The sequence below is a fragment of the Sorex fumeus genome, unplaced genomic scaffold, assembly GCF_029834395.1.
Source record: "Sorex fumeus unplaced genomic scaffold, SorFum_2.1 ptg000051l, whole genome shotgun sequence".
Classification (NCBI taxonomy): domain Eukaryota; kingdom Metazoa; phylum Chordata; class Mammalia; order Eulipotyphla; family Soricidae; genus Sorex; species Sorex fumeus.
Genome location: NW_026606108.1, coordinates 28,295,387 through 28,439,565, shown reverse-complemented (window position 1 = coordinate 28,439,565; position 144,179 = coordinate 28,295,387). Strand labels below are relative to the sequence as shown.

General features: G+C 39.6%; 1 protein-coding gene, 1 non-coding gene and 1 pseudogene across 3 annotated transcripts; 2 read left to right on the top strand and 1 right to left on the bottom strand.

The window, feature by feature from the left end:
* Positions 1 to 26,575: 26,575 nt before the first annotated feature.
* On the bottom strand, positions 26,576 to 116,262 carry SLC12A2 (solute carrier family 12 member 2). 2 transcript variants are annotated; one of them, XM_056124400.1, is made up of 27 exons: positions 115,473 to 116,262; positions 87,779 to 87,898; positions 85,984 to 86,059; positions 85,392 to 85,487; positions 79,380 to 79,519; positions 76,842 to 76,952; positions 74,156 to 74,264; positions 66,974 to 67,101; positions 66,795 to 66,879; positions 64,638 to 64,789; positions 61,305 to 61,412; positions 59,723 to 59,846; positions 58,627 to 58,728; positions 56,563 to 56,718; positions 54,856 to 54,955; positions 49,628 to 49,739; positions 47,516 to 47,656; positions 44,586 to 44,692; positions 41,061 to 41,140; positions 39,726 to 39,851; positions 36,725 to 36,772; positions 35,308 to 35,430; positions 33,648 to 33,759; positions 32,233 to 32,319; positions 30,949 to 31,084; positions 30,532 to 30,599; positions 26,576 to 29,283 (listed from the first exon to the last, which is right to left on the bottom strand). In XM_056124400.1, exons 1-27 carry the CDS (start codon positions 116,208 to 116,210, stop codon positions 29,148 to 29,150), a joined length of 3,621 nt encoding a protein of 1,206 aa, XP_055980375.1. In that variant the 5' UTR covers positions 116,211 to 116,262; the 3' UTR covers positions 26,576 to 29,147. The 2 variants fall into 2 exon arrangements, with proteins under 2 accessions (XP_055980375.1, XP_055980376.1); XM_056124401.1 differs by lacking the exon at positions 36,725 to 36,772 and having other exon boundaries at positions 115,473 to 116,261.
* LOC130033149 (uncharacterized) lies at positions 57,327 to 57,398 on the top strand (annotated as a pseudogene).
* Positions 65,963 to 66,069, top strand: LOC130033233 (U6 spliceosomal RNA). The gene has a single exon (XR_008793935.1). It is a non-coding gene; the product is annotated as a U6 spliceosomal RNA (small nuclear RNA).
* Positions 116,263 to 144,179: the final 27,917 nt, after the last annotated feature.

The following is a 144,179-nucleotide window of genomic DNA, read 5'->3' as shown; positions in this document are numbered from 1 at the left end:
ATATTTTAACACCCTGATTTACAGAGTTGTTCATCATACAGTTGTTTCAGGCATTCAGTCTTCCACCACCAGTGTGATCTTCCGTCCACCAGTGACCCCAAGTTTCTCCCTTGCCCCAACCCCTACCACCAAGCCTGCCCCCTTAGCAGGCATAAAATAATTTACTTTATATTTTTTGTTACAATATCCAATAAAACACACAATTACTCTTGAATTAATAATTCCCTTTGCAGTGGGAGTTGTTGCCGGGATGGACGCGGTGGCCCAAGTGCTCTGCCTCTCCGAGGCTACACACACATGCTGGCTCTGAGTGCGCACGTGCGTGCTGGCTCTCTGAGGCTGTGCACATTAGCTGTGGTTTCAGCACTCCTGGCTGCACTTCTCATTATTTTGGTTGCACACACTGGCATTCCCCCACCCCAAGCCAGCCCCTTAGTAGGCACAAGATAATTTGTTTTATATTGCTTGCTACAACAAGGCATTGACAGAAAATAAAAGTCAATTTGTAATAATTGTCCTTGTTAAATCTCACAATGGTGTTACTAGAGTCATTGAGGATTTCTAGTTGAGCCTTCTTGGTATTGTTTCGCTTGTTGAGCTTGGTGGTCTTCTACACAAATTTCCCATCAAACTTGTTGCGTTCCTCCTTTGAAATGTCAGTACTATGAAATTTGGAGGTGGTGTGCAACCGGATATGCTAGAACGATTTGGTGCCTTAGTGGCTTGATGAGTTTCAGTCATTGAGCTGGACTGTTTCTATGCTGGAAGATACTGGGTGTGGGTGTGGGTGGAGACTGCCGGGCCTTCTGTGGGGATGGAAGATGGAAAATATGGGGAGAATCTTCCCACCCCTATTCTGAGAAGGGCCCCAGACTTCTCATCCCGGACTCATCTATCTGGGAGATGGGGGGGGGGGGGGGAGGCGGTGGTGGCATTCTTTTCAAGATTAGCTGTAGACCTGGAGTGTTTCTATGCTGGAAAGTTTAAAGGTTTCTTTATGAATTACTTGGTCACAGGCACAGAAAACTTTGGCAAAGTGGCAGCTCATCATGTAATATTATTTTTGCCATTGATTTTTGTTCTTGGTTCATATTATAGAAGCATATCAACTTTGCAGCTTGCCTATTATTTCTTTCAAACAAATACCAAACCTTTCCCACCCTTCCACCCCCATCTACCCAAACTGGTCAGCCTTACTTCCTTCCCCATAAGGATTACTCTGGCCACCTCTTGTTGTTAACGTAACAGCACAGCCTTTAATCTGCAAAAGGGTTTTTTAAAAAAATTTTTTCTTTAAAAAAGTCTTAAAATATAAGGGAAACTCTTTCACTTCCAGTGGGATGTGATGTGTACCTTTCCACACAATCTAAACATTTTAATCCCACATTTGAAACGTACGGACTTGGATCCATGAGCTTCTTACTGCAATCGCCCCCAAAGGAAGGGCAACAGCGTCATCTACTGTTCACACTTCACAACACCTGCAGACAAATGACGGCCCTCAAAGCAGACATGGAAAAATGTTTCTGCCTCCATGAATTGATTTCAGCTTCTTTTTTCAGCTTCCAGAATAAGCTCTGTCTTACATCCTCGCTGTTTGGAAACAGTCTCTTGCGGGGACCAGAAAAGGGCTCAAGGATGGCTGTGGGCGTGGGTTGGCCAAATTTAGCCTAATAGCTTCTCTCTGCACTTAAAACTTGAGCCTCTGTCTTTCTCATTTTCGCCCTCCACCGAGTCCCACTTCAAACCTTCCCTAATGAACCATCAATTGTGTGTGGTTTGGCTCCTCCTCTTTGCCAAAGAGGCATGTTGAGAGAAGGCTGAGAAAAAGTGAGAATACACCCTTTGTGTGTCAACAAAGGGGGGTTTTCCCTTACCTGCCAGTGCCACGGACAAATAACAACGCAGAGAGCCCTGCCAGGCCTCATCTCCGATGCAGCAACCTGTCCCCACTCCAAACACAGCTGACAACAGTGTCATGTTTCTCTGGGCCCCAACTCTGATTTATGACCACACACCAGCAAACAGCAATACAGAGTTTTTTCTTAACTGTAAAGTGGCGTGGGATACAGTTGGCACAAAAGGGGCCCTGCAGAAAGGAAAGGGCTATGCAGGGCTGAGTGTCGCTGGAGAAGAGGTACTCACTTGACTTTTGTGTACATTTTTGTCTGGCACTTTAGTTTCCATCACCTCACTGGGAACCAGGAAAGGTCTTTCATTTCAAAATGGCTCCTTTCTACCCGCTGGCTTTGGTTGGTTCTCTGGGCAGCTGTTCTGGCCCCTGGGGGTGTTCCCTGGGCACTATGTAAGACTGTAAGGCTCCTGTGTAATGCCCTGGGAGGTGACTGTTCATGGTGCACAGACAATAAAATAATATAAAGTGCCTTTATTTCATCCCAGAACAACAACCCCTCTGGCCGAGAACAAGGACCCCTTTTCACATCCGAGGCAGGAAGCAGAATGACTTCAAATGAGTGGGATTGTTCGCGTCTGGGGGAGCGTGCCTGCTCCCACCACAGCACTGGCTGCCAGGCTTTAGATTCCAGCTCCTTTTGGGGTCATTTCCCTCCTGGAATCGTGATCAAAGTGGACAGATCCCTCGGCCAGGCCCAGAGCCCTCCTGGGGGAGTACAGTTGACTTTCAGACGCCCACTTGGGACTCGACAAACCAGCACCATTAGGCAAAGCAGGAAAGGAAACGTGGGGGATGGGGGAAGCTGTTGACACCTGAGCCACACATTTTCCCTCTGCACCCCAACACCCCCACAACATGCATTTCTGTTGATCATAATCAGTCACAAACGCCAAATGCTTGGGAACAGTCCCAACTTCCATAGTCCCCCAAGACGCAAAACGTCAGCTTCTGTTTCTTGTTCAACTATAATTGTACATTCAGATTCAACGGGGGATTTTACAGAGACAGAAACAGGCATAGCCCCTTCTGGAATTTTCATCTTGGTGCAGTTCTTTAGGACTGTCCCCTCATCCTGCCACTTGAAGAGGGGTGATCAAATCCAATGCTGTGATGCTGGTCTGCCTCTTCTGCCAAGGGGTCTGTCCACTTGCACTTTACATGTCACTAACTCCCTGTGATACCTCCCTTGTAACTTGAACATTTCGTTATTTTCAAGCAACCTGCTTTATTTTTTAGCTTTCTTTGTGCCTCTAAGTTGCTTCTGTCTGGTAATCGTACCAGCCTTTTGGTCTCATGGGTGAGCTCTTTACCGTCTCATGCTTTTATCCTCTGTTTATCCCAGGACTTAAATATCTCTTGCATATCATCCAGGGCTCAGACTTTCCCATAAATTCCCCAAACTCTTTCTTTCTTTTGATTGAGGATATTTTTTATTCCTATTGTAGTGTCTTTGTAGCTTTGCGGTGATGTCTCTTGCATCATCCAGGGTTTGGGTTTTTACATATAGCCTGGCAGACATACCTCTGTTTCCCTATTGGAGGATGCTACTAATTCCTGGTTTAGTGCCTTTGTGGCTTTGTGAGATCTCTTCATTCATTCTCCTCTGTGAAGAATCATTTTTCCCACCCTGTATTCTTGCCATTTTAATGAAAGGGTATATTACGCATTTTTTCCACTCTTAATTTGGAAGCTGTTCAACTTTTTTGGTTCAGTTTTCTTTGCCAGGGGAGGGATGTTAGGGCCACATCCTGCAATGCTCAGGGGCTTCTACTGATTCTGTGCTCAGGGATTACTTCTAATGGTGCTCAGGGGCACATAGGGGCAAGGATCAAACCCCGATTGGCCGCATGCAATGCAAGTACCTTAGCCTCTGTATTTTCTCTCCCTCCCTAGTTTAATTTTTTAAGTCCTTGTCTTTGTCTTTTGCTTTATAGAAGGAAGATTTCCAAAGATGTATTACTGGGGTAATTCATGGGCTCTTAAGTATTACATTAAAGGTTTGCATAAAAAATTCCAGGTACCGATGAAGTTAGTTTCCTGTAGTGTTATAAGTAGGGGGTTATAGTTCCCTTCCCAATGTCCACATCACTCTCTCATGAGGGATGCTATTCATCCTATCCATCCATGCCAGTCCAGGTCATGATGACCAAGCCTGTCTCTGTGCTGTCTGTGCCTCCAGGGCATGACAGCCTGATCTTGTCCCCAAGCCATCCTCTGCCCAGTACACAAGTTCCTGGTCTGAAATGTGCAGCTGGAATCCTGTCTCCTGTGCTCCCTTGCAAGCCTGCTGCTCTGTGATCTGTTCTGGTTCTTTCATCCTGGCAGCTCCCATGCCCTCACAAATGCCAAGATGCTTGGGAACAGTCCCAACTTCTATAGTCCCCCAAGACAAAAAACGCCAGCTTTTAGAGTCTATTGTCCTACCAGGATGGGGGGGGGGGGGGGGAGGGCAAGGAGAAGCAAGGAGAAGCTGTGCTTCATCTGGGAGTTCATGTGGGATCAAAAAAAAAAAGTTGCCTAGTTGAGGGTCTTACTTTATCACTTTTCCCACCTGCAGTCATTCCATTGTCTGTGTTGACTGAAGTACCTTTTCAACTGTGAGATTTTAAATGACCAGCTAAGGGCCGAAAAAATAGTATAGTGGGTGTAGGCACTTGCTTTGCATGCTACTGACCTTACATGCTACAGGGTTTATTCCCTGTACCACTATGGTCCCATGGGCACCACTGAAGATTAATCCCTGAGCACCACCAGGTTTGTCCCCTAACTGCTCTTTTAGGCTGATTTCTTTGAGTTAGGTCTTTCTCAATTTCCCTCTCAGTGGGATCAAAAGCAAGTCTTTATCTGACATCTCATTAAGCATGCCCTCAAGGTCCATCCATGTTGCTGCAAACTTTTGCTATTTTTGAATCTGTTTACCTTTTTTTCTACAATCACTATTAAATACCCAGCAGTGATTTTCTTTCTGTTTATCCCACTCTTTAATTTTGATTTTATGGAATATGTCTCCTAAGATAGCATTGCCTTTGTCTCATACCTTTCTTTATTTCAGAACTCCTGACAAAGGAATTTTGTCCTATTCCACATCTCAAATTCTTTGTTTGTATTTTCTTTATTTATTTTTACTTTAGGGCCACACTTACTGTGCTCAGTGCTTACTCCTGGCTCTGTGCCCAGGGATCACTCCTTGTGCTCAGGGGACTTATGTGATGCTGGGAATTGAGTCCAGATCAGCTGCATGCAAGGCATTTGCCTTACCTCTGTACTCTTTCTCCAGTCCCTTCTTTCATATTTTATATCACTTTATCTCTCTATTCTTCTACCTAACTAGTTTGTTACCTACTGTCCAGCCTCTTAGCCATCTTTTCAACTACATTGAATCCGCAGCTAGCTTTGTACATCCAGATTTTTTTAATCTTGCATTTTTTAGTCGTTTTTGTTGTTTTGTTGTTGTTGTTGTTGTTGTTGTTGCTGTTGTTGTTGTTGTTCATTGTACATCTCTATTTGGTTTTTTTTTTTGAGTTTCCTCTGGATCTTTTGTAAAAATTAGTAAAAGTTTCTAGAATCTGTGTCTGAAAATCCCTACACGAGGCTGAATCTGTTCTGTGTCTGTGTGAAGCTCCAGGATTCAGGCACTTTCTGTCAGATCCTGACCTTAACTGTACCTTGAACTCTGTCAACTGCCCCACATGTTCTAGGATGTTCTGTAAACTGAAGCTGATACTGAGCAGGTATGGAATATACCTACTGGGCTCTGTGACTTCAGGGAAATAAAAACTTCCTGCCTTTATTTATGTTACACTATGATCCTTACTTTTCAGTGCTTTGGGCTATTTAAACAATTCTTGTTTAGGGCTAGAGACATGGCTCAACAGGTTAGGGTACGTGCTTTGTGCACAGAGGCTAAGGTTAGATTCCTGGAACCACATGATTCCTCAAGCTCTATCAAGAACAATTCCCACACTCTGAGCCAGCAATGGCCCTTAAGCACCACAGAGTATGCTCTCCCCCCCCCCCAAACAAAACAACAATGAACATGTTGAGGGAGATAGCTCAAGTGGTAAGAGTACTTGATATACACTGAGCTCTAGGTTTGATCCCCAACACTACACAGTCAATGAATGCTGTAGAGTGAATCCCAGGTAGTCTCTGAAGACCTCACTGTGACCCTCGTCACAAGACCAATCATCACCTGGAGTGGCCCCTCATATGGCCTTTATGAAAAGGTGATTGTTTGGAATTTATCCTCATAATATCTCTCTCACCCATATAGCCCACCATATTACTTCATATGGACTTCATTATGGAATATGTGAATTTCAACTTGAATCAATAGGTGAATCCTAGTAAGCATGGCCTTTAGAGTGTAACTTTCTCTGGTTAACAATAGATCATAAGTGCATCACTTAGTTTTACTAGAAGAAAAATAAGCTACAATGTCATGTGTTTGTGGCCTCTTCACTGGCCTCACCAGTGAAAAAATTCTTCCTTTCCCATTTCAGTTCCAGCATATTCAATTTGTAGAATTGAGACAATGGATGAGGAAGAAGCATGAAAGGTCTTTGGAACAGGCTTGAGTGGTTTATATAGGAAAGGGCTCAGGGCTACTGACAGCAGAAAAGTAAAATATATTCAGAACTTCGAAAAGAAGGAATGACAAGTTACTCTAAGTGACTGGTTTTAGAGAGGAGTTAAAAAAGTGGAGAGAAGACAAATAGAAATTTGCCAGGGGGGCAGAGCCATCGTATAGTAGGTAGGGCGTTTTCCTTGCTTACAGCCAACCTGGGTTCAATCCCTGGCATCCTATCTGATCTGAGCACTGCCAGGAGTAATTTCTGAGTGCAGAGTCAGGAGTAACTACCTGAACATTGCCGGTGTGACCCCAAAATCAAAATAAATTAATAAATAAAATTGCTAGATAAGAACCCACCAAAGAAATGGTAGGAATAAGAGAAACAGAGAGATATCCTTAAGAGTTTTGACTGTGGGGGAGCTGGAGCGATAGCACAATGGGTAGGCATTTGCCTTGTATGTGGCCAACCTGGGTTCGATTTCCAGCATCCCATGTGATCCCCTGAGCACTGCCAGGAGTGATTCCTGAGTGTAGAGCCAGGAGTAACCCCTGTGCATTGCCGGGTGTGACCCAAAAAAGAAAAAAAATAGAATGAACTCCCATGAGACTTGGCACCATGCTAGGAACTGTGTTCATACAATGGGGACAAAGGCATTTACATTCTTTCAGGATGTGTCAGGAGAAAGGGGATGATTATCCAATAAAGCAGAGTAAAACTCTTTGCAGGTGGTTACAAAGGAAAAGGAAGTATCAGAGGACCAACTATTTTCTCTCAAGTTTGCTGCCTCCTCCAGAAAGAAGGGGTTCCCATGGTAGCATTGGGGGTTCATAGTGGTCTGGGACTTTGGACCCACACCAGGCAGCAAGGCTGGCATTGTTGGGATTGTTGGGATTGTTGAGGAAAGCAGGTTCTGTGAGCACTGCTATGGGAGGGGCTGCTTGCAGGCTAGCTGCTCACATAGTTGGATGTCACTATGGCCAGGGAGAGGAGTGAGAGAAGTGAGGACTGGCAATATGGCTCAGCAGTGGACCACTTGCCTTGCATGTGTGAGGTCCAGATTTGGTCCGCAGCATCTGGGGATCATTTTTTAAGTACTGCTAAGGAGTCAGTGTGATAGGAGACACTTGTGTGGCATGTGGCACACCCAGATTAGACGCCTGATTCCACATATAGTCCCCTGAGCCCTGCCAAGAGCGATCTCTGAGCACAGAACCAGAAGTAAACCTTGGAAACTAATGGTGTGACCCCATCCTCCCTCCAAAAAGAGAAATATGGAGTCCTAGACCCTTAGTACAAAAACTGAGAACACCAAGCAGTGGTGGGTGGTGAGGAATGAGGGGTAGACCAGAAGTAAGGACCATGGTAGAGGGTTGTGGGTACTTTGGTGGTGGTGAGGTGAGGCAACTGTATATCAAAACCAGAAGCATTAATACACACAAAAAGAGTGCAGGTATGACTATTCTTCCATTTAAGTCAACACTATTAATTTATGCAGTTCCATTTGTCATAAACCTCCTAAAATGTGAAATCATAGTTGAAACCATTTTTAAAGAAAATGGATGACCTACAACTGAGAGCAATTACAAAGAAAATGTTCAACACTCCAGCCAAGTAACAGACCTCCCTCACTGGCCTTCCTCCCAGGGTTTAGATCTCTGCCAAGTACAGCTCTCACTCTACTGAATTTCCTTTGCTCGACTTCCATTTTTATTATGTTTATTTTTAAAATACAATGCCAGCCTGGGCTTCTTAGCTATTGGCCTTGCAGTTTTATACAGTTTGTGTAAGTTACGAAGCTAGTGTAAATGATCTACTATAAATACTACAAAGCAATTGGTGGGAATGGGAAGTGAGATTCTAGTTTCCATATTCTAGAATTAAAACTTATAAAACTAAAATCATATTTCTAGAGAGTGGGCACTAGAATTTAAGCCTTTGTCATTTTTTTCCCTCCCCATCTAGTCTCGAGCTTCACTCAGTGTACGTATAGTTGTCACTACACCCACTGCCAAAGTTCTATGTCCACCCACCACTAAAAAGACCCTTAGCTCACTTCACCCATTTCCCTGTTGCAACCACCATAGATTTCACTGGAGTTAGTTTTGCTGTTCCTTGCCAATTCATCTACTTTAGTGATTCACACTCCACATATGAGTGAAAGCTTGGGATAATTATTTCACTTCCTTTCTTATTTCACTTAGCTGAGTCACCTCAACAGCCAGTTCCTATGATACCACTCAGATTAACTTTTATGTCTGCAGACAACTCCAAGCCAAGACAATTTGAAGGAATTATACTTAACCGTCTCCCAAAAGCTACCCTTGGCTTTTTCCCTTCTGGAAAAACCCATGTTCTCTGTTGGACATATATCTCCCTCTTTAACCTTTCTCTCTCTCTACCCTACCCCCACATTTCTCTAAGAAAATTCTTGAAATAAAACTTTTTTTTTCAATTTAATTCAATTTAATAAATCCAAAAGACATGACTTCATTCCAAAGAGCATGATCTCATCTTTTTGAATAGGAAATCAACATTCCATATGTACCATAGCTTCTTTATCCATTCACCAGTGATGGGAACTTAGGTTGATCCCATGGCTTTTGAGAACAATGCTGCTAGAAACATAGATATGCAATTAACCCATCAGATTAACATTTTCACATTCTTTGGATAGATGTCTGGTTATTGTTCCAGCTACTGCTGGATCATAGAGTATTTCCATTTTTATTTTTTTAAGGAATTCCCGTGCCCTTTGCTCTAAGACACCACACGAGTTTACATTCCTGCCAACAATGGACCAGGGTACCTTTTCCTCTACTCTGTTGCCAACACATGTTTGTTTCAATCTTTTTGACATGAGCTGTTTTCATTGTTGTAAGGTGATGTCGCTTTGTGGTTTAGATCTGCACTTCCCAAGTGATAAGTGAGGCTGAACACATTTTCATGTGTCTGTGGGTCATCTGTATGACTTTCCTAGTGAAGCATCTATTCAGGTCTTTTGCCATTTGCCAGGGAGGGGATTGTTTAGCCCACACCTGACTGTGCTCAGGGCTTACTCCTGGCTCTCTGCTTATCAGTCACTCCCAGAAGTGCTCTGGGGGACCCTACGTGGTTCCAGGGATCCAACCGGTATTGGCAGTGTGCAACACAAGCATTTTACACACACATCTCTGGCCCTTGATCATTTTTTATTGAATTGCTGGTAGGCTTGCTATCTGTTTTGCTTTTTAGCATTTAGTGAGTTGTGAGAGTTCTTTATATATTTTGGATATTAGCTCCCTGTAAATATGCAAAGATTTTTTCTTTTTTGTGGGCCGGACACAGTTGAAGGTGCTCCAGGCTTATTTCTGGCTCTGTCAGGAATCATTCTTAGTGATGCTTAGGGGACTATATGCAGGGCTAAGGATCAAACCAGGGTTAACCAGCCGATCAAGACAAATGCCTTAGCCCCTATGCTATGTTTCTGACCCTGGTGTGCTGTATTTTCTCCTACTTGCTATGTCATTTTTTTTGCTCTTATGGTAGTTTCTTTTGTTATGAAAAAGATCTTTTATTTCTTTCATTTGGCATCCCATTTGTTTGTTCTTGCTATTGTTTCCTTTTGCAATAGAGTTTAGTCTCAAAGAGTATCTTTGATGCTGAGGCCCTGGAGTATATAACCCATGTTTTCATCTATGTGCTTTATTGTTTCAGATCTGATATCTAAGTCTTTCGGGGGAGCACCAAGTGGTGCTCAGGACTTACTCATGGCTCTACACTCAGTGACCACTCTTGGAGGGGCTTAGGGTGCCCTATGTAGTGCCTGAAATAGAACCGGGTCAACTGCCTTCAAGGCAAATACTCTAATTATTGTGCTATTGCCCTGGCCCTGATACCTAAGTCTTTAAACCATTTTGAGGTTTTTTTTAATGGTGGTATTTAATAGTTATCAACTTTCTTTTACTTTTCTTCTTTTTCCTATTATTTTCTTCTTTTTTCTTTTTTTAAATTTTTTATAATTTTATTGTTTTTATGTTGATACGGAAGCGGTCATTGAAGCCCTAGCCAATCAGGGCATTCAAGCCCAATACATCAGGATCCTCCGTGAGCTGTATTGCGGATTCACTACCAGGATCTCACCATTCTACAAAGAAGTGATCGTTGATGTCAAGAGAGGGGTGCGGCAGGGTGATACCATTTCACTGAAACTCTTCAGTGCCACCCTCGAGAACATCATGCGACGACTGGAATGGGAAGGAATGGGAGTGAAGATAGATGGTCGGCAACTACACCACCTCCGCTTTGCTGATGACATTGTTTTAATAACACCAAACATCAGCCAAGCGGCACAAATGCTGGCCGACTTTGACTGTGAGTGTGGAAAGGTAGGACTACAGCTGAATCTTATGAAGACAATGTTTATGAGAAACAGCCTTGTTCCTGACGCCCCATTTGCTCTCAATGGAACGACCATCTCCGAATGCAACAGCTATGTGTACCTAGGTCGAGAGGTCAACATGACAAATGACCTGGCACCCGAGCTGCGCAGGAGGAAGAGAGCGGCTTGGAACACCTTCAAGAATGTCGAAGAAATAGCTAAGAGGACGAAGAACCTCCGGCTCTGGGCACATCTCTTTGATTCCACTGTTCTTCCTGCATTAACATATGCCTCAGAGACCTGGGCCCTACGCAAACAAGATGAGAACGCTATTCAGGTCTCCCAAAGAAGAATAGAAAGAGCTATGCTTGGAATATCACGTTTCACTCAAATGAGAGAACAAATCCGGAGTTCTGACATCCGTCGACGATCAAGGATCAGGGACGCTGTCTCATTTGCCAAGGTGTCGAAAATCAGATGGGCTGGTCACGTAATGAGATTTAAAGATGACCGTTGGACTAGAGCTGTTACTGATTGGATTCCACGGGATGTCAAAAGACCACGTGGCCGCCCACCTACCAGATGGTCAGACTTCTTCGTCAAGATCATGAACGATCAGTTTGAGGCCCTTCATGTTCCCGGAGCGAACAGATGTCATTGGGCTACACTAGCACGCGACAGGGACAAATGGAGACGTTACTGGCGCCCGCTCGAGCAAATCGACGACTAACGGGAAGTTAAGTGATTAAGTGATAATTTTATTTATTGAATCACCATGAGAGCAGTTACAAAGCTTTCGGGTTTAAGTCTTGGTCATACAATAAAACACCCGTACCTTCACCAGTGCCCATTTTCCACCACCAAAAACCCCAGTATACCCCCATCCAACAGCCTCCCCCTACCTATGGGGCAGATAATTTCCACATTACTCTCTCTCTACTTTGATTATATTCAATATTTTGATACCAGACCTACCATTATTATTTGGGATTTTACCCCAACATTCAGATCTGCTGAAACGGCAACAGTAGACAATTTGTTTTCTATTGCTGGTTATGAATAACATATGGTGTCGTGTGGCTGCAGTAGTGGCCATGCGATTTTGAAATTCCAAAATTTTAACAATGACATCTGGAGGGATTTCTGCCAAAAACCTGTTGGGTTCCAAGATTTGTTCCTGAGTCTCTGGGATCATGGCCATTAAGCAGCTTGATTAGGAGCCAGAGAGGCCGTTCGTGAGTGGTGACTCGGGGTCTTGTTGAGACTGGGAGGAAAGGGCCGGCTCCACCCCCATCCCGTGAGGCCCTGCGTGTCTCATTACTGCGGGCCCAAACCCGACTGTCCAGTGGCCTCTGGAGGATGGCGACCAGCAGACCACCTGGGGGAACAGGCCAAGACATGAAACATATTCCCATCTGGGGTGCCCAGTGCCAGTAACCTACTGCAGGGACCAGATGCATTTCTGCCAAAAGCCACTGGGTTCCGAGATTCGTTTCTGAGTCTCTGGGATCATGGCCATTAAACAGTTTGATCAGGAACCAGAGAGGCCATGCCTCCAATTATATAGCTGAGCCGGAGATGGTTTGTGGGTGTGTCTCCCACATACCTAACTTTTAGCCATTTATTTTCTTGGCAAACTTTGCCCTGAGTTTTTAGGGTCTGGCCAAATGCACAGCAGCAATTTTGGGGTATCTGGAAGTCTGATGGCACCATCAGGCTGCTGATGCACTCGCCTCACAGGTACAGATTGACCTGCTGGTAGAACCATACACCCTTCTTCTTTTTTCTTTATGTTGCATGTGGCAGATGTTTTCCCAACACTATTTGTTACAAATTCTTTCTTTTATTGAAGCATCCCATTTGTTGTTCACCCCTGTGTGTATGACTTTGGTTTCATTATCATGCATTTAATTAATTAATTTTTGCTTTTTGAATCACACCTGGTGATGCTCAGGATGCTCAGGAATTATACTTGGATATGCTCAGAGAATCATATGAGATGCTGAGGATTGAACCTGGGTCAGTCATGTGCAAGGCAAAACATCCTACCCCCTGTACGATCACTCCAGCCCAGATTAATTTATTTCTAAACTATTTTATTTCATTGATCTGTTTTTGGGGTTGCTTTTGGTTCTATACAGATACTAGAATTGAAAAATGGCTCTAGTATTTTGATAGGGATTGTGTCGCATCTGTAGACTGCTTCCAATAAGGTTGCTGTTTTAATGTTTATTTTTTTCTATGAGCAATCTGGGCAGTGGTTAGGGAACTTCTGGATTGCACCTTTTGCACCTGGTGATGTTGGTGTGTGTGTGTGTGTGTGTGTGTCTTTGTGTGTCTTTGTGTGTCTTTGTCTGTGGACAGGGGAAGTAGGGTAGTGTGGTGCCTGGAAACAAATTTGAGGCCTCACACATAGACAGCATATACTCCAGCCCTTTGAAAGCCCCTTTTGGTAGATTCTTTAGCATTTTCTTTGTATATTATCATATCATCTGCAAGTAGCAAATAGCACATTTGACTTCTTTTACAATTTTTTTCAACTTCTTTCATATCTTTTTTTCTTCCCTAATTGCTCTGACTAGGAATTCCTAAACCATGTTGTAAAGTAATGGTGTCTAGTTCCAGATCTTAATGGACAAACTTTTCATTTTTTGCCATTGAGCATGATGTTAGCTGCATTATATATACAACCTTTAAATACTTCCTGGGCCTTAGACCATACTCGGCAATGCTCAAGTCTTAGTCAGGGCTCTGCACTCAGGAATCACTCCTGGGGGGCTTAGGGGACCATATGGGGTGCCAGGGATTGAACCCAGATAGGCCATATGCAAGACAAGCACCCTGCTCACTGCACTATATCTCTAGCCACACATTACCTTTATTATATATCAAGGCATTTTCCTTCCTGTCTCAATTAATGCAACATATTATAAATGGATGTTTCATCTTGTAAGAAATGTCTCCAGTAACTATTGATATGATCGTGTAATTTTTATCTTTTTATTTGGTGATGTGGTGTATCACATTAATTGATTTGGAAATATTAGTTGAACAAGTATAGCATCCCTGGGTGAATGAAACACACTTGGTAATGATGAAGAATTCTCTTGAATTCCATCTACTGGAGTTTTTTACAGAATCTTGCATCTGTGTTCTTCAGAGATATCAGCCTATAGTTTTCTCATTATACTGGCCTCCTCAGCTTGGGAATTACAGTGATTTTGATCTTACAGAGAATTCACCCCTCTTCAACCTTTAGGAAGAGTTTGATCAGAGTGTTGTTTAGTGATAGGAGGACCATGAAGTACTGGGAATCTGACCAGAATTGACCACCTGCAAGTCAGGTGCCTTAATCCCTGTTTTATTTCTCTGGCACCAGTTTAGCATCATTCTTTCAGTTCTGAAAGAATGCTGGCTTGAGGGAATCTGCATGCAGAGCTTGTGTGTGTGTGTGTGTGTGTATGTGTGTGTGTGTGTGTGTGTGTGAGAGAGAGAGAGAGAGAGAGAGAGAGAGAGAGAGAGATAAAGAGAGTCAAGCAAAAGGGGTAGGAGAGAGGGCAGACAGTCACACCCGTGACCAAGGACATGTCATCCAACCCCCAAATCCCCAGCATACTCAGACCAAAGCACTAGGAAAGGGAATGGAGTGGGGGTGGAGATAGAGAAGGGGGGAGGGGAGCAAAAACAGTTAGGGACTGTAGAAGGCAAGGGGGAGGGAGAGTGTGAGGAAGAGGGAGAGAGAATGTTAGTTCTTTCTGAACGGCACTACAGGGAGATGGTTTGAAGTATGTGCTTTGCATGAAGGAGGCTCAAGTTCAACCCCCAGCACCATATGGTCCCCCCAAACACTGCTGGAGCAACGTCTGACTGCAGAGGTAGTTCCTGAACATTGCTGGAGCATGGTCTGCAAACCCAAACTATAAATAAAACAATCACAGAGCTGGGGGATTAGGATCAAATTTAGGGATCACCTGACTCTTTCATTTAATTTTTTTGGGGGGGTCACACCTGGTGATGCACAAGGGTTACTCCTGGCTCTGCACTCAGGAATTACTCTTGGTGGTGCTCAGGGGACCATATGGGATGCTGGGGATTAAACACAGGTTAGTCATGTGCAAGGCAAACGCCCTACCTGCTGTTCTATAGCTCCAGCCCTACAGAATAATTTTTAAAACAACTCTGTGAAGGTAGATATAAGACAATGAAAATACAAATGGATTCCATATCACTGGACTTGAGGGGAAAACTCATTTACTGTCACTGTAATGTCAAGCATGTCGTTTCCTATTGACTTCTGGGTGGGGGCGTGTCCTTCCACAGTGTCCAGCAAATTATCACAGCAAACACTTTCAATAGCTCACAATTTTATGGGACGTTTTCCCTCAAAGTTAGAAAATATTTGTCAGATTAAAAAAAGAAAATCCTATCCTTGCAGGGATATGTTCTTAAGATCCAGCGCGAAAACCGAGCATCCCTCAAAATTGCAGAGATGAACAGTGGCTGGAGTGATAGCACAGTGGGTAGGGCATTTGCCTTGCAAGCGGCTGACCCGGCCGACCGTAGTTTGATTCCTCTGCTCCTCTCAGATAGCCCGGCAAGCTACCGAGAGTATCTTGCCCACATGGCAAAGCCTGGCAAGCTTCCCGTGGCATATTTGATATGCCAACCACAGTAACAACAGGTCTCACAATGGAGAATTTACTGGGCCCACTTGAGCAAATCGATGAACAACAGGAGGACAGTGCTACAGTGCTGTAGTGAGTAGTGAGTATTGACAGACAGTAGCTCAGCAGAGCTGCCTGGAGGTGAGGTTCCTTGATTTGGAAGATGTAATGCTTTTCCTGGATGGTGATGCTTCTCAGGGGAGAGAACGAACTAAGGAGAAAACTCCAGACAGAGAGATAGTGGAGCGGGGAGGCACTTGTCTTGCAGACCACAGACTGGCACTGTATATGGGCCCCGCCAGTGCCCTCAGAAGATATCCTTGAGCACAGAACCAGGAGTTAAGCACTGAGTGTTGCCTGGTGTGACCTAAAGCCATGCACCCACCTAACCTCAGAACAAAACCTAACAGAGCGCTCACTCCAGTTGGGTGAAATGGCAAGGCTTGGGAGTCAGTGAAGTCACAGGCCACAGTTTCTGAGCCCCTGAGCCCTTAGCATGTCTGCTTCCTCTTCCAAGTGATGGAGCCTCAATATGAATGTGGGGGTGCTGAGATGTCCTCTGTCTCTCCTCCCTCCCTTGCACAGAGGGAGTGACTTTGGATATCCAGTCTCCTAGAGCCACACGGGGGAGCCCCAGTTTGGCAAACAGGAGTGCCTGGACTCAAGTCCTAGCTAGCCCCACTGTACTCCAGAGAGCAGCCAGGTGGCTGCCCTTGAACCCTCATTTCAGTGGGAGGCATTTAAGGAGGCAAATTCAGAATAAGAAAGGGAGACTTGTGGGTTTGTTTTTTTAAAAGCAGAAAATGACTGGTCCACTGCTGGAAGCTTCTCACAAGTGGGAGAAGGCAGTTAGGATAGAGAAGGGACCACTATGACAGTGATAGCTGGAAATGATCACTCTGGACAAGAACTGAGTGCTGAAAGGGGATAAAGGGATATGCATGGTATATTAGAGCACAGACCATAATGCCCCAAAGGAAAGAGAGAAGAAGAGTGAGAAGGAAGAAAGGGGAGAGAGGAGCAGAGTGGGAGAGGGAGAGAGGGGAAAGGGGAGAAGAAAAGGGGGAGGAGAGAGGGAGAGAGAAAACTTGGGAGGAGGAGAGGAGAGGAGAGAAGAAGAGGAGTGGTAGGGGAGAGATAGAAGTGGAAAGTGGAGAGGGAAAGGAGGGAGAAGGGAGGGGCGGGGAGGGAAAGAGGAAGAGAGGGAGACGGAGGGAGAGATGCTTGCTGCAGAGGCGGGCTGGGTGGGGGATGGCAAGAGGGAAATGGGGACATGGGTGGTGGGAAATATACACTAGTGGAGGGATGGGTGTTGGCATAGTATGGCTGGAACCAGTTATTCGAAACTTTGTAACTGTGTATCTAACAGTGATTCAATTAAAAAAAAAAGTGTAAGATACCTAAAAGGGGAGTGGGGGTGAGCAGAGAAGGGCCAGAGAGATAGTACAGTGGGTAAGGCTTGTGCCTTGTATATGACTGACCCGCGTTTAATCCCAAGCACTCCCAGGAGTAAGTACCCCCTGCCCACTCTCCTCCCCACCCCACACCCCTGCTTTCTGCAAGGATACAGGAACAGTCTGGCCCGTCTCCCACACACATGCCCACACCCCCGTTAGATCCTGGGACCTAGGCCAAACCTCAGAGTCACCTGTCTTGGAAAAAGACCTCTCAAAAGAGTAAAGGTTCAATCATAAACAAGGATTTGCTGCCATTTATTTGCTCTTTGGACACTGAGTTTTCTCACAACAGTGGACACCTGTGAGACTGACTTGTTCAATAATCTGCAAAGAACAAAAGCGACTGGAGAAGCATTTCCAGGGCCTTTGGGGTGACAGCCTGGCCAAGCCGGTGACTAATGCCTTAAGCAAATACCCAGCCGCCTAGGCAAACAAGGGCTCCCCTTCCCCCTGGCCTGGACAGTTTCAAGCCTGCCCAGTGCTTCTCCACCAGGCTGACCCAGGCGGACCCCCACCTCCTCTCGGCCCCAGCTGCCTCAACCTGGTTCTGTGACTTTTGATACTCTCTTAAAGAAGCTTCACTGCCCAGGACCAGGACTCCTGGCCTGTTCTTTTCAAGACCCCTCAGCTCCCTTTCCCCCTCAGCACCTTTTTTTTTTGGCTTTTTTTGGGGTCATACCTGGCGATGTACAGGGGTTACTCCTGGCTCATGCACTCAGGAATTACTCCTGGAGGTGCTTGAGGGACCATATGGGATGCTCGGTATTGAACCTGGGTCAGCTGCGTGCAAGGCAAACACCCTACCCGCTGTGCTATTGCTCCAGCCCCACAGCTCTTCTTCTTTAGGGTGTTCAGGGCTCTGCCTCTCATTCAGGCCTCACAAAGTGTCTCAGCTGGGCTTCCATGTTGGAACACTGATGGCTTTGGGCCCCTCTCAGGGCTTTCTCAGAAGCACCCAGCACCCCTCACTTTTCTCTGAGGTGAGGGTGAAGGTCTTGGCAAAGAAGTCATGTTTCCTCCCATGTCAAAGGTCAAGAGATAGAACGTGGAGATGGAATGTCTCCTGTTGGAGATGTGGCATGTGCTGTTCCGTGAGCTATCACAAGCATTCTCCCAGCTGGGGGACTAGGGACATGGAGGGGTGACGCTGAATGACTCTTAAGTTCCCTCATAGCCAGCGCTTCTGGCATTTTCTTCCAGCAAGTGTTTTCTTGCAAGGTTTTAAAAGTAAAACCTGCCTCACTGTTCTGAGAGGTTGGTATCACTTTGCAATCATTGATTAAGGAGTCTGGGAGACGTGGCCGGCTTATCTTGTTCTGGTTTTCATCCCTGTGCACTGGTATAATACTTGAGATGGTGTTTTAAGAAATGCCTCTCACAGAGGCCAGAGACAGCTCCATGGGCTAAGAGGCACATTTCCATGCAGAAGGCCTGGGTTTGATCTTGGACACCCCTAGATATGGCCCCTGAATTAAAAAGAAAAAAAAAACTACACTTGGTAGCTTGGGATGTAGTTGCAGTGTGCCTGGCATGTGCCAAGCCCTGAATTGAATCCTAGGCACCAACTGCCTCTCCCCCATATTAGCACTACTGGGCATGGCTCCTATTAAAACAAACAAACAAGAAAAAAAAAATACCCAGAATAAAACTTCACCCTGGATTTAGTATGGAGAGGTGAAAATGTGGAACGGTGGCCATGGGGATCTATGGGACAAATCAGAAACCATTTGTAATCATGAGAGAGAAAAATCAGGCTTTGGCAAAGCCACAAAATCTGGTGCTGAGTTAGAGGCCTAAAGGATGAAGCTTTGGCCTCAGCTTAAATGGCCTTTGCTTGAAGAGCAATAAAGAAACTGCAGGGGCTGATAGAAGACCCAGGCGTTAGCGAGCTTGCCTGGCATCCTGGCAAGCCTAGGTGAGACGCCTGGCATCAATTATGGTCCCCTGAGCACTGCCAGGAGTCACTCCTGACCACAGAGCCAGGAATAGCCCTAAGCAGCACTGGGTGTGCTCCCCTGCCCACACACACACATACACAACCACCAAGTAAACAGAGAAAAGGAGAGAAGGACACATGGGCCAGTGCCTTGGTGCCCAGAGCTGGGGTGATTCTCTGGGGATCAAGGATGCACCCACCAAATTTAAGAGAGGGGGAGAGTCAACAGCAACCATGGCAAGGTGCCTGCCCTGCACTGGCACCTGAGGAACCACCTCCTGCAAGGAGGTGCCACTACAGCTTAAGTGTTGGAGAAAGGGAGAGATTTGAGGGGTTTAGGGGAGAAAAATAAAGATATTAGTCAGATGGGGTGGTGGTTGGTGGATTAGTGAGTGGAAGATGGAGTGTCCCAGAGCACCCAGGCCGAGTGCCACCTTCCTTTTAATCCAGGAGTGATGTGAGAAGGGAGAATTTGCCCCATGAAACACCTATTGGCATAGTTTAATTCATCCCTGTCTCACAACACCCCTCTAGAGTGGGTAATATTGTCCCAATTATTGATCTGGGGAGCACACTCCAAGGGGTGAGACTACAGTGAGCAAGAGAGTCAGGATTTTGATTTGAGGGTGGAGGCACATCCCAAATGGTGCCTAGAAGATTCAGGGTACCCTCTCAGGAATTCTCCCTGGGGGTTCAGTGTGAGGGAGATCATTAGGATAGTGGTGCTGGTTCTGTAGTGTGGGGGTTCACCATGGCTGCACCCAGAGATCCCCAAGGGACCATGTGTTGCAGGGCTCAGACCGAAGTTGGTCATATGCAAGGCCAGTGCCTTAGGGCTCGCTCTCTCCACATTCAGTTTCTCTGCAACAGCACCGTCTCTTGGAGTCAGCAGAAAAGAATATCCCTTTCACTGAGCTATACTGGTGGCTTTCTTCTTCGTCACTTTTTTTTAAGTTTAAGAGATAGCACTTGTTTATCAGCAAATCCAGTACAAGAAGTTCATCCAACAGAACATGTCAGCGCTCTGTGTAACCTGAGCTCATTGCACAGCCTTCTGCCAAAGAGCTAATTTTGTGCCCTGGTTTTAGAAAGGGTAGAGCCACTTTGATGTTTTGCACTAGTTAAGCCTGTTGAAGATCCGACCATGTCTTTCCCTTCATTTTACAGACTCTATCTGAATCTACAGAGGTGAATCTCTTACGGTGCCTTTCCAGAGTGGGAATAGAAGCATGTTCCTTGTGACTTAGGTCATTCCTAAGAAGGGGTAAGATGAAGCCATAGATCCTTACTTCTCTCCTTTTCTTTCAAAAGATGAATGGGAATGATCAATAATCAACAAATCCAAAAGGGTGTCTCTTGTAGGAGGCAGAAAATAACCCAATCAAAAAACTAGGGACTGGAACAATAGTATAGCAGGTAGGGTGTTTGCCTTGCATGTGGCCAACTCAGGTTTGATTCCTGGCATCCCATATGGTTCCCAAGTACCACCAGGAGTAATTCCTGAGTGCAGAGCCAGGAGTAACCCCTGAGCATGGCCGGGTGTGACCTAAAAAGAAAAAAAAATTGGATAAAATGGGGGGGGGGGGAGGGAGGCTGGATAGCACAGTGGGTAGGCGGCTTGCCTTGCATGGGGCTGATACAGGTTTGAGCCCCTACATCCCATGTGATCCCTTGAGCACTACCAAAGAGTGATTCCTGAGTGCCAAGCCAGGAGTAAGTGCTGAGAATTGCTGGGCATATAAACTCAATCACTGATAAAATATGGAAAAAGGAATGCATTCAGTATAAAGTCTAAACTATAAAATATTGTTAACATCTTTTACTGTGTAAGCACTGGCTCTTCGAAAATGACTTTTTAAGAGAAACATTGGCACAAGCATTAGAAAACCTAAGTAAGCCACAATTATGGAAAGAACTAATATTAGTACTTTCTCAAAGACTCTGGTCCCTATGAGCTCACTGATGAATTATTTCAGATTCAATAACTAACTGTCCTGTTGGATTCCAGATCCTGATACCTGGCTTTTCAATCAGATTCGAGTCAAGGATTTTACCCTCCTCATAGTTTTCCCCAGACAGGTGGAACTTCTTGAGTACATTCCAGCATCCCCGATTACCTTTCAACACACATCACACACACACACACACACACACACACACACACACACACACACACACCTTTTTCTACTCCTCCATATATATCTGCAAATGGGAATATTGGAAGTAGAATTTAGAATGTAAAACCAGTCTCACTTCTGCTAAAAAAGCCACCATCTTAAACACCTTAAGATGCTAGCAAAAAACTGATAAATCCATGTGTCCAGAAGCTTTTGGAGATCTGACTGGAAATCCTCAGATCAGGTTTTTTGTCAAGGAAATTGGAGCTGGAACATTTGTACAGTGAGTAGGGAGTTTCTCTTGTATGGAACCAACCCAGGTTTGATCCCCAGCCCCCTAAGCCCTGTCATGAGTGATCCCTGGGCAGTCAGGAGTAAGTCCTGTGCACCACTAGGTTGAAAAAGTCATGTAAGGCTTCTTTTGTCTGAAGGAAAATAGGAGACGGGAGTTAAAACTGCTGTTTCTGTCAGTGTTAGATCCCTCATGGCATTAGATGTACTGGTATTTACTGTACAGACTATCTGAATAACATGCAATCTCAAGCCAGACATTTCAAGCTGTAACATAATTTCAGTGATGTAAGAAAAAAAAATCACTATTAGATTTATTGAGAATTGTATGGTTTGGGATTGGAGGGTGACATAATCTGCAAATACAATGCAAACTTCCTCAGTGGACTTTGGGCTTAACTTTATATTTTAAATGCAACTTCCTGGGAGTTCTAACTAGCATTGTGACGCACTAACCTAGGAGGCCACTTAACAGATCTCTGCAGCCAGCCAGCACACTGAGGGTTAGAGAATGGCTGTCTTTGCGAGCAGGAAGAAATTACAAGAGCAGAGTTCAGATCGGAATTGTTCATCAGAGCTGCTGAGTGGCCGTGAGACAGTCAGATCAAATAGCAGCTGGCCAAGGTTGAGAGTTACACCAGAGAAATCTTTCACTTAGAAAAAAAGACTTCTCCACTCCTATGTCACCCGGGAAGCCACAGGGCCTAAGGCAACAGTTAGCATGTAGCAAAACTAACCCTGCCCTCCAAAAGAGGGATCTGCCATCTGCATTTGCATCTGGCCATGCAAAATGTATTTAACATGACTGAGCCAGAGGGCCTCATGCGTCTTCTCCAAATGGCTGTTGAAACAGTGACGCTGGGGGCTAGGGAGATTGTTCAACAGGCTGGAACACAGACTTTGCATACCAGAAGACAGGGTTCAATACCCAGCATCACGTGGTCCTCTGAGAACTGAGTCAGAAATAGTGTCCCTCACCCCACCCACCCACCATCACCAGTTGTGACCAAAACCAACAGCAGAAACAAATGACTGTAAGAGTACAATGATAAGTTGGATGTAATCTAGCTGAGTACTTAATAGCATTGTTGTTGTTGTTTGTTGTCCTCCCGTTGTTCATTGATTTTCTTGAGCGGGCCCAATAACGTCTCCATTGTGAGACTTTTTGTTACTGTGTTTGGCATATCAAATATGTCACGGGTAGCTTGCCAGGCTTTGCCGTGTGGACGAGATACTCTCGCTTGCCAGGCTCTCCGAGAGGGGTGACTTAATAGCATAGGGTTCAATTATATTCCCTGGATCCTGGCTTCGCACCAGTGTCCTGAATTCACCCTGTATTCCCCTCAGTTAGAGTGGCCACAGAGTTGTGAGGATTAAATGAGATAAAATATATCAAGTGCCTGGCAACAGAAGGCACTCAATAAACACCAGTTAAAGTAGGGAATTGTAGGGGTGAAAAGTATTGAGCAGTAAGCCACTGTCTGCAGGATCACAGGAAGCCACCAGACCTAAACATCAGCTATATCTTGAACAGAGAGTCGAAGGAAGTAGATGATTCAGGCTGAATGTTTTCCTTAAGTTGGATTTTCAGCTGAACACGGTTATAAGGTCTACTATTATTTAGAACCACCTCAGGGTATCAGATCTTAGTAATTGGTTGTTTTGGCCTTTCCAGATTTACTCTCTTCAGTAACACAATCCTGTCACTCTAGGGCCACTCTGCTAGAGGTCAAGTGGGCATGTGTTCCCAGTCTGCTCCATGGCAGGTCTGAACTCACAGTTCCCAAGCCAAGTTCACATGGGTCCTCCCTGAGGAAACCTTGCCAGTATTTTGGGAGTTCCCACTTCCTGAGTGAACACCATTGGCATTGAGGGGAGTTTTGCAGGAGAGTCTGTACATTGTGTGAAGGGTTACCCAAAGAGCAAAGTCAGAGCAGAGCCAAAGAAAGGGAAAGCCACGGAGTAAGGGGCCATCTTCCTGAGTGCACTTCTTTCTGTTCGCTTGCTCTGGTTCCACTCCTACCACTAAAACCAAACTATAAAAGGAAAACTCTGAAAAATGTGGAGGAAGGTAATTTCTCAGCGGGGAAAGGAGACTCCAAGTGTATGCTCCCTGTGAAAGAAACTTCAGAGAGGCATGGAAAAGGGAAACCATGAAGAGAGTGGGGTGCTACCAGGCAGCACCTGAAGGGGAGATTCAGAACAGACTGTCAGGAAGGAATCAAGTACATCTGGACAAAATCTGGAGGTGATTCCAACGCTCCTGCAGTCAGATAACCACTGCCCTTGTTGTGGTTCAATACAAAACACACCTGTGCTTCTTCACCTATTTTTCTGGAAAAAGTCAAAACCTGTGTGAAACGTGTAACAAAGCAACTTGCAGGTGCACAAATAGTAAACAAAGGATTTTCTCTGCTGTTGAAATAACCACAGAGAAACAAACTCCATGAACAATATAGGTTATGTGAGATTAGCGCCATTCGCAATTTCTGGGAGCAGGAAAAATAGCCACAACATTTTTCCCCAAACATTTCAAACTCTTGAAAAAAATAAGGCTGATGTTCATTCTTCACAATTTATTTCCCTTAAGGAAATTTGATGGGAGACTTCTAAGCACAAACAAGTAAATCTTTAAAATTCGCGAGTCTACCTACCCCCAAAGGCCCACAGTGCTAATCCCCACACCAAGCCTTCCCTTGACACCAATCTTTCCTTCCCACTATCAGCCCCACAATTCCCAAACATCCCTTGTTTACCTTAAATTTGTTGACTAGCAACATTTTAAGTATTCCAAGATTTTAATGGCTTAGATAAAATTTTAGATCCATGTTGTGGATCTAAAACTTAACCATGACCTACTAGTCCTTTAGAAAAACTTCTTTAATTTGTTCATTTGAAAATGGTCACTACTAAGGGTCCAGAGCAATAGCACAGTGGGAAGCAAGCGGCCAGCCCTGGTTCGAACCTCACTACCACATATCCTGAGTCCTACCAAGAATGGCCAAATAAAATAAAAATTGTCAGTACTTCCCTTCAAGGAGAGCTTACTTGGGGTTTCTTTCTACTAAGAACGTACAAAAGGTAGTACAAATCATACTTTATAGAAAGTTATGTGCCTATTTAAAATGTCTAGTATTTTCATTTACAAAAATAAGAATTTATATAAATTTCTGAGAACACGTATAAATTAACATTTTTATTAAAACTTTATTGGTATAAAATGTTTCTGGCATTTCTATTACTGGACATATCAGAACTGACATAAAATTACCATGAGATTAGCCACTATGTCATGATTAAGTCTTATAGTCAAATGTCTTTGTCAGAAGCAGTTAATTATGAAGAATGGAAGCCTGTTTCCCCTGAATTTTTAATTCTCTTAGAAAGATGGAGTTACTTTGAATGCTACAAATGGATTGAGGCATTAAAATGTATGCGACTTCTGGGGCTGGAGCAATAGCACAGCAGGTAGGGCGTTTGCCTTGCACGCAGCCAACATGGCCAACACAGGTTCGATTCCCAGCATCCCATATGGTCCCCCGAGCACCACCAGGAGTGCATGAGCCAGGAGTGACCCCTGAGCATCGCTGGGTGTGACCCAAAAAGCAAAAAAACCAAAAACAAACAAAATGTATGCAACTTCTACTTTCCCAAAACCAAGTACTGATATTCTTGTAAACAGTGTGTACAGTGCCCCAAAACTGTATGAGATCTTTATAACCACTGTAACCCAGATGTCTCTTATTCAAATAAATAAAAGTAAAAATAGGGGAAAATATCTCTTGGAAAGAATAGAGCAACTCTGTTACTAGCTCTATGGTAAATTACCTTTTCCAGGACAAAGAACAAGAATTCCCCACCTAACAGACTTGTCAACACAAGTGAAGTTCTGACAAGTGTGACATCAGGGTCCTCCTTTGATTTTGCACTTTTTTTAGGTCCACTTAAAAAGTAAGTTTTGACTGGAGAAATAATACAAGGATTAAGGAGCATATGTTACATGTTACTGGCATCACATGAGGCCCCATGTACTCCCCTGCCCACCACACACACACAAGTTATCTTTCATTTGTAGCTGTGGAAAGAATATCTGGATAACCTGATATACTAGATGAGTGTTACAATGGGTGTGTGTTGACAATATTCTACAAATTTGCAGAATGAGTTCCTAACATGTGAGAGAAGTCACAACTAAGGTTGTACAGGCTGTATGTGGTTAGCTTCGGGGCTCTGCCTGGCAGTGCCGGGGGAAATATGTGGTGCCTGGGACCAAACCCAGATTTCTTGCATGTAAAGCATGTCCTCAGCCTTTTAAGCTATCGCTGGCCCCCAAAGATAAGCTATAAGACCTTTTCCTAACTAAAATGCCCGTCATAAAAGAAACAAGTCTATGACCGTTGCCTACAATTCCTAAAAAGGGTAATCAAATATCAACCCACCAACATTATTTTGCACAACTATTACCTGAAGGTGTGAGATTTGAGTATATAGGTTAGATAAGCATTAGTTCTCTTTTACACAGAGGCTTAAACTTTAAACACTCATCTATTTTTTCTCTCAGTGCTATGTCAATCCTATTGGTAAATACAGAAGTATGCAAATAACATCTATTCTCTATAGTTTCTTTTCAATGATTTTGTGTACACCTCTGTTTTAGCTCCATTACAGCAGCTCATAGCCAAACTGCATTTCTCACTGTAACTGGCATTGCCTGAATATAGATGGTAGTTTGGAAATGAGCAATTCCTTCCTGCCCAGTTATGGATTAGGAGGCAGTGAATACTTAATAGAAGTATCCCTGGAGAAAAGACATGGGTTTGAGGTCCATACCCTTTGTTGATTTACCATGACCTTGTGAAACTTTTCATGTCACTCCAAAATCCTTATCAAGAAAGAAATAAATACCTACTATTATGTTCAAATGAGAATGTATGAAAACACTTTCTAAAACTGTAAATCAACTTCCACAAAACTCTAAGAATCAAATTCTATTCAAAACTATCAACTCATTTTAGTGTTCTAGTCTTCTCATTCATGTACATGTGATTTGACATTTTAAAAGATAAAATGAAAAAACAAGGCCAGAAAAATTGTGATTTCTCCAAAGCATAGCGGTGATGAATATTATTCAATGTTTCTCAAGGTAAATATAGTGAATTCAGAATATCAAATTTCGATTAGATAGTAAAATCAGCATCAATGAAAAAAGTTGGGAGATTAAGTCACAAAATTGACACAGATTTATAAGACAGATAAAATATTAGTAGAGTTTTAAAGAATCTACTTCCTTTATTGCAGTAACCTCTGTACAAAGCAGCAACTGCAATACTCAACATTAAAACATTAGAAAAGCATTTTTGTGACAATTATAGTACAGTATTATCAAAATATTACATTTTCACACTTAGTAGATAAACATCCACCAGAGTTCAAATCTTTAAATTATTTCCATAGTCTTTAAAAATATGTAACGTCAGAAAGCATATAAAAAGATGTAAAAGGAAGCCTAAAATACAAATGAAAAAAATGTAACAAATAAATATTTGATTTAATTAACTGTTAATAATTGGTTTGATGCCATCATTCTTTCTAAACCCACACATTTTTTACCTATAGAAATAATGAAGTATCAAACACCATTGCATAATTATTTATTTCCAATTTATCACCAATGATTAGAACTAAAAACAATTTGGCATTGAAATAATCAGATTTAGCATAAATAAGAGTAGAACAGCTTCAATGCTAGCTAGTACTTCTAAGAATTTTTGAAATTTATTAGAGCACTACAATAAAACTGAAAATTTTGACCTGGTATCTAGTGGTAAGTAAAAGTAAATGCATTTTTTAAAAAGTGAAAAAGCTTCATACATTATTTCACAGACAGTTTTACCCTCCCCCCATTATGCATATTTAGGTATAGTTTATTTACTTTATACACATATGTATTATGCATGACATTTGGTTCCTGCAATACAGATCACAATGTTTTCCTGAATGGAAAAAAAACATAAAATAAAAAATTAGTGTACCTGTGCACATTTCAAGATAGCAGCACTCAGTTCATGCCTTATTATCCATTTAAAGAGCTCAAACGTTGTTTACTAAACAATATGAAACTTCTAATGTCTTTACCACCAAAACTACAAAACCTGTAATAAATGGAGCAATGGTGTGAGCTAAAATGTGTATGTATGTGTGGGGGCAGAGTTGGAAAAGAAATTATTAATTTTTTAAAATTCAAAATTATCAGATAGATCTCCATTTTTATATTAACTTCATACTCATGCAGGAAAAAATATGCACTATTGACAAAAGCAGTACTTTTTTAGCTTTTAATTAACAGGTTTCATGAAAACCTGCATAAGAATTCTTTACCACTCACACATACCAATGAATCCACTAGACAGTACTTTAGAGGAAAGTCTCCATTGAGACTATGTGAAGTTACATGCCTTCCCCTTATGAAATGTTTGTCAAATTTTAAATTTGTGAAATTTTAAATTTGTGTTTACAAAAGAGAATTTTAATCTAATAAATCTTGATCACTTTTAAATGGAAAAAAAAAACCAACTTAAAAGTCATTTACACGTCTGTATATGCATATACAGCTATGCAGACATATATCCCTTGAAATGTTTTTAGGAAATCCTTCCTTAAATAAAAAATGAAAAACTTCACATAATAATCCTTTATAAAGCTTTTAGTTAACAGTGCATGTGCACTATCAAAATTGTCCTAGTAGATGATGTCAAAACAGACATTTCCAAAGCACAAACTGGCAGTTTTTCTTAACACAAAAGTTTCAAAGTATGAAGAATGAATTAAACTTAAATGTTTAGAATAATGTGTTCAATCCTGAGTATACTTGACAAATTGAGTGAAGCCTAAAAATGTTTCATTAAGAAACCAGTGGTCCATTTAACCATTTGATGAAACATTAAATATTTAACTATTTATAAAGGATGTACATACAGTATAGTGAAATTCCATATAGTGTTTATTGAAACAGTATATTAAATAGCATTGCTGTCAAGTTTTCCTCCAGAAAAATCTTTTAGCATTTCTTGGAGTTTACCTCAATCTGAGGGACTTTTTAAAGACAGATCTCTCCTAACTGGAAAAAAAAAAGATCTTGGAATTTGTGTTTAAATGTCAATAGTAAAAGTAAAAACAGCCAATCTGAAGTTAAAAAAATAAAGGGGCTTATTGGCTCTTTTCCCCTTAAGTCTACATACTTACCACAAATCTACCCTTGGAGAAATTTTTTGTTTGATTTTTTTCTTTTTTCATTTTCATTGACTTGCCCTAATTCTTACCTTTAATATATAACATACGTTTATAAAAGTAATAAAAAAAATACAATATTCAACACTAATTGGTCAATGGAAGAAGAAATGTAGTGTCCATTTAAGATGGAAGAGACTAGAAATAAAAATGGCTAAAGTCAAAATCTGACATTCTGAAAATTTATAAAAGAGGATATATGAATGAAATTTGGTTAATTTCAGAAGGCACCTCAAGGCTAAAGGCTTTTTGTACTCCTTTCAATAACACACTTTTATTGCTTTTCAAGTAGCAAAGAAAATCTTTACTCTTGTGAGTTTTTGTTCAAAGCCAAGGAATCATCCAGTAAGACTGAGATATGGAATTGACTAAACTGAAGTTGCCACACACAAGTCAATGGAGCAACTCCCAGTGTGCTTTCAAATGAATAAAATAGTGAAGGAAAAAAGTCACAGTTCGCCATTATGATGTTAATGTGTCATTGAAGAGTCAGTTACTTCACCACTAGGCACTGAAGTACCATCCAGAGGGCTATCCACTGCATAACATTTATGAATAGAAGGTAAGGACACTCTGATGATTCCCACGGACTAGGAGAATTGGTGGGAGGTCTTTAGATAGAACTTCTAGCCATGCCATATAGAGTGCACTAGACACAGCACCTTTCCGTGCAACTGGGAGACTCCTGGTATGAGAACAAGAAAGAAATTGAAAAGAATAAAATGTAATATCCGTTATAAATTCAACCACAACAATCACTAAAAATTATTGTAATTACAGAATATCTGAGTGTGAGAAATTCTGTGATGTATTCTAACAACTTCCATGTCTTAAGTATAGAAAAGATTATTAATACATTATTTATCTTAACTCCAAATTTCCTCTTCAGTTAAGGATACAATTTAAGAGAAGAATGTTAGAAACTAAACATGGACAACTGAGATTCAATCAGTTGACTCCACATATGAATTTCTTTCCTTGATAGGACGGGGGGACACACTCATCTGTGCTTGAGGATCACTCCTGGTGGGGCTTCAACCCCAGTAACCATATGCAAAGCAGCACCTCACCTCCTGCACTGTGATAGTGAGCTCTATAGAATGCACTTCTGTTTTTCTCTTCAGATCATATAGGGAACTGCTCAAAACTTTCTCGTTCATTAAAGTTTTGTGGTTGTTCATCAAAACTGCTCACTGTTCTTTGATTATTAATTTCAACATCTGGCTCGTTTTCAATGCCTGAGCACACTTTATTTAACTACTTACAGGTCACTTCTGGGAAGGAGAAAATTGGAGTGCAAATAGTAATATTCAGCTAACATGATTTACTGGAGGAACAGTGTGAGAGTGAGCACTGGTATCTATTAAATGCAAAAGCAAGATGCTGACAGGAAATTTGTGTGTTGAAATTTGGGTACTCACACACAAAAGCACTTGTAAATTTAATCCTCGAAATAAAATTTAATTTGGTGGGGTCAGAGTTACAGTGCAGCAGGTAGGTTGCTTGCCTTGCAGGTGGCTGACCTGGATCCCTGACACCCCATATATTCCCCTCAGTGCAGCTGGGTAGAGTTGAAAAACAAAATTTTTTTTTATTAAAAAAATTTTTTAATAGTGAGACATCATGAGGTACAGTTGAGAAAAATAAATTTTAATCTGGGTCACTACATACTAAATATTTATGCTAAGCTGTCTTCAAAGCTATGGGCTTTAAGGCAGAAAGAATATTTCTAATAAAAATATTATGAGAAAGCAACTTAGTCTCAAGTTTATATTTGGGCCTAAATTTTGTGAATCTAAGAATTTTGTTTTTCTTTCCTCCTTTTCAAGAACCACTAAGTCATTAAGGGAATATCCTTACATATGATATATAGAGTTGAAAGTACATCATAACAAAGTACTTTATCATATAATGAATCTTTGTTAATACTTACATGACTATGATATTAGCTGTGTTAGAATGTTCCTTTAATAATTCATTTAGCCTGATCTGTCGGTATGTCTGAAATGAAAAAGAACATTATTGTTAAACTAACTGAAATTCAGCACAGTTCATAAAACTATAAATCAAAGGGGCCAGAGAAAGAATAGAGGGAAAAGATGCTTATCTTGATCCTTCTTTGGTCCTGAAGACACCACCTGGTTTCCAGTGTATAGCTGGAAACACTGTGCCACACTGCCCCCTCCCACAAACAAACAAACAAACAAACAAGACTAAAAGTATCTGTTCTGTTCAAAAAAGAAACTGACAGGACTAATTCCTTTCATCAAACAGCAATTTTTGACAGTCATGTCTTAAGTAATACCATAAGTGTGAAAAATTACTTCAAAGATCCAGATGGGGAAAATACCTTGGTCTTATAAAGTTCAAGCTCATTGTCTGTTATTCTCCATGGCTCATCCTCTTTCATTTTATCTGCAATGTCTTGTTCTTTATCATCTTCATGAAGTCTATATGGCTCAATCATTTCATCAAAAGCTATAATACTACATATAAAGAATACTGATAATTAATCTTATTTTAGACTACTTCACAGTAAGATTTAAAATTAAAACACTTCCAATTATAACTTGGAAAGTAATTGTAACAATCACTCAGCAATTTATTCAGAACCATATTCATGACTACAAATTTAATTCCTAAGTATATCCCTGCTCTTATACCCAACACCTTTTACCTACACATACTTATCACAACCAAAATGCATTACTCCATTCCTAAAGAGCTTCAAGGGTTTTCCCAATTAAGCATCACTAAACACTTCCTATAATATCAATTTTCAAAATAAAGATCTCTCCCTGATTATATATAACCTTAAAGTATAAACTGCTATTTTAAAATTATTTGTGTCGGCATCTTTATCTGAGAATATTTTTAATTGTTTGGTATAATGAATATAACAAAAAATCTAGATACCACTTGCACGTAGAATTTCCTAAAAATATATTTTTCTTTCACAGTTAAGATTTCTGAAAACAATTCTTAGATTCCCCTAGTTTAAATATTAAAAAAACAGCTGAACCCAATAAGAGAGGGAGAACAAAAGGGAATGCCCTGCCACAGAGGCAGCGTTGGATGTGGGAGGGGGATGGGGGGTGGGAGGGACACTGGGAACCGTGGTGGTGGGAAATGGGCACTGGTGGAGGGATGGGTATTTGATCACTGTATAATTGAAACCCAAGCACAAAAATGTGTAAGTCTGCAACTGTACCTCATGATGTCTCACTATTAAAAATTAAAAAAAGAAAAAAAAGCAGTTGAAATAGTAGATATGCTTGTTGAGTATGGACTAAATGTAACTGAGCATGAACAATGATTAACTGAATAAATCATGAAATTTATTTGGCATGGAATTTCAAAAATTACGTAAGTAATTGAAAGGTTTTCTGAAAACTGAGCTCTTTAGCAGACCAGACTATCGATAAAACAGCAGGAAAAATAACCCAAGTAATTTAGTTTAAATCAAATAATCTGTATCTAGTGTGTCTTAGTCAACCTTAAAAATATTCAAACTTTGGTTGGAGAGATACCCAGGTTGAATCCCTGGCACCTGAATACAGCCAAGTATAGCCAAAATCTACCTCCATTGAAAACAAATTTCAAAATGTATACAAAGTAATTTCCAATAACTTACTTTTCTTTCTTTGGCTTAGTATTAATATCTCCTAGGACCATAATATCAGAGAAGTCTATCCGGAACTTGCTAAGCAAAGTAGCCATCCTAAAAACAAAAATGAACATCATTAAGATATATGGTTTTGTTTTTATTCTACATAGGTCTGGATCCATGTATTTGAAAAGCAAATTTATCAGTAAAGGCAATACTATTGTATATTAATAAAGTGAAATTACCTGTGTATATTAATAATGAATGGCAATTTTCATTCAAATGAAATTTTTCTGTTAAGTCATTCTCAAATTATATTGTACTGCTATTAATGGATTTAAGTAAAAACTAGTGAACAGTTATTTTTTCATTATTTTTCTTGAAGAATGCATATATTTTAAAGCCTGAATAGGATTTGGGGGCCAAAGTGACAGTTTTAACTGATAGGAGATTAAGTTCATAGCACTTGGCAGGGAGATGAGGGAAGGTTTATTGAGGATAAATTACATAATTCCCTAGTTGAAATGAATAAACACTGAGTTGAGTTCTAGTATAAATCTACTAAGTGGCTAACTTGTATTTATAGGGCTCAAATATTGAGTACGTAAGAGTCTCTTGAAAGAAATATATCAACAACATTGCTGAGCTTTATTTAAAGAACAGAATATTTGGGGGCTACAGAGATAGTGCTTGTCTTACACCTGACTGACTGACCAGGTGTGATCCCTACTCCAGCATCCCATATAATACCCCAAGCACAAACAAAAAGAATGGAGCATTTAAATAAGAGGGTGACAGGCAAAGGAAAAGCTATTAATATTAGGCAAAATATCAAAGTCTGAAAATACTATGTTTAGGGACCCTGAATAAACTGAAGCAAGTGGCACAAGTTGGAGGGATACATGATAAGGGAATGGAGGGCAGACTGTCAAGGCCTGGTCTCAGTTAGCAATTGACTTTTTATGGTATACATCAGAGACGGAATTACAAATGTTTTGGAGCCAGGTATGTGAAAGAGGCCCTGAGTTGTATCTCCATCTGGCACACCTTTGGATGTGGTGCCTACTCAAAAACAACACAAGGGGCTGCAGTGCTCACAAGGTCACAGACAAAACGCATACAGGTACTTAGTGAGAAGCATTGAAACTAGGATCCTGACAACACACACAGACAGGAATGGAGGACTATGGCACTCTTAACTTAAATAGACACTGTCTAAGATGTTATTTTAAAAATACTATATGTAAGTGAAACTAACCATTTACAACTTAAACATAGTGACTAAATTAAAAAGGGTAAAGCTGCAAAACTAGAGCTTCCGGCTTCAATGCAGAATAAAGCAAAATAACTGGTATTTTCTGGATTATCTAATTTTGTTTCTTCAAATTTATATGGTGATTAAGACTACTAGAAAAATTTGCTTCAAGTGAAAATAAACTTACGCTCTCCGGTCATGGTCTATTCTGTTTATTTTTCCACCAATGAAAACTCTGATTTTACAGTCTTTCCATTTTTTCTTGGTAGTCAGAAGATAAGGTATCAGTAAGGTCAAACCTAAATCACAAAAATATAACATCATTTACTAAATGCTAACTTCTCACTAAGAATTTTTACTACAGGGCCAGAATGATATGATAGTAGCACAGGGTGCATGATAGTACGATAGGATGCAGCTGACCCAGGTTCGATCCTCAGCATCCCATATGGTCCGCCAAGCCCTGCCAGGAGTAAGTCCTGAGCACCACTGGGTGTGACCCAAAAACATTTGGCAGGTCTGAAACGTAAGGGAGGCCAATGGAGCCAAGCCATGTGAAGGAGGTAGCAAAAAGGAATAGTGGCCATGGCAGTGTTGAGAGATACATACAGGATAATTAGGGGAATGACAAAATTCTTCAAGCTTATGCGAGGCTCATTTCCCACTGGAATGGGAAACATTTAAAAGGGACAAGCTGGACTGAATCCTAGAAGTGAAATCAGAATTAGTTTCCAGTCTCTATCTACAGAAATATTTTTCCTAATCTGTCCACAAGAGGGCCTGAAAGCAGTAATACCCTAGCAGTGAAAGGTTTTAACTGATGCTCTGGTGGTGATTTCTCAAACCACTCTACTCAAAAAAGTCAGAGCTCTTTGGATAAAGGAGATTCAAAGACTACTGTAAAGATAGTCAATTCTGAGCCTAAATCAACTATGTCAGAAGATGACTGGAATGTGGCAAATGAACACAGAGGACCCCACTAGTCAAATCTAAAACAGCTTAACATTAAAAAACAACAACAACAACAAAAACCAAAAACAACAAATCATATCCCATTTTTAAAAAAGCAATCTGGGTCCACAAAGACAAAGAGAAAACTATGAATAAATAAAGATGAGATGATGGGACTGAAAAATCATCTAACAACTACTAACACAACAAATAAATTTAGGTAAGATACTAATGGATGCTGAAGTTGGTGGAAAAATTGCACAAAACGGCTGGAAATAGTACAGTGGTTAGGGCACATGTCTAGCACATGCCCAACTTGGGTTTGATTCCCAGCACCCTGTGGAGCCCCTCAGTAGTACAATTAGCAGAGAATCACTGGGTGGGTCACTGGACCTTCTGAGCACTTAGTAGCTCCTCCCCTCTGCAACCCTACCAAAAAAAAAACTTGCAAGAATAATGGTGTATCTATATAGTATCCAAGTAACCCTGAAAACGCCTATAGTTAGGAAAGGGAACTGTATAAGCTAACTTCACCCATGATGATGAGTATTTGCTACTTACTGAGGTATAGAGAGTGGAACCCAGATCCTTCTGTGGCATTTCTACATAAGCATGTTAACTGAAAACATTTAATACTGAATCATTAAAAAGCACTCCAAACTGAGTGAGATGCTACCAGATGGTCTATGACATTTTTATCATAAAGGAAAAAAAACAAGGAAACTTCCAAATTGAAGGATACTTTGGACAATTAGGTACACAACACCTAACTAAAATGAATCCCATTCTTTTAAAATTGCTGGCAAATTAGAATAGGGTCTCTGGGTGCAAAGTACATGTCACTTCCTAGTACCATTACCAATTATAATCTTTTAAGTAATAGTTTAAGACCTTACCTCCATCATCAAAAAGCCACCAGACATCAATAGTATTCTTTCCTTGTTTTTTCTGAAATTGTGTACTAGCTTCAAGAAGCTTTTGGTCAGCTACATTTAAAGGTACAGCAGGCCCTTTAGATTCTGAAGGATTAGGCAGAAAAATGATATATAAGGGAGGTAAATATTAATGTTAATCTTGCTTAATTCTTAGGTTTACTAAATCTTGATATTCAACTGTAATTCAAAAAAGTTGCTGATGGTGTTCATCATAATCTTTCAGATGTTCGTAACACAGTTTTAGAAGGTTACAGATAAATGTCTTTATAATACCTAAATTCATACTGCTCTTACTAATATTCTGAATCAAGAAACTGATTAAGATTTTTGAATAGCTATTTGTACTGAGAAAATTAAGCTTATGAATATGTTAAATTTATAATCTGTTTCTCTATAAAGGTTAAATTTTTAAAAATAAAAAATATTTGTAATATAAAAGATGTAAGGAAATGGAAGACACACAATATAATCTCACAATTATCACAGTGAAACCTGTCAGTCTAAGAAAAACTCCCTTGTATTTTCCTAATTTTTGGCCCCTCACTATTGTCAGCCAATTCAAAGGACTTATAATCACATCTTTCTCTGATTCACAGAAAGATGGAGGAACTCCAGTTATCTGCTGCAGGTACATAACGAACAATATGCCATAGGAGTTCGCATCTATAGTCCCAGAAATGAAAAAAAAAAGGAAAAAGCACTGGCTCCGTGAGCAAGCAAATGACTACTAGGAAACTTCTACATCAACTTTTAAGTGCAGAGATCCATAGAAGGAAATCTGACCACTTTTGCTGAACACTGATCATTCACTTTTCATGCTGCTGTGATGTATGCAAACATGATGAATGACTGTGCATGATGAAATAATATGGCTACCAAACCATACTGCTCCATAACTCTCACCTCTATCTCCTCCTCATAAAATTCATGTATGTTGACATGACTGTGTATCTCCCAAACGCAGCAGGACTGTGAGAAATATTGTAATTTTTGAAATGAAAAATACATTAGTATCAAAATAAAGGATGTGGCTAGGTACAACTGATGGTAAAGAATGCAAGTGACACTGTAAATAAACCTACTGTGGTGTGTCTACTCACCATCTAAACCATGCAGTTTAGGCTAAAAAAATAGGCTTTCAGGGTTTGAGTATTTATAAATGCTATGAATATTTAAAAATAATTTGTCACTAATGTTATCTTTTCCCTGGCAATTTAACTCTTTAGTTAGACTCATAATTTTTGGATCTGCATTTAAAAAGAACTGTAACATCACCTCACCATGAAAATAAAAACTAAGATAAAGAAAATAAGACTGGAATTAGAGTTAACAGTATGGAAAGAGGAGGAATGAAAATAAAATGATGAAAAATGCCTGCCTTTTTTCAACAGTGGTTGAGTTGGAGTCTTGCCATCCTCTTCCTCATCTAGATTATGTTTAAAAAACACAAAATATAAGTTAATTGCCTTTGGAGCACTGAAAATGTAAAGAGAGTACATTCATAAACAAATCATAGTAAGAAGCAACAGTCTGAAAAATAATCAAGACTGAAGACTGATATTTTTCTACACTGAGTGTTCATAATTTTAAAAAGCAAACATTTCATATCCCTTCAGACAGGGCTACTAATATACACCCCTAAATTTATTCCTGTAAAACTGACCAAAAACCCTTTAGTGGATTATTTGAAATCCACGGAAAAAATGTTCAGCTACTGCTCACAGAGTAGAAATATAATTTGAATTTGATGTTGCACGTGATGAATTTTAAACATCACTATATTAATAACTAAAAGTCATTTTAGACATTTGGTAGATTGTTGGTACTTATAAAAGTTAATCATCCTTGAAAACATTTAGGCATTTTTGTCAGTCTTTTGATTTACATAAAATGCCAGGATATACATGTGTGATATTCTCAAAGAACATAAACTGTTTTAGACTAACAAATTTTTATTATAGGTTCATTTAAATTTGATTGTATTTCTCTAGAATAACCAGCTTTCCTAACCTCATTTTCTTCTTAATACAAACATAATTATTTACTAAAGGCATACAAAACTTCCCACTTGGACAGGAAAGAGTATAGCATTGGGTTCTTGGGTCAGACCCTCAGCATTCCAGTATTACCTCTAATCCCCTTTCCCACCATGTGAGCTTGTGCTAATTACTTAACTCCTCACTTTTCTCATTGGTAAGGAGAGTGAACAATACCTACCTCTTAGGCTGCCAAAAGTGTGCACTTAGCTCAGTCTCGTACAACGGAAATATAACAAGGTGCTCTTTTTTTCCCTTAGGGCAATGTATGCCTCAATAATCAAGACTGACATACAACTATCTATGCCTATAAAGAACCTTATCAGACTGTTTCTAATTCTGAATTCTTTTTAAATTGAATGAATTTTTCTAAAGTCTCTACACTAATTTTGCAAACAATGTAAAATGTTACTTTTGCATTCTAATTTCATATACTTGTTGTAAAACAAGAAACATTTAAGTATTATATTGAATGCTATGGGCTGGAGTGATAGCAATGAGGTAGGGTGTTTGCCTTGCACGCAGCCAGCCCGGCCGAGCTGGGTTGATTCCTCCGCTCCTCCCAGAGAGCCCGGCAAGCTACCGAGAGCATCTCGCCCGCACGGCTAAGCCTGGAAAGCTACCTGTGACGTATTCAATATGCCAAACACAGTAACAAAAAGTCTCAAAAAATGGAGACGTTACTGGGCCTGCTTGAGTAAATCGATGAACAATGGGAGGACAGTGTTTGTTACTGAATGCTATAGTCGTAAATATTAGTGTTTTAATAAAATAGGTATGGATCCATCTGAAAAACAGTCACGGTCCTCCCATGTTCATCGATTTGCTTGAGTGGGCCCAGTAACATCTCCATCATGAGACTTGTTACTGTGTTTGGCTGCGTGCAAGGCAAACACCATACCGCTGTGCTATTGCTCCAGCCCTCCATCTGATAAAAATATTTAAAAATATATAGTTGTGGACATTCTGTATTTCCTTAAAGAACTCAGAAATGTAAAGCATAAATATTACTTAAACTAAGTAAAAGCATCTACTTTCTCGGAGTAGAAATGTGTTCACCAGTTTTCTACTAAAAAAAAAAAATTGTACTGTACACACATGTGGATACTCATCTACTAATAGTGTTAGGTACCGAGCAGATGCTCAATAAATATTACTTGTTCCTTTCCCCACTATTGTTTTCCAATTAATTACTAGAAGATTCTGTAAAGACACTCCCTATCTTAGGCAAAAAAAGAATTTTAAAAATGAGATAATGTATATACCATGAACCAAAAACAAATGCAGAAACAAAAGTTATCAGATCAACTTATACATATGTTCTGAGGTGAAACAAAATGTTTAATGCCAGCAAAGAAAAAATGGATCAACGAAACAATAAATTGCAACCCTCCAAGCAAACAAGATAAATACAGAAGCAAGAAATATGAAGTGAAGCAAATGCTTCTAAATAGTCTACAAGAGATCAATGTCATAGCAGTTAAGATTTGCCTAAGGTTATCAGTTTCAGAAAAAAAAAAAGAATGGCAAATCACAAGAATCAGAAGTATATGGTTTGATGATTTACAGTGCAGATTTTTTTTTCCTTTTTGCAAGTCAGCTGGGAATAGGACAGATTGAGATACTAGACTGAACAGAGATAGGAGAGTGAGGGTAGGAGAAGTAAGATTTGGAAGTCATCCCCTTCCTTTTCATAAAGGACACAGATTTATAGGTGAAATAATCCGAAAGTCTCATTAGGTCTGTTAGTCATTATAGCTTAAATCACAAGAGTCACAGGTATATGTGCAACTCTGACCTAACAGTTTAGGAGCCAAATAGAAAGAGCTTACTTCTTCAGAGAAATTAAACTGAGGAATGAAATTGTACAAGATTGTCAACAATGCCGATTTACCTAAAGAACTCCACATACAGTTAACTGAGATGATGAAGCATATATATGGTATTTAAATAACTTGATTTAAAAAATTAAATTGTTATAAAAACTTCCTTTCTTTGTTATGCTATCCATAAAAAACCTCATTCCTTTATGTTATGCTATACATAACTAAATTATCATGTTTCCAAGTTCAGATTTAATTTATGCTTTAAATTATATGTCTCATCTAGTGCAAGTATAATTATGTAAACATGTAAACACATTATACAGTTGACATGGCTTTTGTTCTACAAACTAGTATATTTAAGTACAGTATATTAAAAATAGCTAATTGTTCTGTAGTTAAATTTTTCTTGAAAGACATACATTTTACCTGAACAATGCAAAATAGAACATTTGAGAATAAGTTACCGTATAAGACATATTATAACACTAATAAAATTTCTTATTTGAATAAAAATTACCTTTATGTGGAACAGTTTTTTCACCAGATGGTTTGGAAGTATCTAAGTCTGATTTTTTACTATACTCCATGCTTACTACCACATCTTTGACACCAGGAGATTTTTCTTGTGATGACAGTAATTCTTCTGCAGACATAAAAATATTCAGGCATTACTTAATCTTATCTTTACCTGAATCCTATCTTAACCATTAAGGTATCATGGTTTAATATAAATTAAATGAGAGTTTTAAGTAAACTTTTTTATGAAAGTTTTTATTATAAATGATCTAAACAAATAATCAAATAATTTTTCTGAACAGATTATCATAACTATTTGAGCCATAACTAAAAAGTTAGACTTCTAAATTAGGTACTAGAAAATCAATAATGAAAAGAGACTTTTGGAACACAAGTCTGTTAGACAAATATATATATACATATATATATGCATATATACACACACACACATATATATATATATATATATATAACATGAAAACCAATTCTACTCTCAGCCATGGCAAATGTTTACTATGTAAGATATTAAACAATAATGGAAATGTGTGGTTTTGTCTACAGAGCTGAAACCAGGAGTAGCGGGAGCCGTAGTATAGCATATAGGGTGCTTGCCTTTGTACTCAACCAATCCGGGTCTGATCCCTAAGCACCTCCAGGTGTGACCCAAAAAGAAAAACAAGGAAAAAAAAAAAAAACCAGGAGACATCATTCCTTCTTAACATCAAGTCCAAGGGCCGGAGTGAGGTACAGCAGGTAGGACATCTGCCTTGCACGCGGCAGACCTGGGTTCAATCCGGCATCGACCTGGGTTCAATCCGGCATCCCATATGGTCCCTCAAGCACCTTCAGGAGTAATTCCTGAGTGCAGAGCCAGGATTAACCCCTGAGCATGGCTGGGTGTGACCCAAAAACAAAAACAAACAAAAAATCCCATCAAGTCCAAGTACCATTTCTTAAAAATAAAGCTCTTTCTTAATTTTCTATCTTTTGGGAATGAGTCTGTAAACATGTAGCATTCACCATAAAAACATTCATCCAGGGTCCAGAGCAATGATACAGTGGATAGAACACGTGCCTTGTATGCAGCTGACCTGGATTTGATTCCCTCAACCCACCAGGAGTTATCTCTGAGCAGAGCCAGTAGTAAACCGCGAGCACCATTGGGTGTGGCCTCAAAACAGAAAGAATCACTAACCCTAATCCAGATTGGTACAACTATGAAACACAAACTTTGGTAGAGCCAGTTCATCATGACACAGAATAAATGGCAAATGCTAAAATAATTGGAAAATCTGTAAAGGTTAGTTATCATTTTTGACAAAAATTAAAAACTTACCTTGTCCTTGAAGATGAGATATATCCAAACCCTCTTTTAGACGGATAACTACGACTCCATACTGCATGTCAAAAGCATCACTTAAAAAAAAAAATTTAAAAAAGGTCAGAAAAATCAAACTTCTATCTTTGCTCTCCTCTACAAAATGAAGGCAATATTAGATCTCTAAAATTACATTTGGCCTTAAAAATCCTAACTTTTCTTTAACATAGCGGGAGTAGCGGGAGCTATAGTATAACATATAGTATACACGTAGTATAACTTATAGGTGCTTGGGGGACCATATGGGATGCCAGGGATCGAACCCGGGTCGGCCGCGTGCAAGGCAAATGCCCTACCTGCTGTGCTATTGCTCAGGCCCCAGGAGTAGGATCTTTTACAGTGTTTTCTATCTAAAGTAGCTACCATAACTGTATTGCTATCCTATTAAAGCTAACAAGTTACAGAAAAAAAATCACAGCAATTCCACTATATTTCATTTAGGCTGATACCCTTAAACTTAAGAAGTACAAAAAAAGCTATCTATTGAGAATGAGAGTCAATGGTACTTTTTTTTTTTAAATGTGTGATAGTGTCAGAGATTGAACCAGGGGCCCTACACATGTAAAAACAGTTGTTCTACCACTGAGTTATATCATTAGCAGATGGTAGAGTAGCCAGTGATGATTTCTGGAAGAAGAAAGAAAACTGTAAAGACATTTTTTTAATTGTCACAAAACCAGTTTATAAAAAGTAGTCCAAAGATTTTTATAAGCGATTGCAAATGTGTCCATTCATCCTTTCAAATTTTTAAACACAAAAGGGAACACTGTATACATGTTATATATAAAAACCTCTAAGATGCTATTAAGAACAGACTAATTCTGAAAACTTTTTTAAGACCATAAATCATGTTGGCCCAAGTGTTTCTAGAATTTAAAATGATAAAACTGCTGCCTTTAATTGCGCCTCAAGACGGGAACAGGTTAAAATTTACCTTTGTTTTTGATTATAGTATAATCAAGGCACTCATCGAATGCTGTCATATCACTTTAAGAATGGAAAAGCATTTATAAATTTTACAAAATTATAAAAATTATTGCTCAAATTAATAAATTAAAGCACATGTTCACTTTATAGTTAAGTCATTATAAAAGGTCTTTTGCCGTGTTCTAAAATGTAGGGAGATCACTTTGGCCTATTCATAGAATTGAATTAGCTTAAGAAATTCATAAAGAAATTAATGGGCAAGGGGACTTGGAGTAGTTGCACAGCAGGTAGGGCATTTGCATGCGGCCGACCTGGGTTCGATTCCCAGCATCTCATACGGTCCCCTGAGCACCACCAGGAGTAATTCCTGAGTGCAGGGCCAGGGGTAACCTCTATGCATGGCAGGGTGTGACCCAAAAAGAAAAAAAAAAAAAACAAAGAAAAAAAATTAACGGGCACATTAACTTTGCTTGGTTGTATATTTAAAGACATGAATCAAAATCAGTCTCCTTGAACAAAGGGGAATGCCCTGCCACAGAGGCAGGGTGGGAGGGGGGGTGGGCACTGGTGGAGGGATGGGTATTTGATCATTGTATGACTGAAACTCAGGCACAAAGATTTGTAAATCTACAACTGTACCTCATGGTGCTTCACTAATAAAAAAAAAAATCAGTCTCCTTAAAAGCCAAGAAATTGGGTTCCATGAGATAATGCTGGATGAAATAGTAAAATACTCTTGCTATATGCTACAGAGATACATACTTGTTACAAGATAAAAGCATCACTGCTTTTAAACATAATTTTTTGGTTATAAAATTTATAACCATAAATGTTTCCATATTTATATTTCACAATATATTACATAACATGAAATATTATATAAGTTATTATGTATTATGTTATATATATGCATAAATGCATATATTATATTCCATATTATAACCATACATATGATGTGATAGCACAGTGGGTAGGACGTTTGCCTTGCACATGGCTGACACGGGTTTGACTCCTCCGTCCCTCTTGGAGAGCCCAGCAAGCTACCGAGAGTATCCTGCCCGCACGGTAGAGCCTGGCAAGCTCCCCATGGTGTATTTGATATGCCAAAAACAGTAAGTCTCACAATGAAGACGTTATTGGTGACAGCTTGAGCAAATCGATGAACAATGAAAAGATAGTGCTACATATCTTATATATAAAAGTTCCAAGAAAGAAAATAATTCTAGTGAGTTAAAGGTAATAGATAAAAATTTAGAAAAAAAATTTAAATTCATACTTTTATTTGGGGGGGAGGGGAATTTCCAGGAGATACAACGGGCCACTATCAGTGATTCTCACCATATGGCCCTCACAGTTCAATGATTGGGCCCATGGCAGAGATGCTGGCAGTTGAATCTAGTTTTAAGACTGTGTCAAATATACATTTTTCTTTTAAAAGGAAGAATTCTTTGTATATAGAGAAATACTTTATGAGAAGGGTAAATCGCTTTGTCAGCTATGATAAGAAAAAAATTCACTTTTCCAGTTTGGTGTACTGAGATAATCCTTACACTATTAAAACTATTCTGAGTGAGATAAAAAGATTTGTCAAGCAAATCCCAAAATAGCAGGAAAAGGAAGTATTTTTCAAGATTAAGAAGAAAATGCAAAAATAAAACCTTTGGGGGCTGGAGCAATAACACAGTGGGTAGGGTGTTTGTCTTACATGAGGCCAACCTGGGCTCAATTCCCAGCATCCCATGTGGTCCTTTGAGCACTGCCAGGACTAATTCCTGAGTGCAGAGCCAGTACTAACCCCTGTACATCGCTGGGTGTGATCCAAAAAAGCAAAAATAAATAAATAAATAAAAGCTTTATTTTTATTATAAAAATAATAAAAATGTAGTAGATTCGAAATAAACACAAAATCACTCATGATATAGAGTAAAAATCAGAAGACAAAATAACAAAACAAAGAACCCACTGAAAACTTTATGAGAAGAAAACGAAAAGTGACATGAATCAAAACTTAGCTAAGAATTATACTTCAAGAGAAAAGCAAAATATTCAACCAAAATTTTAAAAAAGAAACAACTGATAGCAAAGTTAGTTCGAGAAGAGAATAAACCTCTGTGTTGTCACCGTGAAAAAATGCACCATTTAACAATCAGAGTGATGGGACCAACATTTGAGAACACTGTTGTACTGGACCCGAGGAATGTGAAAATACTCACAAACCTAAACAGGAAGTCCAGCTACAGATACGTGTGTATATACAGATAAGTGTGTGTATGAAGGTATAAAAAGATGGATAAAAACATTTGTTCCCAGATTATCAATTTATAGTACAACAGGAGCTTAGAAATATGCTCAGTGGTAGAACACAGACCATGTGTGTGAAATCCTGGGTTTGACCCTGGAACTGTTTAAAAACCAGAAAAATAAAACACCCCTATAAAGTCTGAAAAACTAGGTAATCCTTGTGATTTTGTTCAGTCTTGTGATAAAGACAAAACCAGCGCAGATGTTCAAAATGAACTTTATGGAACCAAGAATGTTAGGGACTTAAATACTTACTGAAACATGTTTATATACATATCTACATCCCTCATATCTGCTTGCATCCAATTTTTCTTAAATCCAAGCACAAGTGTGTTTGGTTTCATACGCCCAAGACCAGCAGCCTAAAATAAAGAAAAACCACAATTTTTAATATGTACTATACAATATTCTCCTGAAACATTTTAAAATCATGTGCCTTTATCAGCAAATACATTGAGCATCCAATACAAGCACATTTATAAATTACATATACATTGTTAAAATTAAAAATCGGAGAGGGGCTGGACCCGGATTTGACCCCCAGCATTCAATATGGTTCTCTGAGCACCACCAGGAGTAATTCTTGAGTGCATGAGTCAGGAGTAACTCCTGTGCAACACTGGGTGTGACCCCCCCCCAAAAAAAATATAAATAAATGAAAATTAGAGAATAAAAATCAAGCACTTGAAAAGGCCTAAATGAACACTTTCATACTTCTAAATTATCAAAATGTTCATATTTTCAGTAAATGATAGAATATAATCATTTATAAAGATTGTTATAATATAGTAGAATTGTTATATATTTTGATGACAGTCATTAAAACTTAAATTGAGGGCAAGAGAGATGGTACAGAGTTAAGGTGCAGGCGGCAAATACTAGACGGACCCCTGGGACCACAAGGTTCCAAGAGTATCTCAGGAAGCAAGCAACCCTGAAGATCCCCAAGCACTACTGTGGTGGCTAGGGTAATTGTGGCATTATAGGGCATGAACAGCAAAGCGCCTCAGACCCTTGCACTCAAACTCTGGCCCAGTTGGCTGCGAGTAATAGGAGGCCTCAAGTGACAAATAAGTAAAACTTAAAAATCGAAAGTCCCAAGGAAAATCTGCTAGTTTTAGTTGTAAATTACAACACTAAGGTTTTCATTCTTTGTGTCAATCAACAGTATCTAGTGAAACTCGAATTAATTTTCTTTCTGAACTTCTCATCAGTATTTCCTGCAGTGAGAAATTCAGTATGCCTAAAAATATTTCTTCAAATCCAAGAATCTCTTATGATTGTGGCGAAATAAATAAATAAAAACTAGAGGTGAAAACTGAATTTAAAATTTTGCCATTTTAACCATTTTAAAATTTAAAATCAATCTATTTCCATCATTCCAAACAGAAATTCCCTAATCAGTAAGGAATAACTACCTACTACTCTGTCCTTTCCCCAGGTCCTGAGAACTATCCTACGTCAGTCTCTACAAATTACTTATCATCCTAAAATTTTTCTGTAAATGGAATCATATAGTATTGTTCTGTGTCTGGCTTATTTCATTTGATAGGTTTTACCAGGTTCATCCATATTATAACATATATCAAAACTCTACAGCTTTTTATGACTATTTTATTCTATGTATACGTACTTTATCTACTGACTGCAGATTGTCACATAAATGTGTCCATTGCACTTATGCTGCACTGGACTATGGCAATCAAAGCCTGTTTGATTCCTTGATTTTAATCTCTACAGGTAGATTAAAACTACGGGCAGCCTTGGAGTACTTACACGTCATATGGGAAGACTATATTTAGCTTTCTGATAACCCACCAAATTGTCTCCCACAGAGGCTATGTCATTTTACATTTCCATCAACAATGCACAAGTTCCCATTTCTTCACTTCCTTGGCAGCAACACGTATTTCCTGATCTTGTTTGTTTTAAGGGCATCCTAGTAATACAAAGCGGATTTCTATTGTGGCTTTCATTTGCCACCCAAGGATACTGAGTATGTTTTCATGTACTTATTAGCTACCTTTATATTTTTTTTCGGGGGGGGGGGCTGTTTACAGTTGAAAGTGCTCTGAAATCACTTCTAGTTGTGCTTTAGGGGAGTATATACAATACAGGAATCAAACTACGGCAAGCCACATGCAAGACAAGACAGGTGCCTTAATCCCTGTATTATCCCTCTGACTATGATCTTTTTATTTTCTTTGGAAAAGTTTAAGTTTTTTCCATCTTTTCATAGCATGCCTTTGGTTGCTATTCATTCTAGATATCTATATATTCTGAATATTAAACCTCATCAGGTTAAGTAGCTTTCAAAAATATTTTAATTGTGTAGATTATCTTTTAATTTTCTTAATGTTCTCTGATGCAGAAGTTTTAAATTTTAATTTAAGTCCAATTTACCAATAAAAATTAAGTTATCCCAGGACTGCATATGTTCCCTTACTACCACCAGCAGTGATCCCCGAGTACAAATCTGGAAATCCTAAGTACTTGCGTGTTCCTCATCCCAGAAAAAAAAAAAAAAACTTGTCTTTTAAATGTTAAAGATTTGAATTTTATAGAATTAACCTGGGATCAACCCCAAATACCATTTATAAGCCCATGAGTACCACCTGGAGTGGCCCCAAAACAAAAAAATATTTAACATTAAGAACCTGTGACAATGTTTACTCTTCTGTTTTTCAACTTCATTATTAGAGTGATTTTAAACCTTAACACAATGCTAACAAATGCTAACAAGAGGCAACCTGGTGCGATCACTCCACATAAATGCAAGCAGTGAATGATTATATTCACTTTAAACTAAAAACGTATCTCCACTACAACAAAAAACTCTTATAGTCCCCTCCAAATCCATGTAACATTCATCCTGAAATCCTTTGTAGAGTGTGATCAAAATACCTACTTAATCAAAATATCAGTTTCCATACAATTTGTGTTTTTTTCTAAAAAAATACAAGTAAATAAGTGAAATAATGGGAATATCTTAAAAAGAAACAATTTACAAATGGGTCCGTTCTCCTTCAAATGGTACATTAGTTTCATAATCACCTCTGTGAGTATACAAATCTTAGAAGTCCAATCTAATAAAGGCATTTGTGTTAAGACAAGAGTGAAACTTAAAAAAATATTAAAGCTAACACAAATTAAAATATTGTCACTGAAAGGCATTAAAAATATACCTGCATCAAATACTGTGCACCTTCTCGCAAGTCATCTGCATGTACAGGAGCATAAAAACCTTTCATTTTGTTCTTGATAAGCCATCGCTGATACCGGGCTTGATCAATAGACATCTCTTTCACAGCTTGTCTTCGAGGGCCCTTTAGAGTAAGAGAGTAACATCTTAAATCGAAAGGCCATCTATTCCACGCACAAAAATCATACTGGGCCAGAGAGACAGTATGGAGGGTAAGGCACTTGACCTGCACTAGAATAGCTCCGCCAGGGGTCACTTTTGAGCATAGAACCAGGGGTAGTCTCTGATCCTCCCAGGGTGTAACCCAGCCCCTACCCCAAATAAATAAAGTGCCTAACCACTGTGGGAAGACATGTAATACTTTATTTTTCAGGTCACAGAATTCTATCCAATACTTCGGCTTATAAAAAGGTTTGATGAAATAGTTGTGGCACAGGAGGTAACAGGAGAAGTGAAGAAAAGAAACACATACTAATAATCTTATTTTTAATCTCTAATATTGAGAGAAACCAGAAATTACTGAAAATGGAAACTAGATTACAGAGACTAAAAAATTTCCCAGGTTCATTTTGGTTTTAATACCACTGGAAATCAAAGCAGCTATATTATTTAAATGCTTTTCTTCCTCTATACTTCTCGTAAAACAATGAAATAAAAAATTATTTTAAATTTTCAATTCTATTTTTGGACTTTTCAATCAAACATAAAACCTATTATAAAACAAACTCCAAATAATCAAAAGCATGCAAATAAAATACTAATAGGAAAAAATACTATTTATCTTTTCTAGTGGGTAACTTTTATAATAATTTTTATAATTTTTTAATTTTTTGTGCTCAAGCCCTTGATTTAAATGGATGAACCCAGAGACAAACTAGAAAACTTGACAGGTTTGTAATGGATTGTTGTTTTGATGTACCCTTTTACCAACCTACACATGCCCACAAATGGCTTTCACTTTGCTACATAGTAAGTACAAGAGTAACTCTAGCAGGGGCTAGGACATGAGACATGAAACATATTTTTAATAACTATACTAACACACAAAGAAGAGATGTACAGCATTTATGTTTCCCAGTCAAAATGCCAAGAATAGAATCCCACATCTGTATGCTATCTGCCAGCTATGGAGGCTGCGCCTCACAGTGCCTGGGGAAGGTGGGAGACTGTACACTGAACCTGGGACCTCTTATACACAAAGCATTTGCCCTGCACCTCTTGGAACTACATACTCAGCCACGATTCAACAGTATTTTCTAAAAATTAATTTTGTAGCTGGAGCAACAGCACAGTGGGTAGGGCATTTGCCTTGCATGTGGCTGACCCGGGTTTGATTCCTCTGTCCCTCTCAGAGAGCCCGGCAAGCTATGAGAGTATCCCGTCCACAGAGCAGAGCCTAGCAAACTCCCCATGGCGTATTCAATATGCCAAAATCAGTAACAGCAAGTCTCACAATGGAAACGTTACTAGTGCCTGCTCAAGCGAACTGATGAACAAAGGGAGGACAGTACTACAGTGCTCTTAGTTATTAAGCTATTTTTAGATAAACCATCTGATATGCTAAGAATGGTTATATGCTCAATTAATTAAACTCATGACAGGGGCCAGAGGATAGTAACAGTGGTAAGGTTTAGTCCATAGAGCATCACCCCTGGGGGCAGCCCTAGAAGACCCAAGCCCCACCCAGGTGGCCCTTAATCTCTGGAAATGGAGGGCCCAGAAGCATGGCCTCCTTGAACCCTTGCATTGAAACTCTGGCCCTACTGGCATGTGGTGATCCTGAGCCTCCTGAGCACTGCCCCCAAATAAATTCAAAAATCTTTCCTAAAATGATTTAAAGACAACGTGTGTATTGGAAAACTAGTATAGGGGCTAAAGCACTTGCCTTGCATGTGGGCAACCACGGTTCGATCCCCAGCACTGGCCATGTTCCCCCTAGCACCAGGTGTGACCCCCGTACACTGACAGTGTAGAGTCAGGACTAAGCCCCAAGCAGACAGATGTACCAACAACCCCCCCCCCCACACACACACACCAGTTAAAAACCAAAACTACGCAAAATATTTTTAGTATACAAAAAAAGCTTAACACTTACCATATGTATATGACCACAGATCATCAAACCAACATTTTTTGTGAAATCATGAACAAGATGAAGTAAAGCTGGGCGTGAGTTTGGAGAACCAGTCATAACAATACATTGTGGCCTAAATTACAATGAAAAATTAAAAAAATACAGTTTATGTTTTTGGTAACAAGGCCATAATATTAAGTTATTGTTCTAAAAATATATTCTACCAGAGAACTTTTATTTGGTGGAGTTGGGGATCTAATCCACGGTCTCACACGGGGATGGTCGGTGCTCGGGCCCAGACACATGAGAGAAGATAGATCACAACCCCGCAGTTTGGGGGCTATCCCCAAATGTGCCAGGAATTGAATACAGGTTACCAGGAAGCAGAGCCTACACTACAGCCCTTTCAACAGCATCAAATGGCTTTTAAACAATGTTTCCTGGTATGTAGGAAATACAAAAACAAAACCTGGTAACAACAAACAAACTCTAATACAGTAAGTATGTATAGGCCCTGGATTTGGGTTCCAGTATGGCAAAAGATGAAAAATAAATCAGGTTTCCATTCTGGAAGTTCAAACAAGATAGCAAAAAACCTCTAAAATGATAGTTCATGAAATTTTAAAAAATTAAATTTTTGAACTTAAAAACTGTTACGGTAGTTCATTATTATATTCATAAATTATCATGAAACCCTAAAACTTTTTAAAAATACTTATTCAGGATTTTATAGCAGGCTAGTTGAAAAACCAACTCTGAAAGAATTGCTTAGTAACAACCTTACATCATGTACTGTACCATAAAGAGCTAACAGTCCCGCTATTTAATCTCTTCTAAATTTTAGTAGGTGACATGGTTCCTAGTCAGAAATTACATTTCTAAGCTCTCTTAACAGCTAAAAGAATCCTACATCTGAATTACAAGGCAGTTCTAGTTTCAGGTCATGTAAAAAAGCAGTGAGAGGAGCCAGAATGATAGGACAGCAGTTATGGTATTTGCCTTGAAATGTGACTGATCTGGGTTTGGTCCCTGTTATCCCATATGGCACCAGAGCCCAGAGAGGAGTGATCTCTGATACTGGTGAAGAGGGAAAATTGTACACATAGAATCTGATCATGGCTGATTGTAAAGTTGGGTGCAGTGAATAATTCTGTAAATTACAGTACCTCCATAAAAAAATAATTAAAAAGAAATCAAGAAAGTAGAAATATATTTTGGGGGTGCTGGGGTGGACGCAAAGGACAGAGCTTCCTTTTCTCAATGTCCACCCCCCTTCATCTGAGAAAGGCAATGTGGAAGGCTAGTGCCAGAAAAACATCAGATTCATAATGTAATTGGTTTTCATTTAACTTCTGGTGGAAGTGCATTCTGAAAACTTTTATAAAACTTTTCCAACTCTGCTGAGGAGATAGCACAGTGGGTAGGGCATTTGCCTTGCACGCGGACGACCCGGGTTCGATTCCCATCATCCTATATGGTCCCCTGAACACGGCCAGGAGTAATTCCTGAGTGCAGAGCCAGGAGTAACCCCTGTGCAGTGCTTGGGGTACCCTCCAATATATCTTTGCCAGGTGTGACCCCCCCCCCCCCAAAAAAAACCTCCAACTTTTTTTTATAACCCTCTCCTACCCACAACCCCACATGGATTTGCAACCCAATAAAACAGCTAGACCAGTGTTTCTCAAAGTGGCTAATACTGCCCCCCTCAGTGTCATTGGAAAGAATCAGGGGTACAGTAGACCAAATGTTTAAAAATGTCATCATCAGAACATGGATTCATGTGTCAATTCATGTGTCAGTCAATCTCTCTCTCTCTCTCTCATAGAAATTAAAATTTGGTTTCCCAAGTGCAACAAATCTATCTTCTTTCCATAAAACACTCAACGTCCTAATATGATGTCAATTCCTGTCTTGTTGAAGGTACTGTATTTTTTTTTAGCCCATAAATTAAGGTAGTGATCTAACTATACACAAATGAATCTCATCTATTGATAAGTCAATCTTAAAGTTTGCAGAAAAAGCAACCAAATAATTCCATTTCCTTTCCATATAACGGGCAACAGTTCGGTCGATTAATAAGAGGCTATCTCTGGTCCAGAGACACCAGCAATAGCTGAGTGCAGTCATACTTCAAATAGGGGCCGCAGAAGAATGTTTACGTCTGAATTCTGAAAGCCCCAAGATGCAGGGGCTATTTCTCCCACTTTTCATCCTAGCTCTTCCAGATCTCTCCTAGTCAAGACTTTACTAATAAGCAAAAGCTTATAAGGTTCTTTTCTGGGAAGTCTAATCAGATGAAAAAGAAAATCCTTAAAATGACTTAAATTCTTCAAAGAAACCAGAAAAGCCACATTAATCTACAATAGTGCTTCTACTGACAACCCCACCCACCAATGCAGAGCTTCCCTTGCCAAGGATCATGGATATTTAGAGGCTAAACCTACAAATCCAAATTAAAGAAACAGGAAACGATGAGAAAGACATTTTTTAAAAAAGAAACAACAAAGTGAAGAAAGCAAAATGTTTTGGCAAGTTCTGTAAAGACTAAGCAATTTTTAAAAACTGACCCCCCCCCCCAAAAAAAAAGCTGAACTGACTTCAGAGACAACTAAAAAGTCAGACCAAAAAAGGCCATCAATCACGATGTATTCCATAATTTATCTGAATTATGCTTTGAAAGTCATGGGGGGGAGGGGCACGAAGGGTGCTTGTCTTGTACACAGCTCAGTTGGGTTTGGTCCCTAATACCCTATATGGTCCCCTGACCCTGATAGGAATGATCCCTCAGCAAAGCTAGGTGTGCCCCCTCAAAAATCAAACAACAAAAGTCATGAGACTGAAATCAAAATTATATTTTGTATCCAATAAAACAGGATCTAGCAAATATAATGGCACAAAGATATATTGGAGGGGGCCAAAGTGATAGTACAGCGGGTAGGGCAATTTGCCTTGCATGTAGCCAATCTGGGTTCTTCTATCCCTGGCATCCATTGGTACCCCAAGCACTGCCAGGAGTAATACCTGAGTGCAAAGCCAGGAATAACCCCTAAGCACTGCCAGCTGTGATAGAGGTGTGGCCCAGTTGTGACCCAAAAAAGCCTATATGTATAAGTACATTCACATAGTGGGTGGTGGACCAAAAAACAAAAAACAAAAAAGATAATAAACGAAAAGCTGAAAATGGCTGCGAATGTGGCTCAGTGGTCCTGGGTTAAATCTGGGATACTGGGATACCTCTCACTCCCTGCAAAAGATAGTAAAGCATGACAAGCAACAAGAATATTGTTTGAGGGGAAAAAATGTAAATATAAACAAATTAGTGAGTTTAAAGTGTTGCCAAATAAGAGAAATAGGGTTTTGGGGTCAGGGTAATTATACAAAAATTGCATTAAATTTATACCCTACTGTGGCAATATTGCCATTTGACAATGCTAATACTCCCAATGCATGAACAGGGAATAGATTTCCATTTCCTCAGGTCCCTTTGTAGTGTTTTATAGTTTTCTTTGTATCGGTCTGTACTTCTTTGTGAATGAGCCTGGTTTTAAAATCTCTTTCTCTCTTACCCCTCTCCCTCTCTCTCATCTATTTCACTGTTTGCATATGAGGAAAAAAAAGCAATGAACCTTTGCGTCTTGATTTCGTAGTCTAACACTTTAGTGGACAAATGTATTGTTTCTAGGGGCTTTTCTGTAGAGTGTTTAAGATTTTCTTAGTGTATCAACCTCAAATAGTAGGGGTTGGCAAACTGTTACGGCAAGGAGTTCCAGTACTATATTCAATAATAGCGTGAGAGAGGGCCATCTTGTCTTGGGCCTGATCTTAAAGGGAAGGTTTTCTGTTTTTCACCAAGGAGTACAATGTTTTCTGTAGACTTGTGGTAAGTGGTTTAAACTATGCTGAGAAAAGTTCCTTCAACTCCCATTTATTGAGAGTTTTTACTGTGAATGCATGCTGGATTCTATCAAATCCTTTCTCTGCATCTACTGATAAAAGCATACAATTTTTAAAAGTTTTATAGTTTTTATTTATTGGTGTGATACGCTGATTAACTTGCATGTGTTAAAACATCCTTGCGTTCGCAGAATGAATCCTACTTGGTCATGGTGTATGATCTTTTCGATGTGTTAGTATTTTCTTGAGGATCTTAGCACCTGTATTCATTAGGGATAAAGGCTATTGTATTCCCTTTTTTTGTGGTGTCTCAATTTGCTTTCGGCTTCAGGGTAATGTTTGTCTCATAGAAACTTTTGGAGGATTCCTGTTTTTTAGACTTTCTGAAAGAGCCAAAACTTCCTCAAAGATGATGTACAAATGGCTGAAAGATACGTGAAAAAGTAGCTAACTGGCCCAGCCCTGTGGAAAAGGACATGGACACTTCCCCAAAAGCTAGGAATCATGCTTTCATATGACCCGGCAATTCTACTTCTTGGCATCTACCCCAAGGGCCCAAAAACTCCGCAGAAAAGACACTTGCATTCCTATATCCATTGCTTACCACAGGAGAGGGAAGGGAGAATAGGATGAGGGATAAGGGAATATTGAGTCAATGGGGAAGGGAAGTAGCCACTCTGGTGGAGGGTGTTATATGGGACTATGTCATACATGAAATCCCATCATAAAACACAGTATCATTAATGACTAAAATAATTTTTTACTTCAAAAATAAATTACAACATTTAAGGCATATGGTAATTTTCATTGTAAATTAATTGGCTAGGGGGTGTATTGATTTTGGGCCACTCCTGGCAATACTCTGTACTCAGGGATCACTCCTGGGAAGGCTACCACATGGAGTGCCAGGGATTGAACCTGGGTCAGCTATAAGCAAGGCAAGCACCTCACCCGCCTTACTATCTCATCAGCCTTCTTTGTACAATTTTCTAACTAGGAAACCTCAACCTTGTTTCTGAATAAAATACTTAAGGACAACCAGAACAAAATCAATAACTTATGCTACTCAACTTTATACGCAATACCGGCAAATAGTGCAGTGTGTTTGGCACTTGCCTTGTGATCTAGTCAGGTTCAATCCCCGGCATTCCATCTGTCCCAATTACCGCCAGGAGTGATCCTGAGTGCAGCAGAGGCAGGAGTAACCCCTGGGCATCACTGGGTGTGACCCTTTTCCCCCCACCCCCAACACACACACACAACACACACAAAATACATGCAATACCAGCATATAAAAATTACTAAATAATGAAGAATGACACGCAGGAATTTTTCTGTGCTGCTCTATTACCTACCTAAAATTTTTCACATGGTCCTCAACACCAGAAAGACGAATTGAATGTTGCAGTGCATTCAGGTAAGTCAGGGCTTGTGTTGAGGATCCCCAGTTCACATCTGTGAGAGGACAGGATTCATAGGGCATTATACCAAGATGAATAACCAATCAATAACCAATTAGGCACAGATCCATTAACAATGCCTTCATATTTAAAAATTCAACTGCTGGAAATAATTATTATACTCAGACCTTTCACTAGATTAGGTTCAAAGCATAATTTTAAGGCAATGCTGATGTAAACCATAACTGCATTCAAAGAAAAAATACAACTTAGAAAGGACTGAGAAAGAGGGCTGTGAATGTACCTCCAAAGAGTCACAAATAAAGAAAACATTTTAAAATCATTAAAGGTTGGAGAAGTTAAAAAAAAAAAAAGCTGAATCTGGCAACTGCCTTGCATGTGGTCAGCTCCCGTTCTAGCCCTGGCACTACATTTTGTCCCTCAAGGAAAGCTAGCAATAGCTCTTGAGCACAAATGCTGTGGCGAAAAAGCCTCTCAATAATGATTTTAAAAATTACAGTTTACATATGCTAAGGTCTAATGGAGAAAGAGGAAAGTCTGTGATAGTTACAAAGCACTATTTAAAACAGTTAATAGCTTATTTGTACTATCAATTTTATTCCTTCCTGAATAGCTTGGAGATCAATGATGATTTTATATTTTACTCATTTTTAAAGACAAAATAGTCACTTTAGAGAAATAACTGCTTCTCAAAACAATTCCTTTGCTCATTTCATTTCTAATGCTCATATTTGGATTACAAAATGCTTGGTGGTTACTTAGGATATATTCCAAATTCTCTTAAATCTCTTACTAATATATTCTCTTGGGCCAAAACATCTAACCATCTTTAGTGACTCTTCTGTATGATAGGTTGTCATATCTATACTGGCCCATATATACTACAACAATCATAATAAACCTTACATCATCTTTTTGAGACATATCTAGCAGTTACCAATCTGTCACATTCTAGGTAGCCTTTACTTCCCAATAAAAATGTATTTGTTCATTTTTTCCTGCTACACATATGACGTGTGAAGCATTTGGTTACTTCTGTGGCATGTACTTACTAGAGTAAACACTAAGGCCACAACAGGTAATAAATTAGGCAAAACACCGTATTTCTGCAAATCTTAATCTTTTCAGAGATAAATTTTGAAAGTCCAGAGAGAAGGGCTAGGGAAATAGCTCAGAGAGTTGGAGCTCATGCCTTGCGTATGCTAGTGAATGAGGTTTAGTTCCCTTATACTGCATGTTCCCTTGAGGACTGCCCGGTTTGGCCTGTGGGGCCCTCAGCACTGCTGCATCTCTGGGTCTGAGCAGTGCAGGGTCACAGTGCCAGGCTGAATTGTACCAGGAGGAGCCCTTCAAGCTTCCCAATCACTCTAAAAAAAGAAAAATATAATGAGTGCAACAAAATGTTAATTATATTAACATTTGGGTACAAATAGGTTTAGTTAAATTTAAATTATGGGTAATAGAATTCCACGGACTAAACAGTACCATAGCGATTATTTCATTAAAACGACATGTATTTCAAAATCAAGTATTTAACAGCAAAGTAATTTAAAATACAATTAAAAAATGATGCTTAGATATGAGAAGTAACAAAGAACTAAGAGTTTTTGAGCTTGATATGTTAAATAGAAGATTACTAACCTGGTTTTTTATAGGTGACATAAATATACAGTCCCAAGACTATGACGTAAGTTAGCAGTGCAGCCCACCAATTAATGACGAACATCACGACACAACAAAGTATGGCTCCAAGAAGTGATATCCACATGTTGTAGTACTTGAAAGCAGGACGCCAACCTAACAGTAACAAATGAGTGGTCAAGTGAAGTCACCCTGATCTCTCACCTGCTTCAGACAACGACACATAATGACTGCCCAAAATAACTGTGTGGCTGCTATGGGGAAAGTTCAGCAAAGAAGTGCCATCAAACACTAGAAATCAGATATTTTAAAAAGCAAAGTTTCCATTTTAAAAGTTTCCTAAATATTGTGGCTTTATTTTCTTGGTCTTAATGTAAGATATATCTCTATCTGAATACGTATTTTAATACAAACTAACAATCCAAATAAATGACTTAATGATTTAATGATTCTTATGAACCATTAAAATATAACTACTTACTAGAGAAATTAACAGTTCCCTAGAGAAACAATGTTTCCCATACAGTAAAGCATTTTTGAATTAACCTCACTCATATAATCCTGAAGACAGAATTTTCATTCATAAGTAGCTGAATAGTCAAAAACATTAATTTACGATATCTTTAAAAATAAAATATGTATGCTTTAAGAAATTAAATTCTAAGTTTGAGGTAACTATAAATTTACATAGCACTGTCCTCCCATTGTTCATCAATTTCCTCGAGCGGGCCCAGTAACGTCTCCAGTGTGAGACTGTTGTTACTGTGTTTAGCATATTTCGGCAGCACATATACTAAAATTGGAACTATACAGAGATTAGCAAGGCCCCTGCGCAAATTCATATAAGCTCTAAGGAATTCCTGGTAGCCTTAATCTTGTCCTCCACAAAGAGACTGTCATGCAAGAATCACAGTATTATAAATAATTACATAAAATATTAATACTTTTTTAGTCAAGAAAATAAGAATTTCAGCATAAGAATCCTTGTTGCCTTTTTATAGTCACACTTACATCCACATCTAAAAATTACATTTTTAAGTGAAAATTGAAGCTGACTTGTGTCTTAAGTTCTCATGTGATCTTTCCTATGCTGAATAATGTTTTGATCTTTATTTTATTTTTTTTTTGCTTTTTGGGTCACATCTGGCGATGCACAGGGGCTACTCCTGGCTCATACACTCAGTAATTACTACTGGCAGTGCTTGGGGGACCATATGGGATGCTGGGAATCGAACCCAGGTTGGCCTTGTGCAAGGCAAACGCCCTACCCATTGAGCTATGGCTCCAGCCCTGTTTTGATCTTAAAAAGGAAGTGATTATTATTTCCTTCATTTATTTCCGGAAGTCAACTACTGTCATAGTTTATAACAAAAATCCATAATAAAAGCATATATATAAACTTATGGTTCAAATTACTTTTGTCCAGGATAACATAAAATCAATGTTTTTTAAAAAATGTTATAAAAATCAGGTAAATAAAAACAGAAAAAAGAATGTATGTAACTAGAGTGCCAAAACTAAATACTGCAAGTATGAGATCCAAACTATAACAACCAAACTTAAAACTGTGACTGTCAAGGAAGTAGGCTGGGGGGTGGGAAGGAAACTGAGGACACTGGTAAAGGGAAGCTGACAGTGGTGGTAACTAACACTAGTGTTGGAACATTGTATACCTAAAACTCAACTATCGATGGTATGATTAACTATGTAAATCATGGTGCCTTCTTAAATAATTATTTTTAAACAAAAAAAAAAAGACCTGTCCAGGATAACTACACCCAATCAATGGCTTTTTTTTTAATTATATGGAAATAAGCTCAATAAAGAATAAAAACAGAAGAAGTAAAAGAATCTTTGCAGTTAAGTGAGGAGTATTAATATTATTTTAAGTATATTATTTAAATGCAAGAAACAAAATATTACCATAGGAATTCCTGACAAAGATATCTGAAGATCCCCTTAATTTAACTGTAATCATTGGCTGAACTTTAATAAGTTAACACCACAATTTAAATTTCTTTAAAATAAAACACATTTGCAAAACTTTAAAAAATGAAAAATCACCTGGGGATTTTGCAAGTGACGCATGGAACACTGAAAAGTTGATCAGTGCATATGATGCAAGGAAGAAGTTAGAAATAATTGGAGCAATAACATTTAGTTCAGCTGCAAAAAAAAAAAAAACATACTCCATTAGGGATATTATATTTCGTATTTTTAAGCTTTAAAAATTATAAAAATTATTTCAGAACTTTATAAGATAGCATAACGATATAGATCTCTTCAAAATCCACATACAGTGACTTACATTTGAAGTACATGTACTATTACTTTTTAGATATCAAATCTTAGGTAAATAGTTAATTCACTCTTCCAAATTCAGTTCATTCTTTCCATCAATAGTATAGTTTTACCACACACACAAGTCTATAAGCTTTACATACTATGTTTTGATTACATAAATAATACATTATTTCATTCTGCAGTTTTATGTTTCCCATTTATTTGAGATCCATTCATACTCGTAAATGAAGTTTGTTTTTTTTATCTTTGTGTATTAGCTGAATATGGCCCCCACCAAAGTGAATTGATAGGTCATGGGAAACTCTTAAATCATTGTCAATTTGTCTCCAAAAGTAACTACAGCATAGTAGTAAACTTAACAGCATTAGATGATAATTAGTTTCCATACAGCTTTTAATACAAAGTCAGTGTCTTCTCTACCACTTCTTTAGTCACTTGTAATTGTAATTGGAAGCAACTAAGTGTCCAAAAGTAAATGAGCAGAAAATCTTCTCTGAGGAAACACTGAAATCCTTTTCTTTATGCTACTATTGTGTATACCTGGAGTCCACCTCTACCATAATGAGCTCGAGATGATACTAACTCGAATAATTTTTATAAAGACATTTTAAGTGTTAGCAACTTACAATACTAAACACTTCATTTGGGGGCCACAGTGACAGTACAGCACCCCTGAGTATCTCTGGGTATGACCCAAAAAGCCCAAAAAATAAATTATAATAATACCAATACTACTACTAATAATAAACACTTCATTTGATGAGAAAGAAACTACATTTGTTCAGTAATTTACTAATTCAATATTAAGAGCAAAGAGTATAAATGCAATAAAATCTACACCATTTATATGACTAACCAATCAAGATGAATCCAAGTGCAATTAAGAATGTTAAAATGTAGCCACGAAGAGGTTCATTGTTTTTCCCATATCCTTTAGCAAACATTTGGAAAGCTGGGTAGATATTGTCCTTACACAGAGCCTAAGGAAAAAATGTTAACTTTGAATTGAAATATATCAAAACAAGAAACACTTAGATATCCTTACACTCATCTAGACTGGAACACAAGTTTCTAATTTTTGGTTCTCGTTCTTTCCCCTCTCTCACACTGTTCTACCTATAGACAATAATGGTGACTCAAACATTTCAACCACCAAAAAGACAGTTGAAAGTACCACTGAAAAAATTTTCCCCTTGACCTAATTCCCATGTTGCAATTTTCTGCAAAATCACAGAAGGCAGAAAACAGCAGAAGTCTGCAAGTTTGCTTAGGTATAAGATAGGTGTGATCTATTTTAAGAAAATCAAGTACAAAACTTGAAGCAGATAAAAATCCTAATTATAAAATTTTACCATTCTTTCTAAAGCATTATTGTAAATAATTTCAATATGTTACTGTGCCCTCTCAAGCAAATCGATGAACAACAGGAGGGCAGTGACAATGACAGTGACAGTATTATGACAGTGACAGTGACCAAATTCACTAGTCATAACTACAACATTAAGATCAAGACTGCAGGGCTGGAGTGATAGCACAGCGGGTAGGGCGTTTGCCTTGCACACAGCTGACCCGGGTTCAATTTCCAGCATCCCATATGGTCCCCTGAGTACTGCCAGGGGGTAATTCCTGAGTGCAGAGCCAGGAGTAACCCCTGAGTGAGCATGGCCAGGTGTGACCAAAAAATAAAAAAAAAAAAAATTTAAAAAAATCAAGACTGCAGAATTAACAAATAAAAAGTATTATACTTATAAAATGTTTAACAAAAAAGTATTTTATTCAGTATCAGCAATTTGCTTAATATAGTTGATGTTCATCATTATATACTAAGCAGTTAATACAGTGCATTACACATATTAAAGATCCAAGCATTTGTAAAAATAAAACATCTGGTTTGGCATCATGTTAATCCTTCTGATTAATTGTCTTGGACTTCCTTTTTTATCCTGGGGTAACATGTTCTGAAAATTTATACTAAGAAAAGACCAATATATCACTTTTGATATATGAATGTGTACACATCATATATTTATGAGCCAGAGCGATCGCATAGCAGGGAGGGCATTTGCCTTGCACGTGGCCGACCTGGGTTCGATTCCTCCGTCCCTCTCTAAGAGCCTGGCAAGCTACCAAGAGTATTCTTCCTGCACAGCAAAGCCTGGAAAGCTGCCCATGACATACTTGATATGCCAAAAAAAAAAAGGGGGAACAAGAAGTCTCACAATGGAGACGTTACTGGTGCCCACTCAAGAAAATGGATGAACAACGGGAGGACAGTGCACATATCTATACAGCATGTATTTATATATTGTATATAGCTATATAATTGCATAAAGCACTTATTTATATACTTTTATTTACTGTTATTTTCCATTTGTGTGTGTGCGCGCACATAAAAACATTTCCCCTTTTATAAAGTCCGTAATGTAAACACAACTTACCTGAAATATTTTGGGAGCACTCACAAGAGATGCTAAAGCAGAGGAAAGAGTGGCTGAAAAGATACCTGCAGAAATCAATGGTGCAAACCCAGACACCATGCTCATTACCTTAAGAAAAGTGATAAAAATAGAAGTTTTTACAAGTCACACACACACAAAACAATACTACACTCTTCTTTATTCTAATGAGGAAGGCTAATTCTGATGGAAATCTGACAATCATAATAATTTGTAAAAATAGCATGTGCATTATAACTTTTTGGAATGTTTCCTACTAATCCCCTTTAATTTCAAAATATCTTTATTTTTTAAAATTTCAAAAACACAGAGAGGATGTGAATGTATTGAATATCAAGTATCTACAATGCAGTTCCGATAATGATCAAAACAGGGTAAGAACGGTAGCCACCAGTGACCTTTACATGATACAGAACTAATTTCTTAGTAGCACCAAATAGTCAATGTTCAAATTCCCCAAGCTATACATCCTTTTTTTTACTTTTCCAAATACCTTATTCAAATGAAAATTCACAAAAAGGCATTTTGCAGGTATCTCTCGACTCTTTTTTCAATCTACATTACTTATCCTTTCTTTTTATATTTCAGTACTTTTTTTGGGGGGTGGGGGGGTCACGTGTCCTATAGAAATCCCTTATTTGGGATTTTGCAAGTGTTAACTCCACCCTATTTCTCTCACCTTTGTAAACTGCGAAGTAGATCTAGCTGGTTAATCTGAGTACAAACTTTCTGGCAACATTTCAAGGTGCTGTGGTTTGCTTCTATTGTTTCATTTTCAATATTAAGTTAATAGATTGGGATTGAGTTTCTTTGAAATCAGGCAGATTTGGACATATAAAAGGAAAGAGCAGGTGAATTACATCTAGAGTGAAGCACCAGATAAAGAAACTGAGTAGGGAATATGTGCTCATATGTCTATCCGAAGACACACTGATAGCAGGGCAGTCTAAAAGGAACACAATAGGACACAGCCTACTTGTGAAGGGCTCTGACTAATGCAACAAAGATAATCATATTTTGGTTTTTAAGCAAAAACAATAAAATGTGAAAATATACTAAGAAACTTAAGATAATACATAATTGTAAACAAGACAATAAGTAAATCAAATCACTTTTCCTCAAGTAGGAAAATTCAGTAATTTGTAAAACATTACAAAGTCTAGTGTGGTATGCTCTCAAGACCTTCTTTAAGTTATATAACCCTGCAACCTGAAATTCTAAATGGTAAGCAATTTGTTTTAACAGTTTTTTTTCCCCACTTCGTATTGCTTTACAAATCTCTATTTTTTTTAACTTTATTTTTGCAGTGTTGCAAAATAAATTTAGGGCTTTAAACATGGCAAGAAAAATAAAGGTAAAGGTAAAGGCCCTCCCGTTGATCGTCGATTTGCTCGAGCGGGCCCAGTAACGTCTCCATTGGAGACTCTGTTGTTACTGTGTCTGGCATATCGAATACTCTCGGTAGCTTGCCGGGCTCTCCGAGAGGGGCGGAGGAATCAAACTCGGGTCGGCCATGTTGGCCGCGTGTAAGGCAAACGCCCTACCGCTGTGCTATCGCTCCAAGAAAAATGTACAGTTTTATTTGTGAGTCAGGAAGATAGTGTAAGTGGCAGAGCACATGCCTACGATGTATATGGCCCTGAGTTTCTCCAGCAATGGAAGGCCACACAATATGCTGAGAGTGGTCCTAATGCAAAAAGCTTTTTTGTTTAAATCATAAAAGCAGCTAAACATAACAAACTCCTCATGCTAGAGTGAATCCATACAAGACTTCATAAGATAAGATACTTCTATTTTAAGGCAGAAAGAAAAAATCTGACTGGCATTTCAAGTCACTAGGCAGAGACCAACTTTTGTACCATTCATACACAATATCAATGTCACAACTGGCCTGAATCATTAGCTGGACGTGAATACTTTCTTTCATTCCTGTGGTTCTGCCTGTCTTGTGACTAGAAAAAACAAACTTCAATTACATAATTGGGTCCTATATTTCTAACTACTGAAAATTACTAGAAACTATACAATAGAAAAATAAGATTATGGGGCTGGAGCGATAGCACAGTGGGTAGGGCATTTGCCTTGCACGCTGCTGACCAGGGTTTGATTCCTAGCATCCCATATGGTCCCCTGAGCACCGCCAGGAGTAATTCCTGAGTGCAGAGCCAAGAGTGACCCAAAAAGCAAATAAATAAATATGATTATCCCATATAAATCATTAAAAATTCTGTGATAAAATAAATGTATTGTACCTAAGATTACTGTCATGAAAGTACATTCTGAACTATTAGTGTCTCTTGCATTTATATAATATAAAAATACTAAAAAGCAAAATTTTCTCTTTTTCAAAAAAAATTTTTAATAAAAACCCTTCTAAAAATTTACCAGAATTTTTTTGTTGATTTTTGTTGTTGTTGGGGTTTTTGGGTTTTTGAACCATACCAGCAATGTCAAGGGTTACTCCTGGCTCTGCATTCAGAAATTATTCCTGGCAGTACTTGGGGAACCATATAAAAAGCAGGGGATAGAACCCGGGATCCATCATGTGCAAGGCAAGGGCTCTACCAGCTGTACTATCTCTCCAGGAACAGAATCTTTTTTGTTTTATCTCTTAAATCTACACCTTTGAGTGCTTTACTTCCTAACATATTTATCTAGCAACTCTCAAAAAGAATCCTGCAAATCTTAGTATTCTTTCTGCCCTTAATCTTTTGCTTCCAAACTCAAAAATTTTAAGAAGTTTTTGTTTCACTTTTAGTAATTTACAGAGATGATAATTAAAAAGCACTTCATATTTCAAATTTTCACAAACTTTCAAGCATTGACCAAAGATTTATTATTATTAAGTGGTGGCTTAACCAACAATGTGGGACCATATCTAATTAGTTACACTATTGATACTAAGCAATGGTGCTATGTAAGGTTATTTATATTTAAAGCAATTCTGCAGACACCTCCAATCAGAAACTATCTCAATTGGTCATGTACTTAAATTGCTCCTTCAAAATGAAACAACACAGAAAGTAAACCAGAATGAACATATGGTATTAGGGGAGTGACAGACAAAGATCAAGGGAACGGATTGAGAAACCAGAAACAGACACAACAGATAATGTGAGCTGCTTTTTATTTCCTCCACATACCATATATATCATGTATGTGTGTGTGTGTGTATAAACGTGTGTATAAGCACACATATGTAACACTATTTGCAAATTTTAGTCGACTTTAATGAATTATTGCTGTATTTATATTTGATAGCAGTGTGACTTAAGAGATAAACACAGCATTGCCAATACAATGTAAGATGCTCACCTGGAAGTTGTTCATTAGGCCATAAGAACAACGATTGCTGTCACAGTATGAAAAGTCAAAGTTTAATTTACATGCTGCAGTAGTGCAGTTTGTGAACTCTGATACAATAGTGTCGTTAACATTCCCAGTAGCATCTCGAACAACACAAGCACCTAAAACACAAGTGACAATGAGAACAAATATAGCTCAGATTTACATTCTTCAAAATAGCATTCAGCCATAAATTATGGTACTAAATTTGCATATACTTGGCTTATAACACACACTGTATTTTCAGTTGAGATAGGTTTACCTGGTATAAAATTTAGGAAGTAAGGTGGTTCACAGAATTAAGCAGTGGAATGGAATCTTGTACAGTGAAATTTACATATATCAATTTAACAATCTTAGTTGGAGCGATAGCACAGCGGATAGGGCGTTTGCCTTGCAAGCGGCCAACATGGCCCACCCGAGTTCGATTCCTCCGCCCCTCTCGGAGAGCCCAGCAAGCTACTGAGAGTATCTCGCCCGCACGGCAAAGGCTGGCAAGCTACCCATGGCGTATTCGATATGCCAAACACAGTAAGTCACAATGGAGATGTTACTGGGCCCGCTCGAGCAAATTGATGAACAATGGGAGGACAGTGACAGTGACAGCAAAGCTATTTTATGACAAGTATGGTTAAAATGTTCTAAGCAAATAAAAAATAATAAAAAAATTTTCTCACACACCAAATATTTTTCACTTGCAACATGCCAAAGATCAGACTTCAATAATGTAAATGTTTTATGACAGAAAACAAATTTGAATAGTTATTAACTGTAATTTTATTTTTATGTCTTTGTTTCAAGACTACCAGTAATAAGAAAATACAGTGCCTGAGATCTGTTTAAAAGCAAACAAAACAAACCAAAAAGAAAAAACAAAACACAACAAAAAACATGCACAGGGAGATGGGCATTTAAAAAAAATTAACCTTAATTTATTTTGGACCTCCCAAGTAGTGTTCCAGGGACCACAGGGAAGCAGCTGATAATCAACCCATCAGGTGAATGGCCTGGTAATGTAGCACCCAGTGGTGCTGGGGGCAAATAGGACTAAAAATCTTAAGAAATTTATAAATATCAAAAAAATAAAATATATTTACTTCTATATATGAATTTTACTTTCTATAAATATTTTATTATTAAATTTTGAGTTGGTAGATACGACTTTACACAATTCTCTAATTCACTTTAAAGTAGCAGTGATGCCTATAAATGTCAATTACTAGTTTCCTTTTGTTGTTTGGGGGTAAGGTGGGGAAGAGAAAGTGAAACATGGGCAGCTCCAGAAATTTTGTCTCGTGCTCGCTTCGGCAGCACATATACTAAAATTGGAACGATACAGAGAAGATTAGCATGGCCCCTGCGCAAGGATGATACGCAAATTCGTGAAGCGTTCCATATTTTTGAAATTTACATACAAGTGGTACAATATGGAAAGTATCATGCTAAGCGAAATGAGTCAGAAAGAGAGGGATAGACATAGAAAGATTGCATTCATCTGGGGGATATAAAGTAACAAAGTATGAGATTAATACCCAAGAATAGCTGAGATCAGCACCAGGAGGATTACTCCATAACTTAGAGGCCAGCCGGGTATCCTAGAGGAAAGGGCAGTTCAGATAGAGAAGGGAGCACCAAATAAAGGATGTTTGGAGCATCCTCCCAGGAGGGGAGATGCATGTCGAAAGTAGACTATGGACTGAACATGTTTGCCACTCAATGCCTCTTTTGCAGACCACAACACCCAAGAGGAGAGAGAGAACACAGGGGATTTCCCTGCCACAGAGACAGGGGGGATGGAGGGATGGGGGTGGGAGGGATATTATCCATGGTGGTGGAAAATGGGCACTGGTGGAGGGATGGGTATCTGATCATTGTATAATTGAAACCAAAGCACAAAAAATTGTAAATCTACAACTTTAAAAAAAATAAAATAAAATAAAGGGGAAAAAAAAAAAAAAGAAATTTTGTCTCAACTAGTTATCTTTATAGAATGTTTAACTAAAAAACGCAATCTCTTGGTTTCTGCTGAAATAGCTTTGTTTTTAAAAGTTGAAAATGACACACAAAAAATTATAACATGCACATCATAAAGTTTCAGAGCACACAAAGAAACGTTAGGCTATTTACCAACAGACACTGCAATTCCTATGTAAACCACCGTGGTAATTAAAATGGCTAAAAGTGTTCCTTTGGGTATGGCTGACTGAGGATCCTAGAAGACAAGAAGATTCTTGTTAAGTCTACCTTTAAAATAAATAAATGTCATTTAAAAAAATACAACAGATACAATCCTTTACAATACTTACTGCAAGGTCACCTGAGATATTTGCTCCAGCCAGAATACCAGTTGCAGCAGGAAAAAAGATGGCAAATACAGAAAAGAAATTGTCTTCACCTCGAAAATCTGGTCCAAAGTTTTCATAAAAGATTTCAGCTGTAGAGGACAAAACACTTTTTGTAATTTGTGGATAGTGAATTAGACTATAAGTTAGGTATCAAGATTAAAATGATCCCTGATTCCTCTTCAGTTCAAGAAGCTGGTAAGTTCTTCAATATTTCCTAATTCAAGCATATGTGTCCCTCTTTTCAGGTATGAAGGAATGATGTACTACCATATTAAGATTTGATCTGAGTTAAGCCCTATTATTTTGTATACATTGTGAGTTATGTTTCAAGCAACTTTAAATTTTATTGCTCTCATTAGTTCAGAAATAAACCAAAGCACAGCTAACAGCCAGAGAAATAATAAAGCAGTTAAGAAACTTGGGCTTTCCTCTAATTTATTCATGTACTCAAAGATAAGATCAATAACTGGAAAAGCCAACACCATGAGAGTTTCCTTAAGGGATGCATTGTGGGACACCCCGTCACTCATGTAGTAATCCTACCCAGAATTAACAATCCGAGGATGAGGATAGTGGTATGCACACATGCCAAACATGTGCAAGTTTGACACCCCTCTCAGCACCACATGGCACTCTGAGCATCACCAAGTACAGCCCAGAAGTACAGTTGGACCAGACACTGGGAAAAATCCTGAAAGTAGAACACCACAGGCCTGCGCGGCAGCTAGGCAGAGTTCTGCTGAGTGTCCCCAGACTCCTAGCACTGCTGTGTATGGCCCTATTCTTAAGGAAAAAAGAAAGACTTGCCAACCACTATGTAAATCAAGCAAGCAAACCTAAATTGGATGTATTTTCTAAAAACAAAGGGTACGGGTTTTTGACATTTCAGTGGTTTAGAAGTGAGGTTATTATGTGCATTAAAACCATTAAGTGTAGACACTATCATAGCATGTGACCCAAACTTTAATAAGAAAATCTGAGGAAAAAAAATAAAAGCTTGTACTCTTGAAAAAATTGCCCTTAAAGGATTAAAAAAAAAAAAAAAGGTTAAGGAGTTTCAGATTATATGGTTTCAGATTAAATAGTTCAAGATTATGTAAAATGTCATTTAAAAGAAAAGAGGTAGGCCAGAGAAACAGTACAGGAGTTACAGTCCATGTCTTGCATGGAGCTTAGTCTGACTTGATTTCCAGGCCACATGGTCCCTAAACATCACTGGATGTTGCCACAAAGACCCTAATATCTCCAAGTAAGGGGTCTTGGGGTCCTTTAAATATCACTGGGTAGACTGGGTACTCCACAGCACCTCAGGGTCAAAGCAACACTGCATGTTGGGTCTTTTCTGAACCCTAGGAGAGGACCCAACCTCCTGAGCACTATGCTTTGGATGTTTTTTTACCACATCCAACAAAAAGAGGCACAGGCATTAGGAAATAAACGGAAGTAAACAGAACTCAAATTGGTAAAGAAGTCAACTATATGCACATGACATGACACTTAAGTCCAAAAGACTCCACTAAAAAGCTTCAGGGAGTGAGGGAGGGGGAGAGGGGAAGGGGGGAAGGGTGGAGAGTGAGAAGAAGAGGAAGGGGGGGAGAGAGAGAGAGAGAGAGAGACCCCTGCCACAGAGGCAGGTCGGGGGTGGGCAGGGGGAAACTGGAGACACTGGTGGTGGGAAAGTACACTGGTGAAGTGACTGGTGTTGAAACATTATATGACTGAAATCCAATCAAACAATTTTGTAACTGTGTATCTCACTGTGATTAAATTTCAAAAACTCCCAGAAACAAACTTTTAAAGTTACCAGGCTAAAAAAATGGACGCACAAAAATCCATCATATTCTTACATGTTAACAACTGTAGAAGAAATTTAAGAAATATCCTAAAGAAATATCCTATTAACAACTGCATCCAAAAAACTCACATATCAAGGAGTCAATTTAACAAAGACGATGGAAGACCTATTTAGTAAAAGGTATAAATCACTTCTGAAAGAAACAAAAGATGATACCAGGAAATAGAAACGTATTTATTGCTCCTGGATAAGAATCAACATTGTGAAAATAGTCATTTTACCCAAAATAATTTAAGGAAGTAATGTAGTTCTCAGTAAATTTTTCAAGAACAAAGAACAAATACTTCTAAAATGTGTATGGAACCACACAACTCCCAGAACAGCCAAAACCAATCCTAAGGAAAAGGAAGCTGGGAGGTAATGCATTCACAGACTTAATTTTACTTCAGGGACCAGAGATAGCACAGTGGATAGGGTGCTTAATTGCATACAACTGACAATGGTTCAATACCTGGCACCATACATTGGCACTGCCAGTTATGATCCCAAACAACCCAAAACTATACTTCTTTACTGCAAAGTTTTTGTAATCAAAACTGCATGGTACTGGAACAAAACTTCTCAGGTGATGGAATTGAGAGCCCAAAGATAAACACTCAGATGTATGGACAGTTAATTAACAGAGCATCGGAGTACACAAAGTAGATCAAAAACCTCTTCAGCCAATGGTTTGGGGAAAACTGGATGGCCACATGAAAAAATATGAATTCAGGCCCCTCTCTTATTCCATACAAAGATGAACTCAAAATGGATTAAAAACCTTGATGTCAAACCTGTTTCATAAAACAGGTATTGAGGAAAATATCATAGAACACAGCAAGATCTTGACCTCAGAGGAATCTTCAATATGACCTCATTCACGAAGAACACAAAAGTGGAGGGACCAGAGCAATAGTACAAGCAGGAAGGGTGTTTCCCTTGCACGAGGCTGACTCCTGTTTTAAGTCCATACATCCCACATGGTCCCCGGAACACAGTCAGGAGTAATTCCTGAGTGCAACTGCCATGAGCAACCCCTAAGCATTGCTGGATGTGCCCCCAAAAACAAAAAAAGGAAAAAAAAAACAATAGAAATAAACAAATGTACTATATCAAACTGAAGCTTCTGTACTGTCAAAGAAATGGGGCCTATAGAAACAAAGAAGGTAAGGACTGGTTTTCAGTAGGAAGCATGGCTGGGGTGGGGGTGCAGGGCACTAAGACAATGGCAGAGGAAAGTAGTCCCTCTGGAAAAGGAGAGGGGTGTGCTAGAGTGTTATGCATGGGGCCACATCAGGAACACTACTATAAACTGTGGCTGAAAGGGGGTGGAGGGGAGACAAAAACTGGTGCTTACCAGAGGAAGGCCGGAGCGTGGGAAGGAAGCTAGGGACACTGGTGGAAGGAAGTGGATACTGGTGAAAAAACTGGAGTTGGAACACTGTATGCCTGAAACTCAACCGTAACTTTGTAAATCGGTGTCCCAATTTAAAAAATAAATGAAAAACTTAAAAAATAGGATTCGAAATAAAGACGATCCACTGATTGAGGGAAAATATTCACACACCATACATAACGGGCTAATATTCAAGATATATAAAGCACTCCTAAAGCTCACAATAAAATAACAACCCATCAAAAATAGGGACAGATGAACAAACAATTCCGAAACATCATGGTCAATGATTATCAAGGAAATGCAAACCAAAATGACAATGGAGTATCACCTCATGTGTACACGTATATCTGTAAATCTAAAACTTGGTGATATTGGGGAAATGTACCCCAAATCTCTCATTCACTGTTGTGGGACTGCTTCTTGGTTCAGCCTCTTTGGAAAATGGTTTGAAGACTTAGCAAAAAATTTAGAGCTTCCGTCTGACCCACAACTCCGTCCTTGTCTATCTACCCCAAGAATATAAAAACTCTAATCCAAAGGAAAAAAAAAGAAAACCACCCATATATATGCACAACTTTGCTCATTGCCACACTATTGTGGCACCTTACTCTTGGTACTATCTGCCTCTGCTACATTATTTACAGTAGCCAAAACAAGGAAACAACCCAAGTGCCCAACAACAGACAAGTGAAGAATCTGGTTTATTTATAAAATGGAATATAGCTTGCTATGAGAAATTATCTTGCAGTTTGCTGCAACCTAGGTGGAACTGGACCAAGTTATGCGAAGTGACGTGAGTTAGAAAAAGACAAAGACCAGATGATCTCACTCATATACAGAGTGGAAAAGGAACAGTGAGGGAACAAACAATCACCAATTGGAAACAATTTTGAGATACAATCCAAAGAAATGTGGTCTGAAGGTGCTGGGAAGGAAGGGGGAGAAGGAACCCTGGGATAACTGGGGACGAATCCTGGCATTCTGGTGGTAGGCATGGTGAAACAGTGCCATCAGTACAAAACGGCAATACTGGTACTACTATAAAAATAAACCAAGAACAATGTCTTAAAGAAAAGAAAGGAAGGAGGGCTAGAGAGACAGCTTAAGATGCTGGAACATACGCTTTGCATGCAGAAGGCCTGGGTTCAATTCCCAGCATCATATGTACCACAGAGCAAACCACTGTGACCCCAAAACAAACACACACACCAAGTAAAGAAAAAAAGAGACATGACAGCTATATGCAGATTATAGTTATGAATTCTATAAAAGAAAAAAATTCAAAAGACTTTCATAGGCACAAGTGAAAAAAAGCTATTCAAAGACCATAGACTAGATATATTAGTATAATGCCAGAGTTACAATTTTCCCAATTGTCCCTTTCCTTAGTATATAATGCTAAAGTCTTAAAGGATTAGAAAGAATAATTTCTGTAACTTCTTTCCTAAAATTTAGCAATCATAGTAGCAGTAATTATTTCAAAAATATGGCAAAAATTTGAATCTTTAAGTTTTAAAATATTTTTTAAAAATTTGAAACTTTAATATGCAAGGTGCAAAGAATTTACTATATTAATTTCTCAAGCTCTAAATTTAAAACTATTCTGAAACAAGTAGGAGGTAAAGATCTGAGCTACTTGTGGGATGGGAGCAATAGTATAGCAAGTACGGTGCTTTCCTTGCATGCAGCCGGCCCAGGTCTGATCCCCAACATCCCATAGGATCTTCAAAATCTGCCAGGAGCAATCCTGGAGCAGCACCAGGAATATGCCCTGAGAACTACTGGTGTGGTACAAAAACAAACAAAAATTTTAAAGATATTTTTTAAAGTAGTCTATTTTAAATCAAAGTCATGGTCACGGTCACGGTCCTCCTGCTGTTCATCGATTTGCTGGAGCGGGACCAGTAACATTGTGAGATTTGTTATTGTGTTTGGCATATCGGATTCGTCACAGGTAGCTTGCCACGCTTTGCCGTGCGGGCGAGACACTCTCGGTAGCTTGCAAATCAAAGTCACAAACATAATTATTAAAAAAAAAATTAAAGTAACCATTTGTTGTAATTCCTACACTTCTAGAAGCAAGAATGGAAGAAAAAAATGCTAAATAGAATGCTTAAAATTAAAATATAATTAGGATAAAATATATTATAAAATTATCTATATTTCTGAATGTTACAATATTCACTTCTGGCATGCCTTGGAGACACACCTTTGTTTAAATCCAGGAGACCAGAACTTTAAAACCTGGCATACAAATAAACATAAGCACAAGTAACCACAATGGGGAAAATTAGAGACGTATATTGTGGCTGGGATAATGAATGCCTATAACAAATCTTCATGAATTTCTTTTGCAAACCAGTGCTTATATATTATGTGTGTGTGTGGGGGGGGCTTTACATAAAGTAGACCTTACCTATTTTATGTACATTCCAAAATACATTAGCACATAATTTAAGTTTTATTAATGCACGTAAAATATAATTATTATCATGAGATCCAAATATAAAATAAAATTTAATGTCACATACTTTAGATTTCAGTTTAAAACTTACTTACATGAGAATAAAGGGCTTCATTTTCCTTATTTATGCAGGCAAAAATCAACAGCAATCACAAACTGGCTCTTACTGATTTATTTTCTGATCATTCTATTTGCCATTTCTTAAAATTTTGTTGAACAAGTAATATAAAGTAAATTTGTTATGTGCCTAAGGGGGCAGGTTGGGGATGGAAGGGAAAATGGGGATATTGGTAAAGGGAAGGTCTCACTGGTGGTGTTGAAACACTAAATGCCTGAAACAACGGTATAAGAACAACTTTGTAAATCATAGTGTTTTTTTAATAGAAAAAAAATTATTTTTTTAAAAAAACCAAAAACCCAAGTAACCACAACGGACATCACAGAATCAACCCAGGAGCGGTAGTAGAAACAACAGCACATGGACTTGTTTAAGAAAAAAACCCTGAGACAATCTATCAGAAAACTGCACAGCCAATTAAGTTAGTGTCAGATACAGGCTAACCCGGAACCACTCAAACTGGGTGCAAAGAATGTCCAATGTTAACAGTCTACAAGAAGATTAAAAGAGCTTACATCAAATGTAAATTAACTGGGTCTCTAACCTCAGTTTAATCAGCTGATTTTCTTTCCCAGTTAGACTTTTTGAAGGAAGAAGTGCACTGATTTATTGTCTGCATATTTTTAAATTCTATATTAGTAGCTCTAGGTGAACCAACTCACAAGAAGCTAGACCTTTGTCCCTAGAGCTTCAAAACAAGGAGTTTTTGTAGGCGTAGGTGATAGGCCTCCCTGATAGTACTGAAACTGTTGTTTTCTGCTTCCACTTTGTTGAGATATGTTCAAAGCGACTCAATTAACAGGGAAAGGATTAGAAGACGAAGAGATGGAAGAAACTGCAAACACCTTAGGAAATCATAAATGACAAGTGAATTTCATCAGTAGCAACAATTATAAAATGGAAAGCATTATGGAAAAATTAAAATTAGAAAATTCTCACTCAATAATGTGAGAAAACTAGAAAAATCTCATGATTTCACTAAAACAGTATTTCAACTTATTTTCAGTCTTTAACACATTTAAGTTCTCTTATTTAAACATAACAAAATGTATAAAGTTAAAATGCAAGTAGTGATTTTAGTTACAAATTCCCCAAATTTGTGGAGAATGGAAACATCTTTCCTTAGTAGCAATCATTTTTCTACCTCTATCATCTTTGGTTACCAATAATAGAAGAGATGTAGCTAAAAGTCATTTTTACTTTATTACACAGGTAAAAAGAAAAACTACATACACCAAACTCAACTGCATTATAAGACAAAATGTGTTAAATTTATTTAATAATAGAATACTATAATGTGCACTTTAAAAATACCTTATTTTACTTACCTTTATAACTAAAGAAACCTTTGGGCTTCTTGTTCTCCAAAGGAATAAATGTTCCTATAATGAAATCAGCAATAGCCAGTAGTAGAATCACCAAAAGAACAATTTGAGCCTGGAATTTAGAAATACAAATCAAAATTAATCATCTCATGTATAAATGCTGATTCATCTCCACTAGAATATAATTTCCATGAAAGAAAAATTTCTGATTTGTTTTCTCAAACATTGCCTGGTACAAGTTGTTTTTAATGAACAATCTTTAAAGAGCTAACCTAGAAGGCGTAATTCACAGGGGGGAAATGGGCAACAAAAGTAGGATCATGCCATTAATTTTTTTTCAAGGGGGAGAGGAGCTGGACACAGCTGGTGGTGTTCAGGGCTTACTCCTGACTCTGTCAGCAATCACTCCTGACAAGGCTTGGGGATCATATGAGGCTCCGAGAACTGAACTCAAAGTTGATTCACATTCAAGGCAAGTGTCCTACCCACCGTACTATCTCTCTGGCCCCAGTGGCATGTACTTTTCAATAAATGAAATATAAACACGTCCTCACACAAATGAAAAGTACTACAAATTCCCACTCTAGGCTTTTCATCCTGTATCATTCTTTCCTGGTCCCCTGCACTGTTAACCATATAGTCTGACATGAAGAACATAATTTTTGCATCTAGTTCAAACACAGTGTTAAATGTGTTTTCGGAAAAGACTAAAGTTTAGAAAGGTCAACAATACTAAGGAAGAAAATTCAAGGAGCAGCGAGGATGGGGAGTCAAAAGCACTATCGAAGAACTACAAAGAATGCTATCCCTTCTCTTCTGCTCTCTAAGCACCCAACAAATTGAGAAAATACCAAGCCAAAAAAAAAATGTGCCATCTCTGGAAGTAAGAATTACTTATGAGTCATCTCACAAGTTTATGAAAGTCTCATCTTTTTCTTACATTCAGTTGATAATTGTATTTTAATTTTATACTAATGCTCTAAATAACAACCTTGAAAAAAATTGTTCCATCAAACTTCCCTATGTTCTGACCTAGTAAATATTATCTAGCTCATTTATAACACAAATATGATTTTACAATCTCTGAAAGTAAACAAAAAGAAACCTTGAAAGAACTTTTAAAAAATAAAAAGACTGAGTTCCTCAAAAATGTATGTGTGCACATCTATTATTCATAAAGCTAGAGGTGCACTGTGACAATGCCTCAAATATAGAAATGTTTTGGGGTACTCTGGCTGCACTGTAGTATGTGACTTCAACAATTCTCCCCCAGAAACATGCTACTTAGATCTTTTAAATGTCAATTAACAAGAAAGAGGATTAACTTCTCTTGTCTCATGTGAGCACTAATTTCAAGTTTATTTTAAAAATTTACTTTCATGACATCTGCACTTGTTTGTTCATTGCAGCACTCTTTAAAATAGCCAGAATCTGGAAAATACCTGAGTGCCCAAAAACAGATGACTGGTTAAACAAACTTTGGTACATTTACACAATGGAGTACTATGTAGCTGTTAGAAAAGACGAAGTCATGAAATTTACATACAAGTGGTACTACATGGAAAGTATCATGTTAAGCGAAATGAGTCAGAAAGAGCAGGATAGACACACAAAGATTACATTCATCTGGGGAACATAAAGCAACAAAATAGGAGACTAACACCCAAGAATGGCCAAGATTAGTACCAGGAATTTTGCTCCATGTCTTGGAGGCCAGCCACTCATGCTAGGGGAAAAGGCAGCTCAGATAGAGAAGGGAGCAACATATAAAGTGTGTTGGGAGGATCCTCCCAGGATGGGAGAAGCATTCTGAAAGTAGACTATAGATCAAACATGATTGCCACTCAATGCCTCTTTTGCAAACCACAACACCCAAAAGGAGAGAGAGAACAAAAGGGAATGCCCTGTCACAGAAGCAGGATGGGATGGGGGGGATGGGGGGTGGGAGGGATACTGGGATCCGTGGTGGTGGGAAATGGGCACTGGTGGAGGGATGGGTATTTGATCATTGTATAATTGAAACCCAAGCACAAAAAATTTATAAGTCTACAACTGTACCTCATGGTATCTCACTAATAAAAATTAAAAAATAAATTAAAAATATTCACTTTCAAATACAAAATTAAATACATTTTAATTTGGGGAATGAAGGTGTGAAGTTTAAAATCACTGTGTTGAAGTGAATTCTATATCTAATGTTAATTCACAGTAGTTCCTTCCTGCTTTGCCAAATAAAAAATGATTGTTCACGCAAAATTCTCAAAAACTGGTGACCTGGGAATCTTCAAAATCTAAATTATTACTACACTTTAAACTAGCAATTGTCAAACATATCATGTGTGGACTTGCACGTGTGTGAACCAGAGGTTTTAAACCTTAAGTTCTGAAAGTTTATATTAAAGATATTTCAACAGTGGGCTGAAACGATAGCACAGCGGTAGGGCACTTGCCTTGCACGTGGCAGGCCCAGTTGAGCCGGGTTTGATTCCTCCGCCCCTCTGGAGAGCCCCGCAAGCTACCAAGAGTATCACGACAGCACGGCAAAGCCTGGCAAGCTCCCCGTGACGTATTCGATATGCCAAACACAGTAACAACAAGTCTCACAATGGAGATGCTACTGAGCCCGCTCGAGCAAATTGATGAGCAATGGGAGGACAGTGACAGTGATTTCAACAACATCATTACTTACTTTTGCTTCCCACTCCATGCCTGCTACTGAGATACCTAAGAGTACCACCACTGTAATAGCTCCAATTATTCGGATATCATTAATTTCATCTATCATAAGAAGGGAATGTTCCTTAAAAAAAAAGAGAGTTAAAAAAAATTTAAAAAAAGAGTTAAAATGACCAATATTATTTTAGATAAACATTCTTTTTAAACATTTTAGACATATCACAGTTCCTTATATACAATGGTTGAATATCTACTTAATGAATAAATAAAAAAACCTAAGGAAAAGGGAAATGAGCTGGAGTGATAGTACAGTGGGGTAAGGTGCTTGCCTTGCATGTGGCCGACCTGGGTTAGATCCCACGCACTCCACCAGAAGTGATCCCTGAGCACAGAGCCAGGAGTAAGCCCTGGCCACCACTGGGTGTGGCCCAAAAACAAAAAAAAAACAAAAAAAGAATTAAGAAAAGGAATAAATTATTTACCACTTGTTATTCAAATGTCTGGTGTCTTAAAAATTATCAAATTATTAACACTACTATTCTAATATTTAACAACAGCAAACAAAACTCATGATGAAGTCAATTATAATCATTAGGATGGGGGCGGGGAGATTTGGGGGCTGCACCCTGCTGTGCTTAGGGCTTACTACCCTGGGGGGGACTCAGGGGGACCAGAGATTGTACTGGGAATGGAAACCAGGTCAGTGCAAGCACCCTCCCCGATTTACTATCATTCATCCCTCACTAGAATTCAAGTTACGTATCAAATGGACAATTAGTAAAGGCATGTTTTTAAATATTTCACACCACATAAAATCAAGAGATAGGGCCAGAGAGCTCAATGGGCTGAAGTGCAAACTTTGCAAATGGAAGCACTGAGTTCCATTGCTGAGAGTAGCAGCTCCATGACAAAAACAAGCTTAGAAAAATAAATGAAAACCTTTCAAGCTGCTGCTGAAACCCTCACTGTTTCACTATATGAGAAAAGTCATTTATGGATTAGTATCAGTGACAATAAAAACATACACTAAAAATAACAAAATTTACTAAACAGAACAATAAAAGAATAAGAACTCTTAAAGATTATATTGCTTGCTTACTTACTCCTTTTCTCCACTACTTCGGCTTTCACAGGTAAGGTCAATGCCACTGAACTGTATCAGACCTTTCTGAATTTTGTACCTCCTAATAAACTACATACTATTATGGAAGAAGAATTATAACTTATCCTAACATGAACAGTATAGGTATCACTGAATATTCCCTTCAGGCCTTATTTACTTCTACTACTTTAATTGATATATATCCTCAAAACTCTTTTCAAACAAGTTCTACAAAATCCAGAATAGCATTAACAACTATTTTTTAGTCACCTCTACTTAGGTATGACTGTAGCTCCTAAATTAGACATACAATAAAGTGTCCTATAATCTCAATCTCACACTGAACCTATTACCTCCCAACTAACCACCCAAATCTAACAAGAGCATAAATTTGAAGTAATTTATCTTTTCCTTCTACACAATCATCCTGTTGTTTGTCGATTGCCTCGAGCAGGCCCCAGTAACGTCTCCTTCGTCCCAGCCCTGAGATTTTAAAAAGTGCCATATTCAAGGCTCTTTCTGGGTTAGGAGAATGAAACCCATCATTATTACTGGTCCCTTCTACAACTCATTAATAATCGACCCACTTATTCAACAAGACAAAAAAAATCTCATACCCATTTATCTCCAGATCCCTTGATTTTGTTTCAAAAGTAAGACAGTATTTTATCTCCAAGAAAGATGACAAACAACCTCTTATCCACTCATTAATTTTGGTTTTGGTACCAACTACACATGGCAGTGCCTGGGGGAACTACGCAATGCTAGAGGTGGAACTGTGTATCTCCTGCATGCAAAGCATGTGTCCCAGTCCCTTAAGAGATCTCCCTGGCTTCCAACTTTTTAAAATGTCTCATCTCCAGTTTTGGTGCCTCAAATCCATTCTCTAGTGTTTGAAGGTATTTCATTTGATCCCAAAACTAATCATGCCATGGTCTCCAACTCTAATCAAGATGAAACTCGAATTTCACAGCAAACAAGACCCTTTCTGACTTGGTAATTTTTTTCTTTATATATTTTGTTAATTGTTGGGAGGGGCACACTTGGTGCTCCGGGTTACTCTGAACATGACATTCAAAAATTTTCTCCTGGTGGTATCTGAGAGACTATGCAGTGCCAGATCTCTCTAATGCATGCGTTCTAGTCCTTTAAGCTATCATCTCTTTTTTGAGCTCTTCGCAGCCATAGTTTAGCATCTGCTCTTACAAAATCCTTGCTTGACATCGCCACTTCTGGTCCTGAATAATGTTAAATCATCTCCCTTCTTGTTCTTAAGGCTCCTACAGTTATCCACTTTGGATATTCTATAAAAATATTTTTCTTTGTCTATTCTTCCATACTAAATTTTTTGAAGGATTAGTTTCATATTCATCACTGCTTTCCTAGTACCTAGTGAGTGTCATCGATAAGCACTCAATAAAGACAACAAATGATAAAAAGGTGAATTACCTTAAGCAACTCCACCACAGTTTCTGCAAATCCAACCACATACATAGCAACTGCAACAGCATTGGCAAAAGCAAAAATCAGACCAATTGCACCACCAAATTCTGGCCCTAGACTTCTAGATATTAAATAATATGCTCCGCCTAAAGGAAAAAAAAAAGTACTAAAGTTAGTATTAAATGTCAAATAGTCCTTTTAATTATACAAAAGAGTTCACAAAGCATATAACTCCAGTAAGCAGTTAAATTAATGGGCAAGTGGGTGAGCATATTTTTACAACCACCCAGAATTCTTTACAACCCACTTCATTAAGTCTCCAGAGAATTCTTCCTTTATCAAATATAAAACAATGTTATTTAAATCTCTACTTTCTAAAGTTTAAAATTAGAATGGATAATACTTTCTTCCTCATACATTAAAAGATATCAAGATTATTTCCCAAGTGATACTCTAAGAATTTTTAATCTTAATATAGCCTTTAAAAATCACAGCTGAGCTACTTGGTCCAATTATTTGTTCCCTGGCTCTGTATTCAGATCAGTCTTGATGGGCTCCAGGAGACCATGTGTGGCCAACCATCAAACTCAGGTGAGCCAAATACAAGGCAAGCACATTACCCACTATATAATCTCTGCAGCTCCTAGTCTAGTTTTTAAATAATGTGCATTACAAGGCAAAACAAACAAAAATCCACAGAAAACTGTAATGAGCAGTATTAAGTAGTAACTTAAATATTCTTAAAAAAAATTGCCTAATGACAGAGAAAACATATTAAATGAGCCATCATAAAGCAGGGAACTCCAACGTAAAAAATAGACCAGCTCTATGATTGGGGGGTTAGTTAGGGGTTGGGTCACACCTGCTCAGTGCTATGGAGTTAGACTCCTAACTCTTATGCTTACGAATTTCTCCTTGTGCTAGAGGATAGGAGGGTATCATATGGGGTGCCAAGATCAAACCTTGGTTGGCTGCATTTGCAAGTAAAGCACCCTACCTGCTGTACTACTTCTCTTTAGTCCCAGTTTAACTTAAATCTCTAAGAGTTAACTGAAATCTCTAAGAGTTCATTAAAAATGCTAATTTATATCTAGCTCTTAAACAATAATCCAAAGATCTAAAATATTGATGAAGTTATATGAATTTTTCTAGATAAAATAACATTTAATGAATACCATATAATGTATTATCATATAATGAATACCACTGAACAACTGAATACTTATTTCTACCATTTTCCCAATATAATTATGACAGAGGCTGATGCTGGGGCGGGGAGGTCACTGGGACACTCCTGAAGCTGCCATCTATGATGCTGCCTATGATTCCTGCCTTCAAACCTTCCCTGCATTTGTTGTTTCTGGGGGGAGGATGATAGCACAGCGGGTAGGACGTTTGCCTTTGCATGAGGCCGACCCGGGTTCAATTCCTCTGCCCCTCTCAGAGAGCCTGGCAAACTACAGAGAATATCCCGCCCGCATGGCAGAGCCTGGCAAGCTCCCGTGTATTCAATATTTCAATCTCATCAACCCCAAACTTCTTTACTCATTTCACTATTTTTATTGTTTTTTAATGAGGTAATACAACTTAAATCTTTCTGAGATTATTGAACACAAAGAGTCCTAATGGAGTTAAACTTCTGCATACAATTATCCAGTTTTCCTGAAACCATTTATTCAAGAGAATATTCTTTTTCCACTGAGTATTCCTAACTGCAACATCAAATATCAGGTGACTATATGCCCATGAATTTTCTCAGTTCACAAATGTGTATTTTTATTCCAATACCATACTGTCTTGATTTATCTTTATAACATAGTTCAAAATCTGAAAGTGTGATGCTGCCAGCTTTTTCTTAGGACTACTCTAACTCCAAGATCTTTTGCAACTTCATATGAATTACACAGAATTTATAAAAGTCTTTCAATAGAGTCAATTTATTCCAGATAAAGTATTAAAGAGATCTTTTTCAACAAATATTGGAATAACTGCAACAAATAACAAATACTGGAACCCTAACAAAAGTTAACTAAAAATGGATGACATATATAAATGGATGACTGAAAACTTAGGCTACATTTTTTTAATGGAATAAATACAGAAAAATCCTTAAGACTCCAAACTAAGCAACAGTTTCTTAGATGCCACACCAAAAATATAATCGCAAAAATAAAGATAATAAATTGAACATAAAACTAAGCACTGCTCTTCAATTGACACCATTATGGAAATGTAAATTCATTTCATATACTAGGAGAAAATACATGCAGATTACATATTGAAAAAGAACTTGCATCAGATATGCATTCCTATCAAAGGTGAGAAAATCTAAGAGATTCAAATGTCTAGACATTAAGAAAGAGCAAGTGAAAACCATCACAATACTACACATATACTATTAAAATAAAAATAGGGCCAAGCTCAACGGGGTATAGAACACACATAGAATGTCGGGTTCAATTATTGGCATCACCCAGTGCACTCTATCCGCCTCACACACCCCATTCCACTCCTCAAGCACTGCAGGTTGGGGGGGGGGACATTAACAATATCAAATGCCAGTGAAATTATCCATGTGTAGAGTGGGCCAACTGAATTCTCATCCAGTTCTCATCTCATCTGTTCGCTGAAATGAAAAAGATAGCTTCTGACATAATGTTTGTTGAAATGAAAATGATAGCCTTTAGAAAACAATTTGACTCCTCATATAAAGTCAAGCTCGCATTTTATCAGGCAATTTCTCTCATTGGCCAGTTAAAAATCTACACTTACATAAAAACTCAATGCTAACAATTACTACAGCTTTACTTTTTTTTTAAATTGTTTGTTTTTTGTTTTTGAGCCACATCTGGTAATGCTCAGGACAATACTTTACTCCTGGAAGTGCTCAGGGAACAATATGAGATGCTGGGGATCAAACCCAGGTTGGCTGTGTGCAAAGCAAGTACCCTATCCATTGTATTAACTCTCAAGCCCCTACTGCAGCTTTATTTATAACAACCAAGAAAAAAAATCTAAATAATTCTCAATCAGGAAATGGAGAAACAAATCATGCTATGTGTACACAATATCCACTATTGATGTATATAAGGAAATACACAGATCTTAAAAGCATTCGGTGAAATGAAAGACAAAATTCAGATGACTACAAACTCCCTTATGATTTTACGTAAAGAATTTTTTGTATTACAGGGGCAGAGAGAAGATAGATTAAGTGGTGGACAGGAGCTAAAGGCAGAAAAAGAAACAAGTGACATAGGGCAAAGGGAGTTTCTGACATAATGGAATGTCCTTACTCTGTAACATATTTAAAGAACTACATCAATTTTCAATATATTAAGTATAGGTAAAAAAACAAATCCTTCATGCCCAACTCAATCAGCTAATCAGTGGCTGAATAAATAGCAGTACTCCTACATAAAAAAGGGGAAAAAATATCTTGACATCTAACATGTAACAAATCATTTGATACTTTTAACTTATTAACTTTTATATAAAGTTAATTTCCCATCATTCTTCAAATGTGAGTACTGAGATTTTGGAGGATGAATTTTTAAATTTTGTCACATGTCTATATTCAAATCAGCTATCAGCAGTAGGAATATAATTACTGTCACACTGAAGAAGTAGGCATAGGTCGAAAGAGATAACTAAATAGGCCAAGGACATGCTTCATATATAGGAGTTCCATTCTGAGGCCAGGTTACCATTACCATCTGATCTCCTGAGTGTGAGTCTAATCACTGCCAGGAGGAATCACTGAGCACTATTAGATATAGCCCCCAACACAAGAAGTCACTGTAGTTTCTTCAATTTGGTTCCTGTTGACAGGAAAATTAGCAACCACTGTTACCTTCTTCAAGTTTCTAACATAAAACAATATCTAGGTTCTTTTCATAACTTCCTGCCCAAATCAATTTTTCCAAAATTCCCAGTTTAAGTGGAAATTTACAATGTGGACACCTGCAGTGCTCATTGCCATTTGTTATAGGTCATTTTTTATGCACAGAGCTAAGAAGTATACACTTTCGGGATAAAATACGTGCAATACTGATTCTTTCTATATGGAATCATGACTACGGTGCAATGTAATCTCTTCAGTTTTATGCCTGAATCTTACTTTTTTGTAAGTGGAAAACAGTTCTTACATGAAACTCAAGTGAATCTTAATCGAGGTGCCCATCTATAAAAGGATCACCCCTTTGAGTGACATTCATTGAGAGATTCTACATGAAACTCATTGCAGAAGATGCAGCTTATTAATAGTCTATAAAGGATCAGCCAGACAATGAAAGTCACCAACTCTCACACACAAAAAAAAATGATTTTTCTCCAAAAGCACTTGGTCACTTCTTTAATGGCTTTTTCCCTATAATTTTTATTATTTCAGCAAAGCATGAATACTTTATTTGTATGAGTGTCTCAAGATAACAGGATTTAGAATTTTATGTTCTAATTGATGATTTTCTCCCTACAATTTCTTCCCTTGTGAACTATAATTTTAAGGGTACTAGGCAAAACTGCAGCATTCCACATTCCCATACTTCCTTAGTCACTCAGGGTAGATGACTGGACATAGTTTTTGAGGTACACATACTTGTAAATTTATTTAGTGCTAGCTTTGAGTGATGAAAAGAATTTAAGTGATATTTTTCACTAAAATCTATACTTCCAATAAGTTTTAACTCGCGTGGAGAACAATCCTGAAGCAATGCTGCCATTGGCTTCATGAACCATTCCCATTAAGGCTCACTACCTAAATTCAAAGAACTGAAGATTAGAAAAAATTCTTTGAGGAGCTGCTGATTCATTGAAAAAAATTTAATATCCTGTCCGATTTCTCCTTCCACTTCCATTGCTCAATAATAACAGACAGAAAGTCTGAGGCTTCTAGAACACAAGAAGCTAAAGAAAATCTGTTGATCATATCCATATCCTATAGCCAATGGACCTGGAACAAGGCTCAAATACACATAAGACACCAGCAAACAACGCCGCGTGTTCCATACAGGGTCATAATGCTCTGGATCCATGGTATGTAAGAAATATGAAATCAGGAGAAAAAATGAAAATCTGGTTTTCTCCCTGTCTCCAGATACCTGAGATAAGGTAAAAAAAAAATGTGTGCATATAGGCAGGAGAGATAGTACAGAGGGTAAAGTGCTTGTCTGGTATGTAGACAACCTGAGTTTGACCCTGACCAGAGTCAGGAGAAAGCCCTGATTACTGACAGGTGTGGCCCAAAGACAAAAACCAAAAACAGTAACAAAAAGAAAATGTGTGTGTGTATATAATACCAAATTCAGATCTGAAAAGTAAGCTCAGTTAAATGGAATTAGTTTATTCTTTTCCCAGCAAATCTATGACAGGAGCTTAGACACACTTTTTCTTTTTCAAGAAATCTCACTTTAGTGAACTGAGGTTTTTGTTTGGTCATAGATTTTTCTTATTATTTTCATAAAACCCATGGCCAGTTTTCTATACTCCTAGTTGCTCCTGCTAGCAGAAAGAGGAGGGGGGAAATCCCAATCTAATGGCCTCCAATGACATATCTGAGAGCAACCACAGAAGAAAGCTGATGGGATTGGATTCAGAGGCCCAGGTATTACTCATTCAAGCTTTTAAGTTATCAGGAAAGAACGCTGCCCAAGTTCCCATGAATGGGAAGACATTAGGCTACCTTTGTCCAACAATGTCCAAATGAGCGTTGCATATTAGTGATCCAAAGGGTCAATGCCTGAAAGGAGGACAGAAGGCAGCCTAGCAGAAGAACAAACCCAATTAGAAGTTCCTTCCGTTTTCCAACAAATACAGTAAACACTGTAAATACATGTTAACAGCACACATGTTGTGTATGGGTCAATATAACATTTCATATTTGAATATACTTGCCCGAAGGTGCTTGATAACTTTTTTGTCTACAAATCTAATACTGCTTTGGAAAGCTAACTAAAAGGCTTAAATCCTAATTTATTCAGTAAAAGTGACTCAACAATGATGTCAAAAGACTGAACTTACCTCCTCGTACAAATCCATTAGTAGCTATTGCTGATGTGGATAATCCTGTAATAGTTGTCACGACAGTGGCCATGGCTATTACAACGACCGATAAACCTTTAGGGAAAAAAGAAAAAGTCAAGAATAACTACTACTCTTTATTTAAACCTGCCATATCCAGGTTGCTCTCAGAATATAAATTTATACTGTAACTTAGGACTTTACTTGATCCCATTTTAGAAAATTTAATGAGAATAGGGCTGGAGCGATAGCACAGCAGGTAGGGCGTTTGCCTTGCACGCAGCCAACATGGCCGACCCGAGTTCGATTCCTCCGCCCCTCTCGGAGAGCCCAGCAAGCTACCGAGAGTATTCGATATGCCAGACACAGTAACAACAAAGTCTCCAATGGAGACGTTACTGGGCCCACTCGAGCAAATCGATGATCAACGAGAGGGCCTTTACCTTTACCTTTTACCTTACAAAACTAGTAAATCAAAACAAATATCAAGGAGAACATAATTCCTTGAATTTTATAAGGCTGAAAGTTTAAGCATGCAGTTATTCTGCTTTCTCATTCTTAAATGAATCATGTAGTTTGCAATTTCACATACCTATTCCAGCTTGACCCACAATCCAAGATAACCTAATGAAGAGCATCACACCCCAAATGTTTAACATACACCGGACCTAGGAAGGAAAAGGAAATCAAGTAATATTTGAACATGATCAAAAGCAACACATAAGTTCATTCCTAATTAGACAAAAACAGGATAAACATACAGTTAAACTACAGTAAATTTTAGTTATCTCACCTTTCCCCTGAGCAGTTTGATTGTTGTTCTGGATTTGATACCATCCAGTAGTGCTCAGGGACCTCTCCCCGGCTCAGTGACAAGGGGCTGCTCCCAGCAGTGACTGAGGAATTGTGAACTGATGTAATGCCAGCAGTTCAAGAAATCAAATCCAATGCTCCCTCATGCAAATGCATGTGTTCTAGTCTATTGTGCTACCTCCCTGGTTCTTACAAGCAGATTAAACCTTAGAGAACTTAAGTATAATACCCTGTTAAGTATACTGAAACATATGCATTGAAACATATGTATCTGTGAATGTGTGTATATACAGATACGCATCACAGCAATAATCTGAAGCAACTGAGCAACAAAACTCTAAGAAATATTTTAAGATTTCAACCTTAAAAGGTAAACCATGTTCCCCTTTTCCAATGCAATCTAAGAATTAGCAAATAATAACTACCAGGAACTTCACACTCACCCTATTCTTCCTTTTTTTTGGGGGGGGGGGGGGGTCACACCTGGAGATGCACAGGGGTTACTCCTGGCTCATGCACTCAGGAATTACTACTGGCAGTGCTCGGGAGACCATGTGGGATGCTGGTAATTGAATCCGGGTCAGCCACGTGCAAGGCAAAGGCCCTAACTGCTGTCACCCTATTCTTTAGGCAATAAAATTAATGCTAGAATCCTCCTTCTGGTTTTCCCATAAATGCCAATATAATTTCAAGTAAGTACTTCTAAAGTTCTAAAGCAGGTCATGTTTACCTCTCTAATTAGATCCTTACTGTGTAGTCACACACAGAAAATTACATGTAAATCTTAACCTCAGACATCTGAATTCATCTACTGAAGTGAACTCACAAATCAACAAAATTTCTCTTCATTCTTTGTTCGTTAGTCACTATACATTACTCTTCAAAAGATAATCGGGCTAGGACCAGATAGTACAGCGGGTACAGCCTTACTGGTGGCCAACCAGGGTTTGATCCCCAGCAAACCATATGGTCCACCAAGACCTCCAGGAGTACAGAGTGCAAATTCCTGAGTGCAGAGCCAGAATTAAAAGCCCTGAGCATCGCCATGTGTGACCTCAAAATCAAAAAAAAACAAAAGATAATGGAGCAGCAGGGAAAGAAAGCAGATTTATTTCAACTCTATTTACAATTTTGTTTTCTTGATCTTGATGCTGTCAATTTAACAGGTCCATACTTAATTCCTAAAAAGCGACATTATATGAGGTCATTAAAAGGAAACAAATTATATGTATAGGGTAATCAAATTTGCTTTGATTAAAATAATATACTGTATTCCCATTACTGGATTTAATATTAATAACCAAAGTGGATACAAGTTATCAATTTGACCTTCAAAAACACGCAAGATAAAAGCTGAAAAAAGAACAATGTCTCCTGAGAACTGATGAAAATAGTAGATTTTATAATAAACTGAAAAAATTCTGTATATCTATAATGAAGTCTGATCAGGGACACAGTTCATTAGTAGAACAAGAGGACCTGAATTCAATTTCTTGCACTAAAAACATTTATAGATTAAAAAGTAAAATAACTTGTGTTTTTATAAAAGTGAAAGAAAGTCTGTATGCACATACTAAAACACCCTTTATCCAGCCGAACTTCACGACTCCTTTACTTTCTGCAGCATATGTGACCACAGCATCTCTGGTCGGAGTACTTTCTTCCCCATTTGCAAAGCCATCCTCAAAGGGCTCCTGGTAAAAAAAGAAAGGCAAATTATGATTAAGAAAATTTACATTTTAAATCATTTAATTTTAAAAAAGAAAACCAAAATATATTTAATCATGCTTAGAAGGTACAGTATACATTTGAAAAAAAAATTATGGATTTCTAAGTACCCTCCCTAAGGAAAACGTAGAAGAAAATTACTAAGAAAACTATTAATTGACATAATTGTAACTATGAATATTAAAATTATTGAGTTCAAAACATTTTTTGTTTGTTTTTGGCTGCATCCAACAAAGCTCAAAGGTTACTCCTGGATCTGCTCTCCTTGGGGGGACAATATGGAATGTAGGGGATCAAACCCAGGTTTCAATCCTACCCACTGTAATATCTCTCCAGCCCTAGAGTTTAAATTTGACAGTAAACTAATTTTAATAATTTCCAGTCTTAATAGCATTTCATTCTGTCTGACAGCAGTACGGCGTTTGCCTTGCAGCCAGCCCGGCCGAGCCAGGTTTGATTCCTCCGCCCCTCTCGGAGAGCCCGGCAAGCTACCGAGAGTATCTTGCCCGCTAGGCAGAGCCTGGCAAGCTCCCCGTGACGTATTCGATATGCCAAACACAGTAACAAGTCTCACGATGGAGACATTACTGGGCCCACTCAAGCAAATCGATGAACAATGAATGGGAGGACAGTGTGACAGTGGACACTCTGTCTGAAAAACACAAGGGATGGACACTGTTTGTCAAATAAGTATGTCAGTTCATTCAGACCTTGCTGCAGCCCAAGTTTGTTGTCTAGTTGGCACCCTCCCCCACATCTGAAATTTCACTATTAATTAAAATTCCTCATCAAAGAACTGTTTACATGAATTCCTAGATTCAGCTTTTTTTTTTGAATAACAGTGAGTTAGTTACACAGTTACAAAATTGTTCATAATTGGGTTTCAGCCATACTATGCTCCAACACCTGTCCCTTCACTAATGTACATTTCCTGCCACCAATGCCCCGTTTCGCTTCTGCCAACCCCCTCCCCAGTCTGCCTCTCTAGCAGACACTTTTCTTCTCTCACTCTTGTTCTCTCTCTCTTTCCTTTTGGGCACTATGTTGTGATATAGGTCTAAAAGGCTACAATATATCCCTTTACCTCCTTTCAGCACTCAGATCTGTGCAAACAATCATTGCCACAGTACCAGATTCATTCTTGAATCCTTCCTTTACTTCGTCCTTATATAAATATCTACTCAGTGCTCTTCGTTCCTTTTTTTCTAATTATTCTCTGATCAGACATGAACTAACAGTTTAACAACACAATACATTTTCACAATCAGTGGTATTTTCTCCCAGGTGGTTTGACATTTGATGTTTCTAATACACACAGGAAGACAGATGCCTCTCTTCCTGGGAAAAAAAAAATGAAATGAGTTTAACTAAAAAAGGCTACTTTTTCTAAGGCTAAGTACTGATGTGGGTTCCTTTTTGACAATGCAAAAGTATGCAGGCATCTTAAAATTTCGGCTGTGGGTGGTTTCCAGAATTCAACCTCAAAGTTGAAGATCTAGCAATATTTATGCCAGTTTCCTTTATACTATAAACAACCAAATTCAAAAAGCAAAGAGATTTCCAGCATATATAGTTATCTGAAAATAAAGACAGATCCAAATAAAATTAAAATGTATTTTTCCATCATGTTCCCAAAGCTATATACCAATTTTCTTTAAATACACTAGTTGCAGATAAATTATATTGTCAAAGAAAATTAACATGATTAGCAAAGAAAAATTACAGCAGCTGCCCACACACACAAACTAGGGTATACTTATAATCAGGAAATAAGTATTAAATTACTATAAATTGTAAACATACCAAGACGAAAATTTCCATATATAATTATAATTGCTAATCCTAAGGCATATAAGTAGAATCTTTAAATTTGCCCACCATACTCATAGAAATGTTTTTCATATAATGGACAAAAGTTAAAAAAAATCACAAACAATAACTTTATGGATGTTAAATTAATTTAGATGTTCATGAATTAGGCATATTAAATAAAGGGATCAATTAATTTGGATTTGAGGAACTAATTCTTCCCTATGTAGCACTTGTAACAATTTTTCACCTGCCAACCAGGGACTCAAGGTGGAGAGAAGACTGGAAGGGGGAAGAGAACAGAAAGAAAACAACAATCCCAGTGAGTTAGATGCTCAGTAACAGAAAAAAGTTCTAAAGAGAGAGATAAAAAAATTGTGACTGGAACATAGGAGAGGGGCCAGTGATAAAGAGCTAATGGTAAGAGAAAACCTGTGGAATTGGACATTTTCCTGAGCAGAGAAAACTTCAAGAATGAAAGGGTACTCTGGTCTCCATTTATTAGTTTGTAGGGAACAAAGCAGACTTTTTCACTATCAATAATCTCTTCTCATGAATATTCAAATTTCTGCCTCAGCTCAATCATTCTTCTTCCTTTAACCATACTATACTCCCTCCCTCCACTATGACCAGCTGACTTTGCCAGTGACACTGGGATGGTTTACTAAGGAATCCAAGATTTCTCTGCTGCCAAAAGTAATGTATATTAAAGTCCCTGTCTCACATAACTTGGGTATGTTTTTATTTGGAAGGAGTTATACAACAATGCCTAATTACCTGGGCTCCAAGTACCCTAGGTGAGGATACCCACCAGGGCCACACAATGCAGTGCCAGGGATCAAAACTGGTGCTTCATCTGTGCAAGGCACATGCTCTGTCTCCTGAACTACATCTCTGGCTCTCAAAAGAATTTTGAATATCGTGTAATACCACTGACGACTGTTTCTTCTAACACCAAATTTCAATCTCCTACCCAGGAACTTATATCACTTCAATACTTGGTCCTACAAACAGGTCTTTTTCCTCTCTACATTTTCTCTCTATGATCATTTCACCTCGAGCGGGCCCAGTAACGTCTCCATTGGAGACTTTGTTGTTACTGTGTCTGGCATATCGAATACTCTCGGTAGCTTGCCGGGCTCTCCGAGAGGGGCGGAGGAATCGAACTCGGGTCGGCCATGTTGGCCGCTTGTAAGGCGAACGCCCTACCCGCTGTGCTATCGCTCCATTTCACCAAACCCATAGCTTTAAACATCATGATCATATCCAAATCATACTTCCCCTCTGTCTGCTCATCGTATAAGTAATGACGTTGCTACTTGGGTGTTTTATTGTTTTCACTAGTGTAATTCACACATAATGAGAAAATTTATCAGAAGCAGTAATTTGACTCTAAATTAAAGAGCAAACCGCAGCATGGCATGAGCACCACCAGGGGTCACTAGTGAGCAGAATCAAGAATAGTGCTGCACCAAATTCTCCCACAACCCTCCCTAGTTTGAAAGACTTACAAATACTTTCTAATGTACAACTGAACATTCCTAAATGAACACTTAAAAATTATAAACTGGAGCCTAATCACTAGTACAGCAGGTAGGGCACTTGCCTTGCATGCTGCTGACCCAGAGTTTGACGCTCAGCATCTCATATGGTCCTTCAAGCAATACCAGGAATAATTTTTGAGAGCACAGCAAGAGAATCCCCCGAGCATCCTCGGGTTTGGCTCCAAAACAATACCAAAAAAATCCAATTTATCTTTTTTAAATAGCTACAACATTGGAATCTTTGCTCATCTCTTTGAGTGAGCAAAGAAAATAATTTATACTTTTTCCTTTCAAGTCATGGAGGAGGGGGCACTGTCAGAGTTCGATTTTGTTTAAATAACTGAGTAGACTGTGCCAAAGTATCTTTTTAGTTCTAATGTTACTACAATATTATCTCCAGATAAACACAAAACATTAAAATATGAAGACAGGCTCCAATCTATAACTGCTAATGCTCTTCTACCATAAGGAGTGTTCATTTGCATAAAGTAGCATTTGGGCCTAATGACATACTCCCATCCATTCACTAGATATTAATTTTATCAATTTCCATAACAGGTACAGGCTTCTTTAGAGTATTTTTACAATAGAGGCTAGAGACAAAGTGTATATTGTCTATAAATTTGGGATACAGTCCTCTAGAACAAAATAATCTCTATTATATAAAATGTTTATTGTCACTGTCACTTCCCTCCTATTGTTCATCAATTTGCTCAAGCAGGCCCAGTAACGTCTCCATTATGACAATTGTTACCGTGTTTCGCATATTGAATATGACACAGGTAGCTTGCCAGGCTTTGCCGTGCGGGCGAGATACTCTTGGTAGCTTGCCGGGCTCTCCAAGAGGGGAGGAAGAATCGAACTCGGGTCGGCCATTGTTGGCTGCGTGCAAGGCAAATGCCCTACCCACTATGCTATCCTGTAGACCAAAAATGCTTATTAATTCCATTAAAAAAGATAACTGCCTTGGGGTCAGAGAAATAGTACAATAGGTAGGGTGTTTGCCTTGCAGACCTACTTGGGTTTAATCCATGGTATCTTACAGGGTTCCCCAAGCACCACCAGAAATCATTCTTGAGCACAGAGCCAGAAATAAACCCTGATCACAGTGTGACCCAAAAACAAATAAAGACTGTTTTTTGGATTCATACTCCATTTCCAATTCAGTCTTTTCTGACATTTTCCCAGTCTGTAAAACAGAGATGAGCTGAAAAGATAGTACAGGAGAAAAGGCCTTACACAAATGGCTTCTGGACAACCCTGATCCAATCCCTTGCATGGCATATGGTCCCCTGAGCACTGCCAAGGGTCACTTCTGAATTCAGAGCCAGGAAAAAAAACACTGAGCACCACCACTAGGTGTGGCCAAACTCCTCTGCCCCTTAAAAACAAACAACACCACAGAATAATCCCATCCCCTTAAGAGTTTTTAGGTTTTCTATGTAAAAATGCCTTGATTTTAGGACACGTACCTGAAGTAGCTGAGGCATCTAGCTTTTGGATATATGCCAGTAAACAATTTAAAATCTATCAATTTTAGTGCCACATGGTAGAAATGTGGCAATTTGATTCCCTGATAGCATACAAGTTAGTAGAAACGTTTTTAACAAGAACACGTTCACATACACAACTGACCCTATTAGAGCAAAGGCAGAAGTTCCTTGGGTTTCCAAATGTGCTGCTTAGTGCCCAGTGAATGAAGTGCATGGGCCTATAGTAAAGAACAAGGCCCACAGCAGTGAGAACTAATCTTGCAAGAAGGGATTCCTGACTACACCTCTGAAATATATACAGCATGAAATCTTGACCACGCATTAATGAACCATTATGAGACTATGCTCTGGGTAAAGATACATTTACTTAAAATAGCAAATGGCTTTTAGCATCACCTCTGACTAGAAAGTGGTTTCTAAACTAGTACCTTAACTTAACATAATATGAGGATATTAGATATCCACTGATGAAATTCAAGGATAGTTACTAATTAAAGATAAGGAAAGCTACTAGGAAGAAAAACTGGATATGACAGTTTTAGTTTTTCTGTAAGATAAAAGTTTTTTGTACAGGTTAATAATTTTCTTTTCAGTCACAAAGTACAGGTCAGATAGTCATTTATGTACCAAATGAAGACCATACACTTTTCTAGCACTTTGATCCAAACAATAAAACTAGGATCCCAATCATAACTGATATGCTGTTTATACAATCTAAAGGATAGGAACTAGAGAGGGATCATTAAAGTTTCTAATACGTTTACAAATGCTTATTTGGAAGAAGGTACTTCTGTAGGGTAGAGATAGAGGTAACAACAATGATTACTATTTTTCCAGTGTCAATATCAAATTACTCCTGCAGACTGTATCACCTAAATGTTAAAAAAAAAAAAGACATTCTGGGGGTTAGGGGGTTAGACTACAAGCAGGTAAGGCCCTTGCTTTGCATGTGTCCAACCCAGGTTAAATCCCTGACACCGCAAATGATACCCTAACTGCCAGGAATGATCCCTGAGTGCAGAGCCAGGAGTAAACCCTGAGCACCCCCAGGTGTGGGGCTCCCCCTTCGGAAAGAAGAAGAAAAAGTCTCTGGCCACTCTAAGTCACCAAAAGTAAAAAAATCACTAGTCTAACATTAGGGGTCACCAGTCTAACATTAGGGGAAATAAACTGAAATAGTAATCCCCTCCACAAGAAAGGTTTTTAATTCTATCCCAAATTAACACATACTAAGTAAAAAAAAAAAAAAAAAACAAGATGGATAAGCCTGTGGTTATAAGATGCATAAAGTTAAATATACTATTTTCATCTGTTTCTGAATAATCCCCTTTCTATTTCTTACAAGTAAACACTTGGAAAATATATCAAGAAATGAGATAGGGCTGGAGGATAGCACAGTGGGTAGGGCATTTGCCTTGCACGTGCCCAGCCCGGCTTTGATTCCCAGCATCCCATAGGGTCCCCCGAGTACCACCAGGAGTAATTCCTGAGTGCAACACCAGAAGCAACCCCTGTGCATCGCTGGGTGTGACCCAAAGAGCCAAAATTTAAAAAAAAAAAAAAAAAAAAAAAATGAGATGATTTCCCCATCATCTTGTGAAGAGTTTTATTCCAGGGAAGAATTGCTCTATAGGTTAGGACGTAATTTAAATTTGTGTGTTTGGGGGTGAGGTAAATTTTGGTATAGAATACTACCCAGTTCAAATTTATTGTTATAAACTATATTTTCCTTGTGCTAAAGGTAAAGGTAAAGGTAAAGGCCCTCCCGTTGATCGTCGATTTGCTCGAGCGGGCCCAGTAACGTCTCCATTGGAGACTTTGTTGTTACTGTGTCTGGCATATTGAATACTCTCGGTAGCTTGCCGGGCTCTCCGAGAGGGGGGGAGGAATCGAACTCGGGTCGGCCATGTTGGCCGCTTGTAAGGCGAACGCCCTACCCGCTGTGCTATCGCTCCAGCCCGCTGTGCTATTCCTTGTGCTAATAATATAAAATACAAAGAAAATTCATTTTTCTGCCTTTAAAAACAGGGGTTTCTTATATAGTTGCACATTATCTAGGTTTAGTTACCCATTATTTAGTTACCCATTACCTGTGGGATAAACTAAGAATTCTTAGTATGTGAAGTCATGATATCTATTTTGCTTGCTTTAATAACAGTTACTATTCACTAAAAAGCCTACTGCATGTCAGAGGCTTCTCTAAATAAATACTCATGTCTGTTTCCCTGAATAGATACATGAGGGAAAGCTACTTTCAAGTAATAGAAAGCTACTATATTATTCACAATAAATGAAGAAACAGTCTGTTGAACTTAATCTTGAAGCTCCTATGGCAGTGCAGTAAATCATCTGACAGGATTCCCCATATTACCCAGGGAAATTATTTTAGAGACCTAGTCTGGAGAACAGAAGACATACAAATCCCTCAAAACAGGAAACTTCCTGCCTGAACTTCCCTATTTCTCAGCTACTATCACTTTTTACGGGCTGGAGCGATAGCACAGCAGTAGGGCGTTCGCCTTACAAGCGGCCAACCTGGCCGACCCGAGTTCGATTCCTCCGCCCCTCTCGGAGAGCCCGGCAAGCTACCCAGAGTATTCGATATGCCAAACACAGGAACGACAAAGTCTCCAATGGAGACGTTACTGGGCCCGCTCGAGCAAAAAAAAAATCGAGCAAATCACTTTTTACACCTTGTTCTATCTTTCTCTCCTTCCTCTTCTTCAAAATCTACAGAAGCTATGAGCTTCTACCAAAGTCCTCAAAAATACAATAATTTTTTTTCCCCTGAAAGTCAAGGAGATAGGAGATAACATAGTGATTAAGGTGCTTATCTTGTGGCAGCCCACCTGAGTTTTATCCCTGGAACCATATATGTTCCCAAGGAAAGAAGATGCCTCTGAGCACCACAGGTGTGGCCTACGACCAGCCTCCCCTCTGGCTCCACCCCTGCCTCATAATTTACAACTCATGATCTAGTGTATTAGCTGAGGGAAATCACCTATAGATGTAAAAACATTACTAGGCTCAAACAACTTCCTGGAAAGGTGTATCAAATGTTGAAAAGTGAAACTGTACTAAATGATGCTATATGTGTTACTAAACACAGGAAGTTTGAGAGAGGGTAGATAAGATAGCCCAATCATTTCCTGTTACCTATGATTTTCCTTTTTCAATTCAAAACCCACGTTAGCTTTCAAGCTAGCAACTTTTTTAAAGTTTTTTGTTTTGTTTTGTTTTTAGGTCACACCTGGTGATGCTCAGAGGTTACTCCTGGCTCTGCATTCAGGAATTACTCCTGTCAGTGTTTGGGGGACCATAAGGAATGCCCAAGATCAAACTCGGGTGGGCCATGAGAAAGGAAAGCACGATACTGCTGTATTATCACTCTGGCCCCACAACTTTTTAAATTATTTTTTATCAAAGTATTTACATGCTATTAGGGTTATTATTCTATGCACTGTTTCTATCCTACAATTCTTTTTAATTGAAGTTCAAAAGTTCATACTAGAGTTTTTCTTTTCATCAGTGTCCCTTATTTTCTTTATAATCGATTTCAGACTGTTATCTTCTTTATTATTTTAGTCATCTATTAACCTACTCCACTCCTTCAATATGTATTAAAATGTCAACACAAGTCAGAAATTTCCTTTTATCAAAGATATAGTGAATGAACACTGAGCCTTCACAGAAAATCTCTATTTAAAAAAAAGAAGTCCTAAAACAGTAGAAGTAAAATTTCAAGTATCTGCTCCTGAGTCAGATCTAGATTCAAATTCCAGCTCTGCCTCTCAACTATGTGAGCTTTGGCAAAGGGTTTAACCTCTATGGCCCTCAGTTTACACAACATAAAATGAAAAGACCTTACCACATATAGTTTAAGGAAGTTAAGAGTGAGGAAATGATGATCCTACAAAATAGAAAAACCTCCACACATTCTTTGCTGGTGAGAATAGTTAAACTGGTTAACAACTTCAGGGAAAAAAGATTTAGCGTTATCATCTAAAGCTGAAAATATGCTTATCATTTGACACAAATATTTACTATATGTATAGCCTTGGAGATATACAATTCTTTTTGGGGGGAGAAAGGGCTCCTAATTGGTTTTCAAGAGGCCCTGGGGCCTCTCCCAGTGATTCCCAGTCAAACGGGTTGGCAATCATGTTGTCTGGGCCCTGCAATGCAGGGGTGTTGGGACTGTTGAAGGACTATGTGGTGCTGAGGATGAAACAAGAATTGGTTGCACACTAGATAGGCCACTTCATCCCTATACATCAGGTTCCAGAGATACATGATTCTTTTTTTTCCCTTCTCTTAAATCAATTTAATATTTTTAATATCATTAATATACCAACATCAAACCTTTTTACCAATAATGAGATACTGGAAGGTAAAATTATATCTTTTACATAAAATGTCTTCATTCATTTTCCCTGAACACATTGCCACAATTCTTATATACACGGTACATGAGGACATTTGTGTAGACATATGTGAACCATTGTTTGAAATTGCCAAAAACTAGAAATTATACTTAACTGGAAAATAAACCACAGCATATTCATACAATAGAAGAAGCAATAAAAATGAATATAAATAAACATAAGAGTAGACTAAAATAATGTCCATTTAAATAGTTTTAAAGCAGGCAATAAGAGTCATTTAAAAACAAAATAAGACCAAAGCTTGGGGAAGTGGTAACCAGTAAAAAGAACCAATACCTTGAGTGGGAGAAGGTGGTTTAAAAGGGGGGCACATACTGCTGCCTCAACACCAAGCCACGAGTAGCACGCACCTTTGCCCCCAGAAATGAAGGCAAAGGCCCAGAAACAAAAACAAGAAGGTATGCAGATTTCTGGAATGCCAATAATATTCCTGATCTGATTGGTGACTGCATAGGTTTTTTACTTGAATAAGTTGCTCAATTAAACTAGTTTATTCTCTGCTGTATTTCACACTAACCATTTAAAAAGACTAAACAAGGGGCTGGAGCGATAGCACAGCGGGTAGGGCGTTTGCCTTGCACGCAGCCAACATGGGCGACACAGGTTCGATTCCCAGCACCCCATATGGTCCCCTGAGCACCGCCAGGAGCAATTCCTGAGTGCATGAGCCAGGAGTAACCCCTGAGCATCGCTGGGTGTGACCCAAAAAGCAAAAAAAAAAAAAAACCAAGTAGTGATGTCAGAGCTATACAGTACAGCAGGCAGGGTGCTTGCCTTGCACACAGCCTACCCAAGTTCAAATCCTGGCACCCCATATGGTTCACCGTACCCTGCTAGGAATGATCCTTGAGCGCAGAGCCAGTAATAAGTCCTGTAAGATCAAACAAGGGAATGCGAGTAATCACAAACCTCCCAACAAACTTAAGTCCAAGACCAGATGGTTTCTGATGCATTATACCAAACACTCAAATTAATACCAATTCTTCCCAAACTTCACCCCCAAAATGAGGAGGGGAATGCTTCCAAATTCATTACCTTGATACCAAAACTAGCACACACACACACACACCCGCCCACACGGAAGAATACTGAAGGCAATGTCCCTGATAAAAATAAACAGACGTAACAAAATATTTAGCAAATAAATTCAACAATACACTTAAAGAATCAACACCATCACAAAGTAGGATTAAATACAGGAATCAAAGGATGGCCCAACAAACAAATTATCTGATTTATCACCTGGACAAAATAGGGGCTGAAAATTCTATGATCATGTCTCCATATATGTACAAAACATTGTGTAACAAGATCTAACATCCACGGGCCGGAGAGATAATACAGCAGGTAGGCTGCTTGCCTAGCACATAGTCTACCTGGTTTTGATCACTGACATCCCATATGGTATCCTGAGCACCATCAGGAGTGATCCTTGAGCACAGGCAGGTGCAACCCCAAACCAAAACCCAAGTTCTAACATCCATTTATGGTTTTTTTAAAAAAAACCTATGAATAAAACAGACATAGAAAGAACATACCTAATCAAAATGAAGGCCATGACAAGTCCACAGCTAACATCACACAGAACAATGAAAAGCTGAAGCTTTTTCCTTTATCATAGGAGCAAGAATATTCACTCGTCACTTTTATTTAACCACAGAATAGGAAATTCTTGCCAGAGAGGCTAAGCAAAAAAAAAAAAAAAAAAGATGGGGAGAGGGGAGAAGGGGAGAGTGCATCCAAATTGAAAAGAAGTTCAAACTACCACTATTTGCAGACTGCATGACTATATACCAAAACCCTTAAGAGATGAAAAGAAAACATCTAATTCATTAAAATTTCAAGATGTAAAAATCAATGCCAAATCTTGCATTTTTATATACAACAGTTATTAAAAAATTATGAAAGCAATTCCTTAAAGATAAAATTACATTTATGAAGGCATAAAGACTCCATAGTATAAGCCAATAACAGAAACTGAACCTAGACAGGCATTCTGTTTGAGGGCAATAACCAGCAGTGCTCAAGGTTTACTCCTGGATATGTGATCAGGGAACATTCCATGAGGAGTTTGGGTGCGAGGGATCAAACTGAGGTTAAGCACCTGCTGTACTGTCTCCAGCACCAAAAAGGCACACTACACAGAAATAACACAATCCTAAAATGTGTGTGGAACCAGAAGAAAAAAAAAATTCCTCAGTCAGATCATCTGGAGGCCAGGGCAAGAGCAGAGGGTAAGATAGCAATCAGGGTCAATCCCTAGCCCCACAAACACTGCCCAGAGCACTGCCAGGAGTAAGCCCTCAATATCACCATATGTGGCCCAACAACCAAAACAAACAAAAAATAGCAAGGAATCTTAAAAAATAGAGCAAAGCTGAAAACATCATGATCCCTGAAGCCAAACTACCGGTATCCCTAGAGCAACAGACAATTTAAGGGTGCTGACCGACATGTTTTCAACTGACCAACAAGTAGAAATGCTTTGTTTACCACTTCTGTCACTAAAAATGTGCTGAATAAAAGCTACCTCCCTTTGTCATAAATTTTTAATGGCAAATGATACATATTTCACAGCAGGGCTGAGATTAATGTTAGACTGCATGGTCTGAGAACAAAAGCAACACTTCTGTGCCCAGTTTTAAGCAAACTAAACCACTATTACTGACAGAGTAGTGGGGAGCTTTACTTCAGGATGCTGTTAATATGCAAGAATTTTGTTTCGCTGGTGTGCAGCTTACTATTGATGTAAATAAACCAAAATGTACTTCAAAATATTCACCAAAGATTCCTATTTAAGTCCTCAGACAAAGTTCTGAACTAAAATATTAATAGAAATACTACAAAAATTTAAAAATTGTAATCATGTGGTAGTACTTTGCCTTGAGATTGATCCCAGGTACCCATGACCTTCAAGAGTGCCAGTGGGTGTGGCACCAACAACAAAATAAAACCTCACATTTTTATAGTATTTGCTTAATACTATAGTAAGCCAAATATTGACTTCATAGAACAGCCAAATTAGCAACTAAAACAGATGTACTCATAAGAAATTTAGATGAGAAAATAGCAGAGTTTATTTTCTTAATTTTTTTTTATGAAGTACTCGCCAATTGTATCATCCCAAAATTACCAACATTTCCTATCCGTGCTGTCGGTGATTGGTGTATTCAGCATAATGCTTCCCATACAGACTTACTCTTTCAAAATGAAGTATTGTTTCACAGAAACCCAATCTGCTCTGGTTAACAATGCTCTATTAACATCCAGTGACATTAATGCAAAGCTCAAAACTCAAGTACCAAAGATGAAAGTGGATGGTTTGACCATGTGACTTTACAACAAACCAAGTCATAACAGCTGACTGTAGTAAAGAATTCAATGCTCTACCTTGTAACATTCATATTAACTATGCAACAACTATACAACAGCGTGCATTAAGAATAGCATAACTTAAGCATCATTTCATTTCAAATTTTACATAACTGTAGTCAGTCAACATCCTGGTAACATTTTAATTCAAATTGCCAGAAAACTAAATTGTTATGTTGATTTATAACTATGCATAACTATGATCTACATTTCAAATAATTTTATTTCAAAATAAAAACTTTTTCAAGGCTATAAATCCATGACTGTAAAACTAATGTGTATCATAAAACCAATGTACATAGAGAACCAAGTATGATAAAAATTACATTTAATTTTATCACACTATTAATTACCATCTTTCTATTTTCCTATGGAGGAAACTTGGATTAAGGGTTTAGAGTCCCTCTTTGAAGGTTACATTGTATTACGTGGAAGATCAATATTAAAATCCTTGACTGACAGCTAAATTAAAAATGAATGGAAAGAATTCTCAAGAAATGGAAAGAAAACAAAACCAAAAAAGGGAAAGGAAGTACCCTTGATAAATAGTTGTACTAAATGAGATACCCGCTTGCTTTTGTTTTAAAAAAAGAAAAAAAAAAAGACAGAGCACTCCCCCAATGATGTGCCTTGCTGAAAGTTAAATGGAGTCTGAAGTCCTGGTGCCTGTTCACCCACTGCTTTCCCTTCTCTACTTCCCTCTTGATTTCTTTCCTTCTTTGCCCTCCTCTCTAAACACCAGGGTCAAGAATGATCTAGGCAGCCTTTACAACATTTCCTCATACAGTATTCTGTATACTACAAATAAGAGCTCATCCTGTTTGTCTTTCTTCTTTTGGCTTATTTCACTAAACATGATTACCTTCCAGTCCCAACCAGTTTGCAGCAAACTACATGATTTTATTGTTCCTTGCAGCTGCTCAGTATTCCATTGTGTATATATACCACATTTCATAATCCATTCATCTACCATTGACACCTAGGTTGATTTCATATCTTAGCTACTATACCGAGTGCAACAATGAATAATGGTGAGCATGTCCTTTTGAGAGAATATTTATGTCCTGGAGGTAGATGTCCAAGAGTGGGATTGCTGGGTCAGACTGCAGTTCAATTTTAAGTTTACTGAGAATTTCCCATACTGTTTTCCACAGGGGCTGTACCAATGATTCCAGCATCTCTGCGTAATTCCTCTTTTACCACTTCCCTACCAAGCCAGATTATTCCTATTTTTGGTATGTCCCATTCTTACTGGTGTGAGATGGTAACTCACTGTGATCTTGATTTGGATTTCTCTGACAAGTACCATTGAGAATTTTTTCAAGTGCCTACTAGTCATCCACCCATCTTCCTCTGAGAAGCAGCTCGCTCTTTCTTCTCCCCATTTTTTGATCTGGTTTTTGAATTCTTACTGTTGATCTTTGTGAGCACTTTATATATCCTAGATATCGAACCTTTATCTGATGTGTTGAATAAAAATATTTTTCCCCTTCAGTTAGCTTTTAGTTTTAGTCCGTGTTTCATTTGCCATGCAGAAGTTCTTTAATTTTATGTAGTCCCATTTGTTAAAGTTGATTTTGTAGCATTTGGCAGTGGTATCAGATCATTGAATACATCTCATTTTTTTTAATTGAATCACCGTGAGATATAGTTACAAAACTTTCATGTTTGAGTTTCAGGCATACAATGATCGAATACCCAACCCTCCACCAGTGCACATTTTCCACTACCCATGTCCCCAGTATACCCCCTCCTTTCCAATCCTCCCCCTGCCCCATGACAATTTCCCTCACACTCTTTCTCTCTACTTATGGGCATTATGGTTTGCAATATACTGGAGAGGCTCTCACTTTTGGGTCTTTATCTACTTTCAGCACACATCTCCCATCTTGAACATCCCTTCCTTTCCCATCACCAATGACTCCAATTCTCTCTTGCTACCCCTTTCTCCCCCAGCCTGCCTGCCTCTATGACTCAAAGGTTCTCTCCCTCTTTCCTCCCTCCCTCCCTCTCTGTTTTTATCATGAATGGATGGTGGATCTTGTAAAAGGCTGCATCCATTGATATGATCATATGATTTTTATCTTTCCTTTTACTAATGTGATGTATTATGTTAACTGATTTGTATCTGTTGAACTTGAATTCCTGGGATGAACTCCACTGACCAGAGTGTATGATTTTTTGATATGTTGTTGGATTTGGTTAACTAAGATTTTGTTAAGGATTTTCGTATCAATATTGATCAGGGAGCTTGATCTGAAATTTTGTTCTGGAAGTGTCTCTGTCTGCTTTGGGCATTAATTAAAAATAATAATTAGCACAAAGTAATTTTTTAAAGAATATTTACTGTTGGGACTACTCCAGGTTTTGTGTTCCAGAATAATCCCTGAATGAATGGTACTTGGGGGACCTATGTGGTGCTGGAAATTAGAATCTGGGTCTGCTGCTTATAGAACCAGCACCTAACTTTGGTACTCTCTCTCCAGCCCACATAAGAATATTATAAAAATAAAAAACAGGTAAGAAATTACAAATACCCCAGTTATAATCAAATCACAGTAAAGGTAATAAATTGACTATAAAGGAGATACTCATGTAAGTAGATTACTATAATAATATAGGAAACTTTGCATGTTTATTGATGATTACTTATTTAATGAACATTTTATTAATTCACTTTTGGTTTGAGGGCCACAGTCAACAGTGGTGGGGGCTACCCTGCCTCTGTCTTAGGGTTGCCATGTAGTATGTTAGAACATAAGCCTCCTGTGTGCAAAGTATGCACTCAGCACACTGAGCGAGCTCTCTGGCCCTAAATAAGTATTTTCAATAAAGTACAATGAAACCACTGGAGAAAAATTTTATAGTTGATTCTTAAAAATTTTAACACGGAGTCCTCTTTTTTAATGTAATACTCTAGACTGATATGAAACTAAAGTTTTCTAAAAATGATAGTTTGTTGACCTCTGTATTAAAACACTAGTTTTCTATGTTGGCATTATGCTAGTGGAGACACTGCAATAATCAAATCACAGGTTTTACTTAAAGGAATATTTAAACTGCTATTTTCTGAGAATTATGTTTCTGCTTTTCATAATTTTCGAATCTACTGTCTCTACAACAAATATGCTAGCTATCTCTGGGTCTACCTCAAGAAGCTGGCTGTATTTTGTATAGCTATGTTCTAAGTATAAACATATCATCCCAAAGCACAGATGTGGCAAGTTGTGAAAACTATTATTGTTGCTTTGCTTAGTTACTGGAACGACTCTGCTTCTGGTCAGCTCAGCAAAGCTATGATATCATCAGGATTAAAATGATAAGCTATAATAATTTTTCTAAGCCTATAACCAAATCCATTATTTCTAGAAATTTAGAAATAAGGCAGCAATTTATCAAAAAGATTAATTTCTAAAATGATTAAGCCTGATTTTGTGAAACTACTGAATTCTATTAAAAAAAAAGCATCAATATTCTCGAATCCATGTGCTGTCAGGATCTAAACTAATCAACATTTTACACATGACTTCCGTACAAGATTTCAATAGGCTACTTCATCCATAACATTTAAAACTTGTCTTAATACCTCACAAATGAGCTCTCATGAAGGTGTCTAGGTTTAAAACCAGTATTTACAACATACTATTTGAGAGACTTGGGTAAACTGTTATTACTACTCTTAGTTTGCTTATCTATTAACTACATTTTCTGAAAGTTATTTATTCCCATGCTACAGAGAACTCCTTAAAAACATGGCAGATGTTGGGGGAACTTGCCTTTTATGAAGCCAACCTGGGCTTGAGCACACCAGGAGTGATACCAGGAGTAAGCACCAAGTAAGCACAGCCAGGTGTGACCCAAAGTCCAAAACCACAAAATAAACTCAAAAATGGCAGAGGTTAATAAATGTAATGTAATCAAGTACACAGTCTTTGGTTTGGGGTATTTTTCCTTTGGCTTGGGGGCCACACCAGCAGTGCTTAGGCGGGATTCAGAGAACCATATGGAATGCTGAGACTCGAACCAGGTTGGTCACATGAAAGGCAAGCACTCTACCTGTTGTACTATTGCTCCAGCCCCCTCAAGTACATAGTTATCAAACAGTAAAAAAGCCAAATATTCAATAATTTTAGTACTTATCTATATAAGGATATTTAAAAGTTGCCAATCAGCGCAACCAGAAAATAACTATGCACTACTGTCATGCAGCTAAAACCTAGATCATGAACATGGTCTAGGAGACCGGTTCTCAAAGTAATCACTAGAAATGTTTTTAAAAAAGAAAAAAGGCATATTCTTTGCGAGGAAGAAATCCAATTCCGCCCCCCCCCCCAGGTTATTCTTTAAAAATTTGGTAACCATGGTACAGAAGAAAAAGAGAGATTAGAAAACCTAGTATTAAAAAGATAGTCTCAGCAAGTATTAGTTATGTGGCTTTAGGCAAATCATAAGACCAAATAAGAATATTCTAAGATCTTCTGAAAACCTACCTTCCGGCAAAGACTGATTTGAAGACAAAATACAGATATGCAAGTGAAGAATGCTTTGAAAACTGACACTTAACACAATAGCAAAGAATCTTTCCAAGGTCTTTCCAGTGAAAGATCACATCTAAAGACTCCTAAATAGAAAGATAGATTCTACTCATTCAATACCACATTGAAGATAGAATATGTTCAAGACACTTTCACTGAAGGAAGAATTTCATGCCAAATCAGAAGTTCACTATTTCATGATTTAAAGGAAGGGTGACTTAATATGAAAGAAAAAAAGGGGAAAAGGTGAACTGAGTGAGATATTATAATCCATCCCTTCTCCCACCCCCCCCCAACCCTATCAGTTTCTTCCTCACTGGTGCCCTTCCTGGTGATCCTGCCATGCTGGCCTACAGCTTCAATGCCCAAAGACATGGTGCATGGGATTATTCGGTCGCTACAGTGGTGCTCAGGTCTCCAAAACCAAAAGTAGTGTTAGGGGGATGGGCTGCATCCACTGATGCTCAGGGGACCAAGCAGTGCTGGGAACCAAATTAATCTCAAGCAAAACAAGTTCTTTGGTATCTTTCTGTCCCCTAAAAGAGTCCCTTTGACAGAACTTTCTCAAACATCTTACTTAAGGAAATGTCTGTATATGGTAGCCACCAGTCACAAGTAGATACTGAACACTTAAAATACTGTCCAGTAAAGGACTGACTAATAACTATAGTACTGTCAAGTGCAATTCTTAAACATTTAAAGTATAGGTCATACTTTTGAGAGATACTGATAAGGAAAGGCAGAAAAAGTAGGAAGGAAAAAAGTAATATCTAATTTATAAGAAACTTTCTAATACTTTTTTTAATTGCCTACTAGGGAAAGATAAATCCATATGGTGAAACTGAGGGGGAGTCTTAATCTTTCCTACTTTATTTTTAATGGAAAAATAAAAGTCTGTCATGGGTATTCTTAAAAGGGAAAAAAAAATCACCAAACAGCATGAATTCATACAAAATTAAACTTTAGGCTATTGGGAACACCTGCTCCAAATTCCAATCATACTTTTGCCAGTAAAAGGTCCAATGATTCTGAAGAGGTTACTTAATTCTTGAACCTCTTAAATTCCGAATGGAGTAATTTGACTGTCAAATGGCCATCAGAGATCCTGGATAAATAGTTTAAAATTATTTTGTACCTACGTTAATTTATGAAGAATCTGTTCTACTATTCAATATGATTGACAGGAGGTATGCTTAATCAAAACTAGACACTAGCTAGGTACTTCTGAAATAATGTTTAAATAACCGGATGTACTGTGCTTTTCACTGAAATCAACTCAGTTGGGTCAATTAGCAAGTTAAAAAATATACTAATTTGGGGCTGGAGCAATAGCACAGCGGGTAGGGCGTTTGCCTTGCACGCAGCCAACATGGCCAACACAGGTTCGATTCCCAGCACCCCATATGGTCCCCTGAGCACCGCCAGGAGCAATTCCTGAGTACATGAGCCAGGAGTAACCCCTGAGCATTGCCAGGTGTGACCCAAAATGAAAAAATATATATATATACATACTAATTTAAACTGCAATAAGGACTCTAAGGGAGAAAAAGAGTTTGGCTTAGTGAAGAGTAAAGGTTTCCTCTCTGAAGAAAGAACAGAAATCTTAAAACTGGGGTTGGAGAGATAGTACAGCTGTTAGGATGCTTGCCTTACATGAAGGCAAACCGGCTTTGATCCCTGGTCTCCCAAGCTTGCCAAGAGTTAATTCCTGAGCACAGAAGCCAGGAGTAACCCCAGAGCATCGCTGAGTATGGCCAAAAAAACCTATTTAAAAAAAAAGGAAAAAATGGAATCTTAAAACATAAAAGTTAATAGTGTGTAACTGGAGTAAAGAGTTAACAGTGTCATGTACAAAAGCTCAGCGGTCAATGTTAACTATTTTACCATAAAACTGAAACACCAAAGTTGAGCAGAACATGCCTAGTTTTGTTTTTGCTTTTTGGGCTACACCCAGGGGCTATTCCTGGCTCTGAACTCAGGAATTACTCCTGGCAGTGCTCAGGGGACCATAAGGAACACCAGGGATCAAACTCGGGTCAGCCACATGCAAGGCAAAAGCTCTACCAGCTTAGGGGACCATAAGGATCACCCGGGGATCAAACTCGGGTCAGCCGCATGCAAGGAAAAAGCTCTACACCCTGTCCTACTGACCTGGCTCTGAAGAGGCCTAGTTTTATGCCTGAAGATATTTTGAACACATGGGGAGCCCAGTTAGGCTGCTAAAGAGGGGCATGCCACTTTGTTCTAAGATGGAAGCAGTAAAGACATAAGGATTATTTTAAAGAGGAGATAGAACTCTGTGGTGAATTGCATGTGGGGAGATTTAAGCTTCAAGCATTCTTGTAGATTTCTCCCTTGTTGACTACAAATAGTGAGAATATTTACGGAAACAACATTCTAAATACAAAACCCAGTTGATTTGTCTTGGGACAGTAAGAAGAAAAAGGATGCTTATAAGTCTGACATGAAGCAAAATGCCTATCACGTTCTGAATGCACAAAATTTATAAAAGGGTTGCAATTATAATTATAAGACAAAATGTTTATATAGAGGCATTAGCCTACAGGTAATATAATATAGCACAGAAAGAGAAGAAAGAAAACAAAGAAAAACCAAAATCAAGTGCGAAGATGGACAGGTTAGAGATGGAGGAAATTGCAAAAGACAATGAGGAGAAAGAGCCAGAAAAAGTCAGAGTTGTTATGGACATCAAAAATAGACCTCAACAAAAATGTATAGTCAAAGTGACATCTGCACTTGTTTGTTCATTGCAGCACTCTTTACAATAGCCAGAAACTGGAAGAAACCTGAATGCCCAAGAACAGATGACTGGTTAAAGAAACTTTGGTACATCTACACAATGGAGTACTATGTAGCTCTTAGAAAAGATGAAGTCATGAAATTTACATACAAGTGGTACAATATGGAAAGTATCATGCTAAGCGAAATGAGTCAGAAAGAGAGGGATAGACATAGAAAGATTGCATTCATCTGGGGGATATAAAGTAACAAAGTATGAGATTAATACCCAAGAATAGCTGAGATCAGCACCAGGAGGATTACTCCATAACTTAGAGGCCAGCCGGGTATCCTAGAGGAAAGGGCAGTTCAGATAGAGAAGGGAGCACCAAATAAAGGATGTTTGGAGGATCCTCCCAGGAGGGGAGATGCATGTCGAAAGTAGACTATGGACTGAACATGTTTGCCACTCAATGCCTCTTTTGCAGACCACAACACCCAAAAGGAGAGAGAGAACACAGGGGATTGCCCTGCCACAGAGACAGGGGGGATGGAGGGATGGGGGTGGGAGGGATATTATCCATGGTGGTGGAAAATGGGCACTGGTGGAGGGATGGGTATCTGATCATTGTATAATTGAAACCAAAGCACAAAAAATTGTAAATCTACAACTTTAAAAAAAATAAAATAAAATAAGGGGAAAAATAAATAAATAAATAAAATAATGGAAAGACTTAAACATGAAAAAAAAAATAGACCTCAAAAGGGTCTAAAGTGATAGGACAATGGGTATGGCATTTGCCTTGCATGTGGCTGATCCGGGTTTCAATCCCCAGGATCCCATATGGTCCCCCGAGTACCACCAGGAGTGATTTCTTTGTACAGAGCCAGAAGTAACCCTTGAGCATCACCAAGTGTGACCTAAAAAGCCAAATAAATAAATAAATAAATTTACCCCAAGACAAATGCTCCTTGGGACTGGGGGTTGGGGAAGGTGTGTACCGTGATACAGTGATAACAACACAGGTGCTTTTAACAAGGGCTATTTAGATAAAATGATGGAGCAGAAGTCATATAGAGTAGTCCTGTGAATAAAAAATAAGTAGGTCAGATCAAGTTACAAACAATGCTCTCAACTGGACTGCAAGAAAGGTAAGAGTCTACATCTGCTATAAGGAACATGAGTTCAAGGCAAGATTATTTTATTCCCTTAAGTGGAAGATCTAAAAATTGCTTAAATAAATTGACAGGGAACAGTTAAATATACATGAGGAAAAAAATGTGAGGACATCAGGTACCGGTGGTAGTTGAATACTGATTTTTCTGACGGTAAAGTAAAACTAATAACCTTTGGTTAGTAAGCACATGAAATACTACTTAATCAGGATGCAAAACACATACCAGCTTTCAAAGGCTTAGGAAAAAAAAAGAATGTAGGGACTGGAGGCACATTTCTATGGGACAGAGACTTTAGTTGGCAAAAAGCCATAATCCTTGGCAAAAGAAGAGCTGTAAACTCTGAACTAAATGCCTCAGCTGCCATGCCCTATGAAATTTATCTGCCTCTTCTCAAGATAGTCAGCACTAATCAAATTTTCAATTAGCAAAACTAAATCTGCTCTAATCATTCCTCTTCCCTTCCTCTTCCCCACTTCTGGAATGGCCTGGGTCTCACTTATCTAAGTGTTCCTCCACTGATGATTCAAGGCTGCCCCACCAAACCACCAGTTTTTATTTTTTTAAAATAAGCTCCAAAATGAATGGAAAACCAAATTCTATTAGAAGCTACTCTGTCGAAGAAACTAGTTCAGCTCAATCCAACAAGAACAATCCCAGAAGTGTCTAAAATTCTTAGCCTAAATGATGGGTTCAGATAAAAAAAATTAAAGTAGAAAACCAAAAAAAGTATTGCAGATACACCAGCCCTAATTAGTATTTTCAAAGACAACATTCCACACTGAGCTATTTTTGGTTTTCAGATTCCCGCATTGATGCCAATTAGAAATCCAAAATTCTCTACAACTCCAAGTTTTTCATAATAGCTTTTAGACAGCATTAATACAGGTGACAAGTGGAAAATTAAAGCCACTGGCAGATGAGAGGTTTTGTTTTATATAGGAAACTGATTAAATGTTTCTAACTTCAGTATTTGTACTTTTCCTTGCTATCTATCCCTCAATCATTTCCAGTTTGAAGTAACAACCTATTCTCACCGATTACCCCTGTCCCCCCACACTCACCCCAATTAAATACAAATACTTCTTGGCTTTCCCACTCTGAAGAAGCACTCTGAGTGCTCTGGGCTCAGGGATCTTTCCTGGTGGGCTTGGGGAAACATATGGTGTGTCTCAGGGACCACATTATGCACCAGGGATCAAAAACGGGTCAGTCATGTGCAAGGCAAGTGTCTTTTCTTTTCTACTATCTCTCCAGCCAAGGGGGTTCTCTCTTGAGCATGCTTCATCTCTCTTTCCTCCTCTCTCCTCACATCTCTCTAAATAAATTTCTTTCAATGAAACTACCTTGCCTCAAAAAATGTAAAAAGCTCTTCATTTTCCTGATTTTAACTGGAAGTTGTAATATAAAAAGCACAAGTTTATGTTACAAATTCGGACCTGCTCTCTTAATTACTATTATTTCTCAAACCAGTGTTACAATTTTACAGGTGTTTGCCCCACTATAAAACTAAATGTGTGAATTAAAAAATCAACTTCTCAGTTCCACCTCCCAAAATTTATCTTCCCAGTCTTCTCCAACTCCATAAATATAATCCACATTTTAAAAAGGACAAAACCCCTGACATTAATCTTTCCACACATCCCTACTTCAATTTATCAGCATATCCCAACAATTCCACCTGCAAACCATATCCAGTATCACAATACCTTTCATTGTTATCAGCATCAGAACACCTTCACTGTTATCAAGATAAAACATTATCACTTAAAAAAAAAATCAAAAACCTTAACCAGAATGGGCCTTCTAATGTTTGGCTTTCAACCTTAAACACACCACACTACCACCACCACCACTCTTTGAAAGCACATTTTTGGGTCTGGATAGTATAGTGGCTAGGACACTTGCCTTGCATGTGGTCAACCCAGATTCTATCCCTGGCACCCCAGAGGGTCCCCCTGAGTCTCACTATAAGTGATCCCTGAGCACAGAGCCAAAAGTAAGCCCTGAGCACCACTGATGTCGCAAAAAAATTAAAAAATAAATTATATTCCCCTCATAGCTATCACTGTGGATTTAGAATCTATATTCTATGTCTGTTATTAAAATTGCCCATCATTTTGTACCACATGCAAATTCCAATCCTAAATATTCTGGGGTTCCAGGGATAGAACTAATGACCCATATGTAGGAATGTGATTAATACTACTAAGTCACACCCCTAGCCCCCACCCAAATTCTAGACTTCATTAAGACTACAAGGTGGGGGGCCGGGGGAGGGGGAAGGGGGGGGGAGCGATAACACAGCCAGTACGCGTTTGCCTTGCACATGGTCGACCTGGCTTCGATTCCCAGCATCCCATATGGTCCCCTGAGTACCGCCAGGAGTAATTTCTGAGTGCATGAGCCAGGAGTAACCCATGTGCATCACTGGAACCAAAAAGCAAAAAATTAAAAAAAGACTACAAGGTCCTACACATTCTGCTCTCCCTTCTTGTCACTCTGGTCTTGCTGATCTCCTGTTTCTCAATCATGACAATCATACTGCCATCTCAAGGTCTTTGTGTTTGCAGTTCTTCTACCTGTAAGTTGCACCGCACTCCCCCACCTCCCTACCCCGCCATTGTTTGCAAGTTATCCCTCATCCAAGCTAGAGTCTGCTCACTAGCAAGGACTTCTCGCTCACACTAGTCTTCACCATGGTCTATTCACTTTTTATCTTCAGAGAAATTATGTCTGACCAATTTAATGTCTCTCAACATAGGATGAAAGTTCTGTGACTTTGTGAATTCATTTTTTAATCTCCAGTACTACTAGTGGTTAGTAAGTAACTGCTGAATAACTTAAGTTTATATTCACATAGCTTTAGCATGCAACCAACATGAGTAGTACTGTTTATCGTTCAAACATCAGTGAAACATGGCTTAAGGCTGAAACACAAACTTAACATGTGGGACCCCTGGAGATCTTGAGGTTCCCCATCCCAACACTGTGCAAAGAATAGACTCCAGGACTGCTGGTATGTCCTCCTCCTAATTAAAAAGTAAACATTTGACACTATATTAATAACTGGTTTTCTTGCTTCCATTTTTGCCTCTGCTAATTCATTTTCCACCTACCATCTAGAAATGTTAAAACATTATGTTGCTTCTTCACAGAAAATCCTTCAACAGCTTCACCATATTTATAATGAAACCTGTACTAGTTTCTGTTTAGCTTTTTTAGTTATCTGGATATATTCTATCGCTTTACTACCTTTACACATGCTTTCCCTACATTTGCAAAGTTGCTCTGCCTTTGAATCAACTTACTCTTTAGGTCTAAGATTCAATGTGAAACTTCTGGAAAAAGATCTTCCTAATTCCCCATTTAAGATTAGGTCCTATAGAGTCCAAAGAGACAGTATATAAGACAAGGTGCTTTCCTTGTACACAGTGGACCTGGATTCAATCCTTGGCAGGCTTCAATCCTTGGCACCCTATATGGTGCTTCGAGCACTGTTCAGAAATGATCCCTGAGGACAGCATCAGAAATAAGTCCAGAGCACAGCCAGGGACGGGGGAGGGAAAGAGGGAGAGGAGGAGGAAAGAATACTAGATCTTTCATATCCTCACTAGCATCCTATTACTTTTCTCTCATAACACTGAAAAAAACATCTGTAACTACATTAATTATTTGGTTGATATGTCTAGACAGTATCTGTTTTGGTAATCCTACATCATCCGATATCCTGTTTGGTTCATACCTCTGAAACATTTCTCCCAATAAATATTTGATAAATGGGAATACATAAGTCCTGGTCCATATAAATGCTGCAAATAAAGCAAAATGTGTTATGAATATTTATCCTTTCTTCTTCAGTTGACTTAAGTAGATACTTTAAAAAGTGTAAGTGCGGATCTGAGAGTAAAGCTTGCACACTGCAGACCTGGATTCAACCCTCAGGATCCCGTATAGTCCCCCCAAGCTCCACCAGGAGTGCTCCCTGAGCACAGAGAGAGAAGTAAGCCCTGACCACTGCTGGGTGTGGTTCAAAAACATAAAAAAAAGTCAAAGTGCCTGACAATGAGAGGAATTCAAGCAGAAGACAATATACAGTCCTTTTCCCTTCTGAGTGCTTGTAAATTCCGTTCTTTTATTTTTCCATAGTTTCTAGCACAGCACTACATGCATAATACTTCAGCACTGGTTGACCAAAGTAAATTACACAATAGTTAATCAAACTCTAATATTAAATGTCACAGAAATTCTAAACATGATGATTCACTGAGAGCTAATAGCTTATCAAGGCTACTCAGATTAGTACCTCTCTCCTGCTTGCCCTATTCAACAGCGATATCTATCTGTAGCCAGATTTATACTCCTTATCATAAAGCAATTTAACCCATTTGTTAAATTCCTAGAAACAATTTCTTCAGGTTTGGGAGTCACAATCTAACCACATTTTTCATTAATCCTTATGGCAAAAAAAAAAACTACCAGAAATTTATTTTTTTGCATAATTAAAAACTCTGAAAATGTTTTAATAATATATTAAGTAAACGTAAACTTGACGATAATGTAAACTTAATAATGTAAATTTGAAAATCCTAAAACTGTGTACTTTCTAAAAGTCCAATTTAAGATTGAAATAAGGACTACACAAACCACTATTTTCAAGCACTGAACACAGGCCCTGAAATGAATTTTTCCTTCTTCAAAATAACCCTGAACGTTAAAGAGGCGGAGACTAAGAAATCGAGTTTCTTCAATTCCTATACAATTAAACAGGTGTCCTATTTTGACCTGGTGATCAGACCCCAAAAAATGAAAAAAAAAAAAAACCCCTAAAAATCCATGAAGTAAATTACTGTTAACATTAAATATAAATACTTTCCAAGGAATCATACAAATCATTTGATTAAAAAAGCCTTTCTAAAACCTAAGGGAAATAAACTGCTTTATGGCTAAATTATTCAACTTTGGTAAAATCTTAAAGATTTTGGGTTTTCAGGGGGAAATAAAATAGATCTGAAAGAACTACAAGCGTACGAATAAAACAGGAATTGTAAGAATCATTTGTCTTCTGTTATGACAAAATACAATTATCCTAACAGGAGTAGAATTATCTAAAGCTAAATGACATCAGGCTTTTAAACAATCAATAAACTGTAAGGGCCGGGACCGCTCTAATTATTTCAAACTGTATGAGTGTTACATTATCAAACACTGGAAGGAGAACAAATAGTCTTGTATGAAGTGTCTGTTCATATCCAAAAGAGATCACTATTTCTGTAAATTTTTCAACACCATGATCATTTCAACCGTACATAGGGTACCAACCCTGCATGCACAAAATTCCATCAATGTGGTCACAAAAGTTCTGTAAAGCCACGCTTCAAATAATTTCAACTCATAAAAACTTAAAAATTAGGGCTGGAGTGATAGTAGAGTGGGTAAAGCACTTGCCTTGCACACAGTGAATCCAGGTTTGATCCCCAGCATATGGTACCCCGAGAAACCCCAGGAGTGATCCCTGGGTGCAGAGGCAAAAGTAACCCCTGAATCACCATGTGTGGCCCCAAAACAAACAAAAATTAATGGAATCTGAAAAGCATCAAACGTTTGACATTTTTGAATCCTAAAGGGGAAAAAAATGACTGTATAGACAAAAAAAAGGAATTAAAGAAATGTACAGCATTTGTTTGGATTTTCTATTCACTGGGTGTAAATACTTAGAACCTAGGTCTTTCAGGAAAATAAACAATTGTCGTGTTTCTGTCTTTTTAAGAAAAAGACAACACACACCAAGCCAATTTTATGCACCTCTTTCAAGAAGTTTACATTGCGACATTATCAGGAAAGGATGTCTCAAGACTTAAAGATTTCCGTCACACTTTGCATATTCAAGAAGGCAAGATTACTAAACTTTAACCATCCGTGGTCCACAAACACAGAGTTTAGGTTTCCCTGCAAACACTAACCTTCCCACTTAGCCACTCTGCAGAATCCTGCTGGGTGGCCCTGAACCGAACAATGTAGTTTTGTAAAAATAAAAAGGGCACAGATGGTAGGTGAGCTCCACTCTCTCCCAGGAGATGTCCTCACCTAAGCCTCCTGCTGGCACCTTCTTGGGAACCACTCTCCTAACTCCGCACAAGCCCTTCGGAGGGATGCCAAGCCAAACCTTTGTGGCTGTGACGGGCAAGCCAAGGGAGAGCGAGCAGCCCCGGACGCAGCAGGCTGTTTAAATGCAGCCTCCCTCCGGCACGGATCACGTAACTAGCCTAACCCCCCTCTGCCAACTTGCACGAGATTAAGTTGCATTCCTCCGCAATGCCACCACTGACAGCTCCGCCCGGAGATGCCAGCGAGGCGTGCTCGTCCCTTCCCGCCACCTCACCGAGGCTGGGCAAGGAGTCAGGGCTAGCGGGCGGGGCGCGCTCACCTTTTCCAGCTCGTCGTGGAGCTCGGCGAGGCTGGGCCGGAGCAGCTTCTCGCCCAGCTGCGCGACCGTGTGCCGGTAGTGGTCGATCCTGGGCACGGCGTCCATGGTGTTGTGGCCGAAGGTGCGCAGGTAGTAGGTGTTGGTGTGCGTGTCATAGTAGTGGTGCGGGTGGTGCCCGCTGCCGCCGCCCGAGTGCAAGCTGCTCCCCTCACTCAGCACCGTGTCCCCGCCGTTCTGGAAGCTCACGTTGGGGCCGTCGCCTCCGACCACCGCCGCATCCAACAGGCTCTCGTCGGCCGGCGGGGGGGCAGCCGGGTCCACGAAGTTCACACGGAAGCGACCCTTGGCTTCCTCGCTGCTGCCCTTGGCCGGGCCGCTTTCGCTGCCGACTTTCCCGTCCGCGGGGGTCTCCTTGGCCCCCGCGACCGCTGCCGCCGCCGCCGCCGCCGCCGCGGCCCGCCCGGCGTTTTCAGCAACCACGTCCACTTGGAAGCGGCTCTGGCTCGGCGTGGGCCCCAGGGGTCTCCCCAGCCCGTCGCCGGCCGCCGCGGCGCCCTCGCCTCGCACCCCGCCGCCGCCGCCCCGGCTCGCGGCCGCAGCATCATCCGGCACGGAAGGCACGGCCGTGCCGGGCAGGTCCACCCGGGCAGCTGCAAGGGCGCCGGCAGCTGGCGGCGGCTCCCCGACCCCGGACAGCCGCGGGGAGCCGGAGGAGGGCGCCTTGGGGCCCGGCTCCATCCCCGCCCGACCCCCGACGGATCCCGAGCGCCTGGCGGCTGGCGCGGGCTGGCGCGCCCCTTGGCCGGCGGCCGCCGCGGTCGCAGCGCTTAGGGGTGGTGAGGGAGTCGCTCTCCCCGCCGCCCGCTCGTCCCCGCTAGCCCGGCCCCGGCACGGACGGACGCCACCCGCAGCCGAGTCAGCGCGCGAGTGCAGGCGGCGCGGGGCGGGACCCGCTGTTTAAAGCCTCGGCGGGGCCGGCGGCCGCGGCGGCTCCGGCAGCAGCACGCGGGAGGCGGGGCCCGCCGCTCCTCCGCCCCCCTCGGCCCGCCCACCCGCGGCCCCGCAGCGGCGCGCGCGCGGCAGACGCGGCCCCGCCGCCGGGCCCGGCCGGGCTTCCGTGCGACCCCACGCGAGAGCGGCCCTCGCGGCTGTCACCTCTGACCGGCCGGCCCTCGCCCGGCCGCGCCCGCACCGCGATGGAGCTCCCGGCTCGGCTGCCTCCTCTTCCGTCGCCCTCCTCCCACCCTGCCGCCTCCTTCCCCGCCTCTCTCTGCAGCGTGGGGGCCCCCACGCCGCCTCCCTCTCCTCCCCGCCCCTCGCTCGGGCCGCGCGTCAATGGGCCGCCAGCCCAGGCCCCTGCAGCCCGGACGAATAATGGCCCTGGCCGGGCCAGTCGAGGGGCGCGCGGGCTTTGGCTCTGCGCGCTGTGAGGGCAGATGCTGTCGTGCCCGCCGCCGAGACGGCGACAGCCCCCGGGAACCGTCCGCTTGGGCTTTTTTTTTCTCTCTCTCTCTCTCTTTCTTTCAAGTTCTAAACTCGCCGTACTTGGGCTGAGCTGGCGAGATCTCGCGAGATGCTGCAGGGCGGCCGGGCCGCTTCCCCCTCAGGCGCGTGGTACCCGAGGCCGGGCTGCAGTTGTCTGGGCCCCGCCTCCCGCCCTAACGGAGGGGATGCGGAGGGGTTTCGCGTCCGGCCCGCAGGTGCTTCCGGGCGTGCGGGCGAGAGGCGCTCCCCACGCACGGCCTGCTCGAGGTTCTGGCCGCCGGCGGCCCCCGCCCTCGGGCCGAGCCTGAGCCCAGAGGGAGCTCGGAGTGCCTCGGTGGAGGCGTAGGGCGTTGGAGGCAATCTTCTGGCCTGCCCGGCCGCGTTAGATTTGCATAGCCTGAGAGTCCCTCCCGCCGTGATGCAGTGGGTGTGTCCACATCGCTGACGACACCTTTATTTTAAAGGCTGGGATGCTTGAAGGTGAGGTTAGTTGTGATACCTTCTGGTCGTCCCCAGGCCGGTTTTACGTTTCATGTGTTTCCCGAAATGAATGCTAGAAATCTCCGCTCTCCTCAAACAGCCGGAGAGCAATTAATAGCCAGGAAGTTTCAGAACGGTTTAAGTTGTGAAGAATTCCTGTTTTAACTAAAAGTAGCTCTGTTTCTCTCCTAGTCAGTCCTGGATTAAGGGGATATCATAATTTTGTAACTTTTTTTGCACTGGGATCAATTTTTAACCCAAAGTCTACCCTCAGATCTAGGGAAGAACAGAACCATGAGTGGCTTCTCCCCTGACATTATTTATATGTGTGCATTTTTTTAAAAAAATGTGCAAAAAAACCAAAAAACACTCCTGTTTGCATAACCCTTGAAGCCTGCCTCATCAGTAGAGCCGCAGAGTTTGCAGGACTGTTTGGAAATAACTATGAAGAAAACTGTGATCTGACCAGAGATAGTGGTTAAGCGAGGGCGCTTACCATGCACGCACCCGACCTAGGTTCAGGCACCACATATTATCCTCTGAGCACAGCCCGGTGTGCCCCCAAAACAAAATAAAGCCTTAACCAAGGCAGTTTAAGAAAAAAAAAAAAAGGCCATAGCTGTGGTCTTACTTGACTTCACAAGTTTCTATTCCAGTTTATTTTCTCTATGGTGAAGAAACTGCTCTTGTGGCCAAGATTGTAAAGATTCTGGGCTGGAGTGTTTGCCTTCCATGTGGTGGGCCCAAATTCTATTCCAGGCATCTGCTATGGTCTCTTGAGCCAGCTAGGAGTGACTCCTAAGTGCAGAGCCAGAAGTAATCCCTGGTCATCGCTGAGTGTAGCCCCCAAATTTAACAAACAAAAAGCATGTTAGCAGTAAACCAAAGGATAAAAATCAGATGGACTCTTTGAACAGTGTAGATTGTTATAGGGGAGTTCCTGCCTCGCTAATCTGTCTGGTACACATTAGTTCTCAAGCTAATTCAGTAACAGAATTCAACATTTATTGATTTTAACAAATGGTAGTCACCTATGATGATAAGGATGTAAAAGTGTGGTAATCCCTTTGCTTATGGAACTCATGGCCTTGACACAGGCTTGGGACATGCAAGCACACACACACTCACACACACAACTACAATAAATAAAAATAGTGAGCTAGTAGTGAGCACTAAAGAAAAGAGAATAGGGTATGCATGAGATAGTAAAATTTTTCACACAGTGAATGACCCCCGCTGAAAAGATACCGCCTAATTGGCAAAGTGAGTGCTGGTGTGTTTAGGAAAAGAGCATTTGAAGCAGAGAAAACAAAAACAAAGGCCCAAAATCAGTAAGGAATTGGTGTATACCTGGAATTAATGTCCCTGTAGGGCTTAGTGATGGAAGGTGCTTAAAGGGTGATTGAAGGCTTGGTGATTAAAGCTTCTTAAAGGGTGGGGAGAATCAAAGGCCAGGTGAGAGTGTTTAGGGAGGCAGAAAACAGTAATGTGGCACAGTTGTAGAGACTGGAAAGTTTCAGACCAGGGTGCCAACATGATCAGGTTCTGAAAGGGTTCTGCAAATAGCACCCTTCTCACGGTTTCCTCTGATGGAGAAAGAACTTGCGTGTATGCTTCTTTTAAAGGCCATGAACCCCTTGATTTCACATAATCTTTTTTGTTTGTTTTGGGGACACACCCAGTGAAACTTGTGGTTGCTCCTGGCATGTATGTGGGTAAGGTGCTGAGGATCCAACCTCAGACAACCAAAGTCCTTTCAACCACCAAGACCCCTTCTATCTCATTCAATCTTAATCACCTTAAATATAAAAATTACCAATACAATCACAGAACTTAGAACTTCAATAATGTATATTGGTGCCCCCCCCCCATGTCCCCAGTTGGGGTTGCACAATTCAATGCCCAGCAGACTGCAAGTTTTCAAAGGTTCTGAGATTCTGAATACAGAAAGAGGATCAACATATTTAAAGGATCAATCTAGTTGTTTGTAATCTAGAAGGAAGTAATTAGTTAAGACAAAGAAGCAAGTGGTAGAAGTATCCTGGGGCCTAAGAAGGAGATAGTATAGCCTCTAGGACAAAGATCGGTAGTACAGCCAGTAAGGTGCTAACCTTGCACATGGCTGACCCTGACATCGCATATGGTACTCCAAGCCCACCAGGAGTGACCTCTGAGTGCAGAGCGAGGAATAGCCCCTGAGCATCATATGGTGTGTGTCCTCCAACCTCTGCAAAAAAAAAAAAAAAAAGATATACTCACAATCTTGTAAGTGAAGAAGTGTTTTTTAACTGCAGTAAGTAGGAGTTGAAAAGAGACTGAGAAAATAGATGAATTTGGGTGGTAATTGAACACATAGAGTGTGAAAAAGTATCCAAGGACTCCTGAGCAACAGGAAAAATGATGAGGCGTCTTTCTGAGATGGTGAATGGGCAGGCTTGGGTGGAAGTTCCATCTGAATCTCATCTTGATGAAAAGAAATAAAGGTATAGTTATAATTGTAGTCATTCATATCGGTCTTGAAATTGGAAACTAAAAATTCTAGGACAAAAAAAGAATATGTGTGGTACAATGAGAATGCAAGAGAAGGATAACACTTAGGAAGGGAGTGACTTTTCAGCTGAGTTCTGAAGGATGATTAGGCCTGAACTATAGCTTCTAAGGATAGGCAGGGGCGGGGGGAGTGGGAGAGGTCAAAAGAGGAAAATATTGAGGGCAAAAACCCTTCTATAGTGAATGGCTTATCTAGACCAGATTGGTTAAAGCATAGGGATTATGAAACAAGAGTGATTGAGATGAGGCTATTTTAAAAGCCCTATAAATCTGTTAAAGGGTTTTCCGGGAGATAGAGAGGCACATGGTCAGATTTATAGTTACTATGTCTTTTTCTCTAGTTATATTATTGACAGATTTGAAAAGAGCAACATCATGGGGAAAAAAAAGAGATTATAGTTATAATAAAGGCCCTCCCATTGATCATCAATTTGCTTGAGCGGGCCCAGTAACGTCTCCATTGGAGACTTTGTTGTTACTGTGTCTGGCATATCGAATACTCTCGGTAGCTTGCCGGGCTCTCCGAGAGGGGCGGAGGAATCGAACTCGGGTCGGCCATGTTGGCTGCGTGCAAGGCAAACACCCTACCCGCTGTGCTATCGCTCCAGTTATAATAATAACATTTATAGAAAACATGGTCCAGATATTATGAAAAATGAGATACATGTTCAAGGGAGAACAGGGCTTGAAGTGCAAGTTTCATAATCTTATTAAATTCTTTTGTTTGTTTGTGGGCCACACTTGGCTGTACTCAGGGCTTACTCCTGGCTCTGTGCTCAGCAATCACTCATGTCTGGGCTCAAACCTGGGTTGGTCAAGTCCAAGGCAAGTGCTCTGCCTGCTGCATTATCTGGCCCCTAAGTTCTTAAAACATTATGAAGAGAGCTGGAGAGACAGTACTGTGGGTAAAGAGCTTGCATGAGGATGACACTAGCTCTAGTCTGGCACTTCAGATGGTCACCTGAGCACCGCCAGTTGTGATCACTAAGCACAGAGCTAGAAGTAAGCTCAGCACTGCCAGGTGTGTCACAAAACAGCAACAAAAAATTACTATGAAGAAAATTTGATTACCTGCATTTTCAGATGAAAAGCTGGGTCATATAAAGTAAGGGACTGGGATGAGACTCAACCAGAGAGCACATGCCTCACATGTGTGAGGCCCTCAGTTCAGTCTTCCAATAACATAAGCACATGTATACGTACACACACACACACACACACACAAACACACACACACCACACACTTAAGTTTGTCCCAGTCCCGTAACCAAAACCATGAGTTAAATCAAGGTAAACCTGCCTCTTAATCACTTGATCACTTGACATCCCATTACTCATCAGTTTGCTCGAGCGGGCGCCAGTAACATCTCCGTTTGTCCCTGTCACGTGCTAGTGTAGCCCAATGGCATCTGCTCGTTCTAGGAATATGAACAGCCTCAAACTGATCATTCAGGGTCTTGACGAAGAAGTCTGACCATCTCATAGGTGGGCGGCCACATGATCTTTTGACGTCCTATGGAATCCAGTCAGTAATGGCTCTAGTTCAGCGGTCGTCTCCAAATCTCATTACGTGTCCAGCCCATCTGATTTTTGATGCCTTGGCAAATGAGACAGTGTCCCTGATTCTTGATTGTTGACGGGGTCGGAACTCTGGATTTTTTTCTCTCATTTGAGTGAAGTGTGATACTCCAAGCAAAGCTCTCTCGATTCCTCTTTGGGAGACCCAAATAGCGTTCTCATCCTGTTTGGTTAGGGCCCAGGTCTCTGAGGCATATGTTAATGCAGGAAGAACAGTGGAATCAAAGAGATGTGACCGGAGCTGGAGGTTCTTCGTCCTCTTAGCTATTTCTTCGATGTTCTTGAAGGCGTTCCAAGCCGCTCTCTCCCTCCTGTGCAACTCAGGTGCCAGGTCATTTGTCATGTTGACTTCTCAATCCAGGTATACATATTGCATTCGGGAGATGTTTGTCCCATTGAGAGTGAATGGAATGTCAGGAACGAGATCATTTCTCATAAACATTGTCTTCGTGAGATTTAGCTGTAGTCCGACCTTTCCACACTCACGGTCGAAGTCAGCCAGCATTTGTGCCGCTTGGCTGATGTTTGGTGTTATTAAAACGATGTCATCAGCGAAACAGAGGTGGTGTAGTTGCTGACCATCTATCTTCACTCCCATTCCTTCCCATTCCAGTCATCGCATGACGTTTTCGAGGGTGGCATTGAAGAATTTCGGTGAAATGGTATCACCCTGCTGAACCCCTCTCTTGACGTCAATGATTAACGATCAGTAAATACAATGGGTCTCATTCCCCTGACCCTGAAAGAGCCTGTTAATCAACCTGTAACAATTCTGATTGTTACAGGGGCCTGAAAAGTATTTAAATGGACTGAGCATATATTTTGCATGCAGTAGACACCAGCATCACATGATCCCTTAGGTACTGCTAGGAGCAACCCCCAGCAGCATCAGGTATGCACCCCCACCAAAAAAAAAATTCTGATTTGAGAGTGATGAGGAAGAGAAAATTATTTATAGGGAAGATAACTCAGAAGACTTGGAAATGGATAAAAGGAATGAGGAATACCTTGAGTTTTCTGACTTGTTGACCTGGTGTTATATGGTATTGACATTAATGAGAAAGAGAACATTCTAAAACTAGATTTGGAGATGAAGAGAAGAAAATCGGTCTTGGGCTTATTGGGTTTCAAGTACCACTGGGGTATGTCTATTTGAAAAAGTTAAAGTAGTTTTCTTCTTGAATTTGATGCTTAAAGAAGTGTGTATGAAAGAGAAAAAAATGTGGTGTCAGCTGAAAATTGATAACAGCATAAAGAGGAATAAAATCACTCACGGAGATGGTTAAGAGAAGCACTACATGATATAAATTTCTGTGATGATAAAAAATATGTGTATCAGTGCTGTTAGATAAAACAGCCACAAGCTTCTTGAGTTTACTGAGCTCTTAAAATGCCCCAGTGCAGCTAATGAGCTGAATTTGATTTGAGGGGCTCGGGGTTACATCGCATCCAGTAGTGCTAAGGGGCTATTCCTGGCTCACTTATTTAGGGGTCATTCTTTGACAGTACTCAGAGGATATCTTGGCACAGGGTTAAACCCAGGTTTCCCACACACAAAGCTTGCACTCCAGTTCTTTGAGCTCTTTTGTTGGCCCAAGGACTTAATTTTGAATTTTATTAATTTAGGTTAATTAAATAGTCTCATGGCTGGTTGGCAAATATGCATGTATAGAGTTCAAAAGAAAACCTAGAATCTAGACTTGAGTAATTCTGTTGTTGTTGTTGTTGTTGTTGTTTGTTTGTTTTTCTGGGTCACACCCAGCTGTGCTTAGGGATTTACTCCTAGCTCTGCACTCAGTAATCATACTTAGTGGAGCTGTAGTGCCTAGGATCAAACCTGGCCAGTTATGCACAAGACAAGCACCTTTCTCTCTGTGCTGCCTCATTAGTTCTAAATGTAATGATTAGATTAAAGGTGGAGTCATGGGGGGTAGGGGAATGGGAGGGGCAGCTGGAGTGATAATATAGCAGGTAGCGTGTTTGCTTTGCATGTGGCCCACCCGGGTTCAATCCCAGCATGCCATATGGTCCCTGAGCACCGCCAGGAATGATTCCTGAGTGCAAAGCCAAGAGTGACCCCTGAGCATCATGGGTGTGACCAAAAAAGCAAAAATAAATAAATAATAAAAATAAATAAATAAAGGTGCAGTCAAACTAAAGATAAAAAGAAAACCAGATAAGGGCATTTTCAAAATACAATCCTTTGTGTTATACCGGGCCAACAGATAGGAAAGATAAGAGATGAATTTAGTGATATGTATTGGCCAATATAATGAGAGGGGGAGTAAGTTACAGAAGATAATATTAAAATATACTTATAGAAACACTGTCCAGAGAGGTCTCCTTTAGTTCACTGATTTAGTATTCAGATTTTCTTGAGGTCAATTGAGAGACTAACCTGGAGAATACTCATTAGTGCCAGTATGGAGTTCCGTGTTTTTTTCCTTATTTTCTCCTTTTGCCAAAACAACAGCCTTTGACAATATATGCGTCAGTGTACTTACTACTTTGTTTTGATTATACTTAGAATTTTAGGACTAGAAGGAAATTAAAGTTGTTCCAAGTCTCTCATTACACAAATGATAAAATGTCTTAAAAGGAGACACAAATTATGCTTTTATGTTTTATGAGACAGCTTTTCATATCTTCAGCAATAGAACATGTTAGATACAATACCATGTAAGAGCCTTTTAAATCGGCAACGTTTTTTTTTGTTTGTTTGTTTTTTCAGTTAATATGTATTTTAAAGCATGTTATTTACAAAATTATTTGTAGTTGAGTTTTAGACATACAATATCGTAGCACCCATCCCACCACCATCAACTTCTTTCCAGCAACACTCCCAGGCTCCCTCTCTCATCCCCTCCCCACTCCAGCCTGCTCTCTAAACCAGTGCCTTTCTAAATTCCATTGTTAAAGTTTGGGTCTCTTGATTTTAGTGTTGTTGACTCTTATTTGTGAGTTTGGCTCTGCCGTTCCTTATCAACACCTTTGTACCTGAACCCCCTGGACTGTGTCCCCTGTTGCTCCTCATTTGTCTCTTCTCCTGATCCCACCACTCTTTCTTTGTCTGCACTCTTGGGCCAAAGTTGATCTGAGCATTCCCCCTTTAGAACATTGCATTCCCTTATCCAGTTATTCTAAATACTACATAGAAGTGATCTTACTGTGTGTTTATGCTTCTTCTTACTTAATTTAACATGTCTTCCAATTCCATCCATGTTGCCACAAATTGCATGAAAAATTAGCAATTTTTTTTTGCAGGGCCTTAGTGATAGTATTGGCATTAAGGGTTAATGCACATCTCTTATACAAGTTAACCTGTGTTCAACCCACAGCACCATGATGGTCTTCACCAGGAGTCATCTCTGAGCACAGAGCCATGAATAATTTCTGATCACACCCCCAAGTATAGCCCAAAGACCTAAAAATAAATAAATAAAAAATAATAAAATAAAATAAACTCTATTTTTGGTCAGGAATATGGTTGACTAGCTCCCTTGGTGCCATATCTAGCATCAAATGCCCTATTCCCACCCTCAGTGCTGCAAGAGTATGACCCTAGGGGCTTCAATCACTGCCAGAAATAACCTGTGTTAAAATAAGTACAGTTGGGGGCTGGAGCAACAGCGCATGTAGGGCCTTTGCCTTGCATGAGGCCTACCCAGGTTCGATTTCCAGCATCCCATAAGGCACCCGATCACCGCCAGGAGTAATTCCTGAGTGCAAAGCCAGGAATAAACCCTGTGCATAGCCGGGTGTGGCCCAAAAAGCAAAATAAAATAAAATAAGTAAAATTAGCCCCTTTTTTTGCAACACCTGCCAGTACTTGGGAACTATTCCTAGCTCAGTGCTTGAGATTCCGCTCCTGATAATGCTGGTGTTGCTTATTATTAAAGTAAGTTATAAGAATGTTTTATGTACATTCACTCTATTGTGATTTTTAATATAAAGTTTTAATATACCAACACTGCCACTACCCAGCCGTCGCCACACTCCAGGATGCTTCGCGGCCGCGCGACACATCATAAGACACTAAATACCCATCTTCCGGAATTGTCATACCATATTTGATAGAGTTCAAATATGGTAACACCTACAAGGGTGATTAGAGGTCGCCCCAAAAGCCTCTATCCCTCTCGGAAAGACTGGCAAGCTACCGAGAGTATTCCGCCCACACGGAAGAGCCTGGCAAACTATCCGTTGTGTATTCGATATGCCAAAACCAGTAAGTACAACTGGTCTCATTCACCTGACCCTGAAGGCTTCACCAACATGGCAGCACTGAGAAGGATGAGAAAGGAGAGGCCGACAAAATCTCAAGGCCGAACTAGGCTGCCACAACGAAGGAAGACAAAAATGATCGTCTGTACTTTCAATGCACGTACGCTAGCATCAGATACATCCATCGAGGACCTGATGGTACAAGAGCGAATGACCAAGTACGACATCATTGGTCTGACCAAGACAAGAAGGCACGAATCTCACCATGCTGTTTTCGACACTGGAGAAGAATTGTTCCTCGGAACATGCGATAAAATTGGTGTCGGAGGCGTTGGTGTCCTTGTCAACACAAACTTGGCCAAGAGCATTGATTCATTCGAATACCTAACAACCCGAATCGGACGTTTACATTTGAATAGATGTGGCTCACTGCCTGCAGTTTCTATCTTCGTTGTCTACAAACCAACATCTCATTATGATGAAAGAGAAATCGAGAAGTTCTACGTGGAGCTGGAGAAGTTCTATAAAGAAGACCACACCTTCTACAAGATCATCGTGGGTGATTTTAATGCCAAGACAGGGCCGAGAAGATCAGCTGAAGAACTTCACATCGGGACCCATGGCCTAGAATGGAACGAACAGGGTGAGAGACTGTCTGAGTTCATCATGTCGACCAAGACCATCCATGGTAATTCACAGTCCCAGAAGGCAGAATCTAAACATTGGACATGGGAGTCTCCCAGTGGACGATTCCACAATGAAATAGACCACATCATATTCAATCGACAGTTTTGCCTGACCGATATCGCTGTTGTCCCAAAATTTCAAACGGGATCGGACCACCATCTCCTTCGTGCAAAATTCTACTTCACAGAGCGGGGAGAAAGGGCTGCAAAGTTCAAAAAGAGAATTCCCAGAACGACCACCAATTGGGAACTCTTTGGCACTGTTGCGGAAACGTGGGAAGATGCCATTGTTGACAACATTGACGAGGAATACGATCGACTGGTTCAGCACCTCCATGAATGTGCGAGGAACGCCAAGAGAGAGATAGCCACAAAAAAAAAAAAAACGCCTGTCTTCGAAAACTCTTGAGCTAATTGGCCAGCATGGTTTGGCGCATGCCTCAGGCAACCGCAAGCTAACATCCGAGCTTGCAAAGCAGTGCAGAGATGCGATCAAGGAAGATCTCAAAGAGAGAAGAGCAGAAGTACTGGTAGATGCTGCAGAAGCTGGGAAAAGTATTCGTTATGCCTGTCTGTCCTTCGCCAACTACAAGAACAAGATGACTGCCCTCCGACGTCCTGATGGATCCATCACATCCTCCAGAACGGCAATGGAGAAGATTATCCATGACTTCTACTCAAATCTCTTCGATAGCCATGTCCACTTGCCGACATACCAAATTCCACAGGATGGATATGTCGTTCCCAACGTTCTCCCTTCCAAAATCCGACACACCATTTCGTCGGTAAAGAAACAAACAGCACCCGGCCCAGACAAGGTCAGACCTGAACACCTGAAGAACCTGCCATCTGTACTCATCAATACACTGGCTCGGCTCTTCACTCGCTACCTGTCTGAATGCAAGGTTCCGTCCCAATGGAAAACCAGCAGGACCGTACTACTGTTCAAGAAGGGAGACATCCATGACATTGGCAACTATCGCCCTATCTGCCTATTGTCTGTCATTACAAGTTGTTCACTCGAGTCATCCTAAATAGGATTGGCAGAACACTAGATGAAAGACAACCATGCGAGCAAGCACCATCGACCATATCCACACAATAACCAAACTCATTGAGGTTTCTCGGGAGTTCAAGATGCCGCTCTGTTTAACGTTCATTGATTTAAAGAAGGCCTTTGATTCTGTTGAGATGGAAGCGGTCATTGAAGCCCTAGCCAATCAGGGCATTCAAGCCCAATACATCAAGATCCTCCGTGAGCTGTATTGCGGATTCACTACCAGGATCTCACCATTCTACAAAGAAGTGATCGTTGATGTCAAGAGAGGGGTGCGGCAGGGTGATACCATTTCACTGAAACTCTTCAGTGCCACCCTCGAGAACATCATGTGACAACTGGAATGGGAAGGAATGGGAGTGAAGATAGATGGTCGGCAATTACACCACCTCCGCTTTGCTGATGACATTGTTTTAATAACACCAAACATCAGCCAAGCGGCACAAATGCTGGCCGACTTTGACCGTGAGTGTGGAAAGGTAGGACTACAGCTGAATCTTACGAAGACAGTGTTTATGAGAAACAGCCTCGTTCCTGATGCCCCATTCGCTCTCAACAGAACGACCATCTCCGAATGCAACAACTATGTGTACCTAGGTCGAGAAGTCAACATGACAAATGACCTGGCACCCGAGCTGCGCAGGAGGAAGAGAGTGGCTTGGAACGCCTTCAAGAACGTCGAAGAAATAGCTAAGAGGACGAAGAACCTCCTCCGGCTCTGGGCACATCTCTTTGATTCCACTGTTCTTCCTGCATTAACATATGCCTCAGAGACCTGGGCCCTACGCAAACAAGATGAGAACGCTATTCAGGTCTCCCAAAGAAGAATAGAAAGAGCTATGCTTGGAATATCACGTTTCACTCAAATGAGAGAAAAAATCCGGAGTTCCGACATCCGTCGACGATCAAGAATCAGGGACACTGTCTCATTTGCCAAGGTGTCAAAAATCAGATGGGCTGGTCACGTAATGAGATTTAAAGACGACCACTGGACTAGAGCTGTTACCGACTGGATTCCACGGGATGTCAAAAGACTGTGTGGCCACCCACCTACCAGATGGTCAGACTTCTTCGTGAAGATCATGAAGGTTTGAGGCTCTTCATGTTCCCAGAGCGAACAGATGCCATTGGGCTACACTAGCACGCGACAGGGATAAATGGAGGCATTACTGGCGCCTGTTTGAGCAAATCCATGCTAACGGGAAGTTAAGCGATTAAGTGATTAAGTGATACCAACAAATATTGTAATGTATAGAATCAAATATTATAATGTATTCCACAAGTAAATTCCATGGTTATATTTTCTTCACTATTAATAAAAGTTCTTCATTATATTTCCTAATGATTACTGCCAGGAGTAATTCCTGAGTGCAGAGCCAGGAGTAATCCCTGAGCAATGCCAGGTGTGCCCCCCCCAGGCAAAAAAAAAAAGTCATAGTGTGATTTAAATATATTTCATATATGTTTTAAGATGTTTGAATTTTTTTTAAAAAGAACCCAAAAATTATAATATCAAAAGGAACCTTAATATGGTAGGCTCCTACGTTGAAAAATAGTTATTTTAGGAACTGGAGAGATGAAACAGTTCACAATCACGATCACGATCATCCTGTTGTTCGTAGATTGCCTCGAGCAGGCACCAGTAACATCTCCTTCGCCCTAACCCTGAGATTTTCAAAAGTGCCATATTCAAGGCTCTTTCAGGATTAGGAGAATGAGACCCATCATTGTTACTGTATTTGGCATATTGGGTACACCACGGGGAGTTTGCCAGACTCTGCCATGTGGGCAGGTTACATTCGTAGCCTGCCAGAATGTCCAAAGTAAGAATGAGATAGTTAGATGTCGCGTGGCTGCATTTGCGGCCATGCGCTTCCGAGAGGTGGGTTTTATAGTCTCTGTGTCTTGGCCACTGATGGGATTACATGGCATCGGGGGTCAATTGGTGGGTGTGACCCCTGCCTACTGGCAGATGGAGGATCTGGGTGGAGGATGCTCAGCCCTGATCCAAGCAGGCTTGGAGATCTCAGCCTCGGGATCTGCATGCCTTTGTTCCTCTGCCAGTACCTTCATGCGTGTGGAGAGTGGTCTCAGCATGGTTGTGGCTGGTTCTGGAGGTCTTCTGCTGCTGGAGCTCTGCGTGGGGTGGGGTGCGAAGCTCAACCCGTCCCCCTCCAAGGGGCCTCAGCAAAGACAGCTAGGTGCGGGGGCAGGAGACTCTCAGGAGATGGAACAGTTACCTGGATTTAATCCCCAACACCTCATATGATCCCACTAGTAGCACTAGTGATCCCTAAGTGCAGAGTCAAGAGCAAGCCCCATTTAAAAAAAAATGAAAAGAACAGTTTGTTGGAAAGTTAAAAGAGAAAGGAGCTATCCATGTGCAGAAGAACTTAATTATCAGACTAAGTTCAAGGGTAAGCCTTGAGCATAGCTGGTTGTGACCCAAAACCAAAACAATAAACGTTTTCTACCTTTAACATTTTAAAAAAGGAAGGTTTTAGGGCCAGGGATGTGACTCATTAAAACATATGCCTTGTTGGTGTGAGACCCTGGATTTAATCCCTCCCTGCCATTACAAAAATTAAAAGTCCCTTCTCTCTCCTCTACTTCTTTCCTCTTGGGGGGTTGAGAGTAGGGGGGTGGAAGGGGGTTTGGACCATGGCGGCTGCCTAGGATCAGAATAACATACTACTTAGAGGGCAAGTGTCCCAGGCTGACTGCTGTCCCCTCTCCACACCATCCTCCTTTTTAATTTTGTTTTGTTTTTCATTGGACCACACTTGGCTATTCTCTGGGCTTATTCTTGGCTGTGCACTCAGGGATCACTTCTGGTGATCTCAGGGGACCAGATAGGATGTTGGGGATAGAACCCAGGTAACTCCCTGCCCTGGTGTATTGTCTCTCTGGCCTTCTTTTCCCTTTATAAAGTAACATATTCTGCCTATACTAATTTTGTCTGCCTGGTCTATCAGCTATATAGAAATGTATTAAAATTCCCCTAGATGATAAAAAAATTAAAAAAATAAAGTGACATATTCTAATAGTTATAGATCCTTATAAATAATTTAAGAAAGGGCATTCTTCATAAGTCTTAAAACTCAATTACCCTTACATTTTTGCCTATTCTGTTCTCTGGAAGTTATGTAACCTATAAAATTATTTTGGGTTTTACTTTCTAAATGATTTCCTTTTGTCATTTTAGAACCCACTTTTGAGGTATGTAATTATTTTTATTACTTTCCTCTGGATACTTTCCAAGTAATTTACTCGTTTAACTGAGGGCCAAAACGATTAGGTCCAAATAACAGTTTAAAAAAACAACATAGGTTGATTATAGAGTTAAAGAGATTTTCATAGCTCAAGTAATTGTTTTAAAATTGGACTGCCACATCTAATTTGCAAGAGGGTTCTAAGTATCAACTCTTTTGATTAACCAAGAATGTTTTGTTTTTAAAGAAATTTTAAATGAGGTCAGGGATGTAGCTTAGTGGTTTGTATATATGAGGTCTGGGCTGTATGGCTAACAACCCCCTACCCCACCGCCCCCCCAAAAAATTCCAACAGTCGCAAAGCAAGAACATCAAACTAAAAGTCCGTTTCAACCAAGTTCTAAAGAGATGAAGTTTTCAAATATAAATTAAAATTTTCATTTTTATTAGAAGCACTTATTTTTATTTTCAGGGGGTTAGGAGCATTCTTGGCAATATTCAGGACTTACTCATAGCTTGGGGCTACTCTTGGCTTTATGTTTGGGGTTCATTCCTGGTGCTGCTCCTGGGGACCATGTGGTGCTGAACCCTGGCTTCTTGAATACAAAGCATGTATTCCAACCCTCTGAGCCATCTCCCAAGCCCCTTATTATATGTTTTGTTTTGTAATTTATAAATTACAACTGCTTGGTTCCTAACAATTTTACAATATTACATTATATGGATTTATTTTAATTTATTAAGATTATTTTTTAGTATTTAGTTCATTTATAAATATAGTATGATGCAAAGCTTTATATATATACTAAATATACTATATATAATAAATACTATATCTGTGTATATATTCATCTCAATGATGACTTTTTTTTCTGCTTTTTGAGTCACACCCAGTGATGCACAGGGGTTACTCCTGGATCTGCACACAGGAATTACTCCTGGTGGACCATATGGGATGCTGGGAATCGAACCCAGGTTGGCCATGTGCAATGCCCTACCCCTGTGCTATCGCTCCAGCCCCTATGATGATTTCTTTAAGATAAACTCCTAAATGTGAGATTTCAGGGCTGACAATGTAACTCAGCAGAGTACTTGCCTAGCATATTTGAGGGCCTGTTTTTTTTTGTTTTATTTTATTTTATTTTATTTTATTTATTGAATCACCATGAGAGCAGTTACAGAGCTTTCGGGTCTAAGTCTCGGTCATACAATGAAACACCCGTACCTTCACCAGTGCCCATTCTCCACCACCAAAACCCCCAGTATACCCCCACCCACACCCTCCCCCTACCTGTGGGGCAGATGATTTCCACATTACTCTCTCTCTACTTTGATCACATTCAATATTTCAACAATAGACCCACAATCATTGTTTGAGATTTTACTCCAACACTCAGATCTGTTGAGAAGGCAACAGTAGACAGTTTGTGTTCTATTGCTGGTTATGAATAACATATGATGTCGTGTAGCTGCAGTAGGGCCACATGATTTTGAAATTCCGAAATTTTTACACTTAAATCTGGAGGGATTTTTGCCAAAAGGAGGGCCTGATTTTTATCCCTGCATTGCAAAAAGAAAAGAAATTTCAGAGGGTGTGTGTGTGTGTGTGTGTGTGTGTGTGTGTGTGTGTGTGTATTAAACTTAGTCATTCATGGAAAGTTTTTCAAAAAATGGTTTTTCTGTGGGAGGGACAATTAGGTTCATACCAGACAGTAATTGAGGGCTACATCCTGCTCTGTGCTTAAACCAGAATCAGCCACATGCTAGACAAGAGCCTCAACTCCTGTACTATCCTGCAGTTATCAGATAGGTTTTCATCAGTTTACTCTTCTATTCGCCCAGTTGGTAGTAAGTCTTGCACAAGACCAACCCAGGTTAGATTCCTCCCTCCCTCTTGGAGAGCCCGGCAAACTACTGAGAGTATCCCACCCCCACGGCAGAGCCTGGCAAGCTCCCCGTGGCCTTTTGGGTATGCCAAAAACAGTAATAACAAGTCTCACAATGGAGATGTTACTGGTGCCCCTTGAGCAAATTGATAAACAATGGGAGGACATTGATACAGTGCTACTCTTCTATTGACATTGTGTTTGAGTGCATGGCTCTACTACCTTTAAACAATTTGAGAAAGATGCTTCCTCTAGTCTTTGTCTTAATTTAGCTAAAGATGCCTTAATTTTTATGTTGTTATTCATTGTAAGGGTAGCATTTTTAAAGTTAATCATTTCTTTATTATTCTAAATTTTCTTTTGATATATGTTGTAGACATTTGCACTATCCTGGAAGTCTGGCTTCGATTCTGCCCATTTTGATTATGCTATACAATTCAACATTTTTTTCTTTTTGATGGTTTGTGGGAATGATTTCTGTGTGCAACTTTGAAAGGGCATAATATTAGAGGACCCTGCCTTACTCCTAAATTGTGAGCACATGACCAGTTCTAACTTTGTTCTCTTTAAAGGTTTAAGTATTGAGTGGTTGTAATGCAAAGTCAAAAAATTATTCCAATTGCTGAGACAATCAGTTGCTAATATCCAACTTCCCCCCAAACTAGTGAACTTGCATTGCTTGGGGGCAGACCATGACAGGATAGGCTAAAGGGAGAATACAAAGGTTATTTCTGATAGCTGGGGTAATTCCAAAGTCCATCCCAGTAGGGTAGGCTGTGGTTTTAGCTAAATCCTCTTTGGTATATCCTGCCTTCCACATTTTCTCATAGGTGTGTCTCCTGAGATCTTTCCTTAGCAAATTTAACTTCTCTGTGTCCTTCCTCCCTCCCTCCCTCCCTCCCTCCCTCCCTCCCTCCCTCCCTCCCTCCCTTCCTTCCTTCCTTCCTATGGGATGCTAGGGATTGAACCTGGGGTTGCCGAGTGTAAGGCAAATGCCCTCCCCACTGTACTATCACTCTGGCCCCTGTGTCCTAACTTCTTAAACTAGAGTTATGATCCCAGATGGGGGATTATTTTGCTCCTGGTGCTTCTTGGTTAACTGAACCTTTGGGTTGACTGCTAGGGTCTGGTGCCAGGGATCATACTGGGGTGTGGAGCATGTATGCATGTGTGGAATGCACCTTAAACCCTGAACTATCTCTCCTGTCCCCAACTAAATTTCTTTGTGACTTATTATTAATGTTTTTCTCTGTATAACTACATTATACAGATAGCACAGCGGGTAGGGCGTTCGCCTTACAAGCGGCCAACATGGCCGACCCGAGTTCGATTCCTCCGCCCCGCAAGCTACCGAGAGTATTCGATATGCCAGACACAGTAACAACAAAGTCTCCAGTGGAGACGTTACTGCAAATCGACGATCAATGGGAGGGCCTTTACCTTTACCTTACCTTTAACTACATTATATTCCTATATATTGGAGTTAAGTAAAAATTTGGGGGGCAGTAATAGGACACTATTAGAAAATTTTTAAGAAGTCCTGTAATGTCACCTTCTGACTCAGTCTTTTTTCCCTGGGAACTGCCCATTTATTCCTGAGGTACAATACACAGGAAAAACTGAAGTTATTCCTACTACCAACACTCTCTGAACTACTTTTGTCCTTCCTTCATTTTGTTCTTTTTTTCTTTCTTTTAGCTTTCTCTATTTTCCCTGTCATTCACTGTTTTGTTTGTTTGTTTGTTTGTGGACAACACCTGGTGGTGCTCAGAGGTTACTCCTGGCTTTGCACTCAGGAATCATTCCTGGCAGTGCTCAGGACACCATATGGGATGCCAGGAATTGAACTACGGTTGGCTGCGTGCAAGTAAAGCACCCTACCTGCTGTACTATTGCTCTTGCACCCTGTAATGTACTCTGTAAGTGAACTGACATTGATACCTATGGTTAGGAACCAATACTCAATATTAATAGAATGTTGTTTGCTTTTTTTCTGGTATCTTATTTACCAGTTGTAAATGCTTTTTATATAAAAGCACTTTATATATGTGTGTGTGTATATATATATAAATATAATAAATATATATGTGTGCAAGGACAAACATAAACTGAATTGGTTCTGATCAATTTGTGAGTTGTGTAGCTCAAGTGGTTTTAACACATGTGTACTATGAAGACCCTGAGTTCTATCCCTGGCACTGCATATCACCCCCAAATGCCTCTGGGTGTAGCTTTGGGAGAACCCCACCAGTTCTGGGCTGAGTTCTCCTGCTAGAGGCCCTAGATTCCCCAGACACTGCTAGGTGCAGCCTAATATCTCAGTATATTTCTTTGTGATTTTTACCTTTGACATATTGCTCAAGAGAGAATTTTGTACCACGAGATTATGTGCATGAATTAATATGCATAAATAATTTAAGGTTTTAGTTTTGATCTCCTAATTTCTATGACATTTATTTTTGCTTTTCTCTGAGACAGCATTTTAACAGTTTTCTAAAAATAATGTAACTGAGTATTTAAATACTTATTTTGAAGTCTTTTTTATTTTCTTGTAGTAGTGGTTTGGAACACAGCTGGCTGGTTGTACTCAGGCCGTAGTCCTGACTCTGTGCTCAGGAGTCACTGATGGCAGGGCCGAGGGGACCATATGCAGTGCTGGGTGTTGAACCTGAGTCGGCACACGCTGTATTATCTCTATGACCCTAACATCTATATTAGTGGTATCCTTAAGTTTTCTTGCTTAAACAAGATAGACATTTCACTCAGGTCAGAGTCCAGAAATCATATGTCTAAACTGGTCAAGCAGTTCTGCTAGCCCCGTCCTTGGTGTCTAAGGCTTCATTTGCTATTGTTGCTAGTGGGGACTCTTGGGAGCTACAGAGCAAGGAGGTAGCCACAATCAAGGGACAGCTACTACCTTTCCTTTTGGCCCACTCAGACCTTACCTATGAAGTGCCTATGGAGAAAAGAACTGACCAAGTCTGCAAGATCTTCTGTATCACTTGTATCACTTGTCATCTCGTTGCTCATCAATTTGTTCAAGCAGGTGCCTGTAACGTCTCTATTCATCCCAATCACATGCTAGTGTAGCCCAATGACATCTGCTTGCTCCAGGAACACGAAGAACATCAAACCATTCGATCAGGATCTTGACGAAGAAGTTCGGCCATCTCGTAGGTGGGCGGCCAGGCATTTTTTTGATGTCTCGTGGAAGCCAGTCGGTAACGGCTCTAGTCCAGTGGTTACCTCCAAATCGCATTATGTGTCCGGCCCATCTGATTTTCGATGCCTTGGCAAACAAAGCAGCATCACTGATTCTTGATCGTCGATGGAGGTCAGAACTCCAGTTTCCTTCTCTCACTTGAGTGAAGCATGATACTCCAAGCATAGCTCTTTTGATTCCTATATGGCATAGATATTAAAGTTCTGAATCCCTCCAGGTTCTTAGGTTCCTAGTTTCCTTTTGCAAAAAATAATTTCAGGAGAGCAAAGTGAAATAAAATACAAACTATTTTGAATAGGTGAAAAGAAAGCTGGGCCACACAGGCAGTGTTCCAGGCTCTGTGCCCAGGAGTGACCACTGGCAGTACTTGGAGCACCGTATATATGGTGGGGATTCAAACCAAACCCAGCTGCATGTAAAGCAAGCACCTTAAGTCTCCTGATCTTCTGTATTACCTCCTCAGCCCCCCATTTTTTTTTTTTTTTTTTTACTGAGGAGTGCAATGGTGAGATCCTGGTAGTGAATCCGCAATACAGCTCACGGAGGATCTTGATGTATTGGGCTTGAATGCCCTGATTGGCTAGGGCTTCAATGACCGCTTCCGTCTCAACAGAATCAAAGGCCTTCTTTAAATCAATGAACGTTAAACAGAGCGGCATCTTGAACTCCCGAGAAACCTCAATGAGTTTGGTTATTGTGTGGATATGGTCGATGGTGCTGAATTGCAGATTCACTACCAGGATCTCACCATTCTACAAAGAAGTGATCGTTGATGTCAAGAGAGGGGTTCAGCAGGGTGATACCATTTCACCGAAACTCTTCAGCGCCACCCTCGAGAACATCATGCGACGACCGGAATGGGAAGGAATGGGAATGAAGATAGATGGTCAGCAATTAGACCACCTCCGCTTTGCTGATGACATTGTTTTAATAACACCAAACATCAGCCAAGCGGCATAAATGCTGGCTGACTTTGACCGTGAGTGTGGAAAGGTAGGACTACAGCTGAATCTTACGAAGACAGTGTTTATGAGAAACAGCCTCGTTCCTGATGCCCCATTCGCTCTCAACAGAACGACCATCTCCAAATGCAACAGCTATGTGTACCTAGATCGAGAAGTCAACATGACAAATGACCTGGCACCTGAGCTGCGCAGGAGGAAGATAGCGGCTTGGAACGCCTTCAAGAACGTCGAAGAAATAGCTAAGAGGACGAAGAACCTCCGGCTCTGGGCACATCTCTTTGATTCCACTGTTCTTCCTGCATTAACATATGCCTCAGAGACCTGGGCCCTAACCAAATAGGATGAGAACGCTATTTGGGTTTCCCAAAGAGGAATCAAGAGAGCTTTGTTTGGAGTATCACACTTCACTCAAATGAGAGAAAAAATCCGGAGTTCCGACATCCGTCGACGATCAAGAATCAGGGACGCTGTCTCATTTGCCAAGGTGTCAAAAATCAGATGGGCTGGTCATGTAATGAGATTTAAAGACGACCGCTGGACTAGAGCTGTTACCGACTGGATTCAACGGGATGTCAAAAGACCGCGTGGCCGCCCACCAACCAGATGGTCAGACTTCTTCATGAAGATCATGAACGATCGGTTTGAGGCTCTTCATGTTCCCAGAGCGAACAGATGCCATTGGGCTACACTAGCATGTGACAGGGACAAATGGAGACGTTACTGGCGCCCGCTCGAGCAACTCGATGACTAACGGGAAGTTAAGTGATTAAGTGATTAAGTGAGGAGTGCAAAATGTAGAAGAAAGGAATTACAGGCCCCAAGTTGTAGGGTGTGGGAAATCTGAGGGAAATGTACCCATAATATGGAAGGGAAATGCGTGCCCAGAGTAGAGGGATGTGGGTGATTCCAAGATAAAGTGTGCTTGCTTTTGTTAAGCTGATTTTACAGGCCTTTTCCTAAACTGCCTGATCTGAGGTTTTCTCTGTCAGCAAGTTCTTTGCCTAAGGGGTCATGGGAGGTAGCTCAAGAGTCTAAAGCATATACTTTGCAAGTGGGAGGCCTGGGGTTGATTGCTAGTACCCATGGTTCCAGGACACTGAACTGTGAATGACACTTCCCAACTCTCCAGCACCACTGGGTATGTTCCAAAAAGTAGTCCTTTGTTAAGGACATTGTCCTGGAAAGGGGACTCCCATTTAGTCTTACCAGGAAGTTTTGTCTTCCTACAGCATCTTCCCTCCTAAGATTCCAGACTTCTCTTTTTGAAGGCTTCATTCAGTCTTATTAGGCCCTTGTTCCTGGGAATCATCTTCGAAAGGGTCCATCCAGTCTTGGGATTTGGGCTGGAGCTAGGGGACTGGTGGCAGGTACTTCTTTTTGGCTCATCTCTTGGTTTTATGACTTCCTCAAACTGATTGCCAAGGGGCTCTTCTATATTACAACCTTTTTCATGTCACTATTGTCCAGTCTGTGGCAAAGGCGAAGTAGTGGATAATAAGGAATTTCCTTAAACACATATTCTTTTTCTGTCTCTGTTTCTCTCAAAACACATAAACGCACACCTTGCATCTTTTAGACCAACATTAAAGACTTTCTGAAATTCCCTTTGATGATATGACCTGCTGATGAGCACTTACATTTTAAAGGGCTATATAATATTCTATTACTAGTATTAAAATGGTGATTATATTCAATATGAATTGAACTGAAAATATAATAGCTTAAGAACTCTAGACTGACATATCAGAGAGAGGGTTTGTAGAATATCTGTCACAAGAAAATATGAATTTTATACAACTGGAAAGAAAGTAGTTATATTATAGAAAGTATCTAGAGATATGAAAGAATAGAAAATAGGTAATTAACTATATGAAAACCTAGTGAGAAGATCTGAAAGAAATTATTGGAAGCCCTGAGGGTTAGGAGAGTGAGAGGGAGTAAAAGACAATATCTAAGAGATAATGACCAAAATTTTCCAAATTAGGGGCCTGAGCAATAGCACAGCGGGTAGGATGTCTGCCTTGCATGCAGCCGACCTGGGTTCAATCCCCGGCATCCCATATTGTCCCTTGAGCACTGCCAGGAGTAATTCCTGAGTGCAAAGCCAGCAGTAACCCCTGAGCATTGCTGGGTGTGACCCAAAAGAAAAAAACATTTTTCCAAATTATATAAAGACATAAATCCCAAATTCATAAGTTTCTAGGATCTCTAAGATAAACAAAACCAATGCTATATTAGAAGGGTGTAATAAATGCTGAAAGTAAAAACAGAAAAAAGTGATCATTCATGGGAAAATTTGAGAACCAGACTTCTACCAAACATTTAAGAATGTACCAAAAATATAACAACCTTTCAGGTAAGAAAAATAGAATATTGATTTACCATGATCTTTACACTCAGCCCTGACAAGGAGATGAAAAAATTAACTAATGAGATAATGAAAATTAAAAAACTTTCTCATGTGAACATGGATAATATGTTAATATTAATGCAAAAGATTACGCATTATGGCCAAAATGAGTTTCTTTCATGAATTAAACATTGAGTTAATATTAGAAACACAATCAGCATAACTTGCAACATTAACAGAATATGAGGGTAATTATACAATAAGCTCAATAGATGAAGGAAAGTGGAATTTTTCTGTTTTGGGGGGGAGATTTGTTTTGTTTTGTTTTGAGGGGGCCATACCTGGCAGTGCTCAGAGCTTACTTCTAGCTCTGCACTCAGGGATTACTCCTGGTGGTGCTTGGGGGACCCTCAGGGATGCTGAGGACTAAACCCAGGTCTGTCACATGCAAGACAAATGCACTACCAGCTGTACTGCCACTCCGGCCTCAGAAGAAAAGGTATAGATAAAGTTCAGCATCCATTTGTGAATAAAATATTTTGTCAACTAGAAGAAACTTCTCCCAATGCATTTTAAAAAGTATACATTAAACATCCAATTTAAATACTAATATTTATTCTTAAATGTAAAACATTTTTAAAAGTTTATTTTAAAAGTAGGGAATTTAAAAATATCACTGTTATTAATATGATATTAACTGTCCTAGCTAGTTCAGAAAAAACAGTGAATTAATGAAAGATAAAAGTATTTGAAAGGAAGAACTAAAACTTCATTGAGGGGCTAGAGAGAGAGTTAAGGGGTTAAAGCACTTGCTGTGCACACAGGAAACCCCACTTTAGTCTTCAAGTATTGCCAGAAGTGATCCTGCAGCACAGAGTTAGAAGTAGCCTCTGCCCAAAAATCCAAGGAGGAAAAACTAGTGAGTTTATGAGGTTTAGAAAATAGTACTCAATATTGCAAAAATCAATAGCATTTTTATACGTTGGTAAAATCTGGAAAATAATTTTTTTGTTGTTCTTGTTTTGGGGTCACACCCATTGATGCTCAGGGTTTACTTCTGCCTCTGCACTCAGGGGTCACTCCTGGCAGCGCTTAGTGAACAATATGGGATGCTGGGGGTGTGGGGGGTGTCGAACCCAGGTCTGCTGTATGCAAGGGAAGTGCGCTACCAGCTGTACTGTTTTGCCTCTCCTCAGAAACCGCTTTTAGCTAAATGCTCTGTGGTTGCTTGTGCCAAAGTTTTTGCTGGAAACAAAGTTGTGCTGGGGACTGAACCCGGACCTCCTGTGTATAAAGCATGTTCTTAAGCCTATTGATAACGCTCTCTCTAGCCCCCAAACGGTAACATTTTTGGACAAACTCAAGAAGCAAAAGTGTTTCATGTCTATAGAGTGGATAGCTACAGTCCTAAAAATAAATGATTTTTTCCTGAATTAGAATTTTATTTTATTTTATTAATTTGTTTTGGGTTTTGGGCCATAGCCAGCAGTGCTCAAAAATGGATTATTCCTGGCTCTGCACTTAGGAATTACTTCTGGTGGTGCTTGTGCAGCCATATGTGATGCTGGGGATGGAACCCGGGTCAGCTGTGTACATGGCAGGTATCCTGTGTGCGATCTTCTAAGCACTTAAGCTGGGAGTGGCATCTGTTTTTTTATTTAATTTAATTTTTTTATTTAGGGGTCAAACTTGGCCATGCTTAGGCCTTGCTCCTGGCTCTGTGCTCGGATTACTCCTGGTATTACTCAGGGGATCAAATCTATGTCAGTTAGCTGTATTCAAGGCAAATTGCCCTAGCCACAGTATTATCTTTCTGCACCCTCCCTTCCCTCCTTTTTTAAAAAAAATAATCTGGGCTGAAGAGATAGTATACGAGTTAAGGCATTTGTTTTGTAGATAGCTGATCCTGGCTTGAGTTCATGTACCACATATGGTCCCCTGAACACTGCCAAGAGTCTCTTTTGAGCACAGAGCCAGGATTTCCCCTGTAAACAGCAGGGTATGGCCCCCACCACCCCCAATCTCCACTCCCACCAAACAAACAAGTGTATCAGATGCTATTAAAAACATTAAATTGTTCTCTTTTCTCAGATACTTGTGTTTCCAAGCAATAGAAACTTTACTCAGAAGCACAGAATCATTTAAACTAATTTTGTAGAACATTTACTAGAACTTTTAGTGATGATCCAGGAATTTAATATTAATGATTTATTTTTATTCACCACACATTGTAAATATTGAATAAAAATCAGCCCTTTAACTCTGGATTCTATTTACCTGTGTATGATAGTATAATTTTTTTCTTCTATTGTGAAAGTCTCCATACATTAACAAAAATGTCATAAATCATTCTTAACATTATCTATGTGGTCTGCTGTAAAAAAGAAGAAGAGGAAAAGGAGGTGAAGGAAGAAGAAATAAAACACTTCAAAATACAGATACAGAGACTCTATCTTAGGAACTTCTTGAGAGAGGAGAAGCAATGATAGTATTTATCTTAATTCTACAGATGTTTTAAAATGCTATTTTAGTGTTGAAAACCTCTGGATTAAATGTAAAACATTTTTAAAAGTTTATTTTAAAAGTAGGAAACTTAAAAATATCACCATTATTAATATGATATTAACTGTCCTAGCTAGTTCAGGAAAAAAACAGTGAATTAATGAAAGATAATGATATTGATAGCACAGTGGGTAGGGCGTCTGCCTTACAAGCGGCCAACATGGCCGACCCGAGTTCGATTCCTCCGCCCCTCTCGGAGAGCCCAGCAAGCTACCGAGAGTATTCGATATGCCAGACACAGTAACAACAAAGTCTCCAATGGAGACGTTACTGGGCCCGCTCGAGCAAATCGACGATCAACGGGAGGGCCTTTACCTTTACCTTTAATGATATTGATAAGATTCACTGATATTGAAAACAAAGCAATAGATGTTTATAGATACTAATATTTGTTACGTATGAGTACAATTTATTTAATATAAAGATAATTTTTTTTCAGTAATTCATAGGTCATCACAACCTGTGACTCCAAGATCCAAGAAAGAAAAAAATTTATCCAGCTTTTCAAGTATTTGTTTGCACTCCTTAAACCAGAGGTAAATGTAGTACCTTCTAAACTCCTGATTTACAAGATAGTCTGTTAGGCTAGCTATATTACCACACAAAAACCAGTCAATTGACTTACATCCTGCTCTAATCCCACAGGAAATGGATTAATTGGCATCTCCTTGAAGAGAATTTGGCACTTAGCATTTCATCAACAATTTAGGTGATAGACGCTCTGAAAGGGATTTTGAAAGCTACACAAGCAAGCTACCGGGAGTATTCGATATGCCAGACACAGTAACAACAAAGTCTCCTCCAATGGAGACGTTACTGGGCCCGCTCGAGCAAATCGACGATCAACGGGAGGGCCTTTTTACCTTTACACAAGCTTCTATACTACATTTTTTTTTATTAGTAATCACTGCATTTAATTAATTAATTGATTTTTGTGGTTCTGGGGTTTGAGACCTAGGTCTTACACATCGAAGTGCTCTACTGCTGAACCACTTCCCATATAACAACTGCATTTTATTTATTTTATTTTAGTTTGGGGGTCACATCCTACAGTGCCTAGGACTTTTTCCTGGCTTTGTGCTCAGGGACCACTCTTAAAGATGTTGAGATTAGTTATAAGATTAGTTTCATCAGGATTTACATTGTTTCTGTCATTTATCAACTGCATAACGGTATTAACTGCTTGGTTTCTCACTTCATATAACATAAAATAAGATTTAGAGCTATCTTTTGAAGAATAAGAATTAGAAAAAATACTGTTCTCCTGCCATTTTTCTTCAGAATTAAAAAAATATTACATGAGTTGAAAATAAATTAATATATTCTTACACATAAAGTAATGAAACATTACAGATAAGCAATTCAGCCTTTGGTGAACTTCTTCCTTCCCCCTTGACAATGGTAACCACCTACCAGAGTAGTGCATACTGAGATACTGGGTATACTAATGAATAAGGGCTAATTCACTTGATCACTTGATCACTTGACACCCTGTTACTCATCGATTTGCTTGAGCGGACGTCTCCATTCGTCCCTGTCGTGCGCCAGCACAACCCAATGGCATCTGCTCACTCCAGAAATGCAAAGAGCCTCAAACCATTCCTTCAGGGTCTTGACGAAGAAGTCTGACCATCTCTTAGGTGGGCGGTCATGCAATCTTTTGACACCCTGTGGAATCCAGTTGGTAACGGCTCTAGTTCAGCGTCATCTTCAAATCACATTACGTGTCCAGCCCATCTGATTTTCGTCACCTTGGCAAACAAGACAGTGTCCCTGATTCTCAAGCATCAACGGAGATCAGAACTCCGGATTCCTTCTCTCACTTGGATGAAATGTGATATTCCAAGCATAGCTCTTTCGATTCCTTTTTGGAAGACCCGAATAGCATTCTCATCCTGTTTTTGTAGGTCCCAGATCTCTGAGGCTTATGTTAGTATAGGGAGAATAGTGGAGTCCAAGAGATATGCCCAGTGCTGAAGGTTCTTCCTCCTCTTAGCTATTTCTTCAATGCTCTTGAAGGGATTCCATGTCGCTCTCTTCCTCCTGCGCAGTTCTTGCACCAAGTCGTTTTTCATGTTGAGTTCTCAACCTAGGTACACATAACTGCTGCATTTGTAGATGTTCGTTCTGTTGAAAGCAAATGGGACGTCAGGAATGAGTCTGTTTTTCATGAACATTGTCTTGGTGAGATTCAACTGCAATCCGACCTTTCCACACTCACGGTCTAAGTCAGCCAGCATACATGCCACTAGATTGCAGATGTTAATTAAACTCCTACAAAACTTATTTAATAATCAGCATAGCAGACCCAATCATAAGTTCTGCAGTAATTTGTTCAAAAGTTTCAGAACTTTTCAGTGTCTGCCAGCTTCTAATTCAGGGCTAACCAGAGAAAGTCATATATATTCCTCAAACAAATAGCATTAAGGTGGGAGGGATTCTGGGATTA

Bases quoted from the DNA above. Each gene is read 5' to 3' on its own strand.
- SLC12A2 (XM_056124400.1), bottom strand. From the start codon at position 116,210: ATGGAGCCGGGCCCCAAGGCGCCCTCCTCCGGCTCCCCGCGGCTGTCC. The intron at 61,413-64,637 runs GTGAGCATCTTA...ACTTTTCTTAAG, and splicing joins GCCTAATGAACAACTTCCAG to GTAATGAGCATGGTGTCTGG. The intron at 30,600-30,948 runs GTATTTTCCCCA...TTTTCATTTCAG, and splicing joins TTGAACTTTATAAGACCAAG to ACATACCGACAGATCAGGCT.